This window comes from Corticium candelabrum, chromosome 2 (assembly GCF_963422355.1).
Source record: "Corticium candelabrum chromosome 2, ooCorCand1.1, whole genome shotgun sequence".
NCBI lineage: Eukaryota > Metazoa > Porifera > Homoscleromorpha > Homosclerophorida > Plakinidae > Corticium > Corticium candelabrum.
Window position 1 is genome coordinate 3,543,260 of NC_085086.1, and position 144,179 is coordinate 3,687,438.

Below are 144,179 nucleotides of genomic sequence, written 5' to 3' on the forward strand. Positions count from 1 at the left end.
GTTTCTGTGGTCTGGTGAACAGTTCGTTGACTATGGCGTTCAGCGCTTTCCTGGTGGTAATTGATATGCAGTAGGCGTGCTGTCTCAAATTTGCGGTCACCGTAATGCCTGCAATCCAAATATCGAATTGGCCAGTCATTGATTGCCGTGTGGACTACACAGAAACATGTACCCTGCTGGGCTTACCTGCCGGGTTGGTGAACGCACAAATGGAAGTAAAGACCCCACTTGCCCATCATGGAGGGGCATAATGACACATATCATAGATTAGAATTTCCCCAATATTATCTACCAGTAGTAGATTTCAAATCAATTATGTAACTGTTTTTAAAACAGTGGAAGTTGCAGCTACTTTGGAGTCGCTCTCTATTTGCATTTTGTCCATTGCTTGATCCTCATATTATGCCTAGACTCGAGGCCGTCACTGGACCTCCAAAATTGGGGAGGCCAGCTGCTCCAGCGGACCTTGTACAAAACCATGTCTATTAATTGTCTAAAGTCCATGCACACCTACTACCGGTAATATTGGGGTCATGACCTTACAAGGCCTATGCGTAGCAATTAATGCAACTGCTAGACTTCGTAAAGCACTTCTGCCAAGTTAACTTATCATTTAATGATTAGAAGATTGTCTGTTGATCTGTCTGTTGCTTTGTCTCTGTCTGTCTGTTGGTCTGTTTGACTATCCGTTTTTTTCTGCCAGTCTTGTTTTGGACTGTCTGTCTGTTTGTTTGATTATATGTTTTGTCACTGTCAGGCAGGCTGTCTGTCTGTCTGTCTGTCTGTCTGTTTGTCAAATAACATTTATTTCAAACCGTCTGTCTGTCTGTCTGTCTGTCTGTCTGTCTGTCTGTCTGTATGTATGTATGTATGTATGTATGTATGTCTATCTGTCTGCATGATAACTATACAGAATCATCCGAATGTATCTGGTTTTCTTTTAAAGATGCGCTGTGCAGTTATTGTACACTGCATTGGCAGAGGCCACAAATGCGCACTCGAGTGCGGATGAATACACCAACTGTCCGTCAGTCTGTTTGATTATTTGTTTCTGTCTGTTTGTCTGTCTGTCTGTCTGACTGTCACCTAGTCATGATTATTTAGATAGATTATTTCATTTTGACATTCAAGGTCAAGTCCATTAGTTAATGACTTTGTTGCTTGTAAGAACTGATTTGTATTTTAAAAATCCTAGCATATGTACAAGTAAAATCTGTATGAGAATAAATTATCTGTCTGTCTGTCTGTATGTATGTATGTATGTATGTATGTATGTATGTATGTCAAATCTTCATATATTTATATACATTACACAGTGTACGACAAATTGTCTCATCTCCAAGTAGTACCCAGGCAACCATACGTAAAATTTAGTTGCCCGGTCATTACTCTGGTTGCCCATACACTAAATCCATGACTGCTATTGCTATGGTAATATAGTTGATTTACGAGAATATATGTATTTACAGACAGGCAAAATACAGCTAATAAACAAACAGACAGACAGACAGCGCACATAAATTTTTACATTTTATCATATGTATTAGAATGATGTATTAACTTTGATGTATAAAAATGCATTGACAGAGACAGACAGTCAGACAGACATGCAGACAACTAAGTGCAGACAGGATGAGTTCAAAAAGACGAGTTCAAAAATTACTGGACGACTCGATTTTCAATTGTGATGCAGCAATACAACGCAAGAATGTAACTGTTACTGACTAAGACGAGCAGAGTCCAGTATAGTGCTGACTCAGTTGTGCCATTAGTAACTCTGTTAGTCTATTGTCAGCTGTTTGACTCTTGGTCTTAGCTAGGAACCTTTTAGGTCCAATTTGTCTTAGAGCTTGCTGATTTTTAGCGTATTATAGGCTATAATAATGTCTTGTATAAGAAATGTATGTATTGGCAAACAGACACAACTTGTGAGAAGCAGACTTGCCGCTCTGACACTTTCCATCTCCTTGAACACAGACAGGTAAATGATGTGCAGCAGGATAAAGATAAACAGCAATACTATCAACTACAAGGACTCTGCAAAAATAGCTTAAATCTTGCCCATCATGACTTTAGAACAGAGTAACCCGTATAAAGATAGAATGCTTGTTTGTAATTACCAGTTTGGACACTTCTATGTTACAAGCAAGCACGTACAAGCATAAATGGGACAAAGTAGCACTTTCTTGACACTATAGGTCACACCCAATCTGGCACTTCATTACTTAGGAAAGACACATGCCTGATCTGTCATCTATGACACCAAAATTCTCTCAGTAGGTCTGCAAAACGGTATACTTATCTATAATTACGTTTTCTAGCCAATAAGGGCATGCTTGCTCAGGAAGGAAAGTCAAGCTGGTAGGTAGGGTAGCTGTCAGCTAGTTGTCTCTGGGCAACCATAGTTAACCATTTCAGTTGCCCGGACATAGTTATGGTTGTCCCGGGCGTCCAGGGCAACCGATTTGTCGTACACTGTCAAAGCTAATACATGTGAAATTAAGGTAACAGCTAATGAACGATAAGTGTCATAACTACACAACTACAACAATAGATTACACAAATACATAACAAGTAGAATTAAAAAGCTCCCTTTGGAGCCTACAAACCAAAACTTAGTTTACTGAATTGAAAATTGAACAACATCTAGACTCTGGCCAGCTTGTTGTCCATATGTTACTCTGATCATCTTTCTAGCCAACACCGAGGCATTGCAATGCTGAAGTTGTACTGCCAAGTGTCTTCTCCAATGAGTCCTAAAATCTGAGGGATATTTGTTCCTTCTTCATCTCTGTACAGTTTGGAAAGTTTATTGAGGAACATTGATGCTTCTTCTCCCCACCCACCAAAGTGTTCAAAAAATAGTGAAATAAGGGCAAGAGTATACCCTCCTAGCAACTGCTCTTTAGAATATTTGCTATGTTTGATGTCTTCTCTTCTGCCTGCCTGTCTGTCTAGTTGCCTGCCTGCCTGTCTGTCTGTCTGTCAGTCTGTCTGTCAATACATATAGTTTCAAACATTGAACTATTATACACCATCTAAGCAAAAGCAACTAAATACTACCCAAGCCAATAGGGCTTGGTTCTACCTACGACTACTTATGCTCATGTGGCTGTCTCTTGAAACAATCTTCTTTATTTTTCTGTCAATCACTCTAGCATTTGATCGTTGTAGACACACAGAAACACAGATCTCCAGTATGTCTTGAAGGTTGATGCATTTGGGTTTCCGTCTTCGTCTCTTGATAGCTGTGACAGTTTCTTCACATAGTCTTCAGCTTTCTCTCCCTAACAGCCAAAATGTTCCAAAACTATAGGCACAAATGTTGGTCAAAAACCTCCAGGCAAGAGGTCCTGGTCGTACTTTTTGATCTTCAGATTCTCTTCTGGTTGCCGCTGCTCTCTGAGTTGTAGCTGATAAACCTCCTATTTCATTACTCCAGGGATGCGCTAGAGCAATATCCAATTCAATTAAGATCCACCCCCAATGCTGAATCGAATACAACTATGTCTGATATGTCTTCAGAATTGACATACCTTCGGCTGGGTTCTTTTACGTGATGTAATTGCAGTTGACTCAAACAGTCTGACCATGCTGAAACCATGTCATTATGGCTGATTACCGGCCGCCCCCAGTCTTACATGTTATTAGGTGGTATCCATCTGAGTCTAACTCTTTCCCACAGTCACACTGACCAGAAGCCAAAGGCATTTGGCAGCCCAGTCTCATCAAGGATGCCAAGCAAAAATCGCACTGAGATAATGCATGCCATGATGATGATGGTACTGTCAAGAGCCACGCTCCTGCACCTTTGCCTTGCAAGGACTTCATTCGAGATTGGTCTCTAGTCGAAGATGAATTCTGAATAAAACCATTTGACAGAGATTTCATGTACTCCTCAGTCAGCCTGTGCTGTAGTTGCTTCCTGTCGGTGATAACTTCTACGAGAGTTTTGTTTTGAAGCAAAAGATTGCACAAATCTCTGCTGATGGAACTATTGAATGATGTGAATTCTGAACTTCATCAAGCAATCTCTCAGCATCGGGAATTTGTTTTGTTATTGTATGCAGGGTTGAAGCCCAACTAGACAGAAACGCAAATGGTGCTATATATGTTAAAGCTGTGAGACCAAATCCTCCATGTCGTATTGGTAAAGTTGCTTGAAGCCACTGCCTGTCTGTTAGATTGCCTCTACCCAAGAGATTGGTGAACGTTGATCTTGTCAGTGTGTCATGGATGGCTGCAGCGGACTCTAAAAGTCTAGGTTGAACAGTTCGTGATAGGAAGTTCATCCGAGTAACATGACAGTATCTCAGCAAGAGCATGCCACACTGTGGATCTTGCAACTGCAACAGCTTACCACACAAATTAGATCCTGATTGTGCAACATCAGCGCAAGATTCGATGATGTACGATGAGCTTCCTATAGGTGTGCCCAGAATTCTACATCCTTGACTTGTGGCTGGTATGGAAGTTGACTGAGAGATGGTGCTAAGCAACGGTGATGAGGAACAATATATCTCACACTTCTTTTCCTCAATCATGAGATTAATGTCGCTGAAAGCAGATCTCAGCCTTTCAAAGACATGAAACACTCGATCAGGGCTGCCAAGGAGATAAACGTCATCCAGGTAAGCCAGAATTGTTACTTCTGTGTTGTGAGACTGTAGATCTTCCAAAATGAGTTGCATTGCAATTGAGAACAAAGCAGGACCAAGTGGGTCTCCCTGGTGCACACCATCTTGAGAGCTGAGAATAACCAGATGAGATCTCTGAAGATAGATTAGTGGGTTGATGTCAGAGTACACTAGTGCAGCGTGATTGTAAATATCAGGAAACGTAATAAGCACTTGGTTCAGCAAATGAGACCGGCTTACTAAATTAAATGCATTCTTCAAATCAGTTTTAAGTAGAATCCAGTCTTCATATTTTTCCATAAGAAGCTGCACCTGCTGCACCAATAGCTCTGCACCTCCCTCAACTGAAACACCGCGTTGTAAGGGTGTGAAATAGTCTGCAAATTCCTTCCGCTTTTGAAAACAAATAGCTCTAGCAGTGACTCTTCTCTGTGTTTCCCCAATTGCTATTGGCCGAATATCCCCGTTTGCCTTTGGTAGAGCAATTAATCTAGATGATGAGAGAAGTGGCCAGATCGATATTGGCAGAGATCCTGATGCTATAGCTGCACACACAGCATGCAAATGATCAGAAGTAATGAGGCTGTTTGAAAGAGCCTGGATGTGCTCATACCTCCATCCAGAAGGCCCAGCACTAGAACCTCTAGGAAGTCATTTGACCACGTTAAACAAATTGACTGCATCAAGATTAATGACCTCTGTAGTTGTATTCGAGATCACATCATGATCAATCTCAGTGCTAACACTTCTTGCAGGATGTTTGGCTGCTAGCTATTTTACTCTTTCTGATGCTGGTGCAAGACCACAACTCATCAACACCTTTGCAGCTCTAGCTGTTTCTCCACACTTAACCAACCGTAGTGCTGCTTTTTCAACCCCCTTACTAGTAGGTTCCTTTGAGGGTTGACGTTCCTGATGACTTGCTGGAAAATCAATGTTACATAGTAACTCCTCCCACTGGTAAGCAAAGAATCTCCTGTAAGTTTCTTTAATGTTACCACCTTTCTTCTTGCCTCCTCTTCCCAGAGGGGAGAGTACCATCCGGGGAATAAGAAACAGCAACTTCCACGCAGTTTCATCATAAGCATTTAAACTGATTCTCTTCAGAGAAATCGCACAACAGCTTTGAAACATTGCTTTGACTCCACTGCGGATGGATTGCACTGTCTGTCTGTCTGTCTGTCTGCCTTATTTCACTATTGAACACAATAAGCAAAATTTTACAAGAGCACTATAGGTAAAAACTGCTGAGCTAAATGTCCATCTACTGAGACATACAGATCAAATAATACTAAAACTCTAATGAATGATGTTCTGTCTGTCTGTCTGTCTGTCTGTCCAATACATATATTTTCAACATTGAAATCTACAATCAACACAACTAAGCAACTCTACTGTCCCAATCGCACAAAATCTCTACCAAACTAAAACTCTACAAAAACCAGCCCTACATAAGGCTGTACAGTAAAGCACATTAATACTTGTGTATATTGTTCATTCTCTTCACTTTCCTTGTATGTTCCAGTAAGCGGGATGTCTTCCTGGAAATCACTCTAGTGTTACATTGTTGTAACTAAACTGATAAACGTTGTCTCCAATATGTTGTAAAATTGGATGCATTCTGATGACCGTCCTCATCGTAAGACATGAGAGAAAGAGTCTTTAAAAACTGTTGAGCCTCATCACCCCATCTGCCATAATGTTCGAATACCAAAGGGATTGCTGTTGGTGCATACCCTCTTGGTAGCAGTTGGGAGACATACTTTGTATGTTTGATCTTTCTCTTCTGGATGCGGCAGCACCATCAATATAAGCAGCTCTAGATAGGATGTCTTTGCTGAATGGATGTGATAGAGCAATGTCTAATTCTGCTGCTGGCATGCAGAATGATTCTGCAACATAGATGTCTGGCCTTCCACTGGAAGTGGTGTAGCGATCTTTAGGCTCAATGTAGTATGGTACATGTAACTGGCTGAGACAATCTGCCCACACAGAAACCATACAGTTGTGAGACCACACTGGTCCGCCTCCAAATTTACAAGTCAACAGATGATACCCTTCTCTATCGATCGTTTTTCCACATTCACATTCGTACTCATCTGCCAACAAAGGCAAGGGCATTGCCATCCCTAACCTCATGAATACCGCCAAGCGGAAATTTCCAGGTAAAATTGCGAGATTCTGGGTTGATGGAGTGGCATTTAGCCAAGAGTCTGCACCTTTTCCTTGCAAGGAAGGTAATCTTGCTGAATCCTTTCCAGATTCTTTACCCAATAAAATATTGACTTGAGCTTTCGTGACCTTATCTATCAGATGATGATGCAGACGCTTAGTATTAGACAATAGATCATTCATTGATTGATCAGGATCCAAACATTCATGAAGAATGTGGCCTACAGAATTTTCAGGACTCTTCGAGGATAACAAAACATCAATCTGAGGTTCTAAAGCTACAAAACGTTTTGGCAGCTCATGCACAGAATGAGCCCACGAGGACACAAAAATCAAGTTTGATATTTCTTGTAATGATGTCAAGCCAAAACCACCATACCTGATAGGCAAGGTTGCTTGCTTCCACTTTTCATCAGTAAGGGCAGAAATTTGTAACAAATTTGAAAACGTAGAGCGAGATAGATGATCATGAAGAACTGCAGCAGCTTGCATGCTTTTGGGTTTAACACTTCGAGATAAGTAAAACATCTTGGTAAGTGACAGAGTCTTAGCAATAACATAGCCTCTTGAGTTCCTAAAGTGAGTAGTTGATGGCATAAATTTTCTCCATGTTTTGCAATAGTAACACATGCCTGTGACATGACATCTTCCTTTCCAACAGGAATTCCCAGAATAGATATTCCTTCTGTTGTGATAGGAATAGATGTATGTCACTCAATCTCGACAGATGAAGGGTTGTAAATCTCACACTTGGTGTCCTGAATGTCCAAACCAATATTATGGAACATAGGCTTCAGGTCTTCAAAGACTGCCAAGACATTACCATAAGGGCCTACTAGAAACACATCATCTAGATATGCCAAGACCACTACACAAGGATGATCATTCTGCAATTTGGTCAACAATTCCTGAATTGCAGTAGCAAACATAACTGGACCCAAAGGATTCCCTTGATGTATGCCTTCTTCAGAAGACAGTATGACAGGGCTGTCTCCTTGCAAGTAGATAAGGGGACCAGAGCCTGCGTGCATTTGGTTGACATGGGGAAACATCTCAGGAAAGTGTTTTGAGACCTGAGTAAGTAGATGAGACCTTTTAACAGAATTAAAGGCATTCTTGGCATCAGTCTTCATAACCAACCAATCTTTATGAGAACCTAGCAGCAACTGAACATCATGAACCAAAAGATCGGCTCCACCATCTGTGGCAATGCCATGCTGTAAAGGAGCAAAGAATTTACTAAAAGAGTCCTTGTATTGAGAACAGATAGTCTTTGCAGTTATTCGTCGAAACACTTCACCTATTGCAATGGGCCTCACATCTCCTGAAGACTTAGGCAGAGCAATAAGACGAGCTGCACACAATAGCTTTGTTATTGGTTCAGGAACTAAGCCAGCTGCAATAATAGAGCAAACTCTGAAAAGGTTCTCGGCTGTGAATGAGTCAGATATCAAAACTCGAAGATGTTCATACCTCCAGCCACTGAGTCCACATCCTGATCCTTTAGAAGCTTTCTTTATGGTAATGAATTGATGTGATGACAACACTACAGGAGACTCAATAAAAGGATCTGCTAATTGCTCTTCAATTACTGAGGACCTCCTAGGGTGTTTTGCTGTAAGCTTTTGAGTAGTCTCCTTTGTTGCTGGTGCCAAGCCAGAACTTGTGAGAACTCGTGCTGCTTTGGATAGTTCACCACATCTGATCAAACGGAGTGCTGACTTCCTGGTTAGATCTTTTTCTACCTTCCGATGACATCATCTGGCTGGTCTTGCGATCAATCAACTGATCCCATCTGAAGTTCTTGAAATCATCATATGCTCCAATAATACACTTATTCTTCGTTTTCCCACCTCTTGCGGGAGGAGACAACAGCATCCTAGGAAGCAGAAAAAGCAATTTCCATGCATCTTCATCACCAGGGTATTCACTAATCCTAGCTAGGACCGGTTCACAACTATCTAGAAAACAAGATTTCATCTCCGGCCTGATGACTTGAACAGATCTAGGTGGCGTTGCATGTAGAATGTCGTCTACGGATATTCCTCAAACATATTGTCATGCCGCAGATTCCAACGACGTGTACACGTCGATGAGATAGGACCCGGCTTGATGTCATTCGCATCCGTTGCCACAGCAACATCAACATCTGGTGTAGGTGATGAAATCAAAACAGATTGAGAAACGACAGTAGGCTTTTCCTTACTAGATTTCAAACAAACTTTGCATTGCACCAGATGTTGAGTTAACTTAGCGAACCATTCTTGGCAGAATTGACAGCACTGAAAGCCCAAATGTGTGACGAAGCAATGAGGTAGGTCATCAGAGTTGTGACTTTGGCGAATGTGATTCAAAACTCGCTGTAAAGATCCTTCAAACAAACACGAACGAACAGGGCAATTCTCCCGTTCCGAGAAAGTCTCAGACATGAGCAAAAAGAAGTAAAAACAGATCTTTCCTTTTCTTGCTTGCAACCGTTCAACATCCGGGATGTCTGTCTCTGTCTGTCTGTCTGTAGCCTTGGACTCTAGGTAGAACATTTTGTTTTAACAGTAACTGTTGTAGTAGCGAAGATTGTTGACAATACACTTGATTCTATCTGTCTGTCTGTCTGTCTGGCAAAACCATATACTATCAAAAATCAGAACTATTACACACTAAACACACTAAAGCAACCACTAAACCAAGGCATTTTACTAGCACAACCCAAAGTGGGCCATACAAGTCACATCTAGCAACTAACCAGCTACAGAGGGTATTGATCAAGGTGCATGTTCTTAGATTGACCCAATCTTAATAATTTCCTGCAAAATCATGCTTGCACTGCATCACTGTAATGTAAAAAATACCGCCACCAGAAAGTCTTGAATTCTTGGCTGATCTTTTCCCCTCTTCATCCAGATTGCATGGACAGCTGATGCAAGACTTCATTTGCTTTCTGTCCCCATGACCAAAATGTCCCTAAACTAGTGTGATCAGATGCATTTGGAGGAATGACCTCTGATGTCATGCTCAATACAACATTTTCAAATTTCTCACACACTCATTTTGCTGCTGCAAAACCTCTCTCTCTCTAGCAGCTTAAGAAACAACATCACATGCCCATGGGTACTCGACTGTTTGAGCATCAAAAGCAATAACGTCAGGCATGTTATTGCTGCTGATGCATGTGTGATCACTCCACTTCACATGTTAGACAAAGCTTTATGTGTCCAAATAGGTCCTCCTCCTGTTCCACACGTGAGGTGATATCCCTGGCGATTACAGCATGTTCTTTCCACACTCATAAGTTGTATGACTGAGCAGAGCAGCATCTCATAATGCAGCCCCATGCGTGATGCAAAGGACAATCACCATGCTTTTGTGTCTGTCTGTCTGTCTGTCTGTCTGTCTGTCAATTTTCCTTTATTTTCAACATTGAAATCTAGTACACTACAACTAAGTAAAACTACTGTCCCACACTATCAAGAGCAACAAACCTACAGCTACATGTAAGCATAATGTAGTATACTAGAAGTAGTATAATGAGTAGAATACAGCCCGGGAGTTTGAAAATAGAAACAGATAGATGATGACCACAATCAATCTTCACGTGGGCAATGTAATTAGGCTATGATCAATCAACCAGACAGAAGCCACCAAAGAGAAAATCAGATTTAGATATGTGTAATAGCAGCAGAATCCCTGGAGTACGTACTAGACCATGAGGGCACGAGGATGTGGCAAAAGTAAGGCTGTAATACGTTGACAGAATCTGAAGACATCAAGAAGAATGACAGACCTACACTTGCGCACAATATCAACTGCAGGAAATTTGAGAATGTTTGAGGCACAACAACAAATATGGAACAACATCAAAGTAACATGAAAAGCATTAATTCATTCAATTCATAGACACCCCAACATCGAACTTGGACTGACGCAAGAGGCGATGGTGGCAAATGCCACGGGCACCAACAAACCTTTGAAAATCATGCTTCTTAGTTCTTGATCTCTTCCCTCCTCAACTACGTACAACTGTCAACATGTTATATCCAAGACTCTGTCTGTCTGCCTGTCTGTCAAAGGCATCTATACTACTAAAATTGGCGGTGTTTGTATATATATATATATATATATATATATATATATATATATATATATATATATATATATATATATATATATGTATATATATATATATATATATATATATATATATAAGTTTGATAGTCAGCTAGACTGGATCACCCACGTGGCTAAAATTTGGGGTACGGGCGTAACTCAGCATAGGTAAGAACATAGGCAGGGTGGTGTCGGCTTCCAGCTTCAGACGGGTCCCCTTTTGCGGTGCATCGTACAACGACATACTGCTGTTTATCATTCAAGAAGGAAACAGAATGCCCCTGATAGACTCAATTTGAAGGAAGTTCTGTTACTTGAACTCAATCTCACAGGGTAGTTTTGTTTTATCATAACTAAGTGCAATGCTTACTTTCAATATCCATTGTTTGTTCACATGCCAGCAGTCCCATCAGACTGCATTATCTGAGCAAGATGTAGTTGATTTGTTTATCTGAAACATCAAACTACATCCAGAGCAAAAAGATAAGAGTTCCAAAAAGAAATATTGTTCAGTGCGTGGGTAGGTTGGAAACGTGCTGAGTATATTCTAAAATATACCAGGAGGACCCGCCTCTACTCACGCACATTGGATAACATCAGACTACGTCCAGAGCAAAGACGTAGAGGTCCACTTTAGTAATGGTCAGTGTGTATAGATTGGAAATGTGCTGAGTACATTTTAAAATATCCCAGAAGAACCCGCCTCCACTCGCAAGCGAATTACTCTGCAACGGCTCATCGGACCTCCACCAAATTAAGCTGACCTCGGACGGTATGCACGGAGCGTGTCATTTATTACCGGCGACGTAAGAAACAACAAGATATTTCTGTGTAGGATAGCTGGTTAATTAGAAATACGCCTACCATCAGTTTTTCCGAGTACGCTCGCCGAATACCTGCCACATTCGATACGCCTGTTTCCTGCAACGGCTTCAAAGTGATAACATCCAATGAGACTGTTGAAATGGCTCCAAGAAGACTCACTAAAGAGATGTGTGACTGCATTTGCACTGAATCCAACCTACACGTTTCCCGCACTGAGCGCAACACTGGTAGTGTGAAAACATCGAAAACAGAGAGCAAACAGTGCACTAAATCATGCATGCCTGCATGTCAAGCTACTGCATGTATCCTATGGGTGAGTAAGAAACTGCACGTGGCTTTCAAGTTTCTGTTGCCGAGATATATATCTCTGAAAGGGAAAGTCGCTGCAACTATTTCGAAATGGGACGCTCAGTTAAGTTTTCATTTGTCTTCAATGGGATATTAACTAATTAGCACATTCCAGTTTATTCAAAGAGACACCCACACCAGTCATTTGAACTCAATCCACAGAGGGAGTGTGTCGATTTCTACCAAAAACATGCACATGACGTGTCTACACACGCTCAAACTGAGTCTTCCGTCATAACACTACAGTACTCTGCCCGTATGAAGGATGCGTCATGTATCTAGTATTTTCATAAATCGGAACTATTACAGGCTAAATCAAACTGAGCAACTTCTAAAAGTCTAATATGCGATACACTACAATTAACCCTTATAGCAGGGTCTTACAAAGACTATAAAGAACAAACTGAAGAGTGTCTGTCTGTCTGTCTGCCTTAATTAACTAAAGTACAATTTTTAAAAATAAAATTAAATATATTCAAATTAAAATAATTTTGTAAAAATTCAAAGCGAAAATCTACGAGGGAGATGACCGGCTGGACACTCGAGCCTAAGATGCCACATGCCTCTGAATTTTTTCCAATACCCATTAAAGGGGAAGTCCAACAAAATGAACTTAACTTGTATAAGTAGATCTTACCAAGACAAATCGATCGGTATAACTTACTCTGCTTTCTTCGTTTTTGTATACGAGAACGAGCGATGTTTCTGTGATGTGCAACACCCACGTGCCTGCTCTGCGCTTCCTGGTCGATTAAGCTCCACCCACTGCAAACGAATAAATGTGTTTACGAATGACTGCTATGGCTATATCAAGAATGCCGAATGTGAATGCAAAGATGTTATGAAGATCTGCCTTCTTGCCGTCAGTGGTTCTTCTCTAAAGTAAAATGGTGTCAGTAGAGCTGTTTTCCCGCCAGACTTTGAAGCAGAATTCCTCAATACCACGACTTACCTAGAGAACGAGCTTGTGCTTGAGTATTTGTTTATCCTTGTTCTTTTAATATCCGAAGAGAAACGTTCAGTGCACCGTCTGGCGTGTGCTACAGAGGACGTTCCTATTTTCACATCTGGTCTGCTCACTTTCTTTTGCTGCTGATTGGTAGAAGGTTACAATCCCGGATGTAAAAATAGGATCATCCTCTGTTGCACACCTGAACGTTTCTCTTCGGATATTAAAAGAACAAGGATAAACAAATGCTCAAGCACAAGCGCGTTCTCTAGGTAAGCCGTGGTATTGAGGAATTCTGCTTCAAAGTCTGACGGGAAAACAGCTCTACCGACACCATTTTACTTTAGAGAGGAACCACTGACGGCAAGAAGGCAGATCTTCGTAATATCTTCGCATTCACATTCGGCATTCTCGATATATCCATAGGAATCATCCATAAACGCATTTATTTGTTTGCAGGGGGTGGAGCTTAATCGACCAGGAAGCGCGGAGCAAGCGCGTGGGCGTTGCACATCACAGAAACATTGCTCGTTCTCGTATATACAAAAGCGAACATAACGGAGTAACTTATACCAATCGATTTGTCTTCGTAATATCTACTCATGGAAGTTAAGTTCATTTTTGTTGGACTTCCCCTTTAAAACAACAACAGAATATCAACTAAAAATCTTAATACTCAAACTCACTGTATTCTTCTTCAACACATCTGCATGATGTTTAATGAGTAAATCAACCATTTTTACATTTCCTGTCTCTGCTGCCAGCATCAAAACTGTCATTCCAAACTACACACAAGAATGTATTATCATCATCATTCCTCCCTCACACTGTACACATGCTGTAAGAGAAATAAAATAAAAATTCTGTCAGCCTAATAAGACAATAACTACTGCAATTAGTTTTCACAAGTTGAATGTAATGAAAACTAATTAGATCAAAACATTTCAAGTTGCTTTACTTTTGATTGGTGATGATCAACCTCATACATCACATTAAATCTCCACTTAATATTTATTGAAAAGTTACAAAACACAATTATATAAATAAAACAAAAAATACAACCAGATTGGTATATAGAGGAAACGATTCTTGACTGACCATCAACACAACACACCAAAAAGAAGTTGCGTTGCTTTGTTAGAGTTAGAGATAAAAACGTTGATATGTTATCATAGGGGATACAACAACAAACATCACACTTTCTTCACTCACACAATCAATCAACTCACTTTGTTATCAGTCTCATTCACGTCTGATCCACTTTCTAATAGCAGCTCAACCATCTCCTTGTTTTTATTATAAAATGCTTCGAACAGAACAGTCAAATTCTATTCTGATCGATAGATCAAGATCAAATGACGTGCAGTTAGATTTATCATCGAATACACACATTAGAACTCACATGTATCCCACCACGTGTATTAGCGTCTGCACCTCTTGCAATCAAACGAGTGACTGTCTCTATGTCATCTAGCTCCACCGCAACGAAAAGTTCTTGGTTCATCATTTGTTTAGATGAAAACATTTCCAAATTCCAACAACACTTTTAACTATAGGAAAACAAAGTCTAACATCCCAACACACAAAACAACTCACAAACGAAAGAAAAGCGAGACAACATCCAACACTATATCACGTCATCTTTCTTTCTCTCTGACACTCTAGCTAGAACACGTACAGTACTCCCAACATTTCCCAACGTGTGCAACCATTTTGATCGAGTTAGAGAGCAACGACATCGTACAGATAAACACGTCAGTTACTCAACCGTCCACGTTTTATCTACAAACAAGTTCTAGCCCCCGTGGGGAGTAAAAAGGGGGAAGAGGCTGGCCACGCGAAACTTCATCTACAAATAGACAGAGCAATAAAATTTACTTACTGCAAAAGGCTGTAACAAATGGTGATCGAAAGAACCAAAGAGTTGTCGACATATGTAGTTCTGCGCATGTTCGTTATGTTATCCCGGATAATTTTGTTTCTTACAAAATCAGATCTGCCAACCTAGCAGTGTCAAAATGCGTGAGTTTGCAGGAAAAAATGCGGGAAAATGCGGGAGTTTAATTTAAAAATTTTAGACACGCCTACAATAGCATTAATATCAATAAATTTATATCATAATGTGTTAAATAATATAATATCTAAGCATCAAAATTTAAGTATTTGCAAGCCCAGTTGGAGTAGAAGCCATTAACTAATTTAATTAGTATAACCGATTGATCAATGTGCCTAATTAGCGACACACAGTATCAACACCAATTACTAAACATAATAGTTAATTAGTTAAACACAGAACTTGTACTGTACGTACTACGGCCTGTTATATAAATCTAAGAACAAAGTACATGCGCATTCTCGTGGCTAGTTGGGAAGTTCTGCATTCTATTTTCTTGTGGCCTTCTTTGATCGCTTTTCCAGCAATACATATCTGGTAGCCAGCCCCTCCCCCTTTTCCACTTCTGAGCGACTCCTTCTGTGACGGTATTTTTGACCAAGTATGTTATGAAAGAGCCGGATGATGAGAGGGGCTGGCACATAGAAATTGATATTGGGATATCAACTAAACATATGTGCGTACACATGCATGTGTACTAAAACTGTACAGTAGCAGTTACACAGAACAGGCACGCCCATTATTTTGGTCACCCCCACCAATGGTCAGAATGCGGGAGATTTGATGCCAAATGCGGGCAGGCGGGAGAAGGGTCCCAAATGCGGGAGTCTCCCGCTCAATGCGGGAGAGTTGGCAGCTCTGCAAAATACTAGTAGCCGACGTTACTAGCCCCCGTTATTTGCCAGGTCAGTTATCAAGTGCCAAGCAAATAAAAAGGATATCCAGCCACTTTGACATTCAGATATCAGTGGCAGATCCAGGATCTAGCAAAGGAGGGCGCGCAGAAATGACCAAGGTATAGTAGTAGTCTGACCAACAATTAACGGTACAACCGTACGACCGTATTTAGCGCAGATACAAATGAAGCTATTGCGACCACTAGAAGGAAACTTCTCATCTATTGGTCGAAATAAATCTATCTGAAGTGGTGTCACAGACGCGGCCCTGGCATGCTTCTCAGTGTATGCCCGGGAAGCACCCCACCCAAGCAGTTCAGCCACTTCTGAGACCCTACCTGACAACGTCTTTGACGCAGTCAAGCTGGCGCATCGGCTAGTGGCTGCTTGTATTTGTCAATTGTTGTGTTGCAACGTTCCCTGTTACTATTTGCTCTTGTGAGAGAAGCATCAGTGTTTTGCGGAGACTAAAAACATACATTAGGTCAACAATGGGTCAAGAACGGCTAAACGGGCTAGCCTTGCTTTATTCTCATTACACGTTTCAAGTTGACATTGATGTCATCATGATGTCATCAAAAAGTTCTTTATTAAACATCCGCGGTGGATTGTCTGCCCAGTGAGTGTTTGTGATGAACTCAATGTGTGTGATGAAGACACAGACGGCAAAGAGAAGTCATCAGACACACTTAGCGATAATAGATACAGAAGTGCGAGATCAGATGTTGAAGAAGACAATGTTGAGGACAACATTTAATTAATTAAGTTAATTAAGAGTGTTAATGATTTTGGCGAATCTGCCAAGTTCTTGCTCATGATATATGATATCAGGTTAGAATTTAGTACTAAAAGTTAAGAATAGATTTGCTTAAGTTAATTGTTCTGCGCTGCTGTAGTGTCTTATGATATATAGGTTCCCTCTAACTGCCGCTACAGTTGTCAAGGTTTTCTTCTATTCTAATTAGTTAATTAATTAATAATTTATTGCAGAAATAGTCAAAATCCTTGATTTAGAGACACTTATGGCATACGTGTAAAATTTCTTTGAGACATACAACAACATAAACTTTCAGTGTCGGGAAGCACCCCCACCGTAGGGCCGGGGCCGCGCCTGTGTCATTACCGACTACTAGATGAACGTGATGTAATCAATGATCATAAATAAGGCTCTATCTATAAGCAACTATAAGGTAGTTGCTGTAGTAACTCTGATTCTTGCACTATACAAACCCGCGCTCCACGTTGTGGCTAACTACTCCGCAGACTCCGCTACGCCCCAAGTGCTCTAGTAGACTACATCCCTTCCTTGCTAACATTAGAAGTCCCTCTGCTGAACAACGTCCTTACTTTACTTACTAAAAAATCTACTCTACAAGTCCAGTCTATCCAGTGGTTTCGAGATCCGTGTTGATCTCCGTAAGGCCGGCGACACTGGCAGTGTCACTGTGCTTCCTGTTTCCTCCCTAAGTGATTGCTCATCCCTATTTGGCGGTGTCTCCTCAGGCAATGCTCTTGCCCTTGTTATCTCCGTTCCGTCATCCCACTCTTCATGGCTTGACTGAACGGAAGCTGGTAATACGGTAGCGTCCTGCAGCTGACCTTTGTCTCCTGCTAATCTAGAGCGAATCTGGTCCTGATGCCGCATGACTACTGTTCCGTCTGTCGTCTGGACGAAGAATGAAACAGGTCCAGTATTCTCCAGTATTGCACCCTGCACCCATCTTGGACCTCTACTGAAATTACGTACATAGACGTGCTGTCTTTCTCTAAATATCCTATCCTTGCACATCTTGTCATGGTCGCGTTTCTGTTGTTGTTGTTTCCGTATAGTCTTCTGAGCCAAATTGGGATGTAAGAGAGCGAACCGACTGCGCGGTCTCCTCCCCGTCAAGAGAGATGCGGAAATTTCTCTTGTTGTCGCATGTGGTGTCAGGCGGTATTGGAATAGGAAGCGCTCTACCTTGCTCTCGAGTGAGCCATACTCATCTTCTATTTTCCTCATCACTTCTTTAAAAGTCTGAACTGTTCATTCCGCCAAGACGTTCCAGGCGGGGTGGTACAGAGCGGATGTCACGTGTGTGATCCCGTTTCTCTTCATAAGCTCTGCAAATTCTCGTGGATACCGACCCGTTGTCGGTAACTATCAAGCTAGGTAAACCATGTGTCGCAAGCATGCATTGCAATATTTTAACGGTAGCACGCACTGTTGCTGCATTCGTTGGATGAACTTCCAACCCTTTGGAAAACGCATCAACCAGCACGAGAAACCATCTGCCCCTAAAAGGGCCAGCGAAATCCATATGTAACCAAGCCATTGGCCGTTCTGTGTTCACCCAGGGGTGTAACGGCGCTTCCGGTGGTGCCTTTCTGTGAGCTTGGCACATATCACACAATTTAGCAACCCGCTCCAACGTCTGGTCTAAGTTGAGCCACCATAGGTAGCTTCTGGCTTTTTATTCGGGAACTCCTTGGACGTGCTATGTATAGTTCGTTTAGGACTCATTCTCTTGCCTGCGGTGGCACCACTACTCGAGTCCTCCATAACATGCAGCCTTCTAACACGCTCAACTCGTTGCGTCGATTCCAGTACGGCCGCAATGCTGGATCATCCAGCTCCTTCGGCCAGCCACTGAAGGCATGGTGCAACATTTTCGATAGGATGTGACCTTTTTCCGTCCAACGGCGAATCTGTGAGGTCTTGACCGGCTCAGCTGCTGTAACTTTCGGCATGTGCACGGACAATACCACATCATACAGGTCATAGAAGCTGGGCATGTTGCTGTTGGTAAACGACTCAAGGCATCCGTGTTCGCATTGGTTACTCCCTTACGGTAGACAAGGGTGTAGCGATACTCGGCCAGCATCAAGGCCCAACGTTGCATTCGTTCTGACGCCATGACAGGTACACCCTTCGTTTCACGCAATAGCGTGTAGCGTGACCAGTGGTCCGTGTAGATCAGAAACTCTCTCCCACAGAGGTACTGGTGAAAGTTTTGAATTCCAAACCAATGGCTGGCGCCTCTTGCCTATTTGCGAGTAGCCGACCTCGGCGGTTGCCACACTTCGCGACGCAAAACCAATAGTTTTGTCAAACCCGTCCGGAAATCGGTGAGATAAGACTGCACCGACCCCATAAGGAAATGCATCACACGCCAACGACAGCTCCAATTTGGGGTCAAACTGAACCAGGACGTTGTGCGACTTTAGATCTTCCTTGCACTTCTCAAACGCAGTCGGTTGTTCCTCCCGCCATTCCCAAGGAACTCCTTGCCGTGTTAACTTGTACAGTGGTGCAAGCCTTGTCGCCCGGTCTAGCAGAAACTATCCTTAATAATTGAGAAGTCTCAAATACGACCTCATTTCCGCTTCTTTGATGGCCTGTACCTTTTTACGATTGGGATGGAGGTCACTCGCGTGAATCCGATGACCTAGATAATTTACTTCCTTCACCATGAATGCACATTTCTCCAACTTTAGCCGTAACCTAGCGTTGGCTAACCTTCCGAGTACCGCGTCTAAATTGTGCAAGTGTTCTCCCGTGGACCTCCCAGTTACCAAAATGTTGTCCATGTACACTACCGTTCCTGGAATGCCTTGTAACAGACTGTCCATAATACTCTGAAAGATAGAGGGGGCGGCTGATACTCCAAATGGTAGTCTGCTATACCTAATTTGCTAAATAACCCCAACTGCGTATTGATCACGACATACTCCTTGGATTGATCTTCTGGCTACCTGATAGTACCCCTGACTCAGGTCCAATTTCGTGAACCTTTGTCCCCCTGACAAGCTGGCAAATATGTCCTCTATTCGTGGCAACGGGTAGCTATCACGCTTAAACGATTGCTTAACAGTAAGTCTATAGTCACCTCAAATTCGAACGGTACCATTCTGTTTCGTTACCGGTACAATGGGCTCTGCTCATTCCGAGAAGGTTACCGGCTCTATCGTACCCTCTGTCTCCACCTTCGCCTTCTAAGCACACGGAACCGGACGAGGTTTGCAGAACCTCGGTGTTGCATTTGGTTTCAGCGATAACACTGCCGAGGTGCCCTTCAACAAACCCAACTCCTCTTTGAACAACTCTGGATATTTGGAAATCACTACCAAGTGTGCCTTCTTCTTCTCCTCTAGTGATGCCACGTACAGAATTGACGTGTTCTGTTTGAAACAATTCGTCCCAACGTAGACGCAGGTGGCCATCCAATTCCGCCCCAGCAAACTAGAGCCATTACCTCACACCACTAGCAACGGAAGGATTCCCCTTGAGTGCCATCGTACTTGACTTCTAGCTCACCGGTCACATGAAGTTGCTCACCTGAGCACGTGCGGAGGTGGATGTGAGATCTGCGTAGTCCAGAGGCGTTCTTCCCTGACCAAATCTTCTGAAACGTATGCTCTCTAATCCACGATACTGATGCTCTTGTGTCTATTGCAATCCGAAGTTGCTTATGGTTAATGGTGACTGACGTAACAGAGGGTTCCGCTCGTTTCTTCTGGCCTACCACATGTACTGAATACAGCCTTTCGCTATCAGAATCAGAGCCCCTGCTCTCTGCAGCTCTTGCTTGTGGTGGCGAATCTGCCCTTACTTGGTGTGTAGGCTTGTCTTTGGCTTTTCCGGCAAACCCCGAACTTTTGCATGCTCTCGCTACATGGTCTTGCTTCTTACATTTCCAACACTCGACTTTCTGAAAGCGGCATGAGCTGGGCGAGTGAGCTCCCTTGCAACAAAAACCTTTTAGTTTAGCGTTTTCTACTATCTATCCTTGCGTTCGGTGAACCACGTCATCCGATTTCTGCAACGATGCAGTCAGGCTAGATCCCCCGATTTTCTCGGAATTCCTTTCGGCTGTTTCCATAGCGCGTGCTATCTTCATGGCATCGTCGAACCTAAAATTCTCTTGTAGCCGACGCTTCTGGATACGAGGGTGATTAACACCACACACCAACCTGTCTCGTAGCATATCGGAGAGGGTCTCTCCAAACTCGCAATCATGTGACAGTCATCTCAAGTATGCTACGAACGCTTGAGTCGACTTACCGTCTCGCTTGTTCCTGCTCTAAAAATCGAAACCGCTGCAGAATACTCGACGGTTTTATGTTGAGATGGTCTTTCACCTTGTCGACTATCGCTTGATACTCGACTTCGTTTGGCTTTTCTGGCGCCAACAGACTCCTGATCAACTTGTATCATTTTGCCCAACATAGGCTCAGCAGCACTGCTCGCTGCTGGGTCGCGCCCTCAGTCTTGTTCGCCGAGAAGTAGAACGCCAACCTTTCGACGTAATGTTTCCCCTCGTGATTGTCGCCGTCAAAATGGCCTACTTTACCGATCAGAGTCGTCACGGCCCTGCTCTGCAACTGTGAATACGCCTCGTCGCCAATGTCGTAACTATGATTCTTGCACTATACAAACCCGCGCTCCACGTTGTCGCTAACTGCTCCGCAGACTCCGCCACGCCCCACGTGCTCTAATATACTACAGTTGCTAACGAGAATCCGGCCATCAGGCGTCCTTCTTGTACGTAGTGTTTCGCCTTTTGATTTACATATAAGGGTTTAGCACATAGAACAACGCCTAGTCTACATTTGTACATGCATGTTTTCTCAACAATTAACCAGGCGTTTAGAAAGAGCGAAGGTGCTGGATTCAGGCGCCATGCGGTACGTGTAGCTGTACCTGACTTGTAACATTTTCCTTTTTCTACAGTGTTTATGCATAGTGGTTCTGCAGTATGGCACTTGAATTTTCGGTGTGGGTGGCTGAGCGGCTGCGGTGCTGTTGCTAGTGTAGAACTTCAACAGAAATTTGGCGCTGCACGGGAATTTGCGAAGGGAAACGTTCATTAATTAAATTTTCCATGACAGCGCGTCTGTTTGTCGGACGAAGCGACTGACCTGTAAGTACGCAAGTCAGGAGTCGCTTTGCACTTTGTTTAGCTAAACGAATGCATTGGAGACTTTAGCTGAGATGCATATGCACGAGGGGGTTGGGCTAAAACCTCAGTATGCAAAACATTATCACGTGATGAGATATGTGATTACATACAACGGCCAAGGGTTTAGCACTGTAATGTGCTTCTCTTTTATTACATTTCAGTAATGTAAACACAAAATCTTATGCGTAGATTTATGTAGTCACTACTTGAAGATGCCCATTGTCATCAACTGTAAAACAAATGTAATTATTAGCTAAGTATCCAGGGTTGTTTCAAAGGCAAACATTATAATAAAACTTTGTGTTCAATTACAGCACATCACCTGTCATACATGCAGTATCAACAAGAAACAGGAAAGTTGTAATTTGTAACTGGCAACCCTTCCATAAAAATTTAGACCTGTCAGACAAAGTAACTATATAACCTATAGAGTATAAGTACAAGCTACAGATCATATTGATGTCCTGCATCATGTATGGTCACTGCCTTTAAACCGCTCAAAATTTGTTAGTACAAAATTAAACAGCGACTCTTCTTGATCCTAATTAGCATACATTTCTATCAAACCCGACAATATACACAAATATTCAATGTGAATGTTACTAAAATATTAAGTTAATAAAACAGATTTTTTAGTTTTATTTATAACATATGCTGAAATACACTGGTCCCTCCACTACTTTCATTACATGACCGTGGCATTAATTAATAAATCAATTAATTAATATATATACCATCTATCCACTTTATTAAAAATATATGCATCAACATGATAAATCATTGAAAGAGTTAGCTAGAACACACAAGACCAGTAGGAAATGACACTATCGACTAGATATACCGTATAGGTCGAACATATATAATCAGCTAGGCTAGTCTTTGATAATCTAGATCTGTTTGTCTGAATCAAGTGACAGAGTATATACACAGTGGCACGAAGAAACAGAGTGGATAAGAATGTCGTCCTATCTATGATAAAATTTGAGTAAATTAATGGATGTCTTCTTAGATTTACTGTAAAGGTATATAATGGCTAGAATTTTATGAGAAATTTGAATTTATAATTTTGATGCTTGTTTCGTTAATTAAAAACCGTAAAGCGCCGAGTAAGCAATTATGGATCTAGATGAGGCATGACATCGCAAAGATACTTTACTCTAGCTTGTGCGATGCGATACACATACCAGCAGAAGCAAGCACTACGTCAGAGTTAACAATTTTGGCCAAATGCAAAGATGTAATTAAGAGGTGTGACATGTAGTTAATCCACTTAATTAATTAACCTAGGGCAAACAAATTCAAAGCAACATGAGTTTCCTTGTATAGTGCAATTTATTTCAGCTCAACATGTCTAGAACATGCTTATCTAGTGAAGCCAGCAGCCGTACATGTACGTGCATCGTTGTTGCTGAAGCTGCCAAGCCAGATAGCTCATGCAGCAGCCGATGCGCCCGACTGATCTGAAAAGAGAAACGCTCCTCATTCCGTGTAATCTAAATATATAGTTACACGAACGATGCGTATAAACACAGCGAGTCTGATGCTGGCTATGATCTGCAGATTGCCGTGGAAGACTGTGCATGCATGGTTCTATTACTGTAGTTGCTTACAGTTGCTTGCATGCACTCGGGAGAGACTGAGTATGCATAAACATGTTAATTAAATCATAAAAACAATTAGTACACACCAGACCAGACAAAATTACAGTGTCGATTAAATATACTGTATTTAGGTCGGAAAACATGTATAAACAGCTACGGTAGTGATTTATTTTCGGTAATATATTTGTCTTTAGTACGGGGTGCGGTGGCCTTCTTGATATGTTGCCATATTGTTGTTGCAATCTACGTTATGTCTCGATCTCCTCTTGCTGCCAGCACCATCTGTCCAAGGTTCAGCTTCGATGCTTCATAACGAATTCTACTGTTGCAGCAGTTTCTGTACTGAACTACAGTCAGCTTAGGATCACAATGCTTTGAATGGTATACATGGTAAATTCCTCGATCTACTCCTCTCAGAACCTGAAACTTTGAATAAAGAAATTTCTTATACAAATCAACGTCCTCTCGTCCCCATCCTTGAATTCGATCATCAAATCCCTTGACATCAAAAAAGTCGTCACGGTATTGACATGTCATACCAAAGCCAAATTTCCTCCATGTTCCTGTATGAGATGTCCTAGAAAATTGTTTATGTTCAGTCTTGTTAGCATACACAAAATCAGGATTATAAAAACTCCAAACAATTGGGTAGTAAACTTTTTTACCTGGACTCGTGTACCATCTACATCTATCAAGAAAACCCTGATCAAACACAATGTCAACATCACAGAAGAACAATAAAATATTTCCCATCTTTGACATCTTGGCTCCATGTGTGAGTCCCCTCCCACGTGAAAATTCTATATCTAACGTGTAGAAAATGTAATTTCTAAACTGAATATCTTTAGTAGCATTTTTAAGTATTTGTCTAGCTTCATCTATTCCCTTTTGTCCAAAGTAGACAACAGTCAGGAAGATGCGATCATCCCTCTTGACACATACATCTACAAACATCTGCATAAATGCTTTGAATCTTTCAAGACGCCCTTGTAGAGTGATAATAATGTTGATCCACTGGTGAGATTTATTGATTGTGTCGACTGGCTTTACCTGGCAAATATCAGCAAACGGCTTTACAAATTCCATCTGCCTGTAGATGTTACGCTTATTGGTCAGATAGTGAAGAACATATGTAATACCTGCAGTTCTTTCAAACAAGCTATATCCATCCGCTAGATTTCTGAGACTTACAGACACATTTGACCGCCTGTGTTCTACCTGCAAGTCACTGCCAGCAACAGAGAGAAGTTGCAAGTGCTCGAGCTTTCTGTTAACAGTGTAGCTTTGAAATGGTTTTGCAGTAGCCTCATAGACACCAGAACCAACAGAGTAAACGTGACGTGGTGTAAAATTCTCCCACAAAATCGACTCCTCTTCTGGAATAGAATCATATTGGTGGTCCAGAGGCAGACCAGAATGATTACTGACATCTCGAAAATTTGTGTGTTTGATTGAGCTACAATGAGGTATAGCTTCAATTTTAATTGCAAGAGATGACACTTGTGCTATTGCACGTTGCATTGCTATCATTTCTTCTTCGTAAAGTTTAACAACTTTCCTGTGACGTTTGGCTTGATCTCTTAGTTTCTTTACCGATTTCTTTAGTCTGAGTTGGCAATCGTGAATACTGAAATTTATATTGACTGATCTCTGATAATAACGCCTCGTTACTCTGTCCTGCAACGACGTACCAAGTAGAATGTAGGTAAGCATGACAAGAGTTGTCATGACCACCAGTAAAACAACCAGTTGAAAATTTGAGTTCATGTTGACATCTACAATGATTATTGGCACAAACGTCACCATGCAAACACAGTCAAACAAACATCTATATTTGTCATAATAATTAAAGAATGCATAAGTTAATTTAGAAATTTTAATTTAATATTTTAGATTAATGTGTGACTCTTTACGAGACAAAAAGTCGTAGTAAAAATCAAAGTACAGTGCATCGATTGATTGCTGCAATCAATTTCCTGAGCTAGAGACTCACTTCTACGTATACATCACTCATTCACATTACCAAGCCCACAGTTCGTGTTTAATTAGCAAGCAAGTCTCAGGATCTTGTTGGGATTTTAAAGATTTGTCTTGAGTTTTCCCGATAGCCGACGGGGACATTGGTGTATTCAAGTTCTAATACATTTTTATTAATATTACTACATATTTAGCTTTTATAATTAGTCAGTACAAAGAACCGGCTGCATGCACTATCGTAATTACGCTAATACTAGAGAAAATTGAAAATCATCTAGCCGACACTTACGCATAACAGTAGATTTACTAGCTAGTTTGTGTACGAAATGTTCGTTTACTGAGTTTATCATTATCATTCATTGGCTAAGCATCGTCAAGCCCATCTGCTGCTAGCTAAGTACAGTACAGTAACTACGTTGCGTAACCTGTAGCTCCGCCTATATATCGTGACGTAAATACTTCCGGGAACAGGACATCCACTTTCCAAGATTCTTGGCAAGAATTTCTCTTTCTACTACAGTATCTCACGCATACGCACACTCTAGTAGTCACAGAGGTCCAAAGTGGTGCATGATTGTACAGACGGGCTAAGTCTTTATTTGACTAGCTCTAGAGGCCCTCTACAGCTGCCTAACTACCAACAAGTTGTCGACAAACCTGTAGTGGTTTAGCGACGAAGCGAGATTGATGATACTCACTGCCTCTCTATTTTCTCACTCTTCTTTCGGACAGGACATGACAATGTGTGGCAATGCTAGTACTGCGCGTGCGTCCATTTAAGTGCGCAAAAAACCCATTAGATAGGCCAAGAAACCGACGTACCCTAAGTAGTGTAAATCTGCTCCTTGGGCTTGTAGGGGTCTTGATCAAAGAGATCATGCAAACAATTGTTAAGAATTTTAAACCCACTCTGAGCAGAGTAGACTAACATAGACGTTCTATGTATACATATTTTATAACAAACTTCTAACTGACAAAAACGGCAAATCCCGAGCACTAGGATCAGCATCTACTTTGTATCATATACCAGTATATATATGGTCTAGGGAGCATGCAAATCCATAATTTTTACACAGGGAATCCGACAAAAAGCCGTGAATGTCAAATTATATTGTTGTGGGCTACTTAACAAAGCTCGAAACTCCAACCACCTTAGCCATGCATACACGCTGTCTGCCGTCCATTTTGCTTGCAGAAGCGCTGCCAAGACTAGAGTGCATCCATCTGCAGACGGATATCAATGCAAGATGCAAAGTGCTGGCAGCGCTCTGCAACAAAAAGGGACGGCCTAGGGAGTGGTTCGAAGTGGTAAAGTTTCAAACATTGTGGTTCTAAGTAGCCGCGCCCTAAAAAACCCCACCCAACACCAATAGATCTGACAGGGTTTTTGTCGGATTTCCTGCAAATTATACATTAATTAATTAATTAAAAAGGCAATTCCGTCGGTTCACAAAACACTCGTAGTAAATCATGCATGTATCTTTGACTTATCCAGGTAAAGTTTAAAAACTGAGCGTTTGCGTCTACATCGAAATCATTTGAGGAGCATTAGCTATTACAATCTGCCGGGGTGAAAACTTGCATTGACATACTCTACTCTTAAGACAGTTAATCTAGGGTTAATTTTAAAATCCTTGATTCTAGCTGTGGTTTAGGTGACTGTGTGCTGTTGTTATCCGTCGTTTGTACAGTATAGACAAAGGAACCACACAAATGTTTCATCACAGACAGTACAAATAGAACTATTGTCATTCCGTTTCTGGATCACTTCCTTCGTCAATGTTTTGACTCAAATGTTGTTGGGACCTTGACGATTTCTTTAGTTTGTGCAACAATTGCTCAATGAATGATTTTCGGAAACGCAGAACTAGGAATGCTTGGACTATATAAGCCTTGTCCTCTATATATAGCTATGTGCATACAGACCGCTTCACACGGAAGAGCTTGGAACGTTTTACCAGGAGGATCTGCCTAGAGTCCTGCGACTTTTGACAAGGAGCCGGTATGTTGGAACGTTCAACGGCAGGCTTTTGAAATTGAAGACTTGTTCTCAACTTCGCAACAAACTCGAGCAGTCGGCGCAGACAACTAGTATTTTCCAAATCTAAATACACTCTTGACAATTACCTGCACCCAACAACTAACCATTTGTAGTTGTGAGCGGAGCATCAGTAGATTACGACGACTTGAAACTTACCTGCGTTTCACAATGGGACAGAAAATTACGACTTTACGGTCTCGCCTTGCTACACTTTTACTACGACATGGAAATAGACTACGAGGAAGTCGTCATGATTTTGCTAGAAAACATCCCCAATTGATATTCTAGGCTCAGCTGGCTAATTGGCAGCTTAGTGCGTAGTGCCGTTTTAGTGTACTACCGAGGCTCTGTAGGTTAATATCAACTTAAATTTTATTGACATTAATCATGTACCCCATCATGGGGCTCTGGATCCGGGCCTATTACTTCCACGCGGAGTTCGCTGTACTTTTCAACCTTCTCATGCAGTCTATTTCCTGGCGATGTTGGCATTACAGCTGATATCATTAATTAAGAAGACAGGTGTTTGTCTTCATATTTCTGAAGCAGACCTATCGACCATTGGCATGCACCGATCTTCTTAGCGGTATATGTATGTATATATATATATATATATATATATATATATATATATATATATATATATAATATTGCTGTATCCCACATCTAATACCTAGTGACGTCGTCCGTTCCCACTAGCCTATCTGAATGATGTCGGTGTACCCAAACTGACGACAAATGACCCAGTCTCTAGATGATGGAGGGCACCTGATTGTTTCGATCAATGTAGTCTATGGGTGCCAAGGCACTGCAGCCAGCCACAATGCATGGTTAACTATCTCCAAGTCTGCACTATACAAGTGGCAAATGGAACTAACATCACGATGCTGAATGTTCCGCTCCTAGCAAATACCAAATCTGAACAGATCGGAATTGGTCTTGAGCAGCAACAACCAGTCCCTCGGTTGCAGTAGGATGATTCGATGACTTTAGCAATCCGTGTGCACAGGTGGTTTCTCAGTGAGACGGCGATACTAGAAGGCGTTTTGTCCCGAGACTGCACGTACACGAAGAGAAATGCTACACATGCGGAAATGTTTGCATTTGAGGCGTTTGCTCGAAGACACCATCACAGAGGATGGTCCCACTTCCATGCAGCCTCTGCATGAGACTTGTTGTCCCTAGACAGACTCCCCTGAATGTGTGCAGTAAGGCGACGGACCATGCGTCAGATTAAATAAGAGGACCTCCTATAGCATCACACTTCTGTACCATTTGCATAAAAGGATCAGAACTGTTATGACGGTAACAGTCCAACCCCACAATACAAGGCTGACACGTCGACCCGGTCTGTTGTGTAACCCTCGAACGCCCCGCTCTGGATATGGGTGCACGGAGTGTATACAGCCGGTCGACGTGTGCCTCAAGATGGTGGACACCGTGAGAACTTCTATTGTCCGCAGATCAAGCTACTGCAAATCCGTGATCTTCCAATGACACCAAAACCGTAAGTGAGAACCGGTAGTGCAACCCGTTGATGACAAGAATCCTGTTCTAACCGTACAACTCGGTCCGAAAGTACACACACACACACACACACACACACACACACACACACACACACACACACACACACACACACACACACACACACACACACACACACACACACACACACACACACACACACACACACACACACACACACACACACACATACCATGGTATACTCACGACGGAGCGTCTCCCGCATAGTGCTGTGCTCGATCTCGGCCACACCCAATAAATACTGGTTATACTTGACCCGGTTCCAGACAGTTTAATTGATGGTATCCGTATTTCCTTTTCCGTTGCTGCATGCAGGATTGTGTCCAGAGAGCTTGCAGCTGATACAGCGTGCAACAGCACATGCACTTGTCCAGACCAAACTTCATCTGGATGTCAGCAGAGAAGGTAAGAATGGTGTGCAACAACCGTTACAGCTGATCAGGATTTCTGTCATACACAGCTTCAGATCATCCATGTCAAGAAGCTGCATTGACAAGCTGCCGTTTGGCATAGCCATAGCCAGTTCTGTGAGCGTAATTACGAGTCATAGTAAAGAGTGAATGACCTCAGAAAATACCTTGCCCGATCCGTTCGCTTGATTGTCTACGTAGGTTGCACACAATATGACACTAAAGCAAATCTAGGTAAGTATATGTATACACACATAACAAAGAAAGAAGAAGAAACTCGAAGTTAATCTATGTTAATTAACATGATAGAAAAGCAAAAGCGATGTCCTCTTATCCTCTTATTATCAATTAATCTACACAGTTTGCTATCAGCTTTAATTTAGTCTAACGAATTCCGGGAATGTTTTGCTTTCAGAATCGCTAGCTGGAGCTTACTTCGTTTCAGTCCCAATATATCTTTGAATTGTTGCTTGTCTAGTGCACCTGTGCGATGCATGTATTGCTCTGAATGTAGCAGTAGCTTTGCTCCGCATATTTTCTAAGATGGCGTTCAGCACGTGAAATGATAATGACTTGAACAACCTTGTAGAGTGAGACAAGAGATCACACACACACGTTTTGGAAAGCAAAAAGTTATAGTTTAGTGTGTTAATCTACTCCGCTAAACGTTATAATTAAGCCATTATAACGTTTAGCGGAGTAGATTAATTGTGACATTTATAGCTCAATACATTAATAAAATAGCATCCAATTATATAAATATTTATCACACAATTATTAGCAAAAATATGCTTACATATTTAAATAGATAAACAATAAGGGTGACAATTACAATAACAATTTTGGATACTTTGTTGATATCAAAATGTGATAGTTGACGTGTATCTCAACAATTGTTAGAGATCAAGAACGAACATAACAAAACATGTTTGCAATACTGATGACAGGATAGTATTACTATTGATTGATGATAGGAATTGACATCAATGCATTCTCGTGGTTAGGAAACTGGTTTTGCCTGTTTGTTAGGTTTCTTGGCATGCACAAGGTAAATTAAAGTGGGGTATAATAGGCGAGATAAACCCTCCTTACTCTCCTATTAACTTACCCTATCTAAGTAGTAAACTACTCAAACCAAGAGTTTGAAGTTGCTTGAAAATTTTATTGTTTCATGGAACATACACACCTGTATTTAATATCAACCGTGAGCAATAAGTATAAACAACTAAGCCTGCATATTGAACATTAATTAATATCAAACTGTCACTGTACTGTCAGTTATTACAGAAATACTCCAAATATGGATTCATAACTATTGATTTCTTCTAGATTAGCCTTGTCCGTTTCCAGTTAAATTCATGACCATTAGTCCCAACTGACGATGCGATGCCTCGTAGACAGCTCGATTTCCAATACAGTGTCCATATTTCTTGACCGACAAGCCAGGATCGCACAGCTTTGGATGGTAGAGATGAAAGATGCCTCGATCAACACTTCTCATAATCTCTAAACTGGAGCATTTAAATCGTCTCAATAAATTGACGTCCTCTCCACCCCACCCCTCAATATTCAAGTCAAATCCACCAACAGAAAAGAAATCCGATCGATACAAACACGTCATTCCATAGCCATACTTCCTCCACATCCCTGTCTCGTGTTTGATGACAAGTTGCTTATAGTCTGGAGGTTTTTGTTTGCTTTCATACACAACATCCGGGTTATAGAGGCTAAATACCACTGGAAAATAAACCCTCTTGCCAGTTTGTGCATGCATTCGACATCGGTCCAAAAATCCGTTGTTAAAAACAATGTCAACATCACAAAAGAACATGAGAGCATTTGCGTCATTGATTTGTTCCACACCATACTGAAGACCACGCCCACGCGAAAATGTTGATTCTAAGCTGAGAAATTTGTAGTAAGCATATCTGTTTTGCTTTTCCATTTTCTTCAATATCATCTCTGCTTCCTTTCTCTGTTTAGTGCCAAAGTATACAACTGTCAGAAAGACGTGCTTGTCTTTCTTGACACACAGGTCTACATACATCTTGACAAACGATTCAAAGCGATCAATACGCCCTTGCAATGTGAGAATAATGTTGATCCATCTGCCCTTGAGATCAATCATGGTTGGATTTCCCATGAGTTTTACTGCAGCAAATGGTCGAACAATTTTTATGTTTCTGAATGCGCTTGCTGTAGGCGTGTCAAAGTACAATTCGTACAGACTGCCTTGTGTTCTATTGATCAGACTTGATCCTTCGAAAAGATCAGCTGATGTTACAACAGGTGCTGAACTGTTTCTTTCCTCATTACTGAGTTTAACAGCCAAAGATATGACTTCACTCTGTTCTCTTTGCAGTTTTTGTCTTGGACTGGATGCAATTCCATCACTCATGTGGTAGAAGTGTTTTGATGTAAATGTTTCCCAATGCACAGCCTCATACTCACTAGCAACATTTGTCTGTGGTGTTGCCAGATGATATAATGTGTTCTAACATAATGTAAATCACATAAATTGGATAGTGTGTGTGTGTGTGTGTGTGTGTGTGTGTGTGTGTGTGTGTGTGTGTGTGTGTGTGTGTGTGTGTGTGTGTGTGTGTGTCCATGTGTGGTGTGATAGCTCAGTTGGTTAGAGAGTTCCTTAAGCAAGAAACTAACACACAATTCCTTCTCTCGACCCAGGAGTATAAATGAGTACCTGGCCATTGACTGGGGTCCTAAGCAGCCATCGGCTGTGACGTGACATCAGCCACTGGAGTCCTGGTGAGACTTCGGGTGCTCACACCACAGTTGGCTTCACAAGTCGGTGCTCCTTCAAGTGTCTGGCGTGGCTCCAGGAGTTTGCTAGCGCAGGCCCAGAGTTCCCTGAGTACAGCACAGGGTCTAGCTTAACAGCTTGGGAGCGTGACCTCTGAGAGGCAGCTCCTGACATTTAGGTGTTTAGGTATTTGTCCATGTCCACATGTATGCATGACAATTGCACGTTGACATACCGCTCCATCTGAGCCTGTCTGTCTCAGTACATCTGAATATCCATGCCCATGTCTCTCTCTCTCTCTCTCTCTCTCTCTCTCTCTCTCTCCCCCCCCCCTCTCTCTCTCTCTCTCTCTCTCTCTCTCTCCTCTCTCTCCCCCCTCTCTCTCTCTCTCCTCTCTCTCTCTCTCCTCTCTCTCTCTCTCTCTCTCTCTCTCCTCTCTCTCTCTCCTCTCTCTCTCTCTCTCCTCTCTCTCTCTCTGCCTGTTTATCTGCCTGCCTGGTTTCTACAAATGGTCTGTAAACATAACTAGCATCAACTTCTATGTATGCATGCTGTTGGTATCAATTCATAAGACCATTCAATGTCAGACATGGAACAAAGAACACCTCAGTATTAATGCACTTCCCCAATGCATAAGCTGTGTCATGCATGTATGTCTGACTCCTTAAAGCGACACTGTCAAGATTTTATCCTCGGATACCTAGCGTCTAAACGCCCCCGCAAACTTCAATTTAGGTAGAAATTTTTCAAGTTCTCCAAAACGAGGAATCGTTGGCAAGTGCGATTTTAGCTGTAGTTATATATTGCGTTATCTGCCACGTTTTGGCAATAGATCGACTTTTGTCGTGCTTTGAGTGCCTGACAGCCGATATCGTCGTACTTGACTAGGTCATTGCGCATGGATTTGATACGTCGTATGAGTTTTGTCAATATAGAGCAACTATAGCGTTTGTTTTCGACTTCGAACGGTTACTTTCTACGGCGAAAACGGGCCCTTTGCAAGCCGCACGATTCCCGGAAGTTGTCACCGATATGACTTCGGTATCTCAGAAGAGAAGCCATGGAGGTGCACGTCAAGGGGCAGGACGTCGCCGCAAGTGCACAACAAGTGTTATGAAGACTATTAAACTGTCGCAAGACATCTATACTAGATGCGAAAAGTCCCATTGTCTGCGTACCGGAATAACCACTGCTCCTTCGTCAGCAGACGTGTCTGATGCACTAATACGCGTTCTATCGTCACGAAACGCCATTACGCTGTCCTAGGAGTCCCGATGTAGGTTTGCGCGCGAAGTGTGACACGCCTAGAGCGCACAAGCATGCGCACTTGTGCGCTCAAATCTTGACAGTGTCGCTTTAAGTTGTTAAAGATGTAGTAATACAGTAATGCTATAACAAATAAATAATAACAGGATTTCAGGCACTCCTGCAAACCATCATGCCTCATGACCTACCAGCTGAGCAATGCCAAGCCCATTTGCTAGCTACAAATCTGTACAAGAAACTGTTCGAGTTTAAGGTGACCTCAAATTACAAGTAATAAATGTAATTTACATAAGGCACTTAGACTACACAATGACGTAGTTATGTACCCTGAAAGAAGAAATTTGTGCGAAAAAAATTCATGCAATTTTGTGCGATCACAAGTCCATCGCACAAAATAAATTCCACATACATTTTTCCCTTGCAAATGATCTTATTGCGCATGGTCTTATTGTCGCACAAATTAATTCTGCATAAGTAGTGATGTTTCTAGAAAAAGCACAATTTTCTCCCACAAAAATTTCTTGTCTCAGGGTATGTCCAACATTCACAGGTTTGGTAATGTACATATCACGCTTAGACTACACCTACACTCAGTGTTTCCGCTGGACGATCGCCAAATAGCCAAATGCTAATAGAAGTTTTTGGCAATAAAATGGCAATGCCTCCTTGCCAATTTGGCTAGCTGTTACAAAGTACTGTGTACATCTTTTGCTGGATCACATCTTGCAAGCACAGTTGCTGCAGCGCACTAACAATGGAAATTAGCACAACACAATAAAGCTCCAAGAACTAAAATGCAGATGTTGCGCATGCTCTGCAATATGTGATATACACCATCTAAATAGGCACTCCTGACTGGTGGCACGTCATGCAATAATGGTATACCAAATACAAAATATCAGATGGTATGTGCATTGTAGGAAAACCTCCAGCTACAATAACAACTAGTTATAATAATAATATATTTTTTACACACCAGATTCTGGTGCAAGTTCCCATAGAGGCCAGCCGACAAACAAACAAACAAACAAACAAATACATCAATAAGCTAACAAACAACACACTACATAAAAGATTTACACGACTTCAGTGTCTTGTAACTGACAGCTAGCAAACAAGTTATTGTAGCTACAATCAGAACTTAACCAATTTGGTACGGAAGCACAATAGAGTTCTTACAAGTTCATTTCCGTCATGAATCAATCCATGTATAAACAACATCTGTAGTCTTCTTATTTTTTGTGAGGCCTCTCCAAACCACTCCAATCTATCATGTATGTACGGTCTCTACCGCATGCCCAGACCGTGCCTAACTCCTTTTCTGAAGACTACGTATACTTTTCAAACTGACCAAGCGCTATCTAGATCCCAAAAATGACTTCCATATGTTAATATGGGCAATAGCTGAACATCGACGGTACTCATCCAGACGTCATCTGACACAACTTCACCTCTAAAATGTGACTTTATTACAAGCAAACAGAGTAAACAAATGTCTATGTTACCTAATAACATCCTGGTGCATTAGTAATTAGTACAAGTGCACATGCAGAACTTGGTCAAAGTATAGTTTTGCACATACAACCTCAATCATGTCAGCACTTTAGACAACTAGCAGCTTTTCTTTTATTTTAGTTCTCAAACAGCTGTTTACCTTGATTGAAAAGAGGAAACTCTGGACATTGTCAACTCTAGCAAGAACGGTGTGTGCTAGCAGTCACACACACACACACACACACACACACACACACACACACACACACACACACACCCACACACTCACACACACACTCACTCACTCACTCACTCACTCACTCACTCACTCACTCACACACACACACACACACACACACACACACACACACACACACACACACACACACCCACTCACACACACCCACACACCCCCCCCCCCACACACACACACACACACACACACACACACACACCACACGCACACACACACTATCTTGACATGAAACTACTGTGTCTACCCTTCCAGAAGTCTTCAAATATGAAAAACTACATCTTTTCGTGAAAGAATAGCCCTAGAAGCTTCAAGTTGACCCTCCAGACCAAAGTTTCATGTCAAGATCAACCCCTTCCCTTGTCATTGTGCAGTTTTTGCTACAAAGTCTAGTCTGTGCGCAAACACTAATGGCCGCGTGTGAACTACGTAGAAGGTCATCACCCCGCCAATTGTAGATCTCAGACTACAAGCCCACACGACACCCGTCACCAACACTCCATACACTTACATTTTAAGCATGATTCAGTTGTCTGCAAGTGCTGGATAGGCCACAAACACCAAGAAATGGTCATAGCATCCTGTGTGGTACATTTATTGGATTAGTTCTAACATTAATTTGATTTTGAAGTTACGGGACACTTGATGACGTTGGGGGTGACACTTAGTGAGCATTTAGTAAAGAGACATGGCAGGAAGTAGACGGGATGATCCCAGACTCTCTCGTGCCTGGAATTGTCATACGGGTCCAGACAAGCCTAGCGCGAGCGAGTCTGAGGACGAGGCCACACACACACACACACACACACACACACGTGCACACACACACACACACGTGCACACACACACACACACGTGCACACACACACACACACACGTGCACACACACACACACACGTGCACACACACACACACACACACGTGCACACACACACACACATGTGCACACACACACACACACACACACACACACACACACACACACACACCTCAACAAGTTTCAGAGACCAGTCTACCGCTGTCCGGTCAACTACAATAAAAGACACTTAGTGACTACATATACCATTAGCCCATTACTTTGTACTAAAATAGAGTAATACACAGTATTCAGATTTGTTTCATTCAAAATGGAATTGACAGCTCTAACACATTAACCAGCAGTCTCAATGGACTGTCAATACCTACAAAGTCCTGATCATGTCTACACACAATTATTCAAGCAAAAGCATTTTTAATTTAATTAATTAAATCTATCAATTATTCAACTAAGAGACATCTCCATATGCCAAATGTTTCTCAAACTGAACAAAATTTGTTTTTGGGTAGGTGAGTTGCAGCCAAAGCAGAAGCAAAACAAAAATGGTTGAGCCAAGAGGTTTGGTTCTAACACTTAAAAAATGTGATAGCCCATGTGATGTGCTTCCAGATGCATTACAGTAACCTAAATATTCTATTCCATTTAAGATGATTATCTATGTAGTCACATGTGGTAGAGAGATCAGTTAGCTCATCTGTGTGTACAAGTACTTTTCACACACTCAAGTATCTCCTCTCCCTCTCTCCTCTCTCTCTCTCCTCTCCCCCTCTCTCCTCTCCCCTCTCTCTCTCCCCTCCTCCACCCTCTCTCTCTCCCCCTCTCTCTCTCTCTCTCTCTCACACACACACCCATGCTTAAAAAATATTTGGCAAATGGATAAGGAGATGCAATTAGACGATCAGCACCCAACCAGATGGCTGGGTTCCTGTGCACTACGCAGGAGCTATAGGCCATGCTAAGCAATCTTCTAGAGCCTGGCCAGGTACTCGCAGAAGTCCCTACTGCAACGCCAACTGTGGTGTGGCACCCAAAGTCCTACCAGGACCCAAGTAGCTGATTAACTTTGTTGCAGCCACACACACACACACACACACACACACACACACACACACACACACACACACACACACACGCATGCACGCACGCACACACACACACACACACACACACACACACACACACACACACACACATGCACGCAGGCATGCACACACACACACACACACACACACACACACACACACACACACACACACACACACACTACCAACCTTGTCAACACTGTGTGCCTGCTCATTTTTCACATAATCCAACAGTCGCTGAGCCAAAGGATCACTGTCACACGCAGCAAGCCCGTCTAGTCCACCGTCGTCTTGACAGTAACTTGTATCCTTACTCAATCTCTTTACCTCTGCAGTTTTGTCTCTAATGTTCTCATAAAGCTTTAATAAATTCCTTTTTAATTCTTCTATCTCCTTCTTGTGCCTTTCCTTCTGCGCTTCAAGAAGGCGTGTAACATTGGCTGTTTGAGCTGCACAAAAATGTAAAGGTCTTGAAGTTGACTTAACTAGCATTGACTGAAGTTTCACTGATTCATTAGAACGGATTGACAGATTGAGAAAAACTTTGCTAAAACTGATAATGAGGATTATGACAGCTGCAATAGCCACTACAACGACGAAGATATACAATTTCTTCATCTGGAGAAAAACAAGGAAATTCTAGTAAATCATCACATCTATCACAAAACATTCAGAAATGCTGTGACTGAAACGATCATGAACAAAGTGTAAAAATGTCTACAATAAAGTGAAAACACCAAGCAAACAACCAAACACAGAATTTAACAAGACGGACAAGCTAATAAAAGACAGACAAACAGACAGACAGACCGACCAACAGACAGACAGACCAACAGACAGACAGACCAACACAGACAGACAGACAGGCAGACAGACAGACAGACAGACAGACAGACAGACAGACAAACAGACAGACAAAGACAGATAGACAGAGACAGACAGGTAGGAAGATAGACAGACAGACAGACAGATTTCATTCCTTTTGTGATTGAGCAATTTGGTCAGTGGGGCCAAGAGGCGAAAAATATCGCAACCAGCTCTGATCAATAGCAACATAGAAAACTGAGTGCAGATAAGATGAGTTCAAAAATGTACTGATAGATTTGATTCTCAATTGTGATGAAGCAATGCAATATGCCAGAGTGTTACTGCAGCAAGAGCGGCAGAAGCTCCTTTGGATTGGGGGGGGAGGAGATTTGTAACAGACTGCTGCCATTTGATTTTAACTGAATATGGTACGTTGGTTTGTCAATGATTAATCTGTGACAGAAGTAGCGAGAGCAGCATGCACACAAATGATCACGACAATGAATGTCAAGTGAGGAAACTGCAACACCATGCAATATTATTCTACTTGCAATACTAATTCTACATTGTACCCAACGCGGAAGAAGCTGACCACGTGAACTTTGCATGTGCATACAATGAGTCATGAACGACAACAACGTTGGTACAGTAGATTCTGTCTAAAATACAATGCAATTATGTAGCGTCCAATATTGGAGAGGTGATTGGCCCCTCTGACTGCCAGTTCTGCTGTCCCTGAGCAGATCATTCAAAGATGAGCAGTTAAAGACTCCAGTATAGTGGTAACTCAGTTGGTGCCATTAGTAACTTTGTTGCTTATTGTCAACTGTTTTTGTCTCTTAGTCGTAGTTTATTAGTACGGACTTCTTGGGTCTAATTTGTCTCAGAACTTTCTGATTTTAGGGTATTGTAGACTGCAATAATGTCTTGTATAAGAAATATAAGTATTGACAAACAGACAGACAAACAGACAGACAACATACAAGGAAAGTGAAGAGAATGAACAATATACACAATTATTAATGTGCTTTACTGTACAGCCCTATATACGGCTGGTTTCTGTAGAGTTTTAGTTTGGTAGAGATTTTGTGCGATTGGGACAGAGACGGACAGACAGACATATAATTTATTCTCATACAGATTCTACTTGTACATATGCTAGGATTTTCTAAATACAAATCAGTCCTTGCATACAACAAAGTCGTTAACTAATGGACTTGACAATGAATGTCACAATCAAATAATCTAAATCACCATGATTAGGTAACAGTTTGAAGTTTTCTAAGGATAACTTTGCCATTGCATCTTTGCAGAATTGTGGAAAATCTTTTCTCCAATACGACATGAACATGGAAGCATCAAAATTGGCTTCTGGATTTGCTGACTGTTGCGACAAATGCTGCAAAAATACTCTGCCTTTGTCCCCCACCTCCCAAAATGTTACAGACAGACAGACAGACAGACAGACAGACAGACAGACACAGACAGACAGACAGACAAACACAGACAGAGAAGAGAGCACATACAAATAGAAATATAGCAAACAGCAATTACCAGGTGGCATTGTAACCCCACTGGTAATGGAGCATTTAGGAGCTTGGGGGATCGATGGGTGGAAACTCCTGTGCAAATTATCAAAGAAGCCATTGGACAAAGTGGGACGATCGAACGCTGTGGAGTTTATCAACTTCTGGCCCAAACGCTTTCTGTTCAGATCCAGAAGTGTAATGCTAGAATCATCTCTAAAAAGCTATCTTCACCGTCTAAAGACAACAGATCACTGTAGCTTTTAAGTGTAGTCTTCATTTTGTTTTACGCGAGTTTCAATTTTAGTTTAGTTTAGTTGATGAACACTACTACAGTCATAGTTGGACAGTACATAGTACCCTGCATTGCAAAATAAATCATAGATAAAGTTCAAATATGTGATAAACAGACGGAGACAGACAGACAGACAGACAGACAGACAGACAGACAGACAGACAGACAGACAGACACAGACAGACGGACAGACGACAAACAGGCACAGACAGGCAAACAAGAATGCAGGCAGACAGGCAGCTGACAGAGAGAGACAAATACACAAACACAGTGCATCGACAAAAGGACTGATACACAACCCAACTGACCACATAATATTAGTCTACGAAGTTTAGCAGTCACGCACTGCTGCACGAAATCTAGACGCGTGTACCTTGAACACTGCGATACGTAGACGAAAATACACTGGCTACATCACGTGATCTCGATCATTGCAACAGTGTTGTCAAGTTTCAATCATGAACGCTTAGACTCAGTCCCACAAAGCCAGATCAAACAATGAAACGACGTCTGCAACAGACGCATGCGCAGTAACCACGCCTTCATCCAGTAGAATGAATAGTGTATTTATCTAATACAATTAGTTGTATTTTTGCATTTTACTAATATATATTTTCTGAGAATCACTCTATAGCTTTGTGGGTCTAGACCTCTTTGCGGCCTCGATACCTGCCTGCCTAGGCCTGTACGTCTGTCTAGCTGCCTGTCTGTCTGTCTGTACTGTAGTAAAGAATTTATAAAAATAAAACAATTTCTTTTTGGTCTGTCCAATGCCTGTAGGTTATTTCATTAATTAACTAAATGGAAAATCTATATACAACATTTCCTTCACTAAATACTGTAGTTGAAATAGGTGATTGTAATCTGGTGAATGCTACTCTGAATATCACTGTTATTAATGCTCTCGTCAAATTAATTTGGTCAGTAGTATATGTGACAGCTTGTTCATAATGATTTGAGGGTCTACCCTTATCTTCCTACAGCTTACTGGACTGACATGGTCTATTTTCTATACAATTGCAACTTGAATCAACAGCTCAATAAAGCAATCTGTCAGCCTTTCAGTCTGGGGTGTTACAATAGCAGCAAACATGACAACCACCAAAGGATTGGTTTCAAAAGATGGATAAGTCGTACATCTCCAGTATCTACTACGGCAGCTAACAATACAATGACACATCACTTCCAAGAACAAAGTAAAGGTTCTATTTAATGTTCTATACACTTCACAGCCACTGGTCAAAAATACAAATTCTCTATTGGCCCAACGATGGAAGCAGACAATTCTCTGTAGGACATGTCAGTATGCGCAATAAATAACGAAATTACACATAACTCAATCCCGAATAAAAAGGCAAATCGAACATGACATATACCTGTACTCTGTTCACTACCGAGTCCCGGATTGTTCGTGACTCTTGAATGCCAGAAGTCCTAGTTGGCTATGAGATGCCTCACTTAGAGCCTTGCTTCCGACACACATCTTATACTGTTCTTTTGACAATCCGGGGTCGCAGAATTTTGAATGATACAAATGAAAGATGCCTCTGTCCACAGCTCGAATGGTCTGAATGTTTGATCTGATGTACTTTCTATACAATTTGACATCTTCACCTCCCCATCCTTCTATGCTGGTGTCAAATCCATGAACACCTAAGAAATCATCCCTATACTGGCATGTCATCCCAAACCCGAAGTCTCTCCAGAACCCTGTGTCTCGTCGCATGACCAACTGAGCGCGCTCGGAAGGAATCTTCTTGTCCGCGTACACAATAGCTGGATTATACAGACTAAAGACGACTGGATAATACACCTTTTTACCAGGACGAGAATTGAGTCTGCATCTGTCTAAAAATCCAGTGTCAAATGCAATATCAACATCACAGAAAAACATCAGGACGTTTCCCTGTTCCCAATGTTTGGCCCCGTGGAGAAGACCACGCCCACGAGAAAAACTCCCCTCATGTCTGAGAAACTTATAATTCCTATAGTGATTTGCCTTGGCCGTCGTCTCGACAATACTCTGAGCCTCAGCAAGTCCCTCCTCACCAAAATAAACAACTGTTAAAAAAACTCGTCCGTCCTGCTTCAGACACATTTCCATGAACATGTCCATAAACGCTCGAAACTTCTCGATCCTACCCTGCAATGGCATGATAAGATTGATCCACTCATGACTGTAATCGATAATCTCCGAATTTGACAGTCGATGAATAGGAGCAAACGGTCTGAACAACTCGAGATGCTTGTAGACCTGCTTCTGTTTAGACCGAAAAAATAACTCATAAGCTGTGCCCTGCATGCGATCTAGACGACTGTAGCCTTCGACGAGGTCATCACTTGTTACAGGAGACGCTAAGTGGTTGCTCTCATCATTCAGGAGCTTTACAGCCAGTGATAATACCTCCTGGTGTTCACGTTTCCGGTCACCTATGGGGCGTTCCTCTGGTCGTTTAGCCAGTCCATCCTCCAGGTGATATACGCGATCTTTCGTGAAACTCTCCCACGGTATCACCTCGTACTCATTCTTGATCTGTGTCGGCGGTTGAGCGTTGCGTATCATCTCCTCCTGCGTCACAATCATGTCGCGAGCGCTTCTCTCCGACTTGTCCTGCGACGCCTTCCGATTGGTCGCCGCTTGCGACTTTGTCCCGACGACGACCGACTTATCTGCCGCTGATTGGTCTGACTTGCTACAGTCAGACTGCAGTCGAGTGATGAGCGCGAGTTTGGAGTTGAGCTGCTCGTGAAGCTCACGTGTCTGCACCTTCAAGCGTTCGATGTTTTTCTTGTGCTCTTCTTCGCGCGTTTTCAGCAGCTCCATTAGATAGTCGGCTCTCTCGACACAGTCCGCTGAGTCTTCATCCGATGACGATCGTTCGGAGAGTGTTCTCCGTTGGGCACGCCCACTTCTCTTCTGAAACGATCTCACGCCGACGTGGACGCAAACGACGACCAACAAAGTTGCAGTGGCTATCTTCGCTACTGCCGAAACGGATATCTTCATGTTGAGAGCGGATTCTTTCGGGAAGGTGAAGAACTCGACGCCATGGAATTGTGATTTTTAAGAGTAGAGATTGATATCAAGCTGGGAAGTCACATGATGTTGATTGGGTGTCGGCCACACCTGCTCGCCTAGTAGCTTGTAGAATACGTGTCACTGTGTAAAGGTGAACATGTAAATCACGGTATACAGTACCCGTAAGGAGACGGTAATTATTAGCAGATTCTTTGATCTCTATAGTATGTGCTATGTATGAGGACGTGTCTAACTGTGTGTAATGCCTTATTCAGGAAGCAATCTGTCTTCTAGTGAGCCGCTAAATGTTAAAGTTAGCTAACGAAAACCGCAGTATGGAGAAACTAGGAGAGAAATTGAAAACAAAAGATCTACCCCATTGGTCTTTTCTGCAACTGGATAGATCGATGGCAGAAGATTAGGCTACATATTTTACAATAGTCCAACTGAATCCGTAATAAAGAGCCCTGTATACAGCTGCATTGTTCTGCCGCAGCGTTGTCAGATGACCCGGAGTCCATACCACGTTCAGGTGAAACACGGAGTTGTAATTGCATGAGCCCTAGAGAAAAAAAATCATGTATAGACATTCTCTCAATTCTTCTGACTCGATCTTCATAACGCCATCCTGATGGCCCTAGCTGGGCCAACTAGATCGAGCTAGCCTCTGGCAAATTGAACTGCGTTGAAAAAATGGGTGTTGGAGAGTGATATTGGAGCAGAATTTGTTGGTCGTGAAACTCTATTTCTCCAGATTTCTAGGTGCTTTCTTTTCTGAACTGTCGATCTCTTCCCAAGTCTAAAGACAATACCCACGCTACTCAAAACTCTAGCCGTCCTGGAAAGCTTAGGACAAAGAACTAAAGACAGATCGAGGTGCATATATTGCCCTTCCTTGTTGATCATCTTTAATTAAAAGCCAGGCTGTACAGTACTTCTTGCCTTATTCAATTCTATTTATTTCTTGCCACCTTCAATCCAAAAATTTGTCGGACTCTTTCAAACCCTACTTTAGTAATTTTCTTGATCCTTCCCTCTGGAATTGAGGTGGCTGCAAGAGCATCCTAGGAATCAGAGGGAATTATTTTGTCTGTCTGTCTGTCTGTCTGTCTGTGTATTTGTTTGTCCAGCTGTCTATCATTCAATGCCATGCAAGTCCATCACTGCTTTAAAAATATGTATGAGAAGGACTGGTAACTGGTTCATCTTTTTAATTAAAATGTCTGAATATTTAAGGTAGAATATACATAAAAATAAAACCTTTGTGTCTGTCTGTCTGTCAGTATGTTTGTCTACTGTACATCGGTGACAAAATTATTTCTTTTCTTGGACTACCAATCGACTTATCACTGATTTCAACATTAAAGATACAACCAAGTCATCTTGGAAAAAATGTGCCTGCTCTGTCAACGTCTTTCAAGTCGCTTCAAGTACGTCGATTTATATTGCAGGTAGCTTTTGTTTAATTGCATGATAATGATGGTGTTTGTAACCTTGCCGTCACCACAGAATGCTTCTTCTGGCACGAATGAAATTCAAGGTGTTTTTCCTGATACCAGTGATCAATAACCTGTACATGAAACATAGGAGAAGAAAATCAAATAGACATTAATTAAACAAATTCTATATATGAGAAAACATTCCAAACCCTTTGTTTTAGCTCAAACATGAGTTTAACTAAAGGACATGCACGCAAATCAAGACCAGTAGCATTGCGCATGCACAAACATTAAAGTAAGTGTAACCACAATATAAATTTTCAGTTGACTATATTGAAATATAGAGATGATGAATATAATAAATATCATTTTGCATTTTAGAATACAACTATGCATCATTTCAAAACAAAACAGCAACGTTTCAACTAGACTACATCAATGTATAAATCAGACTGTTAATTAAACACCATCATGCTAATACTGCACAACAACAAGATCAAGCCATCTTGAACTGCGACCGAGATAGGTATACTATCACATCTATTGCTCACACCGTGATAGTTCCAATCCTTTCGAGCAGCTACCATACTCACTAGTCTGACGTATCTGTTCAAGAAGAGTGAGCATTTGCATTGTCTGCGTATCTTTTTCTTCACCTTCCGTTCCATACATGTTAGTCCCTACAATCAGTATTCTCTCAACCAAGCCCCATGCCAAGCTAATAGCAGGAAAGGCATCTTTCAAAATCATATGTAAAACTTGCACCAAATGCCTTATGTCGTCTGCAAATGATGCAGCAGAATTACGTACTTGAGCATAGACCAACAGTGCTGCTGCTGGGTCTAATAATTTAGCAGTAAATTGAGATGTTATGCAGATATTATGAGCGTGTACTAAGCCGTGAACAATACCCAATTGGCGATGAAAGTAATCAACAGCGGACACGATTCCCAATGACAAGTTCACTCGCTCCCGCACTGACACTTCATCACCAACAGTCACCAGCAAATTTAAAAGTGATGTTTCCACCTTTTCAATCAGCAATACAGGACCAAGTGATGATATGATCACCTCATACGTTTTGACAACATTAGGATGACTGCAAACTGAAGAATACTGAGCGTGAAGATTCAAAGAAACAGCTCGTGGAGTCACCAAACAGAAGTCAACGCATCCTACAAACACAGCAAAGTTATAAAAATGTAAATATTAAGATTTGGTGAGTGATGCTCACTGAGATCATCAGACAATGCCGACCCCTCGAAATGATTCCAATTCAATGAAATCGTATCTTCATGCATTCGCTTGACATGAAGTATCAAGTTTGAGCGATGACCAAACTGCTTCCCACACTCACTGCAACAGAACAGTTTATCTCCCGTGTGAATCCTCATGTGCGCCCACAAGCTGCCACTCTGTGTGAATTTCTTCCCGCAAACCTTGCAGCCAAATGGCTTTTCTCCAGTGTGAGTCCTCAGATGATAAGTAATGCCAGACACAGTACGAAACGCCTTTCCACAAAAATTACAACCAAAAGGCCTTTCATCTGTGTGTATCCTGATGTGAGTTGTTAGCGAACTGCCATCGAAAAATCCCTTTCCACAATGTTTGCAGACATATGGCCTCTCTCTTGTGTGTATCCTCGTGTGTACATCACAGTTAGATTTTGTAGTGAATTTCTTTCCGCACCATCGACATCTGTATGGTCTCTCTCCTGTGTGTATCCTCATGTGGACGGTCACCTGCTGACTTTGAGAGAACGCCTTGCCGCATTCGCTGCAACTGTACGGTTTTTCTTCCGTGTGTGTCCTCATGTGCACGGTCAGGTATTGAGAAAACGAGAACTCTTTCATACACACACAACACGTCCACACCTTCAGTTTGTTGACGATGTTCATTACTATAGAAGCCAATAAGAGTTCGTCTCACAAAATCGATGCTTGAGAGTTTCAAGGTAAAGAAAAATGTGAAGTACAGCACACACAGAGTTGAAACAACTGAAGGCTTTAGATATCTAAGCGCCGTTTAACGTACGCTAACGCGCTGTGGTACAAAAAAGGGCGTGACTAGCGATGTCTTTGTGGCTGGTCTTCATTTGTTTGTCTTTTCTAAACGAAATTTTTGATCATAACTTTTTGACATGCAGTATAGAATTTCTTCCATCAAACTTGAAATAACTCTTATGAATTACTAACTAACAGATGTCTATAATGTTTAGCTACATACTTACCGTCTTGTAAAACTATTAGATAATCAAACTTTTTTTATTCTTTCTCAAAATTGTATAGAAATATGTGTATCGATCATCACAGTATGAAGCGTACACTAGCTAGAATTAAATAATTAAGATATCTACGGGCGTCTTGGCCTCAGACTCTGAGCATTTGTAAAAGTGACTGTATTCTCATCACACCAAAATGTGCTTCTAGCACTACCTGTACCTGAAAATTAGTATCGTTCTTCTCCGTCTTAGTGAGTACGTCTAGAGGAACAGCTGCAGGATCTTGTTCAACCATTGTTGCAATCAACCTTTCTAGGCTAGGATCATGAGCAATTGATCGAGAGCCCTAGTAGATGGTGCGAATGTTTCTGGCTGTCTTGGTCTCCTTGCATTTTTTGTCTGTACTGTACAATTACTAGAGAGGCTAGAGTGTCCAGGCTCCAGCTAGGGGGAGGCGGCAGGGTAAACACTCTAGTTAATTAAAATTTAGTGTGCAGTGGTCAGCGGGTATTACCTATGCCTGTACATATAGTAGCACCTTCGTAGATTTTTAGAATCTAGTGTGCAGTGGTCAGCGGGTATTACCTATGCCTTTACATAAAGTAGCACCTTCGTAGATTTTACAATAATTGTGATGATCCTGGAGGTGTCTAGCAACAAAACGGAAATGACGTTGATCTAGGTACAGAAAACGCGGGAACATTGAACTTGCAACTTGCGTAGGTTTTACACTAGAAGTAGTGTAGCATCTTCTATTGTTCTGTATATGCAACCGCTATACGAAGCATGTTACTTCTACACTAGGCTGCCTTGCCTGACGAGGTTTCAACAGCTGTTGTGTAGACATTTCCCGTGTGTGTTAAACCCCCCGTATAAAACGACGGAAATGGCGGTGTCAACATCTTCCGGTTCTCGGCCTCGGAAACGTAGACCGTACAGGCTATGGATGGTGGATGAAAGTGTAGCGATACCAAGACAAACGGTGCATTCTTGGAAGAAAAGGAACGTTTCACGAGATAACCAGATCAGCTCCGCAACCGGCTCCGAAATGCGCAATGATTTGGCGACAGATCAGCAAGTAAAATTAGCATGAGGGTCGTTTCCGTTCGTTCTGTAGTGATCACTGACTACTTGTTAAGACATGCTGCGTTATAGACTATTAGTAAACGTAGAGTGGTCCGTTCGTGAAGAGCTATCTAAACCTAAGATGAAATACCTATTTAGCTAATATTGGCGGGAAATTTATTTTGGTGGATTGGTGGTCACGCTGATGAGGACACAAGATAGTACTCTTGCGTAGCAGTCAAACCTAACACTTTCACTTTCACCTGTCAATTGGAAACTTTCCGTGATGGCGACTTGACACATGGGTGGGGAGTGGGATAAATATCCAACAAGGCTGTTCAACCGCTAGAATAAAATCCGCCTTTATAGTAAGTCTAGTCAATATTGGTGTATGTAAAGGATTCACAGAATATTTTACAAGACAATGACATCTCACTGCACTGTACTGCATGCGGAGAGTCTATGGTGGTGCTGTCATCTATTACTTCACAGGGGCGACACACACTCCTTTGGATTGGGGGGGGGGGTGAAAAAATGCCGATCATAACAGACTGCAACCATTTTGATTTTAACTGAATATGGTTGGTTTATTCAGTGAGGTAGCCAGGCAAGTTTCCGTGTTGCCCAGCCTTTTCTTGGGCATTGCCCTTTCCATATCATGAAAAACGCATTCTCGTTATTAAAAGGTATTATAGAGGAAAGGCCAAAGACTGTGTTGAGATGTTCTTACGTTGTTGCATGACCTATTAGTATGCTCAATCAGGTCGTCCATTCCTGGGCATCAAAGAACTACAAATTATGCCTCGGGCTGGTAGGAACCCCTTTTTTGAAACCCTGGCTATGCCACTGTACATGTTGTCATTGATGTAACTTAATTAATCTGTGACAGAAGTAGCCAGAGCAGCATGCACACAAATGATCACCACAACGTGTATCAAGTGAGTCAACTGCAACACCATCCAATATTACATGTATTTCTACTTGCAAGCAACAGAGCTTGTGTAATATTTTCTTCGATCATCATTTGCTGAAGTGAAGTCCCATTACTAAAATACATAGCATCCAGTATTGAAGGGGTAATGCCTCCCAATCCCCATATTGGAGGGGTAGCCGCCCCTCCTGACCCCGGTTCCGCTGCCCCTCCTTCTCACTGTTGAGAAGCAGTTATGCAAACTGTTGAGACTTTGTGTGTGTCATGCATTGCATGTAGACAAAGGTATGTATGCATTAGTGCAGGTTCTCTGTTGGAACTTCGTAGGACATCCATCTACATACCATGCAAAATATGATATACCACCATGATACCTGGGACACCATATCATGAAAACGTTTAATATATATAGCGTAATGTGACATTGTATAGAACATGCACAAGCATCAGCAGATTTTAATGATCCTATGTGCGTTGTTTCAATATTGTGACATGCTTTTGGTTGCCATTACATTAGTTGACGACCTGTTCGCAAAGAATTGTAGATAAAAAATGTTTTTAAAAAGTATTTGACATAGTAGTAGTTTGTATGTAAAAGTATTTGACATACAAACTACTATACACAAATGTCTTCAAAATAGGTTATTGAATTGACTTCAAGTAAGGATGAGAGCTCCAATTATGACTTGGCAAACTCTGATAGTGCTGAAGCAAACTACGCTTCTACAGATGTTCTGTGTATATCTCAGTCTGATTTTGACAGCAAATATCAGGAGGCTAATGTGCTTTCTTCAAAACAATTTGAGGAAACGGGAAAAAACGGTGAAATTGAATCAGTAACATTGGAGACAATGAACATGAAGCTGAAGAAGCAGAACCAGATGACATCCAGTATGACAGTGACGGTGAACACGAGAAACTCATAAGTGTGGATGCTGTGATTGTAGATTCGGACGAATGTGGGGATGATGGTAATGTTTCCAACTTGGATCAAGACCTGTACTCAGGCTCATGTATCACAACTGAAGAGAGTTTGTTGTTATTATCAAGCTTGGTAAACCGACACAATTTATTTAAGAGGGCATTGTCGGATTTACTAAAAGTCATTTCAGTGCATCTGCCCGAGCAGCCTAAAGCTCTTCAGTCTTTATATATGTTTCAGAAGTTTCGGAAGGATTATCAAATGGGAGGATGGTCAGGGAGTGAGAAAGGGAACGGAAGAGGGAGGCCCTCAGAAAGAGGCAGGGGTAAATAGATATCAATTATCTCTTTGAAACAAAGGATTTCTCTGCAAGCAAAAAGTATGTACCCTGTAGCAGTAGTAACTCTATGTTGTAAACTCGAATTGCAAATAAAATTGCATACCGTGCGTTGCATGCACATTAGAGCAGCTCGTTAAGTTTCTTGATGTTTTGATTTGCTGTTCCAGTTTTGAGTTGAACTTAGAAAATTTATGGATGCACACACAATGATGTATTTGCTACAGAAGGGATTGGTACAGTATATACATACAAAAACATACCAGTACATAGACATTTATGTTCTATAAATGATGTTTATGAATTACTAAACGAATCGTTTGTCTACCATTGTTGATTAGAAACTGCTTGTTAACTAGAGACCCTGGCATGGAAAACGTCAGTTGTTCATTCAGCAGCTATTAAAGACTCCAAAATCATTAATAATCAGACAATGGCTTTCCTCTGACCAATAACAAATGCCATCGGGCTACCGTGGTAACCCAGGCTGGATGCATCAATTTTGGCATTTTCTTCTGTTCCTTCTACATTTGTTTTGTGTACTACCATTAATATATACCTTAAGACTTAACAATGTTGTGTCATCATTTATGTTCAGTTTATAGATTTAGACATTTATTATTTAATTAATTTCTGTACACACAAAATACTACATCAGATTACGTCTCATGCACTGATTATATACATGGACATTTACGTTCTACGTGTTAGCTTTAGTTCGTTGCTCCGTCTGGTTCGGATGGCTGATTTGATTGGATCTCGTCTTTTCGATCACGCCCCTGTCGTCTTCGCCACACTTTAATGCCAACATGCGTACCAACATGCAACACGACGACGGCAGCAGCTACCTTGACGACAACAGAAACAGAAATCTTCATAACGAACCAACAGAAGCAATAGCAGTAAATCACGTGACTTACAAGCTTCCGTACAATGTATTTGCCCGGATGTATTGCTTTTGTTTATTAAGCCAATCAGACGCAGAGGCGGGGACATTTAAACCGACTATCACTCATCGCTTCGCTGCGTCCGCAGCGATGAGTTGGGCTCGCGACGAATGGAAGGATGGCCTTCCGACGAGGGCGCTGCAAAAGATAGAGGCCATGGAGAGTGAGCTGGAGCGCAGCAAGCGCGACAAACAGCAAAGACAGTGTCAAATCGACAGTCTGCAGGCCATGCTCGAGAAGCAGAAGCAGATAGCGGAGAAGGAGAAGGCCTTGTCGGTGTCTAGTCGTCGAGAGAATCAGACGCTGGCGGAGAACTGCGAGAATCTCGAGCGCGCGAAGCGCAAAACGATGCAAGAGTTGAATCAGAAGGACGCGCGCTACGCCACCGTTGAGGATCAGCTGAAACGCGCCAAGGCGTCGTTGGATGCTGAAACTCACCAGAAGTCGCAGATCAAGGTAAGGTTTGCCGCCAAAATAGTTTTGATTATTTTTCGATTTTTCGACCCGCTGTTTGCCATGTTGTGTGGTGTAATGAACGTTTGTATGGATTTATCTTTTGTGGAGGCGATCAGGTGCGCATTTAGCGTTTCAGAGTTATAAAGTTTAGTATTTGCATATTTTGTCACGTGACTTTGGTATGCCATCATCAGCATCTTTTGTTGTAGTGTTTCTTTTTATCTCACGTTTTTATACAGTGCAATGAAAAATGCACATGCTCAAATATGTCACATGATCATTACTTTTTATTTGAATTGTTCAGTCCAGGTTTCATGTCCAAATATCCAAGCATCAAAAAATTAGTTGATCTGGCTTGAGAGTGTATATGTAACGGTAAGAATTAGATGAAGCATTGTAATGTTTATACCCGGATCAAGCTGTCATGGTTCTGTGTCTAAGCCTCTTACTCAGTCAAGTGTTTCTGTTACAATGTGTATTTGCTTATCTGATTCCCACATACCATAAAATGATGATCCTTTTTGTAATACAATCACATCCTTCCAATAATTTCTCACCTTCTAATAAACACTGCTGTTTTAGTGTTAGCTCAGTATGTGTACACCTGTACCATATGTGTTTTGGAGTCATTATGTTGTTTGACATTTAAAAATATATCCTATATTTTCCAATAATTTCCTGTGTTCTAATTGTATTGCACCGACAAGGGTATTTGGACGATACAATAAAACGTGTACTTGCAACCACCTCAGTAGTGCGATCACCTGGCTAAAGCGACTATTATTCTGCACACGGATTGTTTGTAATACAAAATAACTTTGCTAGTGCGACTAGTGGCTAAAGGATGGTTCATAATATTGACGCTGATGCTCAGCTACCCGTCAACATCAAAGACACTGCCTTGACGCAGGCGGAATTCTTTGATGTTGACGCTGACTGGAATAGGATTCATTTCTATTCCAGCGTCAGCGTCAATATTATGAACCAGGCTTAATGCGATCAACGACCACTGTCATAGTGACCAAGCGGAGGTCTCAACCTTTGTAAGGCGACTGGATGCAACTTTTTTACACAACTACACTTGAGGCGAACATAGTATGTCAGCCATTATACAGGATATTTAGTGTCTAGAGGCTCGAGGCCAGCTGTACTAAACTTTTGTACGCCAATATGATGTAAGTCTCATACGTCATATCTCTGGCTTTGCATTTGACCACAAAGAGATCTAGACGAAGAGACTGAAGCTCAGCAAACGACTTCAAGTCAGTGCTCAAAATTACTGCCGGTCATCGGTCAATGGCCGATCATATTTGGATAATGACCGGTGATAGTTGCTAATTACCGGTCAAGGTGACCGGTCAACTTTTGTAGGTCATGAATTAGTGATGAGAAGAGCTATCCCAGCTCTATGAAGAGCCAATTAAGTGTATAGCTAGTCTACATAGCTATGTGATATTATATGTTAGCTATGTACATCATTTAGCACCATCTATTTAGTCTCTGTTCATGTGTTGGCCTCTGAATTTGTACTCTACAATCTATAGCACCGCCCAACTTTTACCTTATTTGTCAGGCCTCAATCATGTCTGCATGAGAGGGACAGCCCTGCATGTTTATCTAAGTCTTGTGAGAGGACCGTTTAGCTATTGTTGTGTTACTATGAAATGCCATAACATCTCTCGTGAATTATGATACAATCAGTTAAGTGGTCATGCTGTGTAAATATTTGCTATGGTACATGGAACATGAGTACGTAATGACGTTAATTATGGTATACTAACATCTGTTGAAACTTCCGCGTTGCTTTTTGCCTTTCAATTCATTGTTAGAGCGTTATGTCTCTGGACCCAGTTGCGCAGTTTCTTTACCCAAATGATGCTCCGGTGACCCATAAGCCTGTGTGTGTGGGAGCTGATGGCAATTGCTTTTTTCGGGCTGTTGCAATGTCCTTGACAGGAAAGGAAGAAAATCACAAGCAACTCCCTCAGCAAGTTGCAGAACAGCTCTGCAACAAGCCACAGGCAATTGCAGCTGCTTTGATTGAAAAATCTTCGTCTTGTCCAGGTGTGAATCCTTCTTCACTCATTGCCACGTTTCTTTCTGATGAGAGTTACAGCGTGTTCAAAGCCGCAAAGGAAGTGGGAAAGGGCACTGAGGACAGTCTAGCTTTAGCTGTGGTGAAGGAGGGCAATGAGACAAAGAAATTTGGAAGTTGGTGTGGGATGGTGCAAGTCTATGGTGCAGCTGCAGCAATTGGTTGTTCCATCAACATGCACTACCCTGAGGTTAACCAACGTATCCGCCCCTTTATGAATACCATTGTACAACCTTTGGAATCTGCAACAAGTCAAAATAATGATATTCATATCATGTGGTCTAGCACAACTCAGCCAGCAACTCTTAAGGGAAATGTTCAACTCAATCACTTTGTGCCTTTGCTACCCAGATCAGCCACTAATCTCAGTTACCATGCCGAAAGTGACATTCCTGCCTCTGATTGCTGTGATGAGTCTGACTCTGACAAACTTGAATCTACCTTTGGCTTCAGTGATGATGAGAATGCCAGTGAATTTGTTGTAATGAAAACCCTTAGAAAATCAAGAAAGTCAAAGAGAATTGAACCAAAGTCATGGTCATTGTCTGGATTCCAACCTAAGAGCCCAAGGGTTTGTGCAATACCTTCGAACATGGATATTACAGTAGAAACTATGCATGAAGATTCTGGCATACCTGTTGACTCACACCACACTGCAGCCCAAGAAAGTCAAAATGGTGACAAGCCGGCATATGGCAATGCTTCTCGCACAACTCAACGTGCTATGGCTGCCACTGCTACTAAGCCAAAGGGTTCTGAAAGCAAGTCTTCCGAGATCAAGCAAACTCTTGATTCCTGGTTATTAAGTAACAAGAACAAACATGTACAGAAAGACCAAAGGGAGATTACAAATAGTCATCCGATTACAACCATTCCAGAGCTTGCAAAAACACCAGTACGTCAAATGTGTCATCAACCACATGCAGACGTCATATATCAAAAGAAACATTTATGGGGTGGAAAAGAAGCCATGAAGCTGATTATCAAACTATGTCATGGCTTAAATGTGAAGTGATGAAAGATAATCCTTCAATGGTTGATATTTTGTGGTGTGAGGTGTGTCGAACATACCAATCTAAGGTATGTGGCACTAAGCATTTCTCCAGAACGTGGATTGATGGGTCAAGAAATCACAGAACCAACAATGTCATTGATCATGCTGGGAGTGCTCAGCATCAAGCTGCAATGTCCTACAAGCGAAAAGAAACAGCAAGAGAGAGGAGAGAGCCAGTGACGGATTACAGTGAGATTGCCAGAAGTTTTAAGATGAAGCCGGAGACCAAAGCAAGGATGATGAAGAAATTTGAAATATGTTATTTTCTGGCAAAAGAAAACTTTCCATTCGTAAAATATCTATCTATCTGTGCTCTTGAAAAACGACATGGTGTTGAGCTGGGAGAGGCATATTCAACTGATGTAGCAGCTAGTCACTTTGTGCATTATATTGCTGAAAGTCAGCGACAGCATTTCAAACAAACAGTGGCAGCACCTTTCTTCAGCATCTTGATGGATAGTTCAGCTGACAAAGGAAAAGTGGAGAATGAGTTGTTTGCAATCATCTATTCTGAGAGTGATCACACCTCTGAAAAGCTAATAACTCGAAGTCGATACTTTAAAGTACTGGAACCGTCTAAGGCTGATTCTGCTGGACTCTTCGATTGCCTACAAGAAGCTCTGAAAGATATGGGTATAAGAGATTTGATGAATCCAGAAAATGTGCTGCAAGTCAAAAATTTGCCAATTCTTGTTGGTGTGGGAACTGATGGTGCTGCTGTAAACATCTCAGAGATACGTGGACTAAAAGCAAAAGTTCAGAATGTTCTGCCATGGATTTTCTGGATGTGGTGTTTTGCCCATCGACTAGAACTGGCAAGCAGAGATGCTCTCTTCAATCCAGTATTTAAAGAAATAGATGAAATGCTTCTTAGGATCTATTATCTTTACAACAAGTCTCCCAAGAAATGTAGGGAACTGAGGGCTATTGTGAACGATTTGAAAGAAGTATACAATTTTCCAAGGGGTGGCAACCTACCAGTGAGAGCATCAGGAAGCAGATGGATTGTTCATAAGCGAAGAGCACTCCACAGAGTTCTCGATAGGTATGGGGCTTACATGAACCACCTAGCAAGCCTCTGTGAAGATGCTAGTCTTAGAAGCCCTGATCGGCAGCGTCTAAAATGTTATTTGACAAAGTGGACTCATGCAAAAATAATTCTGTCCTGTGCCCATTACATAGATATTTTAGATCCCGCCGCTAGTCTGAGCTTGTCTTTACAGGAAGATGATCTTGATATCATTAAGGCAATTCAATCAGTACTCAAAAGTCACCGAGCCATGGAACAGTTGAAAGAAACTCCCTTAACCAATTGGTTTGCAAGCAGACGTGTCATGGACAATCTAATAGAAAGTGCAGGTGGCAAAATGACGTATCAAGGAATTGAATTACATCACTTCAATGATGTTGTTGTGAACAGCTGCAGACAGCAAGCTTTAAGTGATCTGAGAAGATTGGATGATGAATTGAAGGAAAGACTTTCATGGTCAGACACAAACTTATGAGGGCTATTATGGTTTTCTTGGACACACAAGCCTGGTACTCACACAAAACCGATGAGTCTTTCTCTCATCAGCTTACAGAGGCTGTTTCAATGCTAGTTGAGAATTTCCGAGCTCCTCTCGAGGCCAAGGCTACTGATCTAGCAGCAATTCAGGAAGAAGCCAAGGAGATGCTTGACTATGCACATCAATATCTTCGAGTGGACAGAGATGGGTATCAACATGTTTGGTACCGAGTGGCGTTTGGACCTGACTGCACGCAATTTAGGAATTTAGTTGCTATTGCACAGCTCCTTTTCAGCTTACCGTTTAGTACTGCAAAAGTAGAACGCCTTTTCTCCAGCTTAAAACTTATTAAAACTGATCGTAGAACAAGTCTTAGTCAGGAGACGTTATCTGATCTGCTAGAGGTCAGTGTTGAGGGAACTGAACTTGAAAATTTTGATGCTGTACAGTTATGGTGGTCAGACTGTTCAAGAACTCGTCATGAAAGTCATCCCAAAAAAATAAAAATTGAATGCAGCAGCGAGACCATTCATCAACAAGAAGACACTTCAGCGATCAATGAGGCAACTGAAACAATATGTGAGGCAGAGCAGTCGGTATCTCTGGATGATTGGGACTCTTGGTCACAGTACCACAACTTGCATCGTCACACTACCACAACTTGCATCGTCACATGCACTAGCACAACTTGCATGATGTCAGAATAGCATCTCAGATCTGTAGTAACTAGTTATGTTCGAACAAATATGCTTATAGTGTGGTGTTAGAGTAAATTGCTTAATTTGATGTAAAACTGTAACATTATAAAGGAAAGCAGTTCACAGTTTGCTATGTTTTGTTAGTTACTGCAATTTTAGGTGCTTTCATGTTGTAAACTAATGCCTACTTCCTTAGTAATATGTGTATTCAACTGACTCTTGTTTCTTGGTTTATGATTGCTAATTAAATTAGAGATTACTAATTTTTGATTACTAACTGCTTTTGATTACTAATTAAATTAGACGACCGGTAAAAAAATTTGAATGACCGGCTAACTTCTGGCATTACTGGCCATACGGCCGACTAACTTTGAAAACTAATTTTGAGCACTGTCAAGTTATCAAGTTCTCAGAAGAGGGGAGATCTGCCTAGGCTCAAATTAAGCGTCCAGTTGGTCATCTCCCCCACAGAGGAGAAATACCGGTGGAGACATTCTCGACTCAACAAACTGCCGACTTTATCCTCCAATCGGAGTGCTGTTCAATGTTTGTGCTTCCTCAATAGAGATACACGTCACTATTGGCTTTTTGCTAATGTTATTTCGCTCTGACATAAGTACCTGCAGTCTCAACACTTGCCATTCAAGTCTACAAACAACAGGTTGACTCTTTCCAGCACTTCTCGTTGTCTGTCTCTCGTTCTAAGAGCGCTAGACTCAAAACTTACCACAGAGGCCAACTAAACGTCGACTGCAATGTATGCAAATCATAGCTGTGCATGTCGCCCTGCGTTGAGTGAAATACCACTCTTTGTAGATGGTCTACTCGTTCAATGCATACAACATACGACACCCTGAGCGACTAGAAGTTTTTTGCATGCGCTGCCTATTCTTTGAAGTAAGAAAAGAAAGACAAAGGAGAAGACGACATGCGGGTGTAGCTCACATGCTAACAAAAAGTGATATCAGACGGTAAACGCAATTGACTACTCAGTTAGAAATGCATTAGTAGAGAGCCAATAGCGACGGGCACCGCTTTCAACAATTATCATGAATGCACGTGCACGCACAACACTAATCAAATGTGTAAAATCCTGATTGGAGGATAGAGAGTCGGCGGCGGTTTTCTTTAAGTGGCGAATGTCTCCTGCTGGTCTTTCTCCTCATTGGGGGAGATGACTGGCGGGACACTTGAGCCTAAGATCTGCCAGACAGATCGCAATGGACTTTGAGGTTGGTAAAACCCAGATTCAGAACATCATCAAACGAAAAGCCAATGTCGTAGACTCATTTAGTGGCACTCCATCCGATCGAAAGAGAAAGCTTAGGGAAACTGGCATTGAGGAGATAAATGAGCTAACGTACACATTGACACTGGTGTAAAATAGCAAGGTCTAAATACATTGATCCCGCGGATGTGCTGAGAGAGGCGGTGGATCTTGTTGCAACATCCGGGAGGTCAATCTTTTTATTAAGACCACCTGTCCAACGTGACCACGTTTTGTGGAACCGTGCGTGGTCGTATTGGACAGGTTTTACTGTAGTTGAAACCACCCATACCGATATGTGTTGAAATTATATTTTGTAGATGATCATTGATGTTCATGCTTTGCAGCACGCGAATCTTGTGTACTCGGCCACCTCGAAATGCTCTCAAATGGGGATTTCTGTTTCTTCGGCTGCATGCATGCAACTCACGTGTAGTATATGTAGCCAGACCATCTTTGCCTACATCCTTCCGGCAAATCTACATTTTAATACCAGTCCACTCTATGGATCATTTGAAATAATACAAGTGTGGGCGAAGTCCTGGCATGTATTAGAAGAAATACTGTACTGGTATCTAATACTGAAACTGTACTGTTTTGCAGATATGTCAGTCGTCTAATGCAAGTTATATACCGTACTGATGCGATTAATACCCCACCCCATGGTTGGCTAGCATCAAAGGTAAATTAGGGGATCGGACTTTATTCAAATCTGACAAGGCATCCCGCACACACTTCCTGTCAATGCTAAATTGGTTGGCAGTTTTTGACACCACTGAGCCATTGCCTTGATGCCATTCAACAACGCTGATCTTGTATTCAACAGTGAAGCTGCGATATCTCTTGGGCATAGCTTAGAACACGTTGCCAAATTTGTAGGCAATTAAAGAAGCTAGTCTATATAGATAGTGCCAATTAGCACCAATTAAAGAACAAAAAGGTGTGAAAATCTTAGGACCTGGACCAAAGGTGGGATGGGACTTTACTCGAGGCCTGGGGTATTACTCGCGTCAGTATGGTATAATGTAGTGACTTTCCTTGTAGCATGCTGTTCATGAAATAAACGTAACTTCCAAGAAACCTAGGTGTGTAGAGCTCACAACAAATCAGCAAGTGAAGATTCTTCAACAGCTCGCGATGTAGAATCCTGTCCTGCTATTATACAAACATGTGGAGTCAGGATGATGCTTCAAGTATTCGTTCTTTTTACACATCCAACCCTCTTCCACCTCAGGTGTCCACAGGGAGTCAGATAAGCAAAGATGTGTTAGTTGTAAGAATTTGTCGTGTAGGTTTATGTCGGTAGTAATTGATATCTATTGGTTGAGTTGAGGCACCAGCCTGTCCAGGTTTAGATGCGCTTCTCTCACACAGCTTTTTGTTTTGTAGCATCTTTTTTCATCTGATCCAGTGAATGTTCTGTTCATGAGTTAATTTATGTGATTGATTTTGAAGTCGATAATTTGTCTTTTTGTTTCATTTTATTATTTCTTCTTTTGTTATGGTTACAGACCGAGATGGAGCGACAATCGGCCAGGCTGTTGTCAACTGAAAAGTCACTCCGAGATGTCCAATTACATTGCCAGAAACTCAATTCTGTTGAACAGAAATACAATGAACTTTATGTATTTTAGCATTTGTTTTTGGATATCATCATTTACTAATTGTTTGAAATGTGCTATTGTAGAGTCAGCATCAGCAGCTTGTTTCTTCCAGTCAGAAAAGTGAGAATCAGCTTCAAATAAAGCTGGACGTGCAGTTGAAAGAGAAGAAAACGATTGAGCGACAGGTCGATGAGTCGAACCAGAAGTTAGAGAAAGTGATGCAGTCCAATTGTGCTCTGGAGACAAGCGTGAAAGAGCTGAAAATGAAGGCAAAATATTTTCGATGACTTTTTTATGTCTGATATTTTAACAATAACAGGGCTCGAAAAATTGGTTGTCAAGTTGTCATTTGATGAGTCAAATTTTACAACTGACAACTAACGTTGTGGGCTAGGTCGTCAAATGACGACTAGAGCAGACAATGCTAGTTTGTAATGGCTTTCTTGGTATGCAGGCGGATAGCTGTACTATACTGAAATATGCGCCGCTTTGACTCTCGCATTGGGACATTTGTCGTATAATGACATGTACGCGTAGTAAATTATACACTAGCAGCGTACGTTGACAAATTGCTCATATCCTGGATAAGGAAACGGAGAGTGCAAGAGCCATCTCAGGATTCCGACAGAGTAAAGGCATGAAGTTTGTGACCAGGGAGCACGTGAGGAATAGAGGCAATGGTAAATCCTGTATGTCGAAATAGGTGTAGATACAATTATAGTAGCAAGAAACGGACAACTTCTGCAATGTGAAATCCCGCCTTGTTTTGACAAAGAGAGGTGGTATGCATTTAATCACTAATCCAATTAGCTATCACTATTGTCTTCCCTGCCTCCACGAATTCGAAGATGTCTTAGCTCTGTATAAATGTAACACGTCGTATCCATTGGCTCGGCGGTAATATGTGGGATACTCTAAGTTACATGCCATTGTGAAGTACGGAATACTGCACTGTATGCTTGCACTGCACTGATTTTTAGAAGACCGTACAAAATGGCGGTATACCACTAAACATCATGATTGATATCAACATGACATCATAGACTAAAAATTTTGACAACCTAAAGTTTTGGAAACTCGTCAAATGACGACAACTTTTGGTTGGACCGATTTTTCAAGTCCTGAATAACTACAAATTGCTCACTATGCATGAAGGGCATGATTGTGATCATTGTTAGCTTCCAGTGGTGGATCTAGAGGAATTTTAGTGGTTATTACGGAAACCTCCATTTGCTGATTCTTTACCTATGCTACACTAAAGTTCAATACTTTACACTAAAGAAGAGGTTTCAGTAGACACTAAAACGTCAAGAAAACTTTAAACTTTCTCTACTAAAAATACAACTTGTTGCTCTGTAATCTGGTGTCGTGGCTTGGGTTTGGCCTGACACCCTCGCTCCCTGAATATTCAAAATCTTGTATCCACCTCTGGCCTCAGCTTCTTTTTGGCCATTTGGTATCTTGAAAGCTCTGGTGTCCTCAAGATATTTTATAATATTTTGCCATGTAATAATCAACAAGTGCTAAAAGTGTAGGTTACCAGGATTATAAGTTGATATGTATGGGGCATTTTGAAGTCACTATGATGTTTTTTGTACAACTATAACTTTGGCAAGTTGAAGAGTCAGTTATGGATTGAATCATTGATGAAAGTGGAGAGACTTTTGCTTGAAACACAATGAACTATTTATGCAAAAGGGTGTGGTTGAATGCTTTTTGACATGGATTCTCCATTATTTTTGTAGGATGTAACACATTTATTCATTGGTACCATTTATATTACATCAAAACTTTGTAGGTTATGAAGTTCAAGAGATGCATCTTTCTAATACAATGTTTTATGCATAGGGTACGTTTGATTGGGCTCTTCCAGCCTCTTCCAGAAGAGTCTGGAAGACACGCTCCTCTTCCAACCTCTACCAGCTCCTGCTGAAGACACCCCTCTCTTCCAACCTCTACCAGCTCAGCAGGAGCTGCTAGAGGTTGGAAGAGGGGCATGCTCTTCTAACAAGCAGCAGAGTCAGTAGAGTTGGCTCTTTCGACTATAGCGGCAGAACTGTAGAAGTTGGAAGAGGGGTGTACACAGAGCCTCTTCTGGAAGAGGCTGAAAGAGCCCAATCGAATGCGCCCATGATGCACAGTGATGTCTATTCTCTGAATGGAAAATGCTCGGTACTTAATTGTGTGATACCGTACTGCTTTTCCGTTTCAGATTTTATCTTTTGATGGCGAGAGGAAGGAGTTTGCGAAGATGGAAGAAACGATCAAGGCACAGTTTGCGCTAAAGGAGAGAACAATTAACGATCTGCAGAGGCAACAAGGTGAAGCCAACAGTTTGTTGGACAAGAAGAATCACGAACAAAGCGTATTGATGACCGACAAAGACAACTTAGCAAATGTAAATGGTAAGACAAGAAACAGAAATACACAGCATCGTACATAACACTGGTTACAAAATGCATGGACTTATTTTCGTTTTTAAAAATTAAAGGGGAACTTCAAGTCTTGCACCAAAATTAACCATCTCTCAGATGAAAGCTGTCATGACACAACCCTTTGCAACCATTTACTGCAGACTCTTATTGTAACAGCCAAAGGAGACACTTCTTAGATTAGTTGACCAGTGTTCTAGCCAGGTTTTCAGCAAAGCGGAGCTTCCAAAAGGGGGCGTGGTCTTTTGTGAGGGGTGTCATTTTGACGTGGTTATGGTTTGTCAAAAATGTAGCCCTGGTGAGTTTTTGTGACTACCTCTGCTTATTAATAATCAACCTAGTCAGAATAACTTGTCTGTTTTTAAGATGATTTTTGGGGAAAGAGAATTAGCTGTTTGCATTTAATATTTTGTAAGGGACAAGTATGTTTATATAGAAATGCCACATCCTCATTCAATTATGATGCTTCCCATGTAGTCATCATGCTTTGTAATAAGATCTGTTAGAGCACACAACACGGAAACAAGAGCACAGCAAATAGCACAGTAAATAGCACACCTGCTGAGTTCTTAATTAGCACTCTCTGTAATAGGTCAAAGTGAACAATGAGTAGTGTAAACTTGTGTTTCCTATCCTTGTATTAGTGAACACAGCCACTAATTCCAACTGGAATGTTTGTTCACATGGTGTGGCAGTCAATTTCAAAGCATGGCGGGCATCTCATTTTGAGAAGTAAAGTGTGGTGGCCCGACACCCCTTAGTTTGCCTGTCTAGAATCCATACATCATGTCTTGATGTGTTTTGGGTACATCAGGAGCATTTGGTACAGTTAAACCTAAAGTATACTTGCTAACGAGGACAGAGAGTAACTCTTCTTGCTACAAACTGCATGGGAATCTTCTGAACAACTCATCACCCATTCTCTGCTTCTGTGACTGGCTGGACTGTAACCTTCTTGCAGGAAGACACTAGGCCTTGTATTTCTCTCAGCAAGTTTTAGTATTTGGTGCAAGTTCCCCTTTAATGTAGAAAATTCAACTTCTGAGCTAAAACTAGGAAATTTGATTGTTAGTGTAGTTGAACCATTGTACGTCAAAACAGGATAGGTATCAGACTGTGGCATATTCTCTCATTGTGCTTTTGACAATATTTGTTGACAGCCAATGAGAACGTAGTCAGCAGTGTTGAGTATGGGTTTATTGTCATCAAATAGCACCTTACTCACAGTGTGTTTACGTATTGTTTGACGTGAACTAGAGTGACCCAGGGTACTCCCCAGGATACAATACTTGAATAGTGGTCCATCCGGTTGTAAGGGGAGGGACTGGCTAGGACGGTTAGAATGAGAACAACAGGATCTTTCCGCTTTGGGTGTGCTTTCTTTTGTCAAAAGGCTTACCAGCTTGGTCAAAGGTGACATTCTTACAGAGAACTGGATCGAAATCAAGATGTGACGAGCTCTGGAATTCTACAGCGTTTCCATCAGAATTAGTCAATGTCACCTGACTACTATAGAAATGAACACTTAGCTCACCACAGTATTCACTGTTTATCTGGTGAAATGGCAACACGACAACATCAAAGCAACTGTACCAGACTTTTTCTCGTCGGGATGTCGAAAAGGGTGAGGGACTGGCTACATGAGACTAATGTCAGACAGTGAAGAACTATTTGTTGCTTACTGACAACTCTGATGGCGTTGATGGATGTAACTAAATTTTGCCACTAGTGGTGCTTTATTCGACTAATTGCACATCATGTGTGCAAACTGGAGTAAACAAAGTGTTTAGTAGGAATGCCATGCCAACATGCTAGTGCTAATTCTGCATATTCTATTTGTTGGCCAATTCAAGTTGGCATCTACAGACCTGTAACTATGTGATGAGCTTTCGGTTGTATGAATTTCACTTTTCTAGGTTCTACACTCACATGTTCAGTACATTTGCGTTTTTGCCGGCTTTTCTGTTTTTCAATTAGTCTCAAGAACGTGTAGAATGGGAGAAGAAATTTGAAAACTGACCTGCTTGTTTTAATTACATGACTCGTACTTTTATGAGTGGTAGGGCCCGTCCGTAATTTTCCTAGTTATAATAATGAGACAGCTGTTGTTATTACAATGCCAATTGAAACCACTTACAACCTGTGCCTCAGCTATAACTATAAGTGCAAGCCAAGCATACTACAACTGCTCAGTTGACTGTAATGTTTGTACAGACAGTGAAGAAGGAGCAGAACGATCAGAAATGCTACCTGCTGACACCCGTGTGTTGATTGCTCTGTTTCGATGAGACCATTTAGCGATCATGCTTAATTGGCTGCATCTGCATTGGAACCACTTAGCTAATCAAATGGGATGGTCACGGTGACTAAGAAATGTTTGATATGCATTGAACTAGATATTAAAGGAGAACTCTCACCAAATACTAAAACTTGTTGAAAGAGAGATACAAGGCCTGGTATCTTCCTGCAGCAAACCTACGGTCCAGACAGCCACAGAAGCAGAGAATTGGCAATGAGTTGTTCAGACGATTCCCCGTATGTACACAAAGTCTTACTCTCTCAAAGTAACTACGTTAGGTTTAACCATACCAAGTGCTCCTAACGCACCCAAAATTCAGCAAGACGTGATCTATTAACTAATCTAAGAAGGGTCTCCTTCTGAGGTTGTATTGCTACAGTCGATACTTGCGTGATAACTTTGGGGTCCTAGTGTGCTTCAGTCAATAAATCACAACTTGACACCATATGTCTCACAATCCTTACCTTGAAATGTGCACAGATATCGGTTTTCCTTGCTAACCAACAATCAAAGGTATGCTCATGCCACATACGGGTACTAAACACGCCCATGCAGGTAATTTCAATGCTTTATTTCTTCGTTACGGTAAACTTCTGCAGTAAACGGTTGCATGTTGTTGTGTCACGAAGTGACAGCTTTCATCTGAGAGATAGTTGATTTTGGTGAGAGTTCCTCTTTAATATAGATGTGTAGTTGAAAAGTTGTAGTAGAGATCTTCACTATATTTATTAAAAAAAATTCCTTGCTTGTCAGTCATCAAGATGGGAATATGTCAAGTCATATTATTCTTAGGGACGGATTTTGCAGTGGGTGTGTGGGTCAACAGCAAATCGTCCTGAATCCGAATTTATAAAAAAATAATACAAAATTACAGATGGCTCCTTAACCACGCTTAACAATTACTTTCTCAAAATTTGCCATGTCAAGAGGATGTCTGGCTTCATGCTTTTGCAAAATTTGCACAGGCTTGCTTGCTATGCATGCTCATGTAGACTTACCTTAAGACAAAGAATGTTGTACTTAAGTGAGACTCATCACTTTTTTGCATATAGAGAAGCTGGCCTTAGAGGTTGAGGAGATGAAGAGAGAAATTGAGAATTTTGCGCAGACAAAACATGAAATGGAGGAGATGACTGTTGCTTTGCAAAAGGACGTAGCCAGCAAACGTCAAGAAGCACTTGCAATGATTGAAAGGGTAACTGTTTACGCTGTGTTTTGTGAGACTCTGAGACTAACTTGTATTGGAGTTTGTTGTACATTAATTAAGTTGTTGACTGCAAGTGGGTGTTAGGAAGAAAGACGGTTGACTGAAACACGAATGATGAGAGGCAGGCAGACATGAGGTCTGACAGAGTGACAAATGGAGTGACAGAGACGTGTGAACAGACGACAAGTACACAAGCAAGTAGACGTGGACACACTGACACACACACCTAGAACCTAGAATTCCGTCAATACCCACACTGGGCTTCAGCATCGCAGAAGAAGTTTCTGCCAGGAAGTGTGGTCATTTGCTTGCGACAGGTCAATATTCAGTGATTCCAGGTCTTGTTGTATGGTATCAACCCATCTGTTCTTTGGACCATGCTGAGGACGTTTCATATGACTTGCTTCTCAGCAAAACCTTTTGTGGACAAGAGACGTTCATCTGTTCTAAGTGACCAAGCCACTGTAATCTTTGGTGTTGAATTTGACGTTCAATTGGTTCTTCCTTTGGAAGATTTCAAGTTGATGGTATAAGAATCTTGTTTAGTCTAGATAGATCTAATACGGTGCATCTGAAAAGTGGTCAGTCTTGGAATATCTACTTGGGTGATTGCCCGAGTCTCACAACCACATAATATAACTGCCATCACTAGTGATCTAAAGACTCGCAGTTTTGTGTTCTTGCTAAATCCTCGGTTTGTGAAAACTCTACATTTCCAAGAAAAAATGTTCTGCTAGCTTTTTCTGAAAACGTTCAACAACCTCTGTGACAATCCTCAGACTTAGTCACAATGCTATCCAGATAGCAAAATTCAGAAACATTCTCCAGAACACTATCAAGATGTTTGCTTCTTCAACACCAATGCTCAAGATTCTAGTTTTTTCAGTGTAGATCCTCATACCCCATTTCATACAAACATTATGGGAAGCATTCACCAGCTGTTGCAACTCAATATTTGATGTACCTATTAGAGCCAAATCATCAGCATACATGGGAGCTTAATTTGATCTTATGTGTCCCTTCATGTTTTACTCGATAGTTCACGAATAGGCCACCATCTGCTCTGTAAGAAATTTCAATGCCACCACCCTTAACCTTGTCCAGAGTCTCACGCATAATTCTGTCCATAAAGGTATTGAACAAGATTGGAGACAACGCACACCCTTGATGGACACCTGTTTTTACTTCAAACTTTGATGAAATTTCTCCTATTTTGTACAACACTACCTGTACCATCGTGCAGGTCAACCATCAATCTAACCGCTTCATCTTCTATACCAGAATATTTTAGAATGTTAGTGAGAGCGTGTCTTGGTACAGAGTCAAATGATTTTGAGAGGTCAACAAAACAAATATGTAAGTTGGATCTGTCCTCTTACAGCCTTCTCAATGACTTGTTGCAGAACCCATATCTGATCAATTGTTCCTTTTGAGGTCAAAAACCGCATTGCTCTTCCAAAAGCGAAGGTTCTATCACTGGTCTTAGCCGACCTAACAAAACACTGGCAAAGACTTTCCCAAGAATACTGAGAATGGTATCCCACAATAGTTATAACATACCAGACGGTCCTTTTTTGAATAATGGAATCAGAACCGAATCTTTTCATTCTTGAGGAACTTTATACCAGTCTTCCATAATAATCTCAATTAGTCAGTCAGCAAGTTCAGGTGGTTCAGCTTTGAGAAACTTTGCTGCTATTCTGTCCTGACCAGTTGCCTTACCATTCTTCAACTGTTTCTTTCTAATGGCCTCAATAATTTCTTCATCATTGAGTGGAGTGCCAGGAACCAAACAAGGAGAAACATCAGTGTCCAAGGTGAAACATCAGTGTCCAAGGTGACTGGACGTGTCACATTCAACACTGTCTGAAAGTGACATTGCCAACGAGCTAATTGATCTTCAATTGTCAATAGTTTGTGACCATGTTAATCTAAGATCACATCAGGGGGCTGCACCGACACTTATCAAACTTCCTGAGTTTCCTAAAGAACTCGCCATGCTTGTGTTGTTTACAATCACTTTCTATGTTTCTCATTTAGCCACTTCTGCTTGTCTTTTCTTACAGCATTCTTACTATTCTTTGCAATTCAGTATATTTAGCACGTGATTCTTGTTTATCCTGACAACACATCCAATGGATGTGAGCAATGCGCTTCTTATCAATCAAATCCAAAGTTAGCTCAATAATCCAATTGTTCTTTGCTCTTCTTGGTGCTACAAGATGTTCTCTTGCTGAATCCGTAACTGAGAAATTCAGACCATCTGTCTTCGACAGTGTCACTAGATTTTTGTAAGAATTTGGCAACTATACTAGCCCTGTACTCACCTAAGACTTTTGGGTCTCCCTGGACATCCCTCCTTATACTATTTGCTTGTTTGGTAACCTTTGACTTTTGCAGTCTCAATGCCAGCTTGCTGACAACTAACTTGTGGATCACTTTCAAAATCAGGGCCTCTTTTACTCTGCAGTCATAAACCATAGACCTCACGCACACACACACACACACACACACACACACACACACACACACACACACACACACACACACACACACACACACAGATACAAACTGCCATTAGACATTCATGCCCCTCCAGCCACATGGCTGGGTTCCTGTGCACTACGCAGGAGCTATTGGCCGTGCTAAACAAACTCCTGAAGCCTGGGCAGGTACTCGCAGGAGCACTGACTTCAGTGCCAGCTGTGTGTATGAGGTCTATGGACTCCGGAGTCGAGAGAATTGTGTTTGAGTTTTTTTGCCCAAGGAAATTATGCCATAGCTTGCCATCACTGTGACTTGAACTTGCAACCCTATATTGTCCCGGATGTACTCACTCCATAAGACAACTCTAGCCAACTGATCTACACACACACACACACACACACACACACACACACAAACACACATGGCACACACTATACCGTACTCACCCGAGTATAGCCCAGGGCTCAAGTAAGCTCCCATCCTGGTCAAAAATTTTACACCTTTAATTTTTAAATTAGTGCTAATTGGTGCTTTCTACAGTCACTGTCTCCTAGATTTGTGCTGCCTATAGGAATGTTAATACCATTATTCTTCATTTTTCTAAGCAGCAGTCCTGAAGAGAAGTTGTTCATTCGGTGTTGAACACAAGAGTAACGCTGTTGAATGGCATTGTTGCAATGGCTTGATGGTGTCAAAAACTACCAACGAAGTTAGCATTGACAGGTGGTGTCATCAGGGATTAAGTTAAGGGAACCCCAACGGAAATACGTCCTGATCTCAAAATGTAGGCTTTATCGTGAATTTTTGTGCTGTGCTACTTTCAGGCAAACAGTCGCTTTGGTAGCAGAGAAAATACGTGTTATGTACGGAGCATGCACCAAGCTGACACGTCATTGGCGCTAAGTTCCGCCTACACCAAACAAATTGCCTCCGTAACTCAGTTATCTTGCCCAGTAAACTACAAGCAAACTAAACGGGAATGGTAACTACAGAGATCTTGTGTTTTAAGGCCTTAGAAGAGCTTTTTGTAACAAAAGTAGGATGCTAAAGACCGTTTTCTCCCAGCAGACGTGACCCTTAGCCTCGGACTTCCAGACCAGAGAGCACGCGAACTCTAGTCTGGACCAATTCGATACTAAAATGATTTCGGAAATAGCCTTCTAAGCCAATCAGCTTCTACAACCCAAATCTCGGTTGTAAATTCTGATTGGCTTAGCAATAATTGGTCATGCTAAGTGCAAGCACGCGTCATACACATGTCTAAAACGCATTCCGTGTGACATACTATATGTCTAATCATGGCCACAAGTGCCAGCAGCATTGCGAACGAGAGTGTTCTTACCACAGCTTTCACCAAGGCGTCTGCAACACTGGGAATTGCGTCACTGCATCCTGAACAGCGAACGACGGTGGAGTACCTTTTAAATGGACGAGATGTATTCGCTACATTTCCGACTGGTTTTGGAAAGTCTGCTATCTTCCAAGTTCTCCCTATAGTGACACATGAGCTGCATACAGCCAGAGTAAGTCTTTTCGCTAAAGATCCAATTTTCCTTGTTCCTTCTCCGCTGAAATCTCTCATGGGAGATCAGGTAACCGGCCTCCTATCTAAAGGGTTATCAGCTGCTATTATAGGAGCAATCTCTGAACACGATTCTTGTATCAAGCAAGGCTGCTATTCTTTCGTGTATGGTAGTCATGAGGCTTACGTTGACAGGTCCTGCACAGCAGCGTCAGTAGACCATCACCTTTGACAACTGGTCGAGCAGTTACACTAGCTAGCGTTCTAGCCAACGTCCCTGCCACAGAATCAAAGAGTCGTCGTGTTCAGCCATACTCCAAGATATTGCCGCAAACACGGCAGACCTCTCTTCTTCGTTCGTGAGATCCCATTGCACTAATGATATGTTTGTGTAATGCAAGCCCGTTATCTTTCCATCTCATTGACCTAGGTAAAATGACCCTAGGCTATTAGACTACCTTTTTGATAAGTACTTCTGAAATCATTTTAGTATCGACTTGGTCCAGACTAGAGTTCACACGCTTCGCGCACTCTCTGGTCTGGAAGTTCGAGGCTACTTGATGCTCTCCTCAAACAGAAGATGAAGCTAGTGCAATAAAACTCAACGGTAATTAGCGTCTGCCTTCGCTCTATTGATCAACGATGAGAAACACGCACAAGGTTCAAGTACACTGTATGTCAAGGAAGCATAGCCGTTCTCTTTGAGAAACCTGCTTAGACGGACACACCCCTTCTTGTTCTATAGTGCTACGTCCACTTCAAATTTAGGTAGCAGTCTGGTGTGCTCAGCTTTGGCAATCAGCATGGCTTCTAGATGTCTCACGAGCTGCAAAATAGAGGATTGCTTATCCGGGAATGATGAAGGTGCGGTATATTACTATTGTCACTACACACTGTGCAGTGTGAAACAACTTACGTACCATAGTACTAGCTACACTGTCTACATCATTGCGCTCGAGTAAAAGCCTAAGTCTCAATCAAAGCCATTCTGCACCTATAACACGTTGCCCAGCCGCTGTTTGAAAGGGGTGTGTCCTCTTATTCAGATCTCTCCAAGAGAACCTCATATTTGAACCCTCTGAATGTCTCTCCTCGTAGATTAATAGAACGAAGGCTAGCGCTAATTACCGTTGAGTTTTATTGCGCTAGCCTCATTCTCTGTGAGAGGAGAGGGTCAAGTCTGCTGGGAGAAAACGGCGTCTAGCATCCTACTTTCATTACAGAGAGCTCTTCTCTAAGGCCTTAAAACACAAGATCCCTCTATAGTTACCATTCCCGTTTAGTTTTGTGTAGTTTACTGGCAAGATAACTAAGCTACGCAGGGAATTCATTTGGTGTAAGCGGAACTTAGCGCCAATGACGTATCAGCCTGGCGCATGCTCCCTACACAACCTGCTTTTTCTCCACTACCAAAGCAACTGTTAGTCTGAATGTTGCGCAGCAGGAAGTTTTATGATAAAGCCTACATTTTGAGATCAGGTTGTATTTCCGTTGGAGTTCCCCTTTAATTGATGATTCACATTGCCAATTAACACCTCTAGGTGTCAGATTATTGAGTACTGTAAATCAACAAAATTTTGTAAGCGGAAAACTTTCGTAAGTGTCCAAATTCTCCATTTCGTAAGCAGCCAACTTTCGTAAGCATTGATGAACATAGCCACTTTTCTGTGCAGAACATTAACAGAAAATCAAAACCACAGCACCACGCGTAAGTATCTGCTAAGCGCCTATGCATGTGTATGCCCCTCACCAGGTGTCCATGTGTATACATGTCAAACCACACCACCAAGCGTAAATATCTGTTATTGCTTAGGCATGTGTTCTGGCTGGCAAGTCTGGCACGTGATGATAATTAGTACTATGCAAGTGTCACTAAAAACTGAGAGCGACAAACATTAGTAAGCATTTAACTTTAGTAAGTCTGAGATTGCTTACGAAATTTTGTTGATTTACAGTAGTGTCCATCCCATACTTTTCCTTTGATGCTTGCCAACCAAGGGATGGGGTAATACTCAGACGAGTAGGGTAAGCTAATAATATTTAAATTTTGTTTGGCATTCTTTACAGTAAATAACCTTTGTTTTCAAGTAAGCATATACTAGGTCTAGTATCTTCTATTCTCAGTTCTTAGACTGCTTGCATTTGAGAAAAATTAGATTGTGAACTCAGATGCATGACTTGGCAACTCATAATTCAACCAATTAAAGGTGATTTCAATTAGGGTGCGTTTCTTTCACCTCCACCAACGGAACTGGTTGAGGTGGTAGAATTCTGGAACGTTTCTTTTATCTCCACCAGATTAGGCGGTAGAGGTCTACCGGCTCCACCAGCGAAATGTGGGTTGAGCTGGTAGAGTTTGGTGGAGGTAGGCTATTGCTTATGCCGGTATAGAAAGAAATGGCGGAAAGCAGGCGGCAGTACGATTTGAGCATCAAAACATCCGTTTCTTCAACCATAGCAACAGCAAGACCGACTCCAAACAATAGTAGGAAATCGTGTTCTTCGTGGGCATAATTCATTGAACTAACAGCTGAGTGCGGCTGCTTGTCTCTACTCATGTGTTTCTTTTACTGTCTTCCACCGCGATTACTTCCGCTCAACCAGAGTACCTCTACCCCTTCAACCAGTTGAGCTGGTGGAGGTAAAAGAAATGTGCCCTTAATGTTTGTTCAACAGATTGACAGGCAGACAGGCAGACAAATTGGATGGATAACCATATAACAGATAGAATGGCAAGTAAATGATCAAGGAGTCAGACAAAAAAATGGGCAGACACATAGATAGATAGATTATATGCAACCTTGTGGGCAGATTGTTTGTTGAGTCGTTGCGTTGTGTTCTAGGTCGAATGTCTTGAGATGCAGTTGCTTGACGTGAAACAAGAGAATGAGTCACTGAAGGAGAAGACTGAAGAGAGCGTGAGAGCACTTCAAGAGAGCACTGATAGATGCAATTTGTTGATGTCATCAGTATCTCGTGTACCTCAGGAGGAAAACAATGATGGTAATGGAATAATTGGCATGTGTAGTAGTAATGCAGTGTTCAGTGTGGAAAATAGGGAATTATTTTGGCTCGGACAGACTGAACCTTGTCGGACATTCTTGTATGGTGTTACATGTCTAATTAAGAGCCTCCTCTACTGCAGCCATTTTGCATGTAATTTTTGTTAACCAACGTTCAAGGAAAAATGGTATTAAGACATCTGAGGTTTTCTCTGGATAAAGCATGCTAGGAGGCACCTACAAGTTCATGAAATTAACAGTTACACTATTGGAAAAGTCATCACATGCTAGGAGACAAGGTTTACACTATCATATATGCGTCTGGATGGATGTTTTGTCCAAACACGTTCCAACACTGGTGCAGTATTTGGTCGGACAAACAACACATTTGGTGGAACATTGTCCTATGTCATACCATTATTTTTCACACTGAGTGTTACTGTAGTCTAATGTACTGAGAGATGCATCTCTCCAACGTAATACAGTCAGATATCAGCTATGAACGTCAGTTGTTTGAATGTGACGTCACCGCAGAGTGCCTGTTAGGATTCCTAGAAGTACTTGCTGTAAAAACCGTTATGCACATGCACAACAAGGTGCAATGTCAAGTTTGTAACATATCTATTGTAAAATACTTTTTTATTGTTATCTTATAGTGCAGTCAAGTTTGGGTGTTTGTGAAATTGTTGTTCAGTATTACATGTATTTGATTTAGTTACTAATGGGCAGCTTGGGAGGCCCAGGACACTGTTTGCACGCCAGGGGGAGTTAACGTGAGTTATCTGAATTCAGAGTTACGAACAGAAAGTGTGGTCACACAGTGCTTGGATAACTGAATCTGACTGTAGTCTAATGTACCGAGAGATGCATGCCTCCAACACAATAGTGTAGAGTATTGAGCGATACATCTCTCCAATAAATAGTCTAGTGTATTGTGAGATGCATCCCTCCAATACAATGAATAGTCTAGCGTATTGAGCGATACCTCCCTCCAATACAATAGTTTAGTGTATTGTGAGATGCATCCCTCCAATACAATAGTCTAGTATATTGTGAGATGCATCCAATAATCTATTGAGAACTGCATATTTCCAAGACAATTTTTTGAATCTTTCTGTCCTATAGCATCCAGCTGTGCTCTTACCGATGACTTGAATGAGTATCACATGCAGATTGAGCAACTGAATAAAGAGAAGATTGAAAGTTCAATTGCTATTGACAATCTGACAAACACGTTGCAGCAACTACAAAAAGAACTGAGAGACAACGAGAGGAAATACAGAGTTAACTGTGAATCAGCCGAAATTGATCTTGACTATCTGAACTGCCAAGTCGGTAAGCAATCAATTTTGTGTTTTGGCAATGTGTGAAACCAGGAGCATATAAAGAGAGACGATGGAGCGTCTGTCTATGCATGGATGGGGTGATATCATTGTGATGGTAACGGCGGGGCATATTTCCTTATATGGTAGCTTTGACACTTTTTGCCGCAAGACGCGCTTGCGAAATGAGACCTAGATGTTGACAGTAACATTCACACCAGTATAGTAGTGCTCAGCTAGACAGGAAAGTGGTAAATCCGCATGTCCTTTCAACAGCTGACCCTGCTGAGAAGACCCAGCTTTCTTCTTGTGGTCAGGTCATTGTTCGAACCTTGACCAGCTCTCTCACAGGACCCTCCCGCTGCCATCTTCTCTCTATACGCTCCTGATGAAGCACATGTATTTAGTCAGGCAGACGAGCTGTGACGTTTGCAGATGTAAACTCCTAGTTTTGTCTTAGCTTTAGGATTTTTTGCTGTCAAGGACATATGTGATTTGTTGTAGTGTGTTCACACTGACAGAAGTAGCCTTAGTTTTTAAGCCCTGTCCACACTAGACCAGAATGGATCGGGCTGGCGAGCTTCCACACTGCACTTTGAAAATGATACCTCCACCTTTTTTCGGTATGACGTAACTGATGACTAAATGTGTATGTGTGGTTTGTTTGCTTGTGGACAGCATTCATACAGTGACGTAAGTGAGCGAGAACAAAGGTAAGTGAAGTGGTTTAGATGTTTTGACTACACTCATAGGTAACACCCATTATTTTTAATTGGATTCAACTGATTGCAATCCAGGGTTACCAGTGTGGACATGGCTTTACTTAGCAAAATATTCTCTAGATTCACCGGCATTCCAACCTATGAGTATGTCAATGATACTTATATTGATCTTGGAACGAGGACTTTGCTGTGTTATTTTTTCTTGCCTTTGGTCCTTGACAAGGAAGTCACAAAAGAGCGAAAAAGCAGCACGGGCTTTACTTTGCCTTGCAGTTCTAAACTCTTTGTGTTACGCTGAGAGTGGGCATGCAAAGTCTGTCTGAGCTTATGCGTTTCATTTTACCATGAAGTAACATTTCCGTGATGAAACGTCAGAACTTTTATTGAGTCTTTGAAGCAGTACTGATGAATTGCAATGTACTAATTTTTTAACTGCAAACTCGAGTGATGTTGCCAACTCACAGAAGAAAGGCAAGCACAAGGTTTCCTTCATGGCACATTGGATGACTCAGTATTCTTGGTTGCTTGCTTTTCCTGACGAGGATGAACAGGAGAAATTTCATGGTTTGAAGTACATGTTATGGCTGCCCTATCAGACAATCTAGCTAAGTCGTATACTGCTACGTGGTCAACAAAAGATTGCTCACTCCTTATCTATAAATGATATTATCGAACGACATAGTCGATCAGAAATACACCAAAAATGGCAGTAGCTAGTGAAATAGCAAGAGTACTTTTACGTTCTGAGAATGATGGTGGAATTTAACAAGCTTATGAAACATGAATTTGCCTTCAGTGGAATTGGTGCTTTCAGAAAACATTCACTCTGACCAAGTTTCATTTAGAGACACGCCTTTGAGGTTTGGCTGTGCTGTTCTTTGAAACATCCTTGTGACTTCTCTGCTTGAGTTAATGGGGAACTCGCACGAAAAACAAATTTGTTTTATTAGTCATTGTTATCAGGAACCAGGTTTATCGTATTAGTCATTGTTATCATTTTCCGTCTCTCAGGAGGATCTTATTGTTGTCTGAACAGTCTCCCTTGCTTGTTTCTGTAGTTTACCTGTTTAGTGCTTGTTCTACAGTACCATGAGATTATGATTTCTGTAGTAGCTGCAGCACTGAATTACAACCCAGAACAGATCCTGACTAATTTAACATCCGCTGTTGCTCTTTTAGTACTTGCATTACAACTAAAGGCTGGTTCACAATATGCGACAGAGAGCTGTCCGTCATGATCCGTCAAACCACATCAAAGGCGCTGCTGAAAACGGATGACGGATGGATTGCTTGAGGGAGTGTTGACGGACAAGGATAGAATCCATTCTATTTTGTCCGCTCCGTCGCAACAGGAAATGATTAGGTACTGTTACCCAATCAGCGAAGTGCAAAACGAGGATGATGTTATCATGCAGCACGGGAATGGTAATTATCAGAACACCACAGAGAGCTGTCCGTCACTATCCCTCAAGATCCATCACGTCTCTGTCGCATATTGTGAACCAGCCTTAACTAGGTTCCATAGCATATTCTCTGCCTTAATCATCTTACTTTCTAACTGTCCTTTTCATGCGCTCTATATTCTTTGAAAAATCATTATTTAGAACATGAGTTGATGGGTTTAATACTCTATAACTGAACACATCAGAGTCATACTTCTCTATAGACAAGTTATTTTTGCCTTGTTGCCATTATGGGCATGGAAAATCATTGTTTGGATGTACAGATGACATTTTAATTAAGTAATTGAGGGCCAGACAAACTATTGTCAATTGTGAGATAAGTCGTTATTGTCTGGGCATTTTGGCAGGTTCCCTGAAGGACACTGTTTTTCAACTTGTGTCTTATCTTTCACTATTATTGGTTACTGGCTGTATTCTCTATTTCTCTTTCCCCAGAATTAAAAATCAAACAGTGCTAATTATTAATATTAATACACTGTTATTAATATTAACATAATGTGGTTAATATTACTGACGGTGTAGTCGAACAATCAGTAGAACAGTTGGTAATAAAAATTAGATCAAACAATACATCAAGCACGGACAGTGAAGAGATCTTCACCACAAAGTGGGAGGACAACAACGACAACTAATTTAGATCAATTTCACCAATTACGCTTATCGAATACAATTAAATGCGTGTTCGCCTGTTGATGTCAAAACAAGACAGGTCTGAAGGCAGAACTTCACAGATTACATTGCAAATCTGTACACATACACCTACCCTATATTTCTATTTAACATTCTCTCTACCTCTTCACGTGCCTTCTGTATGCATACAAATAGTTAGAATGTTCATACTCGTGTTGAGTTCTGAGATCCAGAAATTTTCTCACATTGTTGGTAAATACTTTAGGACCGCACCCTCACAATCCAAACGGGGCGGCCCACCTTGCTAAAAGATCTTGGGGAAACCCTGAGATTCATAAGGTTGAATACAGATAACGTTTTAATTAAGTAATTGAGGGCCAGACAAACTTTTGTCAATAGTGAGATAAGTCGTTATTGTCTGGCCATTTTGGCAGGTTCTCTGATTCAGCTTTGCAGTGGCAGTCTTGATCTCCTAATTATGACCAACGTATTCGCATCAGTCGAGATGAAGATGTTTGTTGATGTGGTTTATCTCTTCTATCTGCCTACAGTGGCAGTGATATGGTCTAGTGGCTATTGATTTTATCTGGAGGGCGAAAATCTTTTAAGTAGGCAATGTAGCTGCCCTTTCTTGTTTATTCCTGTTAGAATGGTTGTAAAGGGATGTGCAACCTGTTTACATCAAAATTCTCCACTAGTTAATTTCCTCGACAAACAATACTGTAAATGACTTTAGTGAAGTCAAATGGTTTTGCTATTATTTCTGCAACAGAGCAGTCATACTGAAAATGATTGCTACGTGTTGAGTACCAACATTTGTAACTAGCTTTGTCATATTTGCTAGAAATTCTATGTTTGACAGACAAGCATGCCTAGGGATTGACACACTGACAAACAGACTGGCAGGTAGAGAGCATCTCAGTGTACATGCAGGACACAAACTAATTGTTTTCACTTATCCAGAGATACCTACAATATTTTCTAATTTTTTGAATCTTTTAGTAACTTTAGTTTTGCTGTCTTTAGAGGATCAACAAAAGCAGCTAAAGCAGCTCCAAGACAAAGAAGTTAGTTTCTCTGAAGTGAAAGCTGTGTTAGAAGCTCGTGTGGAATCACAAACTGTGGAGCTAGACAAGCAACGTCAAGAGGTAGAAGCAGCAGTGGTTGCTAAGGAGACGGCCGACATCATGAGAAGAGAAATTGAAAAGAAGCTGAGAGACGAGAAAGACAGAGTTACTAACTTTGAGTCTGACTGCAGAAGGAAGCAGGAGCAAAAGGAGAGTATTATTTTCGAGCTTCAAGAAAATGTCATTACCCTCAAACAAACTGTGAAACATCAGGAGGAAGTTGCAGAACAAGCTGAGAAACAGTTTTCTGCTAAGGAATTAAACTTGACAACTAGGCTGGTTGAAAGTCAACAACTCAATGAGAAACTTGCCTCTCAGTTGCAATCAGTAACTGTTGATTGGCAACAATTGTTAGAAGAAAAACGGGCAGTTGAAGAGGAGATGCATGTTCTCAGAGATGAAGCTGCAAGTTTGAAGGCACAGAGTCAGATTAATGCGAAGAATCAGGCTACTGTCATTGTCGACCTTAAAGAGAGACTGGGAGCATTGCAAACTGCTTATAGTGAAAAAGAGGATGCAACGAGAAATGCAGACAAGGAAGTTGATTCATTTCGGCATGAACTTGAAGGTCAGATCAGTGACATTTCACAGAAATATCAGGCAATCGAGACGCAGTTGAATACTTCCGTATTTCATAGTCAAGTTTTGATGAGAGAGAAATGTGATCTTGAAAAGCAAGTGACTGAACTGAATGAGAAGTTGAATGAACAGGAAGCCCAGATTGCATTTGAGAGAGCAGAAAAAGAGACTGCATTGAATGACATGAGAGAATGTGAGGGGATGCTGCGTAGGGAGATTCAACAGCTGGAGAAAGCTGCGCATGAAACTGAAGTAAAACTCAATGCAATTCAGTCAGACTTTGAATCTCAGGTAGAAGAAATGTCTCAAAAACTTGATGAGCAACAACATCTTATTGACACACAAGATATGGAGAACAGGGAAACAGTAAGGAGCAATGAGGAACTAATGTTCAAGGCAAGACAATTAGAGCAAGCTCTGACCAATCAGGAATCTCACTGGCAAATAGAAATATCAGATAGAGATAACGGGATATCTGACTTGCAATGCCGACTTTCTGATGCTCAGGTACAGCATGAAGAGGAGATTGAGGCGCTAAAGGAAAAGAATGAAAGAACAGTTTGCAATCTAGCTGATATGAAGAGAAATTCTGATGAGCTGGAGCATGATATTAACGAGCTGCGTGAACTGCTCAAAGCTGCAGTTGATGAGAAGAAGAGAGTGTTGGAAGAACGAGAAGATATGGATATTAGATTGAGTAACTTAAATGAGAGTCTTTTCTCAACGAAGACAGACATGCAAAGGGAACGAGAAGCTGTGCAATTGATTCAACAAGAGAAAGAACAGCTACAAGAGCAAATAAGTAGGCTACGGAATCTGCTCAGACAACAAGAGATAGAGAATGAAGAGAGGAGAGAAGCAAGTATTTGCGAGGTTGCAAACTTTCAAGAGAATATTGCAGCTCTCAAGCAGCAGTGCTTTGAACTGGAGTATGCAAAATCAAGTGCAAGGGCAGAAATTGAGGGAGTCAGATTAGAATTGATGTCTCAGATTGATACAATGACTAATGAACTAAATTCTTGTCACACTCAATTGGAAAAGGCACATGAAGAAATGGCACAGCAGCAACAGGAGATTGAACAGCTCAGACAAAACTTAAGGGAACTTAAAGAACTGAGGGAGGAAGACAGAGCACGACAAATAATAGTGAATACGTTGGAAGAGAGAGTTGCAGCCTTGGATGAAGTGTTGGCAGATCGAGATAAGACCATACAGGAATTGGGCGATGAGCTGAGACATGTGAATGAAGTGCTTGAGTGCAAATGTAGAGAGAACACAGAGAAAGAGATGGAGTTGAGAGATGAGGTGAAGAGGGCTGATGAGGGAGATCGAGACAAAGAAAAACTTGAGGCAGTTTTCAGCGAACTGAGGGTAACAATAGAGGAATATGAGGCAAAGCAAAAGGATTGTGAAGGCGACAAGCAGCTGATTGATGAGTTAGAGTTGCGAGTTTCTGAAATTACAGAAAAGTGGGAAATGGCAGAAGCAGCCAGGCAAGTTGGTGAAGAAAAGATTCAACAGCTGTACGATACGATGGAGTCTCAAAGGAGAGACATGATATGTGGTACCAATGCATTGTGTGAGAAATTGGAAGCTACAGAAAGTCTAGTACTAGAGATAGACAAAGTAAATGAAGAGATGAATGCATTGAAACAGCAAATTGATATCGAAAGAGCTGAGCATGAATATCAAAGAGAAAAAAGTAATAAATTGCAGCATGAACAAGCAGCGAAGGTACAAGCCCTGGAAGAAACCACAAGAGAGACAGAAGAACGCATTTTTTCAACACAAGCAGATCTGGAAGCACAACTCAACAAAGCATCTGAACAGTTGGCCAAAAGGGACGACGAAGCTGTGTTATACAAGGAGACTATTTCTAAGCTTCAGGATCAAGCGGAAAGGCTGCAACAAACTTTGAATGAACAAGAAATCTCACTGCAGGAAGCCTCTTTGAATCAACAGAATTTAGCAGCTCAGCTGAGCGTTTTGTCTGCTGAGGCGTCTTTTCTAAAAGCTGAACAGGAGACTTCTCTTGCTGCAAAGGAAACGGTGGAAAAAGAGGTGCAACAGATTGCTCTCAAATGCAGGGATGATATGGCTGAAAGCAAGAGGAAAGCAGGCATTCAAATTGAGTCTATTTTCAAGCTTGAAGAGCACGTGAAGTCATTAGAAGCCGAGTTATCTCATCGCAAGGCTGAAGCCAGAGAGTTAGCTTTAGCTCGAGAACAACTTGAGAGTCAAGTTAGTCAGCTGTCACACGAAGTCTCTAGTGTTAGACATGATCTGAATGAAACTCAGACTGCTTTACAATTGAAAAAAGATGAAGTAGCGAGACTTGATGTTCACTTGTCTGAGAGCTTGGGGCAAAGTACTAAGAAAGCTGAGTCACAGGAACAGACAATTGCTAGGCTAAAAGAAAGCTTGGCAGATGCTCAACATGCTTATTGTAAACTGCAAACTTCAATGCAGACAAATCAAGTTCCTCAACTTGAAGACAAAATTGAGAAACTGAACAGGGAAAATTGGAATCTTCGTGAGGAAGCAGAGACAGCTATTTTCACAAAAGATGAGGTGCTGGCAGAGAATGAACACATGAAAGAAACCATTGCCGAGTTGAAAAAACAATTGATTGCCATTGAGACAGAAGTAAATGAAAGCAGTGACAAGGTGACAAAAGCAGTTGACGAGAAGAACAGATTTGAATTAGAGATGAAGAAACTGAGAGTTAAATTGGCAGCACAAGAAGAAGAGTTAATGGCAAAAGTGGAATCACTCAATGATTTAGTTGATCTCAAATTGCAACTGAGTTGTCTGGAATCTGTCTTAAAAGAGAAGGAAGACTTGTTAGGCCAGGTTGAGAGTCAGAAAGTGGACTTTCAAATTAAGTTGGAGAAACAACTTCATGAAGCTAATGCTCGGTGTGATGAACTAAGTGCTTGTGTAACTGCCAAAGACATAGCTGTTCAAGATGCAGTTCAACTGGCTGAGAGTTTGGAGAGGCAAGCAAATCAGCATAAACGTGAATGTGAGAAAGAAAAGAACGAACAAGAAAAAATCATTTCTGATCTTCGCAAGCGACTGACTTGCTTGCAGCAAGCACACAGTGAACAAGAAGATGCAATAGAACATGCAGCCAGAGAGTTTGCATCCGTCAGGTCAGAGTTTGAACTAAAAGTCAAGCAGCTGTTGACTGAGGTTGCCACTGCGAAGGAAGAGATAAAGGTGATATCTGCAGAAAGGAGTACGACAGAAGTAAAAGTGAGGGAATTTTCAGATCAGTATGATGAACTCTGTGCGCATGTACTAACTAAAGAAACTGCTGCTCGTGAAGCAGAAGAACGAGCTGAGAAACTGAAAGATGAACTATGTAAGATGGAAGCTGAGCAGCAAGCAAGGAAGGAACAAGATAGAATCAGTGCTGATCTTTGTGAACGAATACACGTTTGGGAGATGACCTGCAGTGAACAGAAAACTGCAATGGAGACTGCAACAAAAGAGTACACATCTATGAAATCAATTCTGGAAGTGAATATCAAGAAGTTAACACGAGATGTTGATGAACTAACAGTCGAACTAAAGAAAACTGCAGTTGCAAAGAATGAAGCGGTGCAAGAGAAGGAGGCTTTGCAGACAACAGTTGAGAAGCTGAAAAGCAAGCTGAACTTGTTGGAGAAGAAGTTGTTGACTGGGCAGGAGAAGTTCGAACCGTTGGATGTTGACATACCTGAAGTAAATGGCATCAACAAGGTGAGTTACAAATAATTCAGCAGCAAGAACGTTCAATCTCAGTCAGTATTAGTACTTAGAGTATTATGACTGCCTATGTAAATAGGCTTTGGAAAATAGGTCTTTCGTACGTTACCTTATAATAGTGTCATGGGCAGATGCAGATCTCGATGCCTTGGATTATGACTTATTGTATTTGAGGATGCATCTCCTAACTATTGTATTGCAGAAATAGATCTGTTCATACAGTAGACTACTTTATTTGAGAGATGTGTGTTATTGCATTGTGTCTGTTTTATTGTTAATTACATCTGCTTGTTCGTCAAGTTTTATTTCCCTTGCTTTATTTGTTAGTTACCTTACTTCTCTTGACTATTGCTTACTTTATCTGTAAACTGGCTACAATCCAGCTGGCAAAATAGTCTAAGAATGGGTTTGATGGGTTTGTAATGTTCATTTGTCGTCGTTTGCAGGAGCGTTTATCATCATCATTTGATACAAAGTTTAAGAATTCAAGTTTTAGTTTGTTAACACCAAAACGTTTACTTGGCAAGTCACCAACTCATGTGAAAACTCCTGTGATGGAAGCGTCTACCAGAAGACGTTATCAGCTCAGATCATCGAACCAGACAGAGGCAAATCGACCACAACTGGCATTACCTCAGAGAATTCTGCCAAATAAATCGAAGAGTCATGAGCGTGAGGTTTCCAATGCATCGGAAGGAGATTGTGGAAAGAGTCTACATAGAACTAAAGAGAAAGGAAAGAGAATGGAAAAGAAAAGTGTTCACTGGAAAGATGAGGTAACAAGAATAGTGTTGGGTATCAAATATGTGGTTGACATTAATTAATTTGAGAGGTGGATTTCTTGATGCACAGTAGATCATTGCTTTGCGAGAGTTACATCTCTCAGCTGCTGTCTAAGTAAAAAATTATGGCAAGTGACATGTTGTATTAGTAGGGTTGAGTTCGGTTGTGATTTCTGTTTATGATTTGATAAAGAGTACATGTATTTTGCAGTCGTTTCAATACATTTTTTATCTATTTCTTTCAGTTTTTGGTTTATTCTCAGCCATTACAATCACAGTCAACAATTAGAAATGCCGCAGCCAGCTGAAAACACGAACATTTTAAGAATCACCCATTTCACGAATTTTTAGAATAGTAAAATGTCTTAATTCCTAAGAAAGATTTTTATTAATATTTAATTAATGTCCTAATTTAGGAAGAATTAATATAATTGAATTTACTAGATATCGGATTGATGCAGTTTTCCCTGCATGCTATAGTTATGCTACAAATAATATGAATTGTTCAGTTGATCACAAAGTTCTTGTTTCTTTGTAGTTGAGAGAGAATTCGCCATCACTGCTTCAAGAAATAAAATTCATCTCTCCTGATTCTCCCACTTCTTCTCCACTCAAACAATGGAGTAAGTTTTTATTCAAGACTAAATTAGTTAGAGCTTGTATTTGTTTAAACGTTTTGTGAGCGACAAGTCAATAGCTATTTGCCAGAGAACTTTGAGATGGAAGATTAGATCAATCTATACTGGGGTCATCGTGCTAATTTGATTTGATCAACTTTAGTGGATATACATTAGCCGTTGCAAGTTTCTCAGTTTTCAAGCATATTTTAAATATGCCTGAATATGCATGCTAGTGGCATGCCAGCTTTTGTGTTTGGTGAAGCCAAACTGCCAGTGGATATCAAAGTTGATTAAGACCGACTGCATGGAAATCAGCTATATTCAGAAGTGATTGGACTGCTCTTCCATTGCATGATGTTTTCATATATATATGTACATAAATTCTGTTATATTTCACCTACTGTATTGCTGTTTATGCAAGTCATCTAAAACCGGTTATTTCTTTGGTCTTACAATTTCTGCAATTGAGAATTTATACAAAAGTTTTAATTACCGAGAATTAAATCTGCGTTTTTACCAGGAAGATGTTTACTGGTCAGTACACAAATGTACACAGGTTGCTCAGTTTGAAAAAAATTGCAAATACATATTGTACTCAATTTGTAGATAGTCGTTTTTGAAATGACATTGGTTGGACAGATAAGGTATCATTTACATTAACTGTTACTCATTATGGCACAATATTTTTGTGTTGCTACTATGGCTATAGGACAAACTACACAAGCCGAAGCTTAGGAGTTTGTCAGATATAGGTGTACACATTTTGAGGTTCTGTGTACCTTGTAGTAGTTCTATCTTAAATAATTAAGTTACCTTGTATTGCTTGTAACCTTTGGTTTGTTACAGATCACCCAGCATCTTCTGGTATTTGTCCTGAGTCACCACTTGTCGCATCATTTGATGAGTCGACCGACCAACTGACTCCTGGCAAGTCACCTGGAAAGAGGACATTGTATTCGAAAGCGAGAAGGGATGCGTCTGCATTACCTTCACAGCCATCAAAGCGAACTAAAGTTACAAGTAAGGATTGGCAAGGTTTCTGGTCATTGTGGTGTGTGTGTGTGTGTGTGTGTGTGTGTGTGTGTGTGTGTGTGTGTGTGTGTGTGTGTGTGTGTGTGTGTGTGCAACGATGGCTGTCTGGTCTGAACATTACTCCCTCTCTAGCTTGTGACACTTTTTCACTTCTTAGATTCCAGCAAATTGCGACCAACCAGAACAACAGCTGCCATCATTGATGTAAGGGAAAGACCAGAATGCAAAACACAATGATTGGTGCTGAACCTGTTTTGTTTCTGAATGTTCCTGTAAGTAGTACACCGTACTCTTTGAATGCTTTAGCATTCACCTTTCACGTGTTGCGTAGTTGCTTGGCGGTTTATGGTTTATATAGTAAATGAAAGGTTTGAGAATAAATTTCAAAGGTTTCCTGGCATCATAGAAAGTGTTATTGAGCTACCCACAGCACATGCATACTGTTTCGTTCTACACACACACACACACACACACACACACACACACACACACACACACACACACACACACACCGTATTCCAGCCTAAAGTTTATATTTTAGGTTCATTAAGTTTTTCTCTCCGCCCTCTCACCCACCCTTCCCGCCCTCTCACCCTTCCCGCCCTCTCACCCACCCTTCCCGCCCTCTCACCCACCCTTCCCGCCCTCTCACCCACCCTTCCCGCCCTCTCACCCACCCTTCCCGCCCTCTCACCCACCCTTCCCGCCCTCTCACCCACCCTTTCCGCCCCCTCACGTGCAAAAGCGGTCTGGCTCGAAAGTACTAGTAGAGTGGCCGTTGCGTCTTCATGAATGGACGTCACGTTGTTATTTCGTTGTACGTACATTTTGTCAATTGATACTTCCGGTTTAAACATAGCGGAACTCCCGTGATCGTAGTTACGTTACGTGACTGTGAACACACTTGGCGCGCAGAAAGCCTTCGAGATATAGAGAATTGTACAGTAATTAGGTTTTACGTTTGCATGTGAGAATAGAGGGCGCGTTTCTTAACTCCTCTGGAAGATGTCGGAAGAAGTGAGGCGTTTCTTTACGCTCTTCGGTAGAGGGCAGAAGAGGTTACGAGACATTTTCTGCTCTTCTGACTCAAACTCGGTAGAGGCAGTGCGCAGTTTGTACACTTAATTAACGCTTTAGGCGCTAATGGCCGACATCGATATCGACGCTGTTGTCAGTGGCGGATCCGGACAGAGTGCCTATGACGTCACAAGTTAATATTAATTATGTTTCTAAATGCATTATTAGTAGGTCTTGAACGAAGGATGATCCAGATCTGAGTACGGCTGCAGAACAACTGCAACTGATCTGCCTGATTGAAGAGTTTTGCGTCTTGTCAGCGAAGTGCTATAGCCAGGAAACACAAGTGAATGCATAGATATAGTACATAGACACTGTGAGGCACTACCAATATCTTTTAATTAATCATATTTATAAGAAAATTTACCTAGGAGTTAAGAAATAGCATCTTTCTAGGGTGTTTTCTAGCAAAAATGTCAATGGCAGCATCATAATCTACACTACACAAGTACAGCACACAGGCTCCAGCGAAAGGAAGACTGCCAAATGGGGGGAGGGGCGCACACCCCGCGCGCCCTTATCTGGATCCGCCACTGGTTGTGGACAATTGCTGGTGTCCCAGAAAGGTGGAAAAGCAGCATCGACGCGTTTATCAGTGGAGAAAGCAATGCAGCAATTAGCAGCTAGCGGAGAAGGAATGGATGTCTTTTGGGAGTGACAGCCCGGGGACCCCATGTCTGGAGAATGGTTGATCACGATCGAGAATCTGCGCTGTCTTGATGGCTTGCACCTTTTTACCGTCGGGGTAAAGACCAGCGGCGTTGTTACGGGAATTTGTGCACCCATTCTAGACCGTCGATTCGTTGCTTCAGACCTCATGTCGGGTATGCTCATACCACCGGCCATGAAGCAAAGCTGTTGGTGATTTCTGACCCCGGTGATTTGTGTACCCTTGTGCTTTGCTCGCCGTCCCAGACCGTGACTAAAACGTTTTAAGCAATTGATATTACTGAATACTCGTCTTTAGGCGTCGTTTTGTGAGTGAAGTCTAGTACGTATACGTATACGTAACTAATCTGTTGACCAGTCTGACATTCGTGACGTACGAAGGAGATTCACTTCAACGTTAGTTGGAGACGATTGCAGAGTCAGCTGCAGGCTAGTCTACGAGCCTGCAGTAGCAACTGGAGATATCGCTGTAGGTGGATTGATGTGCACGTGTATGCCAACTAGAGACTTATGGACGACCTGGCCATGTGTACACACGAATGGACAAAAATCTGGCAATTTAAGGTAAGCATATTGAAGGTATCGTTGTCAAATCTTTAAGGTTCTAGAGTCTGACTTAGGTCACAGTTTGTATATTTAAAGTTGATGTATTAATTGAACAAATTAATACTGAAGCTGTGTATAGCAAGACATTTATCTACATTTAGCGCAAATCCATGATAATGTGACACATCTATCATGATGCAAGTTTTCACAGACGTAACACTCTACCATCTTGCCATGTGTCTTTGGCAACAAACACGTGCAGTGCAAAGAAATATGAAAGTGACTTCTGTTACATGTTTCCAATGGCTTGTCTTCTTCCATTGGAAAAGGTGAAGGCTCCTCTCGATCCAAGCAGTAACTCAAATGTCGCATCTTGGAAATATCAAAATGCATGATGGTTACATCATCTCCTGGCGCTGCATGAAATGCATATATGCTCCTGCAGATAGTCCACAATCTTTACCATTTTGTTGCTGTTGCACTGGCATTCGTTCTACCATGAGAATGTTGTCTTTGCGAGCCAAATGATAGACTTGCGCCAGCTATGTTTCCATACAAGAAGACAAGTGTAGGCCAGCATTGCTGTCGTATAGTCGTACTTTTTTGCCAAAGCAGGTTGAAGTCACCCAATGATGACTTTCTGTGAAATGAATCTGAATAGCTGTACAAAACTGCATTTGTTATTAATACAAACCTTGAATATTTATAATATTATTTTGATAATATTACACTATTAGTGTAGTGTGGTGTAGTTTGGTGTAGTGTGTGTGTGTGTGTGTGTGTGTGTGTGTGTGTGTGTGTGTGTGTGTGCGTGTGCGTGTGTGTGTGTGTGTGTGTGTGCGTGTGTGTGCGCACGCGCGCGCGCGCGCGTGTGTGATGTTAGAGAGAGGGGTATTTGTCTCATACCATGACTTGTTACATGAGCAAATCCGTAAGTCTGGCAAAGGAGTGTTGAGTGTAGTTCAGCGATGTAGGAAAACTGCTTTATCAGAAGCTGATGAGCAGCATGCTTGTCAGTTAAAAAGCCGTCGGCACACCTGCCTTCTATAATACATTTATTAGATTTATTGAGATCCAGACCATGTAGCCATTGCAGAAGAAAATTTTATAGCAAATCTTCTGGATTGCTACTGACGAATTCAGTTGACTTACTCTTTGTGAACTCTCGGCAGCTGATGTTAGACTAAAAAATGCTTGAGGCATACTCGCTCTCTCATTAACTACCTCAAACAAACTTCTTCCCTTACTGCTAGACAGCCGTCTCATATCATATACCCACAGGCATAGGTCATTAAGTTGAGAGCTGCAGATGTTGACATACACGTTTTGATATCAAGACACCCTTGGCAATGAGAGTGCTTTGTCAGTTTCCTAGACCTTAAGCAAGTCCACGTCTAGTAGTAATTGCAATTCTGGTGTTATTTCAGCTTTACAAAATCATTGAACTCTTGATGAACAATAGGATTCACTAACACAAAATCGCTACCTCGTTTCAATGTTGGCTTTTTATGATATGTTCGACAGTCTAGCCACAGATCCACGTTTACATTGACACTAGGCCGACATTCTTCACCAGAGCTTGTATGTTCAGCAAGCTGCATTAACCATAACATTGCTAATTGTAATCAATTTGTGCCAGTAGGTGTAAGCATATCTCTCTTTCGTTGTCTTCTTCAGCTTTCCAAGCCTCCCATATTGCTTTTTTCGCTACAGCCGTAACGGACTTTGATCAAATAGCTGACATTCTTAATCTGAGAAATTTGGCTTGCTGTTGCCCTTAATCCTAGTAGCGGCTGACTCGTCATCTTTGCTTGTCGCATTTGCCAATTCAAAAGGCTTCTGTGGTGTAGTGTAGATCTTCAGCTGACTAATATTAACTTTGCGCTTCGTTGTTGAATTAGTTTTGATGCAATGAAGGACACAGCCACCAGATGCAGTCATTGCTGTAACTCTGTATGGTCCAAGCCAGGTACCGGTGTCTTCCATCTTATGACCTTTCGTTGTCCTTTTAGCATATTTAATCGCTAAACAGTCTGTCCAACCTGGATAGAGTTTTCTACAGCTCCTTTTTTCTGTATTGTTGTTTCTGTCTTTCCTGACTGATTTCAATGTTTGCTTTCACTTGAGGGAAAGTTTTTTCTCATTTCCTTTAGATGATGTACTGCTTGCTGCACATCACCCAACTGACTGACAGAAGTGACCTCGCTGCTTTCAGCTTCTTAAGGAAACCTATTCTCTGTTCGCGTTCACTGTGAATCTGGAACTACGTAATGAAGCACCTGTGTTGGTTTAGAAACACTTAACTACTAGTAGCTTCTCGCCCATGCATTAAAAAGAAAGGAGTGAACTTGGTGGACTCTTGAACACTGGTTTGAATAGCAGAGAGAACTGGGTCGAGGAGTTAATCACAGTCTTCTTCATGCTCTATTATCGATTTTTCAAGGAATCTATGTAATCATAATACTCTAATTGCAATATTACACTTATCTTCTACCATTTTTATCTTACTTTCTAATTGTTTGATTTGTTCTTCTAGTCTGTTAGACTGAGGATGATAAGCTGCTGTTATTCTTTGCTAGACATTGAATTGACGGTGGAGTACCTTACACATCTGTTGAAGCACACAAAGTATAAAAATTCCAACTAGTGGTACGTACACCTACAGGTGAAGCAAAGTTCACATTGGACATACATGATTTAATTAACAAGCACATAGGACATATCTCATACAACTTGGTTGACATACCCTCTGCCTTGATCAGTGATAACATTATTTGGTGCTCCATGCTTACAGTAGGCAGCGTACAAAGCCCTGGCCACTGTAACAGCAGTTTTGTCTGATATGGGGTAAGCTTCAACCCATTTGCTGAAATTGCATGTCGTTGTTAGCGATCCCATGAGATCAATTCCAACTAGACTCCACACTTCTGAACGAACAGGAATAGGGTGGAGTTCGTTTGACAGCAATTTGAGGACAGAATTGGTCGTCTGGCACCTATCACATTTTCTTATCTAGACAACATTAATTGTGCCAGTTAAATTATTTTACAAGATTAGTAACAAAGAAAGTTCTACCTGATTTGCAATCTTAATGTACTGGTTTGGCCAGTAGTATCTGCTCCATATTTTGTCAGTGGTGTTTGTTCTTTCCAGATGACCGCCAGTTGGATTTACGTCACACTCCTACATCAATCAACAGTATGATTCTTTCACTCATATACATAGCTATATTTCAAATAACTGCAACTAAGTTTATTATTATGCACTAGCCTAAAAGGCACAATCTTGCTCATTTTGCTGCCAATTGCCAGTCCTAGTAAACCTGGAGTCTTAGTACAACCTTCTGACTTCCATCTTGAACTGTAAAGTCTTTTGCTCTTCTTCTAGATGACTTTCATTAATATCAGTGTAGTTTATGTAAGAGTAGATAGCCAGCTGACAAAGAATCAAGTTCAAATAACCGAAGAAAACAAAGTCATTCTACAGCAAGTCGTTGTAGCTGTGGAGTTTCTGGCTAAGCTGGGTTTTGCTTTTAGAGGTGACCGTGATGACAAGGTAGATTTCGCTCGTGCAAACGTTAACAGAGGGAACTTTATTGCCACACTACAGCTCTTGGGAAAGGGAAACAGTGTTCTGCAGAAGCACCTTCTTCTTGCCAAGAGCAATGCAAAGTACACCAGTAAAACTATCCAAAACGAGATCATACATGTATTATTTTGGGTGCGTTTCGGGCCAACAAGAGCGTCGACTACGAGAGGTTTGGAAAACTGCTGTCTCCGACACAAGGAAGGCAGGCCAGGCAAGTGCTCTAGGATTTCAGAAACACGTTCACCGACTTGCCGGAGACAACAGAATTGGCACGGCATAACATCAAACTTTCAGATGAGAGACCGTTTCGATGTGCCCCGTACACTATTCCTTTAGCGGTCAGAGAGATCCTACGAGGAACATGACAAGCATATACAGATGGGTGTGATTCGATCGGCATCACCGTACGCATTCTCCGTCGTAATAGTGAGAAAGAAAGATGGGAGCAATAGAAGTTGCGTAGACTATCGAAAGTTAAACAACATGACAGTGAGAGATCGGGAGCCGATGACGCCGATGACAGAGCTGACCCAGCGACTTATCGAGGATAGGTAATTTACAAAAATTGGACCTCGGCAAACGTTATTGGCAGATACCGACAGCGTCAGAAGATATTTCAGACGGCACTTGTTACCCCAGATGGCAGTACGAGTGCCTGACGATGTCGTTCGAAATAATGAATTAAGAAGCGACTCTAGTTATTTGCATGCGAACTGTATTAGCGGACTTGAGCAACGTGGAGTTCTACATGGACGACGTCCTGATACACTCGCAGGATTGGACGGATCACGTGACGACGGTAAAAGTTGCAGGGCCTATGCAAAGTCGTTCATGGTCTCTCCTTCCTATTGCCTCCGACTGTTCACTGACTCTTTCGATAATGTTCAAGTTTGATCTGGTTGCACTATCTTTACCAAGGACTCACGTGCACTTTCCCGTTGGTTATCTTTCAATTCTCATACACTATAAGTTCTATTCCACTCAGATGCACACCAGAATGAAATCAGTAAACCTGCCCAACCATTCTGCTAAGCGAGAATGTCTCTCAAATTAATTAGTAAATGACTTCAACGTGTCCTCGTTATGGCTCTTTTACCGATAACCATTCTGAAGAGAAAGAAGAATTCACGCTAAAATTGCATTAGTGACCGAAGACTAACCTGAAGTAGCCAATGGCTTGGCACTGTCGGTGGTTCAATGCTTACTTCTAGCTCTGTCTCTGCTCTTGTGTTCTGCATTCTTTCGTTTGCACCACGCATATCATGCGACCATGTCTCATGAGCGGGAAAACATCATTTGCTGCTTTTACCTAGTGTATTAGTTTATCTATCCGCGCATTATTTCACGCTAAATTTTTTATACTCCCACTGCATGCGCTCTTGGTCTGTTCTCAGTTCGTCCAAAGTCAAGTCAGTTCTGATCTCACCCAAACTTTTTCTTTAGCTTCTAAACCTGAAGCCTGACGAATTGATATGCCTGACGAATTGATATGCCTACTCAATGGCTCTCTTCGTCTCAGTGGTTTTGTCCAAAGCTTCTTCCAACTGAAGTTTTTTGTCTTTCACATGGTTATAATTAGGCTTCTTGATCGCAAACTGCAACGAGCTTTACCCTATTGCTCTCTAAACTGTTCTCTTTGTGATAAGATAGATATTACTTTTTAGTAGTGTATACTTGTACGTATCTTGCCGGTTCTCTCACTACCACGACTCCAGACTTTCTAGAATGACATGTGCACTACACCTGACTAGACGTTGTCTAATCAATTAACAAGGCCGTCTATGTGAGTCTAAATACAAAGTTTGTACGCTGGTGTGAACACTTACCATACGTCTAGTACACTAGCTGCTAAACGTTTACTTGGCATCATAGACAGTTCAAGCTGATTCTGCCGCTGGTAACTCATTCTTTTACCGCGTGTATATCCGTACCCTCGCTTCTCAACGCACAGCCCCTAAATGCAATGCTACGTGCTTGAAGCACCCATTGTATTCTAAACCAACAACGCTACTAAAACATAGATCAACGCAACTATTATTGCGACCGCCAACATTCAACTAGGGAACCCTAGCTCCCTACATTCACCGTATAACAGTATGCGTAAACTCTTCCAGATATCGTCTGCATGCAGTTGACGGCAAACGGCAAACAATTCACATCCATCTAGTATGTTTGCATCTATAGTCTCGTTTGTAACATGAGCTCATAGCGCTATACGTCACACTTAGATCAAAACTAAATGAGGTTGAAGCATCTCGACGTCAACGTACCGACCAGACTGCTGTAGACATGCAAATTTTACAAAAAGTGGAGATTCTAGCTACAGTTTTCGAAATGTTCTCTACAAAAACAAGAGAACATAATTGAGACAGCATTGCATGCACATATTTAACATGTAAACCAATCTGGTCTTTGCTAAAGTGTGTAGGAAACCAAATCAGATATTTTTAGTCAGCCTGTTTCTGGCAAAGCATGCAGCAATACAGCTACTTCAAACTGTTTACTAAACTCTTTCTCGCTCAGAAGTATGGCGCGGCCGGAAAAGGCCTGGCTACGCGATACTATATCAAGACATATCGTCCAGGAGCAATAGTTAGTAGACCCATAACGTTGTTCAACGTCGGAGACAAGATGGCATAGTTCAGTCAAGGATCTAGACAAGAAGAAAGGTATTGCAAACCAAAATGTTTAGTTAGTTAAACAATTTATGGAGGTTCTAGTTATGTTGGTGAATACCATAAAAGTATACTTTAACTTAATCTATAATCAACAGATAAATTTTTTATACCTACAACATGATGTCACAATATATTAATTATAAATTTGATATACTATTTCAATTAATACGCTCATGAAAAGAAATAATATGCTTTATAATGGACTGTCAGTACATTTAAGAGAGACATTCTGCAAAGATGTTTCCTATAGCAAACGTTGTTTTGAGACATTTTATGTGGCTGATACTGCGCTGCCAGGTACAACTGGTCACATAAAATTTACAAGTAGTCCTTAATTAGTATAGTTATAAGGATATTAGAAAAATAGGTTTTACACGTTGTTTGACAGTTCTTTTGGTTCCATGCATAGTAAGAATGTCTTCCTGTTATAACTTCAAGCAACACAGTTCGATAGCTACGTTAATAACTGATAAAGAAGGATCATCATGGTCTTTGCTGGTTCAGTGGCATAAACACTTGCAAGGATTCACCACAACACCTGGAACAAAGAACAAATTACCAATTAAATTAAACGCAATACGTTGGTGATCACTGGTGATTTTTTCCCCTAGTTCAAATTAAATATCGTGATGGTCTAGACTAGAAAAGGGATTGTGATTGTGTATGTTTATAATACTCCTGTGGCTCTATTGCTGGAGTATCTTCTCTCTGTTTCTCTGCCGTCCACACTAACCTCACAGAATTGATGGACTATCAGCAAAAAACTGCTTTGCTCTCCATAGCTTGTCCTTTGTGACTCGACTTACTAGTGACCTGAAAAAGGGTGATCGCTGCCTCTAGACACCTCAGTGCTGCACATTTTTGATGTTACAGTGCCTAACTTTTCAGTTCCATTTATTGCATCTATTTATCGGTACTGTTCAATTATCTATGACCTTAATTTAAACAGACCCTTAGACGCTAGTGCAAGAAATTATTAATTATGTATTGTACTTATCTATAGCTATTCTGAAGTATCATTGAATCCGCTTACGAAGCTATAGCTAGAGCCGAATTACGATTTCATGTAATTTGTTATCTGATATACGTCGTCGAAGACCACTTCAAAATGTTACGGTAACAAGCTACGCGTCTGCCTGATGATTCAGTATGTCGTGAATTTCATCGAATGAGTACCTACGCTAGTTAAGTGTACGTATGAGCAGTCTTTGCACCAACTTTTGTTCAATTAATTATCTAGCTTGTGTCGAAATAACTAGGACATTGTTTCTCAATATTCTTCTGCAAATAAGATCCACTAAGTACATGCATGACACTTGTAAAAAAGCCAAGCTCTCAGTCTGAAAACTTTGTTGTCAAACTGATAACTAATAAATAGTTATTAGCTGCTATTTCCTTCGTCAGGGATTGCGATGAATTTGTTAGCTTGGGGCAACAATTTGCCTCATCACTATAAAAACTGCAACTACTACTAGTATTTGTTTTTTGCATACTAGGACAAGTGCTAGGGCATGAAAGTTATCCGGGCACATAACGAATATACGGGCCGTTTTGCTCTTTTTCAAAATGGCGCAGCCCACAGCACGATGTTAGCTATGGAAGTTGGGTCTTTCTAGGCGTTGTTTGCATGCTCAGTCGTTTAAACTAGTTTGGCTTTGGGCTAAAATGCGCAAAGATATCTAAGGGTTGTGAAGAGGCGGTTTCTTCTATTGGTAGTCCCATTTGTCGTAAGCTTTCCCTGACTTTGACAATGGCGTTTCTTGTTCGGTATCGTATCTCCTATCAGCGTAAGATCGAGCGCTAGCGAGCTCTTTCTATATTCTGATCGTCTCTGATCTCTACTTCCCTGGATCAGTCTCTCTAACACTTTCTAACAACTATCTAGTGCAGAGGCGTAGGAAGCAAATTTGGATTGGTTCGGTGTAGCGCGCGTTATAGGGCGTGTACCTCATGTGACTGCAATTAACTAAAGTGCGTAGTCACTTACGTCATGAAATAATTATCACAACATGGTTACGATAATTGACTTTGCTGGTTCCTCTAAAAATTGCCAAAAATTCTAAGGCGGTTTTCATTTCCCCGGACAAAATCATTCGCAATAATATCCAAGTCCAGACTATCCAGTCTTTCCTTGTGCATATTTAGCAGCAGAACGTGATTGAGCCTTGTCTGACGCATCGTGCTTCGTAGGTATGTCATAAGACGTCTTATGGCAGAAAAGCTCCGCTCGCTTACAGCATTTGTAGATGGCATTACTAGAATAAGACGAGGTAAGCAGCATACTTAACTGTAGAAAGATTGCTGGCCATCTGACAAACTTCTAAGATACTGCAGGCAATCTTGCAATGATACTGCTTCCTGCTTCTTGAAAACCACTTGCCGAGGTTCAGCAACCGTGCTTCCAATTCTACAGGTTTGAAGTCATCTTTGTAAAATGACGTTACTTGCTGGAAATAAGCTTGGAAGCACTGCTGATTGGCAGCAGTGACAAGGAGCTCTTCAAGGTTCTTGTATACAGCGTAACCAGGCTGATCAAAGCGCTTTCTGGTGCCGGAAATAGCCAGATCAAGGGCTTCAAAGTACTGACGGCGATAGTGTTTCTCAACCGTTGTGCTGTGAAAACCATCTCCAGATCCTACTTCTAGTCGAGAAGGAGCTTTCCTTTTTCAGGGAAGGACAGGCTCATTGGTACCTGCATGCTGACAAGACTGGCCAACTAGAGCGAAGAAGAGGCTGAATGCTTCATCAGTACGCATGCCTTTCAGGGTCTCCAATGACATCTGAGCAATTTCTTGGCCATCTGCTACCGACTTTGACTGTTTCTGGAGTGCTCGGCTAAGGTTATCGGTAATGTGTAATCCTTTCTTGCTGAGATGCAAGCCGAAGAGAAGATAGTACTGTGACATTTGAGTCTTGACGACAATGATCCTTCCTTTGACATCTGGATCAAGTCTCTTGTCAAGGCACTCATCCCAGAGCTGCTGGAGTGTATTGTAGTCGTCAATAATACTCTGAATGGCGTCTCCACGAACAGTCCACCTTGTTGGACAAAATGATCTGATACCCACGTCCAGTCCTTTATTATCTGCTGAGTTTTCTACCTTCATATGGTCAAAGGCTGCATTCCGCTTTGGTGAAATCGGATCAGCTTGGAAATTTCATATGCCGTGTCCAGTGCATCTCTGCATATCTTAGACTGCTTCATTGCATCTCCTATGGCCAGGTTTAGTGCATGCCCATAGCAATGCGTTAGTACAGCTCGACTCTCCTCTGCCTGAAGTTGAGTTGCAACACCATGCTTGCTTCCAGTCATGTTTGACGCACCGTCATAGCATTGCCCACGGCATAGTGTCATTTTCAAGCTCATGCACAGAAGGACATCTCGGATAGTCGCTGCCAGACAATTTGCATCAATTGTTCCAACATTATACAATCCAATCACATCCTTATGGTCTGTTAGACTGTCATCCACCCATCTAATGCAGATTGTAAACTGTTTTTGTTTGCTACATCTGTGCATTCATCAGCCATAATAGTGTAGAAGCCATTTCTACAGATACTATTGCTAACTTGCCGCAAGATGTGCAAGGCCATCAACTGAAGGCACTCATTTTGAATGTCAGGAGAGGTATACTTATTTGTCTTATCCATCCACTCCAAAACTTCGGCACAGTCAAATGCTCTTAAACGCATCAGCTGCATAATGTTACTTTCTGCACTATCACCGCGTCCTCTCAGAGCTAAACCTTGACGAGCAAGGAAGCGGACATTCTGCAGTACTCTCCGAAACATATCTCTATTGAGTGTCTTTTCCTTGCGGTGCTGAGAGTCGAGCAATTCTCCAACGTTATGTACGTGTTTCGGTAGATCTTGTATTCCAGACACTGCCTCGTGATGACAGGCGCTGGCCAGATGCTTTTTGAACGCAATCGTCGCCTCCTTCCAGTTCGTAAATCCTTTACTGATAAAGGCATGATCTCTCTTCGTGCTCGCCAGAAACTTCTTCTCTAGTTCAGCACTCATGCAAACGTGGCAGAACGCAGCATCAGCGGAAGCGTCGTAATGCAGCCAATCGAACTTTTCACACCACTCTGCTTTGAACGAACGAGTCTCGCCCTTTGATCCAAACTCGCGACGGGGACATCTGAAGGTCTTTGGTGGATGGAACTTATCAACACGGACGTATGCAGCTGGGCAATCCGCCATCTTGACAGTCGAAATCACGTGAGACCCACTTGCCAGTGGGCGATAGTCGGGAAACCAAGGCAGGACACTAGGCAACAGTCTGAAAGCCGAGGCAAGACTGGTGTGGCAGTAGACATTTTGCAGTAAATACATAATTTATTTAATCGCGTATACCCGTAAACCGGAAGTGTGCACCATTGTGCCGCTGGCGGAAGTCAACTTTTTGAATATTGGTCCGGCGACCGCCGGACCTGCCGGATCGGCTCCTACTCCCCTGTAGTGACACCCACTAAGACTAGCAACCCACGTCATCCCAAGTATCCTACATCTTTCTTTTTCTTACAGAGAAGAGTCAGTTCTTCTTCACAACATAGTCTTTATGCCAAACTGGAGGCCTGACCATCCTTCCCGACTTCTGTCGTTGTGAAGCTTCTCTTTCCACTACCGCATTTCCGTGCTAGCCTTGTACCGCACCTCCAATGGTTGAGCACTCATCATAACTGCAATCATCATCGGCGTACGCCTACAGGTCTTACTTGAATTTGGAAACGATTCCGACGATACTGTCGACCACTGTTGAGGCGCACCAACTATGATCGTTTACTCAGACGCTTCACCAAGGTTCCTGGAATCTGCCATGTGCGCGTTTGTAGATCCCACAATAACACCGAGTCGCCTGGCTCTAGGGCAGCCAACGTTTTAACTCCATTGCGTCGGTTGTAACGCTTTGCCTGCTTGAGCTTGTTTGCTGCGTCGTCTTCTTTCACACGACCCTCATCCACTAAAACGGGTCGTATCTTTGAAGACAACGCTGGCAGTCTTTGTGCGCAGGCGTCTCCCCATCAACAGATGAGCTGGTGAAACTCCATTGGTCTCGTGAGGAGTGGTGCGATACGCCAATAGGCAAGCTGAAAATCACTGCAGAGTACTTAGAGTTTTGTAGCAGACCCTTGATAGTCTGAACAGTGCGCTCGGCCAACCCGTTACCTTGGGGATACTGTGGTGAAGATGTCGCATGTTCGAATCCGTACTGAGATGCGAATTTCCTAATGAAATATTGGCATACTGAGGACCATTATCGCTAACGAACAGTTTCGGTATACCATGACACGGAAATATTTCCTGGCACGCCTCGATGACATCGTTAGCACGTAAATTCGACAGAGGACGCAGTTCAGGGAATCGACAATAATAATCCACTATCAGAATATAATGTTTCCCGTCCATCTCGAATAAATCCGAGCCGACTTGTTGCCAAGGGGCGCTTAGGCATCGGAGTAGACTGCAATGGTTCCCGACGTTGTTGGTGCCTAAAACGGGAACATGAGCTTGTCACAGCGGAGCATCTTCTAAATCATTTGCCATTCCAGGCCACCACGTGTTCTCGGGCTTTTGACTTCGTTTTGACCACCCCAAGGTGTCTGTCATGAGCTCGTTCAATCATAGCTCGACGAAGAGCGCTAGGAAGCACAATTTGCTCCCTTCGTAGAATGGTGCCATCGACACAGCTAAGCGTGTGGCGAATATCCCCAAAAGGGCGAGCTTTCTGTCGAACGTTGTGCCGCTCCTTTGGCCAAGACGACTGCAGATACGAGAGTATCACGGACAACTGCTGATCTTCCTGCGTTGCAGCACGAAACTCCCAAAATAATACGTCAGAGACCGGCAAGCCTGCAACCGTCACAATGTTCATGTAAGCTTCAATGTCGTCCACCAAATCAGTGTTGCCTCTGTCAATAGAGGCTCATGACAGAGCATCAGCTACCGGAATTGCCTTTTCTGAAACGTATTCTACCCGAAAGGAAAAGGTGCTAGCCACAATTTTATCCTTTGTAGCCTGGGAGGACACTGGCTGACATCCTGCACATTCATGATACTCACTAACGGTTTGTGATCGGTCTCTACTACGAAAGGCTCTGTCATTCCTAATAGATACTGTCCAAAGTGCTCGCATCCCCATGTCATGGCCAATGCCTCCTTTTCTATTTGCGCGTAGCGCATTCACTTTCTGTTAAAGCTCGGGAAGCATAAGCAATGGCCTGTCGCCTTCCGTCTGGTTGCACTCCCATTCCATACGAGGAAGCGTCAGCGGAGACGATGGTGACAGCATCCGGATCATAATATGCCAATACAGGCGCCTTTGTCAGCAATCGCGTAAGTTCATCGAATGCTTTCTGTTGAGCAGGTTCCCACATCCAATCACTGCCTTCCTTGAGCAATTCCCGCAGTGGCTCTGTTACTTGTGAGTGACACGGAAGAAATTTTGCCAAATATGCTACCAAACCATTGAAACGTAGTAATTCTTCTCGTGTCTTTGGAGCTTCCATAGACAGCATAGCCTGCAGCCGACTTCTGTCAGGATGTATTCCCGCTGCAGAGAGACAATGACCAAAATATTTGACACAGACGCGTTCAGACGAATTCCACTCTCACATCTTCCCAGAACTTGGTTTAACCTTACATCATGATGCTCTTGTGTATCTGCCCATATGAGCACATCATCGATATAACACTCAGCACCTTCAATGCCTTCTAAAACTGTACACATAGCCTGATGAAATACCTCCAGGCCCGAATTGAGTCCGAAGGGAAGCCGAGTAAAGCGATAACGACCATGTAGTGTCATGAACGTCGTTAGATGAGAACTTTTCTCTGCCAGGGGAACTTGTCAAAACCCAGAGGAAGCATCTAATGTAGAGAAATATTTTGCACCCCGGACTTTAGCAAACAGCTCATCTGCAGTGGGCAGCTGATATCGCTCTCTTTTCTCGGACTGGTTCAATCTTGTACATGTATAGTCCACACAGATACGTATTGATCCATCTTTTCTCGGAACAACCACCATGGGGCTGACCCAGTCCGTTGGGCTTGTAGATTCTTCAATGACTCCTAACGAGAGCATCCTGTCCAACTCCTTCGTCACTTTCTCATGATAAGGTAGTGGTACCCGACGAGGTGTAGCAATCGCATGTGGACGGGCGTCATCCTTGAGACAAATGGTATAGCGACATGACTGCAAACAACCCAGTCCCTCACACGCGTCTCCGAACTGCTTGCAACTGGGTCTGATTGTATTTTATCCGAATCGCGAACACTTGCTCCTTCTAGGAGCGGCTCCTCAGACCTACTCTCTTCACAACCGCTGCAACTGAATTAACCAATCCCAAATGCTCACAAGCACCAAGACCCAGCAACGGCTCTTCTTGAAAGGGCACCACCAGGAAGCGTAGGTAACGAGCACGTCCGTCTTTCTGCATAACATGACCCACGCACTGGCCATCCACAGACAGTGCTGTTGTGGATCCATATGACAAGAGTTTCGCAGCGGATGGGCGCAATTCAGACTTCCGGTGCAACCTGTTGTAAACTGCTCTGGGCAAAAGGCTAACCTCGGCGCCGGTATCTACCTTGTATGAAACCATCGTGCCATTGGTCAGTAACGGAATCCGCCAAGCCTTTCCCGATGTTTGAATGACTCCGATCATGCCCAAGTTATAGACTGGGCCTAGCTTTGTCGTAGAGTGAGAGGATGATGCCTCTTCATCTCTTGGCGAAAGCGTATCTTTTTCTTGAGATACTCTAGCTGACGCCATCTGGACTACGTTCACCCTTTTCGTCCGGCACATTGACTTCAAATGGTTAAGCCCATTGCATTTCTGGCACCGTTTGCCCCAAGCTGGCCACTTCCGTGGTGGATGCGTCCCCGCACAACACATGCAATCCTTGATCATCGAACCCCTAGAGGAATGTTAACGAAGAGCATCTACTTGTACTTCTTTGGAATCCTCATCCTCATCAACAACTTCATGATGAACTGTGGCTACATTGACACTTCGCTGAGAATCAGCCACCATCCTTTGACGCTGCGCTGTCGCCACATCTTCCGATCGACAGATCTCTAAAGCATTTCTCAAATCCGGATCTTCTGCCGCCAACAGGCGTTATGTAAGACGCTGATCCGCGACACCCAAGACTATGCGGTCCCGGATAAGTGAGTCTTTGATATCCTGGAAGTCGCATGTCTGCGCCAGACTACGCAAGGCAGTGACGAAATGAGCTACTTTTTCTCCCGGTTCCTGCACTCGTGTGAAGAAACGGTAGCGTTCGCAGGTGACGTTGGTTTTGGGCTGTAGAATTGCTCAAATTTCTTCAACACGACGGCGTACTTCTCACGTTCTTCTCCCTCGACGAAAGAAAGTGCTTCATACACCTGGCCATCGGAGCCGATGGCGTGCAACAACAACGACGTTTTGACCTCATCAGGGGTGTCCTTTCCCGCTTGACAAGTTGCCTAAATCTCAAACTTTTGGCGCCATTTGCGCCATGCGGTTGCCAACTCACCATCTGCCGGCAATGGAGGAGGCAATCCTGCTAATATCAATGCAAAAAACGCCATCAGAGACCCCTGGTACTATGTAAGATCGAGCGCTAGTGATCTCTTTCTATCTTCTGATCGCCTCTGATGTCTACTCTCCCGTATCAGTCTCATTAGCACTTTCTAACAACTATCTAGTGACACCCACTGAGACTACCAACCCGCGTCATCCCAAGTATCCTATAATCAGTGGGTTTGATTTTGGAAGTTGTTGCTCCAGTGGGTTTCATTTTGGAAGTTGTTGCTCCAGTGGGTAGGTGAGGTGTCCCCTAGCTAATGTGAGACAGTTCTGTGATAATAAACGTGTGAGCTTGCTTCCAAACTAGAAGCTTGATTGCAATTAAAGATTTGCAATTTGTATGTCTATAGCTGGGGAATTCAGGGATGACTTGGTTTTAATTAAAATGTTGTTGCGCGTTCAAAAGCAAATGACGATCTTACGGGAAGCTGTCACGTGTTAGCCGAATAGCCCGGATGTACCTAATGTGAGACAGTCTGTTTTCTCGGCTTGAAGGCCTTTAGTTGGGTGCTCATTTTCTTCTCCTGTAGGTGAAAGAGACCTTGTTTGCCGCTGTTAGTTGTAGCTTATTTCATGTTGTTGTTTGGAGTAGAACCGCGCTAAGATTTCGACTTGTAAACACTCACGTTGTGGTGGGTTTGTCAATTGAACTTGTAGTTTGTGTAGAAGTTTTGCCTGTGTATTGCAATTTGGTTGTTTAACTAAAGCTTTTGCAGGGTTTAGGACTACCAAGCTGCATTCCACTGATTGTGACTTGATTATTTTTATTATACAGTCTATGGATCATCTTGCATTGTACTCGTGTATAGTCAGACTTGCACTAAAGTAGAACAGCTTGACTAACTTAGATAAAGTCTGTAGCCTTTATGCTAAATTTACCTTGTTGTATTGTTAGTTGTTGAATATGTTCTGACTTCTTAGTAACTGTTATTTGGACAAACACGTTGGACAAAAGAAGGGCTGTTTTATCTGGCATTTGTCGAAGGTTTGCACACCAATAATGGTACCATTTGCAGCATCCTGGAGTGTCACATCCTACCCAATAGTCACTTGTATTGTCATCTTCATCATAATGATCTTTGCATTCGTGACAGATGTTGTCGTCTACTTGTTCAATCTGTGTGGCAGCTCTTCTTTTTGTTTTTGTTGTTTTCCTACCCTTGGTTCTTTTGTTCTCTCTCTTGTTGCTCTTGCTTAATTCTTTCAAATATGCTTCTCCATAATACTGTGGTCTGATTCTGGTTTTTGCTTTCGCTCTTTTCCTCTTCTGCTTTCTGCTGAAAATATTTGGTGAAGTACGATTCAACCCTTTGTCTGGTTGGGGTAGCAGTTGTAGCTGTTGGAGCTGCTGGAATAGTACTTAATTGATGTACAAAGGAACTGCTGTTTTAGTGTTTCGATCTTTATTGCTGAAGATGATAGTGGGCGTATTCCAGCTCCTCGAAAACCACTCACAAGGTGTTCAGGCAAGAATGATTCAGCAAAGAGTCGAGAAAGCAGAGATGGAAATATAGTTTCAGAAATTTGTGTGGTACTGGTGGCTAGTTTATACTCTCTCGCTACTTTCCTGCACACAGACTTTAGTGGACCAAATACAGCTACATCAAGCAGCTACAAAAGATGGGTGGTATGAGAGTGCAGACAGAAAATGGTTATTCCGTTTGCTTTGGCTTTGCCAATTAATTCTATAGCAGTGTGAGAATTGTGGCCATCTAGAAACAAAATGACGGGACCCGTTTTTGTCGGGGGTTTTAGGGCAGAGAGAAACAAACAGCTTCTCGAACCACTCTTGCATATGTGGTGTTTCCATGCAGCCAGATCTGCTGAGTAAAGTGTGTCTGGAGGACTTCCAGTTGTCCAGTTACCATCAATGTTCTCGGCTTTGAATACCACATAAGGAGGCAGTCTTTCTCCAACGGCGGACCCGCAAGAGAAAGTAGTAATATGTTCTTTCCCAGAACCACAACCCACTTCTGATACCACTCTGGTACCTTTCTTCACTATCACTTTTCTGGCAACAACAGAGGTACGAATTCCTGTTTCGTCGCAATTCCACAGGTGTTGCCCCAGGTCAGCGTGATTCAACTCAAGCACTCCTTTGCTCATAAAGTAGCTGTGTATCTTGTCAAAAAATGTATTCAAACTCTCTGGATTTGCAGCTACAGCTCTCTAGCTGTACAGTTAAATGTTCCGGTTTTCTTTCAGAGAGTTCTGGCCAGCGTTTGAGAAATTTTGCCATTACCTGCGTCCAGGAACACCATCTTCAAATGCACTAGGCCTACCTAGAGCTTGCAAGTAGTCGCTCACTACCGTTCCAACAACTTTTCTGTCTGCACGAACTCCAATTTCTCCCAAACTTGGCAGCAGCGTACCAATTTCTTCTTCTTCTGCATTTGAAGCACAAGGCCTTTTAGAATGATTGTGTACTGTTTTATGTACGTGTCTTCATATTTTGCTTCTCTCACATTCTTACAAAATAGCAGCCTTTCCATTTCACCTCTCTTAACTGCTTGTGCAGCTATCTCCAGGTTGAAATCATTGGACGAAGCCATCAACGAAATTCACGGAGTGCAGTAATGTAACCAAAAAGATTTCAGACCTAAGTACTTCCAATTGTCGCGTGCTTTGCACCGCCTTTTCCAATTAAATTTGTCTAGATTGCTAAGGGCTACCGCAATATTGAGTGTACTTGCAGTGGGTCAGGCATGGATTCACAGCTCTATTGAACTTGCATTAGCAATCTTCGCTGCTAGTTAGTAGTCTTACTGGGCTGCTTTAGCCAAGAGCAATAAATTACTGATGTTTTCGTAGGTAATATTAGGTAATAGCATTATTTATTTTAATATCAATCAGAACAGCTAGCTTTCATTACCAGCAAACACTACAGTTTGAAATAACTACAATTTCTATTTTCTTACATGTAACATTTGAGAGTAAACGGAGTAGGTACAGTGTTTAGCTGATACCGATTACGAAAATTCTACTCTAGAAAGTTTCGCTAGTATACTCGATTGTACTCGATTGCTTTGTACATTTACGTCATATTAGAATCGTTCTGCATTGAAATTCACTAGGCATGACTGACATTGAAGAGCACTCTAGACGTAGGTCTGCCATCGCAGACACTTTCAGAAAAGAACTTGTTGTACTGACGATTAACAAGGATCGACTGCTGTACCTCTGCAAAAAGTATGAGCAAACAATATCTTTCCAGAAAAGAAAAATCGTCTGTCTCACATTAGGTGTATCCGGGCTTTGGAAAGCGTTTTCGTGTTCTTGATGACGAATGTCCTGTTTTTCGCCAGCAACAGCAGATGATGAGGGGATGGAACATGTACCACAGCATTGGTCATAGAGGTGCTACATAACGTACAGCCTAGTACTGCTAGACTCATGATTATGACTACAGAAACGGGAGGTTGATTCGAGCCGTGCCTACTTTGAAGAGAGATGTGGGTAGTCACGTGATCTACACGTGTACAACTTACGTAAATGCGAGAATGGTGCAACTGGGTTAATTGTCTGCGCGATTTTAGGAACCTGCTAAGCGTAAATGCTTCCAATACTCAGTATACGTAAAACATTTGTAGTCTTCTAAAGTTAACTGGTAGTCAACTTCATGAAGCAGCTCACCCTGGACACGGTAGGGAAGACGGAGTGGAGGTGGACAAAGTTGTGGCTCGCCATCTTTCCTTCCGTCAGAAGTTTTAATACTGCCTTGAACAATATCGTATATCTTGCACCTGTATACAGAATGTATACCATAATCAGGAGCGTACTCAGGAGTTTCGTTGAGAGCTTTTCAATTGATATCAATAACTAATTTTGAATTAATAATAATAACCAGCAATAGATATTTCTCGGCTGAATCAAAACAATTATGATCATCTTCGCAGAATGTCGACCTATGTAGTATAATGTTTCCTAGTTTTGTCCTCTTATAGGATCTTGTCGAGCCACTTTGGCAGATAAACTTTGAGTTGAGCTCTGTCAACCTCAGTAACGGACCTGTCACTCGCCAGTGTGGTAAGATGTGCAATATAGGCACTACGTCGAGAAATTATACGTTGGAAAGCATCAACAAGTTCTCGTGCCTTCTTGGGAGACTTATGATACAAGTCATATCTACAAGTACCTTAAAGAAAGGGTTGCAAGATGTATCTTTGCATGCAAGCTCCAGTTAATTGACATAGCATGACCAGAATAGCTATAGCTGGTTTCGTTGCATGCTGCTCTTCACGCCATTGTACTCCCCAGTGGGTTCACGGATCAGTCGTCAGTGCCAACGTCGGTAAGCACTGCCATATCTCCAGTACTCAAGAAACTTGAGCTGCTGTCTATATCCTACATACAGAGTACATGCAGAGCTTTTCCAACACATGAAAGAAGTCCATGATTTTTAGTGTACGAGGTGCTTGCACACTAGAGAACCTTCAGAAGACTTTGATTTCACCATCTTCAGCATCCTCCTGGCGGTAGATGATAACAACCACTTCACTATGCCAACGTCAGTGCTACCGTCCATTAGAAAGCTATAGAAGTGAAGTGTTAGCATTGAGTCGTTGAATTGCTTGGGCTGAGAATGAGCAATGAAATAATGAAGTAGGTACTGATTGCTTTGTGCACTATGATCCGCCAAGCTATATCGTAGCTCATGTCAAACTTTTTGCACACGCGGTATTGCAACGATTTATCCATTTTAGGTAGACTGCGAGCTATTGGAGCGTAGGGAGACTCCTTGCCATTACTCGTTGAGATGTTCCTGCGCCTCTGGCTGACGACATCACACCTGCCTTGCCTGATCGGAAAGTTGTCGTGGCGCGAAGGTCGAGGCCTGGGTTTGCGCGCTTGCGCCACTTGCTAATGATTCAGTGTTTCAGGAAACGGGTACTTTAGGCGAGGATCTCGGCCAAGCGAGGTTTGTTCTTTGAGCAAACTTTTGGTCCAGTTACGGTAACCAGACGTGGGAGGCTGTACCGGAGTCCGCCGATCACGAACGGTTGGGAGACTGCCCCACGGGACAGACAGCAGCTAACGACGAGGAGTGAGCCCTAAGGAAGCACGCACGGAAAAGGGTCAGTTCCAGCGAGCGCCCGGAAGGTGTCTCCACAAAGATCCCACAGCCTGATCCTCGACTGCTTATATAGGTCTACTACATATGTGGCAGGCTACTTTATATATGACTCGAACGTCTTGCTTTTCCAACGTCCTAACTCTTGATGATAGAGTTGTCTATGCTTTGGGCTTTGTTTCGGAAGCTGTGGCCAGAAAATCCCGATCAGTTCAGCCCTGCTGACTGCAACGCTCGCTGCATCTCTTGCACTCAGTCTAACGGGGATAGAGGACAGCCGTCGCTGAAGATGAACAGTGACCCTGACCGATTGCCCTTGACGTTGACGGCCATGTATGCCAAGAGCGACGATACCGGGCAGATATCATTGGCGCTCCCTCCAAGATAGATATCGGCACCGCGGCGGGAGGGGCATGTCTTTGACTGCTTGCGGTGCAGCCGCACCACGGTTGGATTCTCGCGGGAGTTGGTCGTAACATCCTGCCTGAGGTGTGAGGTGAGACGCATACTCATTCTAACATAACAGTATCACAGCTGTTCAACTTCGACCAAGTCGTTTGATTTGCTCTCCACGGCGTCCACTAATTTGTGATTCAATGCTGTCTTTCTTACTCATTCTAACATAACAGTATCACAGCTGTTCAACTTCGGCCAAGTCGTGTGATTTGCTCTCCGCAGCTCACTAATTTGTGATTCAATGTCTGTCTTTTTTAACATAACAGTATCACAGCTGTCCAACTTCGGCCAAGTCGTGTGATTTGCTCTCCACAGCGTTCACTAATTTGTGATTCAATGTTGTCTTTCTTGCTCATTCTAACATAACAGTATCACAGCTGTTCAACTTCGGCCAAGTCGTGTGATTTACTCTACACAGCGTTCACTAATTTGTGATTCAATGTTGTCTTTCTTACTCTTTCTAACATAGCAGTATCACAGCTGTTCAACTTCGGCCAAGTCGTGTGATTTGCTCTACACAGCGTTCATTAATTTGTGATTCAATGTTGTCTTTCTTACTCATTCTAACATAACAATATCACAGGTGTTCAACTTCGGCCAAGTCGTGTGATTTTTGCTCTCCGCAGCTCTCACTAATTTGTTATTCAATGTCTGTCTTTTTTAACATAACATTGTCACAGCTGTTCAACTTCGGCCAAGTCGTGTGATTTGCTCTTCACAGCTCTCACTAATTTGTGATTCAATGTTGTCTTTCTTACTCATTCTAACATAACAATATCACAGCTGTTCAACTTCGGCCAAGTCGTGTGATCTGCTCTCCACAGCTCTCACTAATTTGTGATTCAGTGTCTCTCTTTTTTTCCCCATAACATTGTCACAGCTGTTCAACTTCGGCCAAGTTGTGTGATTTGCTCTTCACAGCGTCCACTAATTTGTGATTCAATGCTGTCTTTCTTACTCATTCTAACATAACAGTATCACAGTTGTCCAACTTCGGCCAAGTCGTGTGATTTGCTTTCCACAGCTCTCACTAATTTGTGATTCAATGTCTGTCTTGTTTAACATAGCAGTATCACAGCTGTTCAACTTCGGCCAAGTCGGGTGAGTTACTCTCCACAGCTTCCACTAACTTCTGATTCAATGTCTGTCTTTCTCTAACTCTATCATAACAATATCACATCAATAACAATAAGGTCTTCCAATTTCAATTTACTGTACCAGCTATCAGTACAATCGATATCATGACACACCGCAATAATCTACTTCTCACATCTAATCAACGTTATATAGACTTTCTGTTTATTCGATAACTACAGAAACGGTTACTGTCTGGTGGAACTTCCGCTTTACTATCCGTTACTTACTTGACCAACCCTATTCCCGTATATGATATACCCAGCAGTCCCTCACATTCTTCATCCTAACAACGAATTTATGACGTAAACAACTTCAACAGAACATAGTTTATTTAGTCGAATTGGAACCCTTATCTAACCTGATTGTGAGATTCCAATTTAGTTGAGAGGATGACTCTTGACTGTAGACGATTTATTTAAGTTTGAAAAAGAGACTTCGATCTTGTCGCCTGGAAAAAGTTGCCTTGAACCTAAATGAAGCCGAACTCAACACTCCACAGAACCTGCTGAAGGCAAGGCATCTTCGCTAACTATTGCCTTGAGGAGAAATCTCTTCGGTCTCAGCAATTTTCTTACCAAATAGGCCGTCTTTGTCAGTCTTCCCCAAGTTTAGAGGTAACATTCAACATTCAGATGGTCATTGTAGATTCTACTGAGAGCATTGGTAGCCTTTACTTTGGGAAAGCCATCGACTGCAGTCCCACGTTTTCGTCGAACTCACTTCTTCGATTACCAGGTGTAATACAGGGAAATTTTATTGTACGTGAGAATCTTTGCACATTCGTCTTCTTGGCAAAGCTGGAAGAATGCTGTCAGTGTTGTAGTTGGTGGTGTGACGGCACGTTCTGGCGCAGTTGTCTGGTCTGAAGAACACCCTCTGTCCGTTTTCGAGATGAACCTGGAGGTGCTCAACGTTTGCATGTCGGTCGTGTATTGGAAATCCCAGAATGCGCCACGTGGCTTCATTCGTGCTGACATACCGAGCAACCAGTTTGATGGCAGTTGATCTCGTCTGTCCAGTGTTCTTTTTCAAGGCCCAATACCGCCACATTGCATCTCGTTAATGTTCACACGTACTTAAATCTTTTTTTTTGATCAAGTCACAATGCTCTACGTTGACGTGCGCGTTGAAATGCGAAATACGGCTTGGGTAGCGATTGTATGGAACTACCCAGATTGTATGGAACTATACCCGCGTATTGTCAACATCGAGCTTCTTGCTGTTAGTAATGAAGCAAGTTTTGAGGTCTCCCTCTTCCGGTGACAGTCGTCGATATGGCGGATACCATCGTGTCCTGATTGGGTGTATCGAAGGCAGGTGTTAGGATATCGCTTTGCGCAGCTGCCCTCACGAATGCAAGGTGACGCTTTGTTGAATTCAGGCGGGCCGCCGACTGTGATTCAGAATGTCTGCTAAAATCAACCGTTTGTCGTTGGGACCAATTTATGTATGCGATTATTCACCCACAACAGATCCACATCGTTCTCATTGAGAAAGACCTTCAAGAACGGCATCTGATCGGGTGAGAGTGTTCAACATTCAAAACAGTAAAATCTCCGTAACGGGTACGCTTCAGTACGCAGTGAACGTTGACTTTGTACGTCCGGGTAAGCGTCCTACCACAGACACGATTTTAGCCCTTACACTGAGACGCGGCATGGAAAACAACATCAACGAGAGCTCCTCTTCAGGATGCTCAGTGACGCAAAGACCTGCACCTCTGGCGATCTCTGCACATCTTTAGGCGGAGACCGTACACTAAGGTAGACACAGGTAAACTTAATTTACCCTGGGTAGAAATTTTTGAGACATTTTATGTAGTACTTGACTTTGACTAGATTTCAAACTGGTATTACCGGATCAGTATTATTTACATTACTATGTACAGTCGGAATTGTCCGGCCCCATATTGTACACCATCAGTAGCTAGCTATTTTAGCTGTTTGGTCCTCGTTTGCTTTCTGCCTATAAATCTCCGTTTAACCTCACTCTTGTCCATGTATTTACTAAGTCTCGAGCTTCGATGCCAAACCCATTCGATTCTCCGCCGCTTCTGACAACAAAGCTTGACCGTAGCACATTTAGCATACCAGATGTGCCGAGGTCAAGTCTGGCAAAAGGCGCAGGTCGATTATGCTGTAGTCTTTCAGTCCAGAGGGCGACGAAGAAGTTCCAGCCAGATTTCTCCTCGTACGTCGCGTGACGTAACTTGGCTTCTGATCAAGACTACTCGATAACTGCCTTCTTTCTCAACGTATACGAGCTACTACGGAACTCTCGTTTACGCGTCTGAAAGTTATCGTAAAGCGACCAATGTTGTGAACAGTGAGAACAAAGAACGTAAAAATGCCTATACACTGATCTGGCAGGTGCAGTGGGATTTGCTATTAAACGCATGCGTACAGGTAAATGCCTGGATGCTACTGGCGTTACCAGCAGTACAACAATATAGAATCGACCCTCCTTACATGTTTAATTATTAATGGCTTTCCGTTTGCCTTGGAAATGGTGATAGCTCTTCTTAGTCAAAGCAGTAAATGAGATATCACATGTCAATATTATTGAAATTTATTGTTGTTAGGACGTCTACTAGCGCTGCATGAAGAACATAGGCGAATAGCCCACAGTCTACCAATTTCTTGCTGTTGAATAGCATATTTAACCGCAAAACAGTCTCTCCAACCTGGACAGGCTTTGCTACAGCTCTATTCTGCAGTGTTGTTTCTGTTGTTCTTGACTGTTTTCAATGTTTGCTTTGACCTATGGGAAATTTATTTTCATTTCGTTTAGATGATTTTCTGCTTGCTGCAACACCAAGCAACTGACTGACAGAAGTGACTTCACTGTTTTCTGCTTTTAAAGGAAATCTAGTCTCTCGGCCGTGCATTAAGAGAAGGGAATGAAATTAGTGTAGTTTTGAACACTGGTTCGAATAGCAAACAGAAATGGGTCGATGAGATCATCCCAGTTCTCGGCCTGCTTTTTTTACTAATTATTTAATGCATCTATGTAGTCATAATGTTAGGGCTAAGGCTATACGTACTGCGTAGTCATAATTGCAATAGAACTAATACTACTTATCTTATATTCTTAAGTTACTTTCTAATTGTCTGATTCGTTCTTTCATCTAGTATTTGACTGAGGATGATAAACTGCTGTTATTCTTTGTCTAACATTGAATTGAGAATGGATTGGCTTAGCCATCTGTTGAAACATCCAACTTGTAGTAGATACACTTACCTAAAGTAACATTGGAAATACATGATTCAATTAGCAGGGACATGGGGCATATCTGAAACAACCTGGTTGACAAATTCTTTTCTGTGATATGTGATAATGTCATTTGGAGCTCCATGCCTACAGCTGGTCGTATACAAATCCCCAGCCACTGTAACAGCAGTCTTGTCTGTGAGGGGAAAGCTTCAATCCGTTTACTGAAATAGATTGCCATTGTTGGTATATGTTGGTTTCCTTGACTTGTCATTGTTAGTCTATATTGGGTTTTTTACTTGTCGTTGTTCGTGGTCCCGTGAGATCAATTCCTAGCAGACTTTACACTGTACTGGAATAGGGCGGAGGTCATTTGATTGCAATTTAAAAACATAATTTGTCCTCTGGCACCTATCAAATTTTTGACTAGACAACATTAATCGTGCTAGTTTCTTATAAAAAGCCCACTAACAACTCAAATTTTACCAGATTTTTAATGTCCATGTACTGGTTTGACCAGTAGTATCTACTCCATATTTTGTTAGTGGTTGTTGATCTTCCCAGGTGACCGCCAGTTGGATTTATGTGACGTTCCTACTACATCAATCAAGAGAATTTCTTTCACTCAAGTAAATTAAATGCCTTTCGTTTCCTTCTTGGAACAGCAGCGTAGTTGGTCTGTCCAGAGAGTAAGAATTCATTATATGAGTTTGCAATGTTTTCTTACCATTTTTCCTCTGTAAGTCCAATCTCTACTTCCTACCACATCATTAAGGTAATGGTACCATTGTAATATAGCCTTTCTCCAACTAATAATGCATGGAGTTGTTAATTCTATCTTGTAGCTTCTACGTCTGACCCTGAATCCATATGGTTCGTCAACTTTGCGTTGTCCACGACTGTGACACTAACTCGCATCCAGACTGAGACGACTTACAAGCCAAAGGGAAGCATATTAGCACTACGAAATCATACACCCACGACTACGTGAACTGTAGTTAACCAAAGAATTCAATCTACGTGCTACGTATACACTACTGTATGCGCGCAACTGTAGAGTCATCGCAAGAACCTGCAATTACTGAAAATTCAGTGTTACAGATGGTTCTCTAAATATATAGTGTATCTGGTTGATCGAGTCAACAGTCACCATACGGTAGGAGTCAGTTTTCCGTAAAGAGTCGATTTTCTTGTTTTTCCACCGGCTCGTACTGATACGGCTCTACAATGCCTCCAGATGCTATTTCCTCCTGAAATGACTTAGAAATACTACTATCTAGCGAAGACCTGCTATAATTCAGATCCAAGCTCGCGGAGTCGATGCTAGATTGACCTGAACGAGGGCGAGTTTCGCATTCTTCCTCTATTCGCAAAACCATTACGTAACTTCAGTTTCTCTTGTGATGTCACAACGTACACGTCTCAAACTTACTGGAAAGCGAGAGACGGGGCCAATGGTCACCGGAAATAACTTTTGTTTTACCTTTTCAATCATTGGCTATAATACCTAAAACATGCACTAATATTTACTGCCAAAGCAACATTTCTAAGTTTTAAAGTGTATAGCGATTGTTGCATGTTACCCTCCCTTTAAGACGGCTTTCATTGCCTTGTGAAGCAAATGAACACAAAATTTATCTTTTTGAAGAAAAGTTTCTGAAATGTTGAATGAGTAAGTGTTGGCTGGACGGCCTGATAACATTTCAGGTACACTCTGGTCATGGAATCCTCTTAGTGTTTCAATCGCTTGAATTTGGTTTCAGAATCGCCTGAAATATGTCTTGCAAACGTCGTAATACTTATGCGGTCTACGGCAGGCGATGATGGACTTGTAGCTTAGCTTAACAAAGATACAACCAAAATAGACAAAGAACACACCAATCTCTGCTTTTGCATTGACGACCGTTGCAAGAATCACAGAATTGCTGCAATTCGTACTTGCGTTTAGGGCTTTATCGAACCCGCAGAAGGTATCTACTGCCAGATCTATGTCAAACTTAATTTCACGTCCGAATTTTTTGGAAGCCTTCTCGTGTTGTGAGTAATATGGCAAGAGCAACCCATGAAGACCACCGTTTTTACTTTCTTCCAGTACGAGGATGCAAATGCCGTTCAGCCTCTCGAGATTTGCACTAGCAGCATCGTATAATAGTCCAACGCAGTGGTCCCAAGGAATGCTATATGCAGTATATTGAGCTAGAGTTGATTGCATTTTGTTGTAAATGGACACTGCTGTAGCAGCACAACGCCAGTGGTTGAACACAGTTCAAAATGTGGCCTTTTGGGACACTACTTTAGTAAATGGAGTGGTACACTTCAAGAATTCCAGTATGAAAAAATTGATTATTAAGTTTTCCAATTTCTTTTAATAATTTTTTTGTCAAAGACAACTGGCTTCAATGTTTCATGAGGAGGAGAATCTAACCATTCCTTGCCTTGTGTCTCTTCCTCAGATAGTTGCTGGTGGGCACATTCAAATAAGTGGTTTGCACTAGCCCAATTGTGTGCATCAGAAATGTGATTAAGCACACCACCACAAATGATTGCAAATTGATGGTATCCGTGAAAGGAGCTTTTGCTTTCCCTGTTTATGGCGAGCTTCTTAGAAACCCCTTTAGAGACATGCCATATGTCGTACTGATGTTTAACTGATGGATGGTTTTTTCTGCATAAAGCTAATGATTTTTGGATGTCTATTTGTAGCTAATTGATGTATTGAAATACCTCATTCAACGAATATTGAAGTGGCCTTTCAAGATTTGTCTTTTCCATAGCAACAGAGTTGGCCACTTTACCCACCTGAAACAACTGAAAGTCAGGCATCTTCTCTGTGTTTTGGTTTATATAAATAGGTGTATGTTTCATATTTAGTTGAATACCCTCGACTATCGCATCTTCCATCCTCAATAATCGAAAGTGGTCCACTTGCAGAGTTAAAGTTTCTTGTTGATGTTTCTTCTAGGCATCATTTGTATCTAGGAAAACAGTTATTCTCTATTCTGTAATATGTTGATTCTGACAACAGCTGTAGTTTTAGAATTTCTGCAAAGTGAGAAATTTTGCTGTAAGTTTCTCCAGAAAACAAAATAGCTGCAGAGACCATCAGGTTGCCAGCAGGCATTCCTGCAATGGATGGTTGTGATCTGCATTGCCTCTCATGTCGTTTGGAACAGATGATGTTCACTGTTAAAAGTGTACCTGTCCAGAATTGAGCGTGGCTAACGACAAGTGAGCCTTAGACTGGACAAAACTGAAACAGTTCTTGAAGGCGGTCATTAAAAACAATAAATTTTGAAACATTGTTAATCAACAATTTATTTATGTTGGAAATTGATAGTTCTAGCTGCATACATGACAGGAAAAATAGTTTTAGATTTTCAAGCCAAGCCTTCGCTGAGATATATCAGGTCAAAGTTGCTTCTTGTTCTTCAAGTTCCGGTAACGGGCGTGGTGTAGTGTACACGTCACAGAGGGGAGACTCCACGCTAGCGTGTACGGAATCTGTTGCGAAAGAATAGTTCGGTGTTGCGTGGCTGCAGGATGCACCAATTCGCGCAAGTCATACGCAAGCGTGTTTCGATTCGGTAGATCCTCAAGCTAAGAAAAAGTGGAATCGCAAATAAGGAGGACAATTGCAGAGACGATTGTGTCGTGCCAATCTTCTGAAGTAGTTGCATTTGGTGCTTTGTCTTAGACACAGCTGGAAAGACTGCTGACAAATCTAACACCAAGTCACTTCTTGTAGTAATTTCAGCGCAAGAGACTGTACAGACTGAGAGTAGTTGGTGCGTCAAACGTGGCAAAATCAATAGAATGCCTCTGGTAGTTTCGTACGTCTTGTTTTGTAACAAGGATCTCTTTGGGCAAGATCATTGACATTGAACTCATCTTCTTGTAACTTTGCTTCTGGCTTGAAGTCTACGTACACAATCAAGTATCATTGTTTCATTGACTTACATGGTTCTTCAAGTGGCAACAAGAATTCTACTTTTGCAGTATGTTGTAATTTTGAATAAGAAGTCTGTTTGTCACTGTAACAATCAACATTCTCGCTATTTGTTTACCTTCAAGTACACGCTCAATTGTTATCTCATTGCCAATTTCTGAATAATTTCGTTGCAAGAAGAAGAGAGGTAAGAGACTGGCACTCAGGCCGCACTGAAAAAGTTTTTCGTTTCACGTAACGCAAAAAATCACAGTCGGTCGGTCGGAATTTTTCTATTTTCCGCAATTTTTTTATTTACTAATGCATACGTTAAATTCTGTCAGAGTAAACTTACTTGTTCTTCTTGCATTGGTGTTTGCAAAGACAATTATTCTCCAGACGTAAGTAATCGCACGTACAGAATACACGGGAGAAAGGAAAAACATGCAATTTAATATTAGACTATGCAGTCATTAAGACCTGCATATGTAAACATATTATATTTTAAACAGCAGATATAATATGGCAGCAACGACTAGCAGTCTTTCAGAAGCATATGGACCGACTTGCAGTCCTTCAGAAACAAACACAACGTATTAGCTTACCTAATTCAACTCAGCATGTTTAATTTTATGTCAGATTTTGAGTTTTGCTACATCCAAATTAACTTAAGTCTCTGAGTCATCCATCAAACGACAGCTGTCAGAAGGACTTGTGTAAACTGCGTTTTAAACCTACTTTAGGCATCCTGCAAATTACAGGTTTGTCAATTTTTTAGTTTCCACATTGGAAGTACTGTAGAGTACTTTCCAAGTACTCCTGTGGTCTGCGTGCATCCACAGTAGCACAGTAACTGCATACTCCATGGAAATTCAGTTTGGAAGAATAGTAGGATAGCTCCACTGGATCAGCACAGCGTAGAAACACCTTTACAAATACCTTCCTCTGCATCTCATGATCTATAGAAAAATAGTGGACTTCCACAGTAGTAGTTAACATCCTAAAGTGCTTCGCGTAGGAGAGTGAGTGCAGCTGAGGGAAACTCGCGTGAGAGTATAGACACCGAGGCTTAGAACATTGGGTACATTCTACGGTCATGCGAACACGTTGTGCAGTAAACATTGAATTGCTGCAGCTTTGCTCATCTTGTCTGGAAGCGACCGTTTTATTCAGCTTGGAAGGGTTGTTGTGATCCGTTGTCTCTGTTCCCTTCACAGTATCGTATGCCTTGTAGTGGTTAGGTGAACCATCATCTACGAAAGGATCTGGCAACCAGGAGAGCTCGTTTTCAATGTCAACAGGAAGGCGGGTTCGCTGGCACAAACCAAACGCACATTTATCAGTACCACATTTCTTTATCTGGAATGAATAATGACGAATGCGGCAGTGGGTAGTGAGGAAATCTAATGGCGTTTTTACACTAGGGTTAGCGACATTGGTTAGCAAACTTAATTATAGATACCTACCGTTGTGCAGACCTCTTGAGAGCATTTAGGTGTCATATTCTTGGTTAGCACTAACCAGACTAGATTGCATTCTTCGATGGACCTCCAGACTATGCTCTTGTTACTTCTTCGTCGTCTGCAGTATGCAGTCATAGCCAGGCGGCGTCGACAAATCATTGCGTTAAAGCGCAACGAAAAGCGGCTACGACCACTGGCGTCGATGCTGGTGTTTCGCAGGAAGTTTCCGCAAATATTTGCACTACTTCGTCCGCTCCTGCAGAGTTATAAAAAACCGAACGAGCACGCCGATGACGAACAGAGTGGATGAATCTCCGCAGCTGCAGGTGGTGAGATCAAGCTCGTCTGGTATGGAATGACGGGGAGTGGAAGAAAACTTCAGAATGACACAACCTTCTTGCGTTTGTGTGCCGATACCAACCACACTGCTGTTCATTACCGCCACAAGGTACCTGCAGCCTCTGTCCACGGACAGCCAGAACTCCATGCTCTTCCATGATCAATTGTCCCGCTGTTTGTCACGCATGCGAATGGACATAATTTATGTACGAGCAGGTATGTTCTCAAGAGACAAGTGAGAACGCAGGTAGCTAACCCCAAACTAAATTAAGTATTGTGTTTCAGAGATCCGGTAGTTAACCTAACCCTAGTGTGAAAACGCTATAAAGCGTGGCTTGTTTTTAGGTCATCTTGCTTTGGTGCCAGAATACTGGTATTAATGGCAGGATCAATAGCAGCTGCAGACTCCATGAAGGATTTGATATCCTCGTCAGTAGCCGACTTACATATGTGCACTTGCTGACCAGAGTATACAAGGCGATTGAAGCGTTTCTCGACAGATTTCACTACTGAACCCATAAACTTTGTCCATGCCTCTTTGAGAACTGGTGGTAGCTTGCGAATTGCCTCCATACTACCACAGGCACGAAAGTATTTCTCCACGTCATCTGAGCTTGCTTCTCGAGAGAGGGCACATTTTTGTAGACCTAGGTTCGAAACAGACATACAGCGTTGAGCGGAGTTTACATATGAGTGGCCTGGAGCGGTATGACAGGCGACAGACATGTCCAGATCCAATGCATAGAATAGCAAGATCCAGGACAACTGCACGGACTGAAATGTGCAGCGATGGTCACCACCCCATCAGTGTACGAAAAAAAGAACCGGAGGTACGTCATGTGACGGCAAGATGTGACCTCTCAAAGCTGCACAGAGCTCAACAGCATGTCGCACGGGTGTAGATGGCTGAAGCACAGTATCCTTGATAATTACGTTCAACTGACCCTGGTAAAACGACCCAGAGGTTTCACTAGGAATGTTGCATTTGGTGTCAGTGATCCTGTAGAATTCTGGTCGTGATCCAAGGCCATTGCCTTATTTCCCCAACCATGATGTTTGGTCTGGCTCTTACTCCCGTAGACATTGGTAGTGCGGGTTCACCAACAGGTATCTTTGCCTTGTCGTCAGGCAGACAAAGGTACTGTGGTGTCGTATACTGTCGGCCATAGCCCGCTGCATCTTGAATAATGCTGAACAGTAGTGGTCGTCTTCATGGACTGAACGCAGCTGTCTGGCCTGAACGCAGCTGTCTGGCCTGCACACAATACCTGACATCCAGCTTACCACTGTATTTCAGTGCCGCATGACTCTGTCGCGATTTTGGCTGAAATTGCAATGCTAGCCAATCAATACTTGGTATCGGCGTACCAGGAGGGCATTTGTCAGCTGCTTGCTGGTGAAGATCACGTTGTGAGATAAAATGGCTTAGATGGGCAATGCCATGGCGCCGTTCGTCTTCCGCCGTGACTTCTCTGATAAGACCCTTTAGGATGCCCAGGAATGTGTCGTATTCATTGGGACGGCCAGTGTTCAAAGTACTGAGGTCGGCACATAGTTCCCGGAGCTCACCTAGTACGACAAGACGCATGCGATAGTTCAAAATCGGAGAACTGACTCAGTGGCGGCACAGCATAATCGAGACTCTGTCTAGACTTGATTTCTGCAGCCTACTGTTTCAAGTGTGCACTGTACTTCTCCATAACGATAGCTAAACTTTCAACATCTTTTGTGAAACTGTTCTACGCAGGCCTTCGCAGCACTGGCTTTCCCAGCATTCCAAATAGCAACTGAGCAACGGTGTGCATGTCCTTAGCAGACAACTGGTGTTTCTTCTTAACCTTCTTCGCTCTGTAGTTGTTGTAGTCATTAGAAGCCATTCAGGTTGATGGAAGTGCTGATATATCTGAATTTCGAGCAGCAGCATTTGCTGAAGTGTCATGGTGGCCGTCGATCTCCACAACACGCGAGCAATGAACCGCACGATGTACATACCCTCACTGTCACAGAGACTAACCGGGAATCCGAGACCGGCAGTCGTGAGGAGATCAATAACGTCAGCAACCAGACAATCCATACCAGTGGCTGTACCGCCAGATCCAGATGCAGGTGACAAGGGAAGACGCTGCTCCGACGCCTTCCGCATCAACACGTCGTTTGCACTTCCAGCCGGAAGTTGTTGACAAGTCAATGTCACTACTGGCCCGCACGCTCGTAAAGCGACGTAAATAACATGTAAATCGAATTTACGATCATATTGAAACCGTAAATTACGCCTATGCTACTCGTAAATAGACGTATTTATTCGTAAATATAGACGTATTTATTTGTAAATGGCCACTTTACGTTCATTTACGGTCATTTACGTTGTAATTACGGGTCATTCACGATTGTTTTACGTAGGGTTTACGACTCAATTTACTCTAACCATAGATACTAGAGCGGGGGAAAGGGATTGGCAACGCCCGCTTACTTCCGAGACCATGCGCGTTACACGTGACGTCATGACGGCATATATGGCGGCTGTCCCTTGCAATGATTCTGAGGTTCTCCGCGACGCTGTGGCAGTTGTGTTGACTAAGGTAGACGATTCCCTGAGTGGAAGAAGTAGGAGTGTTTCAGTTTTAGCAGAATCGCTATTTGTCTGGAGTGCTCAGAACAGGCAAGCGTTCGAGAGCTTCGCTAAGTCACTGTTGCGGTTGCTTCTTCCGTGTTTGAAGGACGTGGGAAAGAAGCCCAGGAGATCGTGGACGGAGATAATTTGGCGCAACTTTCATGCGGTTCGTGTCTCCAGTGACTTGACGACACTGTGGAAGTCTCAACCAACTGAGGTGTGTTCAGGTGATTCGATGCTTTGTCAAATGTTGGTTACTGCTATCATGGAGCACCTCATAAAAGTCCATTACCCTGTTGAGGTTACGTCGTTGACTCATCAGTCTGAGCAATTGGCCACGTCAACAGAGGAGCAAAAGGTGATACCATACATGGCAGGTTACATTCCCGTGTCACTAAGAAAGAAGCTAGAACGATCTTCCCATCACCAAAAGAGGAATTTATTCTGTGCCTCTGGGGGATGTGTGAGAATGAGACGGAGTGTGAAGATTTCCTCGCCTACACTAGACACTGGGTGGATCGAGTAAACCGTGGAGGTCTGTTTATAGTCAGTGATCTGTCCTATCTCCTGTTTGAGCAGCTTGAACTCAATGTTCGTAAGCTCTACCATTTGTCAGCGCTTGACACTTCATCGTCGTTATGTTCCCGTGATGAAGTCAGAGAGGCAGTTGTGGGATCAGATGACGTTCAGTTCTATTGGTCCCAGTTGTCTTCAGATCTTGATGATGATGGTTGTCATCAGCTACTTAGCATGATTGTAGACTTATGGATTACAATACATGGATTTTCATTTGTGAGATCATTTATGGAACAGTACAAACAAGCTCATGCAGTAGGTACTTCTAAAGCTAAGCCTCTTTGTAAGACTTTGAAATCTTAGGTACTTTGTTGCTGAAATCTCACAGTGCCCTTAGAACAATGCTTTTGCACATAGCCTTGGCCGCTTATGCAATGGAGTGTTCACTTTGTCTACAGCCAGATCACCTGGTCCCCTTCTTCTCGAAAATCTCCCAGTGTTTCCATGGACAGGAGCAAGGGCCACTGAGCTCATTACTCGAATAGAAGATGTGTTGTACTCAAACTGCTCTACATTCGGGTTGTCATTGGTTCCTCTCTGCTGACGTTGTTTGCCAAAAAATGGTTCAAGTATATCTTGGCAACAGATTCGATTGGATAGCAGGCTGTTCACTTCTGGAATGCTCAGTAAATACTGTCCCATTTCACAGAATGATTTCACTAAATATTGCACAGGATATTGTACATAATCAAGTAATTTGACAACTGAAGGTTTTACCAGTTATCTTGGTCCCTTCTAGAGTCTCTCTACTCAACAGCATGGTCTTTATTTACAGAGGCAGACAAATCCTCTCTTTCTGCTACACTGCTCTCCCATTTGTCCAGGTATGGAAGAAATTCATTTTGCAACCACTGTGAAAACAAGACTCTGTATTTGAGTTGTACTCTATTTATTAACAATCTGTATATAATGTATTAAATAAAAATTATATATGTTTGTGTGTATATATTATATTAAATAAAATACAAAAGTAAAATATATGTATGTATATATTATATTAAATAAAATACAAGTAAAAAATGTATATTGTCATGTTCTATATGTATGTATAGCTTGTATAGTAAGTGAAGTTACTTTAGTTTATCATATCATCAATAAGTGCCATAAATATTACCTTGAAACGAAAATCATTGACAGACCGATAAGGCGTTCTGAAGGGCTTCAATTTTTTGTAGCACTCAGAATAATTGGTAACATTCAGGCAGTCAAAGAATCGATCCATCATTTGACAAAATGTTGCTGTTCCCGAAAAAGCGTCTCCACCGATCTCCAGCAGAGCATGACACACTGACTCACTCAGTACCTGTAGACACACATAAACATGTGTATGATACATCCAGTATATTTCTGTCCAGAGGAAAGAGGTAAAGCAGTCGCAATGATTTCTACTGTGGCAAGGAGACGTACATACATTCTTACCTGAACTGCTAAGTCCACTCTCATTTTAGAAAACGAGGATAACTTGAGGTGCTCTAACCCTAACCCTAACCCTAAGGTTTAGGCACTAGTGGAAACGTGCCCTAGATATTTTAGCGCTTTGTCACCCCATCGACCAAACTGTTCGAACACTAGGGGCACAGCAGATGGTGAGGAACCTTGCGGTAGAATTTCTTCTAAGTACTTTTTGGCTTTGATTTCTTCTCTACGAAGAGCAGCAGCTCAATCAAACAGAGAAGCCTTGGATAGAATGTCAATACACCAAAGATGTGCCATTGAGACATCTAAATCAGTGCTTTTTCCAGATTGATATTTCAATACGGTAATGTGTGGCCTGTTCGAATTGCAGTAACGATATTGTGCTTCATTTACTGACTATACATATATTTTTCATATTTGAATTAGGATACAATAGCAAATGGCTAACTACGTTTATCGTATGACAATAAAAGCAAGAAAACAACTAACAACTAAAATACAATATATATTTAACTACTAATTGGTTAAAAGGAATCGTGTGATCCTTTCTCTATAAAACATCTACGAGTCTGGGCACTTGGCCTGTCCCGACAAGGCATTACTGATTTTCTTCAGAAGTACATTGGCATTGCAACATTGCAATTGAATGGCAATTCTTTGACGCCCATAGTTTTTAAACTCTGCCCTGTTTGATTTTCCAAAGTCATCCTTTGACAAGTCATCTAAATAGGTCTGCCTTCTTGCTCCATCTTCCAGAATGTTCCAAGACTAGTGGAACCACTCTCACAGACAACCACCAGGATGTTTTCTTTCTCGTAGCGAGCCAACTTCCTGTCTTCCCTTCTAGCAGCGGCTGCTCCCTCCATAGTGGTTGACGTTGGAAATATGTTCGAACTCCACGGATGAGCAAGTGCTATATCGTTGGAACCAATACCAGTATCAAAAACAACAATGTCTGGGCGGCTGTTAGATGTAGCATATCTATCTCTTGGCTCTTTTTATTTTGAATTTGAGATCGTTTAGACACTCTGACCACACAGACATGATCGAGTCATGTGACCACACATGACCACCCCTGTTTTGCATGTAATCTGATGATATCCGCTTGAGTCACCAGTTTCTCGTCCACAGTCACACGTCTGAATATTATCACACAAAGGCAAGGGAAGTCCAAGTCTGTCTGTGTCTGTCTGTCTGTCTGCCTGTCCTGTCCTGTCCTGTCCTGTCCTGTCCTGTCCTGTCCTGTCCTGTGCGCGCGGGTGTGCGTGAGCGGGTGTGCGTGAGCGGGTGTGCGTGAGCGGGTGTGCGTGAGCGTGTGTGTGTGTGTGTGTGTGTGTGTGTGTGTGTGTGTGTGTGTGTGTGTGTGTCTGTGTGTGTTTGTGTGTGTTTGTGTGTGTGTGTGTGTGTCTGTCTGTCTGTCTGTCTGTCAATGGTAGTATAATTTCAAACATCGAAACTATTACAGGCTAGAGGAGCTAGTACAGCCACGTCTAAAGTAAAATATTTGAAAGTTTTGTTCTCTGCATAAACTACACTTGAAAAAACATATATGATATATGGACCGTATTGGTCCACGTTTCTTCTCTATTATTACAGATAACACTTCTTATTTGCCACTTCTCAGCACCCCCTCTACCTTGCGATAGATAACTTTCGCATTGCATTTTTGCAACTGAACTGAAATGCGTTGTCTCCACTGCAGCAAAAACTCCGCCCTGTTCAGTCTTCCCAAGTCGTCTGTAGATCTGAGGGACAATTGTTGTAGATAACATTCTGATTCCTTGCCCCATCTTCCAAAATGCTCCAGGACTAAAGGGACAATGGTGAACGATTCTCCCCCAGGAAGGAGTTGTTTGTAATATTTGGTCAGCTTCTTCTCTTCTCTCTTTAGTGCTGCAGCTCCATCTGTGTGTGCTGCACTGCTGACGATTTCAGAGCTCCATGGGTGCGCCAGTGAGATGTCCAGGTCCACATTAGACCCAGAGCCACAGTCAAAAACAGAGATATCCGGGCGGTCATTTGAGTTTGAGTACCTGTTTCTAGGTTCCCGTCGGTGGTGTATATGGAGATCTCTCAAACAATCTGCCCACACTGCAGCTATGGACTCGTGGGACCAGACAGGCCCACCACCCCATTTACATGTCAAGAAATGATAGCCAGATCCATCAAGGGAGACACCGCAATCACATCTTTGGATATATCCTTTGAAGGGCATAGACAATCCCAACCTCATGCAGGCCGCCAAGCGAAAATCGCGGGATTCTAGTGCGAGCTTCTGCGAAGTTGGTATCGTATTTATCCATGCCCCTGCCCCTTTGCCTTGCAAAGACCGAAGTCTTGCTGCCTCTCTATCGCATGAGCTTATCATAATCGTGTCAGTGATGGCAGTGCTGGCTAAATCCTGTGTCAGTTTTCTTTGTAGTTTACTTTTATTCCGTAGCATATCTTCCAGTTGTTTGTCAGAAGGCACTGCCTCACGAAGAGCTTGAGCTATAGAACCTCTCTGGGGATCACCGTGGTCACCGTGGACAACATTATCAAGAATTTGATTCAGACTTGAAAAATAGTTTGGCAACTCTTTGATGCTGTGGGCCCACGATGAGACAAACGCACATTGAGAGAGCGATACTAGTGGTGTCATGCCAAATCCACCTACTCTGATTGGCAGGGAAGCCTGAGCCCAAGGTTTATCTCCAATATTTTCGTAGCCCATCAAAAGAGTGAATGTCTTCCTGGTTAGTGAGTCGTGGATTCTGGCCGCTGGAAGTAATAATGCAGGCGACACTGTTCGAGCAAGATGGTTGAGTCGAGGTACATGGCAATATCGCAGCAACAACGTCGCACTCTGAACATCCCCTAGATCTACTAGCTTATCACATAGCTGGCTGCCTGATTTAGCAGTGTCATCACAAGAAGCAAAAATGAAATCATCCCTGCCTATTGGGGTCCCAAGAATCACTGTGCCATCAGATGTGACTGGGATAGACGAGGCTGTGTTACTTGACAGGCATGGTGAGTCTAAACCAGAATATATCTTGCATTTATGATTGGCAATTGAAAGGCCAATGGCTTCAAATGCAGGTCGTAGATCATCTAAAGCAGATAGGACATCTTGGGGCAAACCAACCATGAAGACATCATCAAGGTAAGCCAAAACTCTGATAGAGGGGTTTGAATTCTGCAGATCACTCAAGATTGGATGTATTGCTGTCGAGAAAAGTGCGGGGCCCAGGGGATCACCCTGATGAATCCCTTCCTCGGACTGGATGATGACTGGAGAACCCCCTTGCTGAAAAAGTAGAGAACTAGGTTTAGAATACATTTGAGAGACATGATGTAAAATGTCAGGGTGTCTTGAGGACACTTGCTCTAGCAGATGCTGTCTGTGTACAGAGTTGAAGGCATTCTTGACATCTGTCTTCACAAAGATCCTATCACAGTCTTCCTCCAAAAGCAGTTGTACATGGTGCACAAGCATCTCTAAACCCCCGTCAGTAGCCACACCATGCTGTAGGGGATGGAAAAAGTTGGCAAAATCACTTCTTTTCTGCATGCACATTGCTTTGGCAGTGAGACGCCGCAGGGTTTCGCCTATTGCAATTGGCCTTACATCCCCATTAGGTTTTGGTAAAGCGATGAGACGTGATGATGACAAAAGTGATGTCACTGGATCAGGTAAGTTTCCCTGAGCGATACAAGAGCAAGCAAAATAAAGGCAATCAGCTAGCTCTTCATTCTCAAGTAGGACACGGAAATGTTCGTACCGCCAACCTGACGGCCCTGTACCTGATCCGTTTGGAGAACTTTGAATTGCTTTGAAGAGTTGACTCCTACTCAAAGATATCTGGTCACTGGTACATTTTCTCTGAGAAATCTCTTTCTTGCTCTTAGGGTGTTTATCAGAAAGCTTCTTGACTGTTTGAGATGTTGGAGGAGCCAGGCCTGAGCTCATGAGAACTCTAGATGCTCGAGAAAGCTCTCCACACCTTATTAGCCTCAAAGCTGCTTTTCGTGTCTCTAATCGATTGTCTACGGTTGTCTTAGATGGCTGAGACTCATTAAACTTAGCCAAACTGCCCCATTCAAAATTTAGGAACTGATGGTAAAGAGACTTCACTTGTTTCGAACTAGCTCTTCCACCTCTAGAGAGGGGAGACAGCAGCATTCTTGGAAGCAAAAATTATTGTGTTTGTCTGTCTGTCTGTCTGTCTGTCTGTCTGTCTGTCTGTGTTTGTGTGTATATCAACGCGTGTATATCAATGTGTGTGTGTGTGTGTGTGTGTGTGTGTGTGTGTGTGTGTGTGTGTGTTTGTGTGTGTGTGTGTGTGTGTGTGTGTGTTTGTTTATTGTGAATATTGTGAATTTTATTAACTTTTGTCTATTTATTGTCATTATCATTAATTAATCATTAGGTTGTATAATTCTTTGAAAACCTAGGGATGCGTCGATGTGATTAAACATAATCAACTAAATACCATCAATGTCCCACAGTACACTTAGAATTCAGTACATGCAAATGTGTGACAGCTACATCTCTCGAGCTTGTTATCTACGTTATTTCTCAATTCTGCATGTAGCATTCTTTCTTGCTTCACTTGAGGTGAACACGATTATCATGCTTTCGTTGAGCCGTTGCTATCATCTTTCGTTCCGTTAAAATTAATTCGTCGTAGATAGAGATCGATGTACGTGCACAGGAATACTGTGAAGCGCGACATGTATGTTATAGCGACCGCGGATCCAGAAGGAACCATGCAGCGCAACGTTTCCTACGAATCTTTCTTGCAAGACGACGTCGATCGTTCATCATCAGTCCTACTTACACCTATAAATATATTCTTGCACGGAGCGGGCTTGTTATCCACGTTCTTTCTCAATTCTGTAGCGCTCGATCTTGCATCACTTGCAGCCAACTACTGAGGTGGAAGAGATTATCGTGCTTACGTTGAGTCGTACGTTGCTAGCATCTTTCGTTCCGATGATAATTCGTCGTAGCTATAGCTAGATAAAGATTGATCTCGTACGTCTCCTAGAAGTACTGTGAAGCGACATGCAGTGACCGGATCTAGAAGAAAGCAGCGCTAGCGTTTCCTACGAATCTTTTCTTGCAAGACGACGCCGATCGTTCATCATCAGACATACTTACAGCAAAACATATTGCTCTCTTGAAGATCGCGGATGACATGTTGGTCCTGCGCAACGGACACATGCATGGTCTCATGGGACCTTCGCTTGGCTTCTTGCAGAACAATGAATTCGTTTGTTTTGCGATTCTTTAGTAAAAAATAACAAACGCATACAACTATTACCTGAACTTCACTCTGCGCTTCTCGGTTTGTCGACAGTTTGACCGTAAAATGGAGGTTTACGACATGTTGGCTTTTCTGTCATAATGCGCGGGATTGTTACGTCACCCATTGTTGGTCTCCCAAAGGTCTGCTTATTGTCTCAACAAATTCCCGAGAGTGATTCACGCCGATATGCAATTGTTACGTCACCTACGTTTGGCGTCCCAAAACGACTGCTGATTGGCTCAACAAACTCCCCGAGCGTGACACACGCTTGCAAACAAACACAGTTACAAACAAACATAGCGACATAGCGACAGACAGACCGGAAGTCAATTCAACCCGCTTAGAGTGAGCTTCTCGCGAAGCAGTCCACCACTTATTTAAGCTACGAGCGTAAAAGAAGGACACCACAATAAGTGGTGGACTGCTTAGGGGTCGTCCATATTTATCGGCATTTTCACGAGCGTACAAAACGTACGCTGGGGGGAGGGGGTAAAACCAGGCGTACGCTTTGGAAAAATGCCGTTCTAACGCATGCGTAGGACGTTCTCACTGAGGTAGTTCAATGGTATTGCACACAGGTTCGCGTGGTCAAACCAACCATTACGCTACGTAGCAGTTCGCTGCATCCGGGTTAATGAGCAGTATCCGGGTTTCTCTTCTCGCCTCGTGTCTTGATGGATAACGTAGAGAAGCTGTCAGAGTTGTCAAACTGTGCGGACTCTGTACATACGCACCCTGTGAATGCCTATCAGCATTTTGTCAACGCTTTTGTATATATCAATAACAGTTACGGCAGGCAAGATGCTGTGAGGAAGGCGCAGGAGGTTTGGAAGGTTGGGAGTGATGAGAAGGATTACATTTTGAAAGAAGCTTTTCGGAAGATAGAGATGACGACGAAGAGAAAAATTACGTCGTACAAATTAGATATCTGTGCATTATTGTTAATAATAAATACGAAAAACTTTCTGTGTATCAAGTATGGGCCTATTGAAGCATGTATTATTATTATGCATATACTTACAAATGTCTTCCAATAGACCTGATAACTAATAAATAGATTCACTAGAATAGAGCATGTTTAGCTGACTGGGAGGTCCACTAGAGCACTAAAAACCACCCATAAATGCCCCAGGTACTGTACGCCCCTGGGTGCTGGTATAGGTTGAAACGTTCAAAACTTGCCCTCAACTTTGTAGCTTTAGCAGCCGACGACACAGATAAACAGGATTTTTCGATTGTTTAGCTAGACGTTTTTGATAATTACTTGCATGTATGCGCACACAATAATTATCCACTAGTTGTGAGCGGAGCATCAGTGGACTACGACGACTTAGTTAAAACTTATTCTGCGTTTCACAATGGGACAGACAAACGTAACGGTGGACGGTCTCGCCTAGCAGTTTCACTACGACATGGAAATAAACTACGATCAAATAATTCGTCTATGAGCGTGTTCACATCGACATCTATGATTAGGCCATCATTAACGCAAGCGGTTCACACCGCTAACTATGATTAGTAAGTCACGTGGGCACGTGAGTCTAATTGGCCTCGACAATTTTCATCTGCCATATCCGGCAAGAATTCTCGAGAGTAGTCTTGACGAATCCATTGCTTTAGGTTTTGAAGAGGAAAACATTTAGTTTGCTTTTTTCGGCAGCTCCTTCAGGGACGGCAGGAAGTTGTCACATGTACAGGCACGTACGTAGTGGACATCTGACTGCGCTTCTGTACTGTATACGTCGACAGCGTTTGTACGTTTAAACATGCAACACCAACACCACATTAGAAACATCGGCGGCATGCTCTTCTTCTTTCTTCTAAACTACCTCACGTGCCTAAGTCACGTGCAACCACTAACGCCACTAATGTGGTTGTAATACAGCTCTCAACGGCGTTAGAATGGCGTTAAACTAATCATGATTAGGAACGGTGTGAACGAGTTAGCGCACTAACGCGAAATTAATCATGATTAGGCCCGGTGTGAACACGCTCTATGATTTTGCTTTCCCAAATAATGGAATTTAGTCCATATTGTAGACTCAGATGGCAGCTTAGTGTGTAGCGCCTGCCGTTTTAATATTTCCTAAGTTATGTAGGATGATTTTGTGTTAATATCAATTTTAATTTTATTTATATTAATAGTGCACCCCATCGTTTGGGCTCTGGATCCGCGCCTGTTGGTGGTAATTAATTGGGGTTAGGTACTGGCGTAGGATCGAGGGGAGGGGCTAAACATCCCTTTTTTATGCGTGTCAAGCAGAAACGCCATGTTTCCTATCAGTTCACAAACAATTATCGGCAAGAGATCAATTGTTAGCAGTAAAAATAATCGCAGCACCGCGTCTACGGCAACTCGTGTTCTAGCGATAAACCACGACTACACAGCAACAGCGAAAACGAAGCAAAACAAGTTTACCGAAAGCAAAACGTCTAAACAAAGTTAAAAGGTTGAGCACCAACGGTTACTTCTTCCTGCCAAAAATGCTCCTTCTCTTCTCTTTCTTTGGTTCAACATCTCCAGACACTGCAATGGCATCAGTAGCCATCTTAGTCTTTACTGCAGGAACATGCGACGGTGACTGAAGAGGTGTCGTATCAGGAGAGCTACCGAGGGAACCAGCGACCACACCAGCAACTTCCTGAACGTCGGTACCGACAAGAGGCAACGTCCTCTGCTCGTCGCCAGCGGCGGACAGTTGCTGCGACTGATCAACAGCACGAATCCACGATTTCATAACATCCTACGACACACGAGCACATACACAATCATTCGGCGAAATTCGAAACAACGCTCCTCCTGCAAGTCTAGAGTACCGAGTTCTTGGCTTGGAACAGCCATTCTCCTCCAGTGTTTGTTCTACAGAACACAGAAGACTCTTATTCTACGCATAGTTAATGATGTACAACAGACACAAATGAAGAGAAGCATTACAGTGCCAAACCATCAGCGGGTGTACATGCACACCACATGCTAAGACAAGCCAAATGATATAAGCCATCTTCCCCTTAAAGGAGAACTCTCACAAAATCAACTATCTCTCAGATGAAAGCTGTCACTTCATGACACAAGTTGCAACCGTTACTGCAGAATTTTACTGTAACGAAGAAATAAAGCATTGAAATTACCTGCGTAGGCGTGTTTAGTACCCGTATTTGGTGTATGCGTACCGCTGATTGTTGGTTAGCAAGGAAGACCGATATCTGTGCACATTTCAAGGTAAGGATTGTGACATATATGGTGGGAAGTTGTGATTTATTAACTAAAGCAAACTAGGACCCCAAGGTTATCACGCAAGTCTCGACTGTGGCAATACAACCTCAGAAGGAGACCCTTCTTGGATTAACTCATAGATCATGTCTTGCTGAATTTTGGGTGCGTTAGGAGCACTTGGTATGGTTAAACCTAAAGTAGTTGCTTCAAGAGAGTAAGACTTTGTGTACAGACGGGGAATCGTCTGAACAACTCGTTGCCGATTCTCTGCTTCTGTGGCTGTCTGGACCGTAGGTTTCCTGCAGGAAGATACCAGGCCTTGTATCTTTCTTTCAACAAGTTTTAGTATTTGGTGAGAGTTCTCCTTTAAGCCGGGTTTACATTAAAGACGTATGGAGGTGTTACATGCTCCGTTATTACGTACTCTGGCGTTTTCTTAGGTCCTTGCGTGTCTGTTCACATTAAAACGCTGAACACAAATCGAGGAGATGGAGAACACGTAAGAGAGACGCAGAAAATAGACTCGGGCTTCTATTCTTGCGTCTCGCGATTTTTTATATCAACCTCACTTGTGGAGTAATGAGTCCCGTATTTTCTGATGGAAGATAGTCTAATTTGAGAGCGTTCCTTTGTCATTGTATTTTTACATCGTCAAGACACATTTCATATGTCAAATTGTGATAGGCTCCTTGGTGGAGCCTTTGTGCAGGAACTGGAGCGACCCATTCTCTCTTCCTTTTCTCTGTTGTTGTTTTCGACACAACGCGAGCGCTAAAATCGGGGTTGCAATAAGTAAAACAGCTTCTTCGTAAAACACTGCAATGTGTAGCGTACACCAAATTACGTCGTTGCAAGTCACGCAAGGCTAGCGCGTTAACCAGAAGACGCAAGACGCAAACGCGTTTAATGTAAACGCAGTTTTAATGTGAACAGAAAAATGGTGCAAGGAGACGCAAGACGCGAACGCAGACAAGTAAAGTCTTGCGTGTTTAATGTAACCCGGCTTTACACGCTGGAGTAGCGCGCGCGTTCACTAGACGCCTGGTTGTTGGTGGGAAAACATGCACGTTACAGATGTAGATTAGACGTTGTTTGTACTTGCTCCAGCCTTGTCTAGAGCAAATAAACACATGTACAGGATGGACGACCGATGGCCGAAGTCTCGCTAGCAGCTACCAAACAGAGGTGAAGCTTATGATGACATCACGTTCGTCTATTGGTCGGTGACACCACTTCTCGTCTATTGGTTGGAATAGCTTCATTTGCATCTGTGCTAATCAAGTATAAAGACGGTCAGTCCTATGGTCAGTCGCACGGTCAGACGACTACTATACCCTTAGACCGGGTATCCAGGCCTGGGTAATCAGCACTAAAGCAGACAGACCTTAACCCCGTCCTCATGCCACGGGGGGGGGAAGGTCTGGTGAGGTTCCTTTGATCTTGCCATGTTGCAGCATCACCAAATTCCAGGGAACTAAAGACCCTATAAGGGCACGTTTCCACTAGTGCCTAAACCGGTTTAACAAGTGGTTTAAGCTAAACTGGTTTAAGAATTCACTTGTTTCCACCTGCACTAAACCAGCTCTATTTTAAACCTAAACCGCTTTCTTAAACCCACTTCAAAGTAGGTTTAGCAAAGTGGTTTAGGTTTACCTGTCACGTGACAGTAGCGCGCTTGTTTTGATGGCTCCGTTTTGATGATATTGACTATTTTGCTGGGATAGGATTGCCCTAAAAGATGTAAGGGTCGTTAACTAGGGGAAAGAAATCAGTAGCTACGGAAAGAGACAAAACGGTGTCCTTGGTCATCGTCATGCAAATTCCTACTAGCAGATGCTGAATCAGTGACAACCAACAGTTGCTCTGACTCAGCGATAAAGCAGCCCAAAACTTCAAAATAAGGCGTTCCTAGACGGTTTGTTTTGCACATCCCGGATGTACAAGTTCCTAGTGAAAACAGTCGCTTTCTTGAACTGGTTTAGTTCTTAAACCTGTTTAAGCTAAACTAGTTTAAGGTGCAGCTAGTGGAAACACAGCCTAAATGTTATAAAGAGGCAAAGACAATATAACCGCTTATGACATGTGCTGGGTATTTACAGTATGTAATCATCCATGCTATCTTTGACTCTAGACAAGCCATGAAAGAACGTTTCATGACCTTACCGTTGAACAGCTATGGTGAGGTGACTTCTTGTTGCCGAAATGATGTATGTGCGCGCCCTTTGCAGTCATTGACTTTCACGTAGCAATGCCAGTGGTGATGAGCGCGTACGTGTTCCGCTAGTATAGTAGGCTAGTCCAGTGAGAAGCTAGACGCTAGGCTGCATGACAACGTACTTACAGCGAGGCCATCATCTGATGGTTCCATTGCACGTGCAGTCGCGGTCAGTTTGTGTTTGACATGTGTCCTGTGAACTGAAAAATAAGGAGATGATTGCCTCGCCATACAGCCTACCGTCTAGCTTGTCACTGGACTAGCCTACTCACAACCCGAACGCCGTAAGTGGCCATCACCACTGGCATAAGTAAGTGAACTCAATAACTGCAAAGGGCGCGCGCACATACCATTTCAATGGCAGTTCTCGACAAGAACTCACCTCACGATAGCTGTTCAACAGTAAGGCCATGAAACGTTCTTTCATGGCTTGTCTACAGTCGAAGATAGCATCGATGATTACATCCTGTAAACACCCAGCGCGAGTACTAGGCATGATATTATCTTGCCTCTTTATAACATTCATAGGGTCTTAGTTCACCGAAATTCGGTGATGCAGCAACATGGCAAGATCAAAGGAACCTCACGCGGCAGACCAGGGTTAAGGTCTGGCTACGCGAGACTACGCATAAGCGAGGAACACGTTATCAGGATGTATTACTACGTTGTTCTGTAGGATTGACTTGCATTTCAAATGGCCGACCATACATTGTATGGTATCATCCGGCCTTGTAACTCTGCCAAACAGCATTCTAGAGCTTACTTGATACCGTAGATAGTGTTTTTATGACCTGGGCTACGATTCAGGCATCCTAAGGTTTCAAAATCATTGATAAGTTAGTTCCTCAAAAGTGATCAAAAGGCCAATTTGTTCAGTGTTCTTCTGTATTAAATAGTAACCCATGGTATGGGTCAGTTTGAACGGTATTTTTTAGTGTATCGGGGTCTTGAAAAATATGCATACCTTGGTTTGGCGGTGTACGCGCGTTGAAGAGCTGCCATGTTTCACACACCTGTTCCCCACAATTGCAGCAACATCTTTCTGTATAGAAATGTCGAACAGATCGTTGGCCAAGTCCCCGGAAGTCCTGGAAACATATCACTTGTAATTCTTCACTAGCTGATGACAGCATCTCCCTCTTCGACTCACTTGCGAACAAAATTTTCATCAACTTTGTCCATGGACATTGAGAGTGGAGAAAGTGCACGGCCTGCCATTATCCTGAGATTCTAGCTGCTGGGGCTTCTTCATCACCTGTTTAGAGGCGTGGTCTATAATAATCGACGCAATGTTGACTCTAGATAATTGCTTGTAGTCTTTGCCAATCGACTAGGCGTCAACTTCCCAGTGCAGGCTAGACGTTCATCTGGTTGACTGTAGATGCGGTAAGCGTGCCTCCATGCAAAGGGCTTCCCTTGTCTAGGCAAGGAACGTCTCATGCTTTGGCGTGACAGTTGACGAGTGACAGCTGCAAGTGCTTACCGATTTGTTGTTAAAGGTCGGTCACGTGCCTTTCAAGGCATCTCTTAATTGCATTACATTGCATGCGTGCCAGAGGCGTGGCTGGGCGTGGCTAAGCCAGACACAACTTTCGTCTTTACTAGAATTGAATATTGAAGCCACCTGCAAACGTTTATGAGATATGGCTCGCGCTAAAATTTTTAGCAACTGTGGGTAACTTTCTATTTACAGTTAGTATGGAGAAAGAAAATTGCACCCAGAGGCTATATTTTAATATTCATAATTTACGAAAATTGGACGGATGGAAAGATTGAATCTATTTGCAAAGTAGATGAATATTGAAATGACAAGCAATGCTAATAACTTTTTAATTAATTTTTATTTTTAAAATTGAACTAACGTGCTTGCAATTTCAATATTCCATTGCATTGAAAATGAAAATTGATTAAAAATTAAGTATGTTTTCAATATTCATTTTAATCTGCAAATAATTATAGTCTATCGATCAGTCAATTTTTCATTTCAATGGAACTGAATATTGAATTTGCAAGCAACTTCTAGACTATTTTCAATTTCTAATTCAATAAATTGTTGCTCTGAATTGAAAATGGAATTGACGAAAAAAATTGTCACACCGGCAACCCTACATCTTTCTCATTTTTTCAAAATGTTCTTATATTTGTAAGAGTTGGATCAAAGATGAAAGCAATTCTTGAGCCAAGACTGTAACAGCAATATCACCATTGCAAAACCCATTCACCTGTGTTATTTGTACAAAGAACCTCAAAGTACATGCTTGATTCTGTCAGAAACTACAAAGCTAGTTCTCCATAAAAAATGACATCATGCCCAACTTCATTCAGATTCATCACATTAGCCATTGCATAAGTGAGAATACTATCTCATTCATCTCACCCAAGTAAGGTGCAAACACTGTAAGCAGCCTACAGAAGACATCGGCGTCGGAAGCAGTTTCACTTTGGGGAAATAAAAACTTAGCATCATCAAGTACAGCTGTATTTTAACACAGCGGTAGAGTGTGAGTAAACACTTAAGAAACTAATTATACCGTTTACCCACCATGGAACTGCTTAGTTCTGTTTTTATCATACTTGCTTAGTCTCTCCTGAGTCATCAACAAACTCAGGACTGTTTTTACTCTAGCTACACAGAATGTTCTCTAGATACTAATGTTCCCGTTTCCTGTGACAAACAATTGCACTAAGTGATGGATTTCTACGCTCAATGTCTTGGAACTAGTTGTACTGTTCATCGCATCACATATTGTATGCACAATCATTAGTTATTTAATTGGAAGTGCTGCTTACTCTCTATACTCTCCATACTCCCATTTTCAAGTACAGTGAATACATGGAAATTCAAGCCTTGACAATCCTGCTCAAGTTTGACGGATTAAGCACCCCAGCCCTCTGTTCCAACGACTGCGACAGAATATTAACAGTCAGACATACAACATTGTCCGACGAAACGAGAGACGAGCAAACAATGTCCGTTCTGATCAAGTGAAGTTATGAACTGCTATTTGTAGGAAAATTAATGAAGCACCTAACTGCCAAATCCTTGCACAATTGTAAGTAGAAGTGAGGTGTTGTTTTATCCCACTCACCGTGAGTGTGGTTTTGTTTATGTTTGGAAGCTAATTAGGCTGTGTTTCCACTATCCGCACTTTAAACTAGTTTAGCTTAAATGCGTCTATAAACTAAACCAGTTCAAGAGAGCGACTGTTTGCACTAGAATTTTGCACATCCCAATACTGGGATGTGCAAGAGTCTAGAAACGCGGTAGTATTTGTCGAGCAAGGCTTGTTTTGAAGAATTAAGCTGTTCTGTCGCCGAGTCAGAGCATCTGTTGGTTGTCACTGATCCAGCATCTACAACTAGATATTTTCACTATAATGACCAAGAACACCGTCTTCTCTCTCACTCCATAGCTGTTGATTCCTATCCCTCAGTTGACGACCCTTACATCTTTTAAGGGAATAAGCACAATATTCAATATCATCAAAACGGCATTGTCAGAAACCATCTACGCAAGCGAGTTACTGTCACATGATAATTAAAGCTAAACCACTTTGCTAAACTTACTAGAAACTAGGTATTAGGTTCACATTTTTCACTAGCGTGTAAACCTGTTTAACAAGTGGTTTGAGTTAATTAAGGACTGACCTGTTTCCACCTGCACTAAACCAGATATAGTAGCGTGCTTGCTTAGATGGCTTTTGAAAATGCCGTTTTGATGATACTGTCTAATTTATTGGCATAAGATTGCAATGAGAAATGTAATGGTATTTAACTAAAAGAGAGAAATCAGCAGCTACGTAGAGAAGAAGACAGTGTCCTGGGTCATAACCATGCAATATCTAGTAGTAGATGCTGCATCAGTGACAACCAACAGTTGCTCTGACTTAGCCACAGAGCAGCAAAATGCTTCAAAACAAGCCTCACTTGATGAAGACTACAGTGTTCCTAGACTCTTGCACATCCTGGAATTGGGATGTGCAAGTTTCTAGTGGAAACAGTCGCTTCCTTGAACTGACATGTTTAGTAATTAAGCTAAACTAGTTTAAGGTGCAGCTAGTGGAAACACGCCTATGGTTAGAATATAACTGGTTTAGTGTAAGTGGGAACAGGTCAATTCTTAAACCGCCTGAGCTTAAACCTGTTATTAAACTGGTTCAAGTGCTAGTGGGAACTCGCTCTAAATGAGTAGTGTCTTGTAAAAGTTTGTGTAACTAACTGAACTTAATTAACTAACAGGTGTTTAGCGCAATTTGCTGTTTACTCTAAACTACAGCGTTTACTCTAAAACAAACTCACGACTAAGCCCAAATAGTCTGTGGTTCGTAACCAAATGAAGCATTGCTCTATATTACTGTGAAAGTTTGTAATGACAAGTGTTGGTTACATTTAGCTGACTGAATTAGGGAAATTTATTGAATGAGCCAAACCACACAGTCACACAATGCTCAAAACAATACAATATATAAATCTCACATCTTATTGGATACTTTTGTATTTGTATTTGACATTTCACAAAACACTCGTTGTTGTACTCGTTTCAGTGGAGAACACACCAACAACAAAACTTAACAGATTTGTTAAATACATTCGTAGGTGCATGAATGTGGCACATTTCAAAAGGGCTGGACAACTGTGTGATGCGGTAGATTTGGTGAACAGGATGGAGTAAAACCCATGTCCCAATGAGTTAAACATTCTCTTCCACTCTCCACAATATTCCTACATACCACAATTCACAAAAAATGTGTATGTTGTGTATCCATGCATTTCATGTCGTAGCTCTTGTAGTACTATAAATTTTTCACCCAGCCTTCTTCAGGGCTCAAAAATAGGTCGTCAAGTCGTCATTTGATGAGTTAAATTTTACAACTGACGACTAACGTTCTAGTCTAGGTCATCAAATGACGACTAGAGCAGACCAAGGCTAGTCTGTAATGGCTTTCTCGGTATGCAGGCGGATAACTGTACTGTACTGAAACATGCACCGCTTTGACACTCACATTGGGACATTTGTCCTACAATGACATGTACGCGTAGTACTATGCCAACAGCGTACGTTGACAAACTGTTCATATCCCGGATAACGAAACTGGGAGTGCAAGAGCCATCTCAGGATTCTGCCAAAGTAAAGGCATGAAGTTTGTGACTTCCTTGCCTTCGTGAAGATGTCTAGCTCTGTAAAACCTAGCACATCGTATCCATTGGCTCAACGGTAATGTGTGTGCTGAATACTTTTGGTTGCATGTCATTGTGGGAATACTGTGCTGTATTGAACTGTGCTGCTTGCAATGAATTAAATTCTAGAAAGTCATACAAAATGGTGGCATACCACTAAACACCATGATTGATATCAACATGACATTCTAGACTAAAAGTTTTGACAACCTAAAAATTTTGGAAACTCGTCAAATCATGACAACTAGTTGGACCAATTTTTTGAGATCTGTTCAAGCCGAGCCAGCCCTTGCCGAGCCAACCCTGTTCAAATGTCGTTCAGAATAAGCAAGCCAGATCACTTACTAGGTGTGTCTTGCTAGGCACGCTATATATATCACGTCTACATTAGAAATGTTCATGCCACCTTTCCTTGATCATGGAGCAGCTACAAGCTGAAACACCCCAAATTTCTTCTTGATGTCATTACAACAATCAAATGGTGAGAAGATTGGTTGTATCGCTAAAAGTATGATGCAGCGGGAAAAGTCTAGCTAGGCAAGATAACAATATGGGTGTGGTTCAGCTAGGTTTCCATTTACATAGTGAATGCAAGCCAAGCCAAACAATTTGAGTTTGGCAGTTTGAGGTGAGCCATTTCAGGGCAGCTCAACTTGGCTTGAATCAGCTCGGTTTACGTTCACATAATCTTTCAAAAGCAAGCTGACCCGTGCTTACACGGTTAGAAGTGCTCGTGAGTCATGGGCTATAAGGTCGTGTTCACACTAGCTCCATGCTAACCTGGTTTAGCTCAATTAAATGTATACTCCAAAGAACTGCGCAGCATCTAGTGCGCAGCGTAGGGTGCAACCAAAACAGCTATGTCTGGTGATCAAGGGCGTTTGCGAATGTGTCCTGGGTATGGATGAGTGCCTTGTAAACTGTTAGAACACGATCAATGGCAGCGTCCATTGCCTTCAATGCCAAAGAATTTCTCAAAACACCGATTCTCTCAAACGTTGCAGGATGGAGATAAATTTCATAAAATAATAATCAGCCTCTAGATGGTCCAAAAGTAGCACCGCAGTTTTTAAGAAATTTGAGGTTTTTGAGCGACAGAAACAACAAAGAGACCATTTCTGGGAATGTGATTGCGTCAGTAAGGCTCACATGATCTGATCGTGCGACACAAACAAGCTCCACTTGGTGGACAAAACTCTTGTTCTTAAAACAGCCCATCAGTTTTTAAGTTATGAAATGTTATTAATGCACATTTGTCAGGTTTACTCTGAGATAACGCCCAGATACCCAACTTGGTTAGTATGGATTTCCCATTAGTAAGCAAAGACGGAGCCAGTGGCTTAAGCCATACCTTCAGAGTGTGACTTTAAACGAGTTCATACACCGAACCAGTTCAAGAAGGCGACCGTTTCCACTAAGTATTCTCACATAGCTTGTGATATATCAGTGGGAAAAAGGAGAGGGATTGTGCTACATGAGCTTATCCACAATTAGTAGGGACTTTCTCATAGGAGATATCCAAGAGTTATCCGGAGAATCAATTTTGCAATGGCGCAGTATTCCTTGAACGACACTTGCTGTGATACATTCCACTGCTCTAATAACAATTCAGAGCAAACTTGGTTGTCACAGAGACTCCAAATTCAGCATCTAGGTCCTGATTTCTCTTTTACTTGATAATGCTTTTATCTTTCGAGGCAATCCCATACCCCAAAATATTAGACACCACCAAAACAGCATTGGCAGTGGTCATCTTCAAGCATGCTCACTACTACGTCACGTGACAGTTAAATCACTTGCTCAACCTGCTACAATCCAGTTTAGGAGAAGTGGTTTAGGGTTAGAATATAAAGTGCAGGTGGAAACAGGTCAATGTTTAAACAGTTTAGCTTAAACCAGTTGTTAAACTGGTTCAAGCACTAGCGGAAACGTGGCATTAGTGTCACATTAACGGCTGGATGTACAAAGCCTGATAAAGGCACAGTACTGTCCAACACGTTTCTGATCCACAACCAATCCTGATATCCTCACCGTAATCGCAAGCAATGCTTTTTCTTTGTGTAGTCCGATGCTTCTCCGCATTGACTTCCTTCCAGTGCAATAGGTGGAACTGCTGCATGATGGCTCTAGAAATGACACGAAAATATCAACTCATGAAACAGAAAACAGGTCTTCTCATCTAGTTACGTGAATCGCGTCCCGTTCATCCTTGTAGAAAATCAACTGGTTACTTTTCAGAACAACATAGAAAGTCTTCCACGACCTAAAGTATTTCTATAGATGAACTACATACAGACTATGTCAAAAGCATGGAATCTCACCTTGTGTGTGACTTCTTTCCTGCACTCTCGAATTCGTGTTTGCGACTCAGCAAACCTTCCATCAAGCCACCAGCCGGCATAAAACCTACGCAAAAACATGCAACTGTAAATTACACATATCAAATATCAAACGCATACAATTGTCTGTATACACAAATTCAGCCCAGTTACGTACATTGATGTTGAGCAGCTACAAGTAAAATTTTTTCGTTTGGTTTGGCAGCTGTTTAACCACCACTAATACTAACTATTGTGTTTAAATAACGCCAAACAACATTACTTGGTATCTATGTCTACCATATACAGCTATATAAAGACAAGATCTTGTCTATTTGCCTACTACTTTATGACATTCATTCATTGTTAGGCGAATTCTCCAGTCATGCTTGCCGAATAAAAATAAATCTACCAGTGTTAGTTGCTCTTATGTGCATTTGAAGCATCATAATGCTTTCGTTAGACACTTAATTAGCACAGTCAGGTAGTACCCTGCCACTTCTACATAACTACAACAGACCAAATGATGACTGTCTTGTCTGCCTGTCCACCTCCTCTAACTTATCATTAATTGCGTCTCTAATGCTAATCTAAGTATTTTATGCATGTGACTAACTGCTTGCCGCAGATTCAGCATTAGTTTCATCGTCTTGAGGAACCTAAAAATCAAACAAATATTAACTTTCTTACTATACATTTAAATAATCTCATGCTTCTCACGGGTGATGCTGCCTTGTCTTCAGACGTACCATCCCTTGGAAAATCGTCACTAAAGCTCACGTGCTTCGGCAAACGGGCTTTTGTAGATTCTTCTTCTTTTGTATCTTCAAAAATGTGATCCAAAGGCAGTTGATCTTCTACAGGCGCAGGCACATCAGATTTCGACACAACAGAACTCTTTGCCAAGCCAGCAACACCACGCCTCTTAACCTTCGCATATACACATAACCAATATTAGACAAAAAGTACGAAAATATGTAAAAGGAAGGCTGGGCAACAGGCATGAAGCTATTGCCTTAAGAAAAAAGCTGATTGTAATAACTCGCATGAGTAGTGACACTAAGCTGTTTCAGCATGCAGTTAAAATTATTAAAGGCTAACCATCAAACAAAAAATACCTTTGCGTTTAGACCCAGCAAAACAATGGACCCCTTTCCATCCGGATCTCCTCCAATGAGTAACTTGGTCACAGCACTCAACTCCATACAACTGCAGAGACTCCCAACATCATTCCCATTGACCAACACGCGATATGACTCTTCATCAACGACCACCTTCAGCTCAAACTCCGTACCCTGAACAAACGGGAAGTTCTCGGCCCTCGTTTCCCCCGTCACTTGTCCATTAACTTTTGAGCTCAAAACAACGTGTTTCTCATTGAAAAGTGCAGTCATATCAAACGCCACGTTTTCCTCGTCGGCCATGAGTCGAAACCAAAAACGCGTTGCGTCCTCGGGACAGTGAGCCTTCACATTAATGGTCGTTATGGCTTGCAACTTGAAGTCTTGAAGAAATGGCATCTTTGCAGAGCTTTGAATTACCTAAAAACAACATTTGTAACAACCAGCCTTGCATATAAACACTATAGTACGTTCCAGAATTAACGGCAGTTTATGAACAATGGGTGTGTCATAGGCATGTTCTTGACCAAAATTCCCATGATCATCCTACAAATGGCGTTTCAACAGTTAGTATCTCCATTTTTCTACATTCGGTTTACACTGAAATCACTCGTACTTCATTGAAAGTGGAGGGGATAAGGAATCGCCTACAGACAGTGACGGAATGCTAACAAGTTTTGCAAAGCTGTTTGCTTGCTCACGTGCATATTTTCCCACATTAACTTCCTGCATTAGCTCTGGTGTCAGCATAGAACTGCCCATAGTAGTTGATTACAGCAACTGGGTAGGCTAAATAATATCATTACGGGTAGACATTTATGCTGATAGCCTTGCAAATACCACAGGCAGAACAGGCACGTGATGGGCTTTCCAATGGTGTCAATTTCATGAGCATATGTGCCTCCTAACATGATTTATCCAAGGAAAACCTCGGCTGCCTCTAATTCTGGAATGGAATATAATATCCATGCTCTACAATAGCCGTGAAATACTCTAACTGAATGTCTTGATTACTAATCTAATTTTTTACATACAAATTGCCATACGTTTATATGCCTGACTTAGCACATGTCACCACTTGCTCCAATCTAAACTAGTTTAACGTAAAACATGTTTAGAAAAGAAGTGTCTCCAATATCTTTGGTAGTCCGGGAACCCTCGACTTGATATTATGAACAACTCATGCGTGGCAGCATCCGAGAGTACGTTGGCTACAAGTGTAAAAGAAACAGACCAAAAAGAAGTGAAAGTGCTCAGGCTCGATCTTCACTTTGGTGAGCATTACTATCATGTGACAGCTTAACCTCTTTACTTGAACTAAACTATCTCGGAAGCAGATTTAACGGAAAAAAAAAGTTGCTTAGCGCAAGAACTAAACAAGTTCAAGTATGGGACACACTCAAAAGAGAACATGCTAAGGTTAATTAAAACAAGTTCTAAATTAATGAAGCAGTACAGTGCAAACCCTTTGCATGCCATAACTATGCAGCTGGGATGTAATGATTCGGTGCCAATTACAAGAGAGTGAGAATGCCTACCACATATCGTCACGTATTTACCTCAATCAGCACTATAACAAAGAAAAAGTAGACTATCCCACACACAACACAATTCGACATATCTAACTACCATGTCTTGTAAGGTTGGGTTAGGTCCGCAACACAATAACAACTCCACGAGCAAGAACCGTTGCCGAGAACGTGACCAACATTGGTTGGAATGCACACAAGAGTGCAGCGAAATAACATGGGCGATTTGAAATAACGTCATATGTTTGTTTATGTTATAGCAGAATCGTATGATGTGGGTAATAAATAAGTTCATTATCGATTTGGTCACGTGACCGGCCTGCACTACTATAGTTAGTGTCTCACACGTTGGTAATTTGTTTTAAGTTAAGCGATAGTGAAGACACAAACTCTCTGTTTGGTCATCCTCAATCAAGTAGATCACAAATAGTTTGTCTCTCTGCACATCCAATCCCTCTTTCACACCCCAGGTGTCGCCTATTGCCGACCATAAACAATTTCTTCATTGCAAACATGTTATATCGAATGGCATACACGAATACAAACCAAGCTTTGATCAACTTCCCTACCTTCTTTCCTTCTTTCTTAGGTTTGTGTTCGTCCTGGAGAGCATTAGATACCTCCGTCGACATGTCGACTTTTCTCACAACTTTGCCAGCATCTAAACCAACCAATACAAATCGAATGCACCTTCAAACAGCATGGACACAACCAAAGAGAAGATATGCACGCTTAGAGAACTAATCTCAAGATCTTGTGTGTTATCATTGACAGAGACGTATAGGCAGAAGAGAGATAGCTCAAATACTAAATCTGAAAGTAAACTTGCTAGGTCTTCCTACATGTCTGTATTCGTCTCTTCTCGACACTTTAGTGTACAGGACCTGCTGTATTTGCAGATAGTTACGAAATCCACTTATTAATCTCATTCAATAGCCTGGCAACTAATGCCACCTTAAAGTCCCTTGACTTGACTTGACTCGCAGTTTGCATGCATGGCGGTTAAGTTTTCTGGCAATAACAAAAAAAAGATAGCCACTGTCGGCCATGCCATTGTTGTCTGTTATTGCTATTCCTGCATACACTTTGACACACAGCAAAATTCCCTGTGTCTGCCAAACAACGTCAACATCCGCCTTTTGCAGTAAACAATAACTTGATGTTCAACCCATAAACTTTCCTGGCAAAAACCATTCTCTTAAAACCAACCTTCTACCTCCACAGACCACCCATTGCGTATTTTCAAAGCAATCCTCAGATACACCAGAAAACGAACTTCTCAACTCCAGAATACCGCATGCAATAATTTACTCCTCACCGTCTTTCTCCGCGTCTCTCATAACTGAGGACACAATTGCTTCAGCTCGGGCGTGAATAGACTCATCTGACGACAGCTTGGAATACAATTAACACATTATAAGGCAATGCAAAGATTACGCTCAACTAGTACTAACAACTTACAGCTTTGACATGAATTTCTCTGTCTAGTGCCCGGTCTATCTCCTCGCTCATAACTGGGCCACTACTCCTGTCAGATGGCGCATCTGAATGAATTATCATACTGAAGCGATGAGAATCATCTTCGGATTCTTGCTCAACTGATGTCTCGTCTTTAGACTCCTAAAGAGTACAGACATTATAATTAGTCTTTATTTTTCCATACACACAATTAGTCAAAATTACAGATAACTTAGAACATAATTCATTCCCAATGATGAGAACATGGCAGACGGTCAGGCAACAGGTGAGCGGCCAACTACACAAACACTCACACACACACAC

At 42.0% G+C, this 144,179-nt stretch overlaps 6 protein-coding genes, 1 long non-coding RNA gene and 1 pseudogene across 10 annotated transcripts in view; 3 read left to right on the forward strand and 5 right to left on the reverse strand.

Moving 5' to 3' along the window:
- Nucleotides 1–13,718: 13,718 nt before the first annotated feature.
- Nucleotides 13,719–14,982, reverse strand: LOC134198061 (uncharacterized). 2 transcript variants are annotated; one of them, XR_009972746.1, is made up of 4 exons: nucleotides 14,918–14,982; nucleotides 14,438–14,585; nucleotides 14,265–14,363; nucleotides 13,719–13,820 (listed from the first exon to the last, which is right to left on the reverse strand). It is a non-coding gene; the product is annotated as an uncharacterized LOC134198061 (long non-coding RNA). The 2 variants fall into 2 exon arrangements; XR_009972747.1 differs by having other exon boundaries at nucleotides 14,265–14,368.
- An 8,498-nt stretch (nucleotides 14,983–23,480) lies between these two features.
- On the reverse strand, nucleotides 23,481–40,140 carry LOC134176300 (uncharacterized). The gene is made up of 4 exons (XM_062642973.1): nucleotides 40,019–40,140; nucleotides 37,207–37,635; nucleotides 30,680–31,838; nucleotides 23,481–25,143 (listed from the first exon to the last, which is right to left on the reverse strand). The coding sequence occupies exons 2-4, from the start codon at nucleotides 37,633–37,635 to the stop codon at nucleotides 23,612–23,614; spliced, it is 3,120 nt and encodes a 1,039-aa protein (XP_062498957.1). The 5' UTR covers nucleotides 40,019–40,140; the 3' UTR covers nucleotides 23,481–23,611.
- Nucleotides 40,141–40,775: 635 nt separating this feature from the next.
- On the reverse strand, nucleotides 40,776–44,109 carry LOC134198085 (chondroitin sulfate N-acetylgalactosaminyltransferase 1-like). The gene has a single exon (XM_062667415.1). The coding sequence runs from the start codon at nucleotides 42,650–42,652 to the stop codon at nucleotides 41,036–41,038; it is 1,617 nt and encodes a 538-aa protein (XP_062523399.1). The 5' UTR covers nucleotides 42,653–44,109; the 3' UTR covers nucleotides 40,776–41,035.
- A 136-nt stretch (nucleotides 44,110–44,245) lies between these two features.
- On the reverse strand, nucleotides 44,246–50,631 carry LOC134198087 (zinc finger protein 582-like). Of its 3 annotated transcripts, XM_062667417.1 has the most exons (4): nucleotides 50,500–50,631; nucleotides 50,277–50,427; nucleotides 45,338–46,003; nucleotides 44,246–45,278 (listed from the first exon to the last, which is right to left on the reverse strand). In XM_062667417.1, exons 3-4 carry the CDS (start codon nucleotides 45,999–46,001, stop codon nucleotides 44,644–44,646), a joined length of 1,299 nt encoding a protein of 432 aa, XP_062523401.1. In that variant the 5' UTR covers nucleotides 46,002–46,003; nucleotides 50,277–50,427; nucleotides 50,500–50,631; the 3' UTR covers nucleotides 44,246–44,643. The 3 variants fall into 3 exon arrangements, with proteins under 3 accessions (XP_062523401.1, XP_062523400.1, XP_062523402.1); XM_062667416.1 differs by lacking the exon at nucleotides 50,500–50,631 and having other exon boundaries at nucleotides 50,277–50,488; XM_062667418.1 differs by lacking the exons at nucleotides 50,277–50,427; nucleotides 50,500–50,631 and having other exon boundaries at nucleotides 45,338–46,107.
- On the forward strand, nucleotides 50,575–84,587 carry LOC134198084 (centromere protein F-like). Its single transcript, XM_062667414.1, has 12 exons — nucleotides 50,575–50,982; nucleotides 59,116–59,229; nucleotides 59,292–59,477; nucleotides 61,421–61,613; nucleotides 64,992–65,134; nucleotides 71,999–72,158; nucleotides 73,283–73,492; nucleotides 77,321–81,747; nucleotides 82,200–82,529; nucleotides 83,074–83,158; nucleotides 84,002–84,175; nucleotides 84,345–84,587. The coding sequence occupies exons 1-12, from the start codon at nucleotides 50,617–50,619 to the stop codon at nucleotides 84,422–84,424; spliced, it is 6,468 nt and encodes a 2,155-aa protein (XP_062523398.1). The 5' UTR covers nucleotides 50,575–50,616; the 3' UTR covers nucleotides 84,425–84,587.
- LOC134198235 (uncharacterized) lies at nucleotides 52,818–54,092 on the forward strand. Its single transcript, XM_062667594.1, has one exon. It carries the CDS (start codon nucleotides 52,818–52,820, stop codon nucleotides 54,090–54,092), a length of 1,275 nt encoding a protein of 424 aa, XP_062523578.1.
- A 34,851-nt stretch (nucleotides 84,588–119,438) lies between the features above and the next one.
- Nucleotides 119,439–120,534, forward strand: LOC134176301 (uncharacterized; annotated as a pseudogene).
- Nucleotides 120,535–129,095: 8,561 nt separating this feature from the next.
- Nucleotides 129,096–144,179, reverse strand: part of LOC134176302 (spectrin beta chain, non-erythrocytic 1-like) — a 78,252-nt gene continuing 63,168 nt past the window's right edge. Inside the window, exons 30-40 of the mRNA XM_062642975.1 lie at nucleotides 143,859–144,017; nucleotides 143,716–143,791; nucleotides 142,967–143,058; nucleotides 140,866–141,288; nucleotides 140,468–140,677; nucleotides 140,364–140,406; nucleotides 139,751–139,835; nucleotides 139,617–139,692; nucleotides 139,461–139,555; nucleotides 129,640–129,682; nucleotides 129,096–129,566 (exon numbers count right to left, since the gene is read on the reverse strand). Coding sequence (XP_062498959.1) covers nucleotides 129,288–129,566; nucleotides 129,640–129,682; nucleotides 139,461–139,555; nucleotides 139,617–139,692; nucleotides 139,751–139,835; nucleotides 140,364–140,406; nucleotides 140,468–140,677; nucleotides 140,866–141,288; nucleotides 142,967–143,058; nucleotides 143,716–143,791; nucleotides 143,859–144,017 — 1,581 coding nt within the window. The 3' untranslated portion in view covers nucleotides 129,096–129,287. The remainder of the gene's footprint in view (nucleotides 129,567–129,639; nucleotides 129,683–139,460; nucleotides 139,556–139,616; nucleotides 139,693–139,750; nucleotides 139,836–140,363; nucleotides 140,407–140,467; nucleotides 140,678–140,865; nucleotides 141,289–142,966; nucleotides 143,059–143,715; nucleotides 143,792–143,858; nucleotides 144,018–144,179) is intronic.

What these genes read in the sequence shown, in the direction of transcription:
- LOC134198084 (XM_062667414.1), top strand. Translation starts at nt 50,617, where the DNA reads ATGAGTTGGGCTCGCGACGAATGGAAGGATGGCCTTCCGACGAGGGCG. An exon ending in TCAGGAGGAAAACAATGATG is followed by an intron (nt 72,159 to 73,282) that starts GTAATGGAATAA and finishes TCTGTCCTATAG; the next exon opens with CATCCAGCTGTGCTCTTACC. An exon ending in AAAGCGAACTAAAGTTACAA is followed by an intron (nt 84,176 to 84,344) that starts GTAAGGATTGGC and finishes TTCACTTCTTAG; the next exon opens with ATTCCAGCAAATTGCGACCA.
- LOC134198235 (XM_062667594.1), top strand. Translation starts at nt 52,818, where the DNA reads ATGTCTCTGGACCCAGTTGCGCAGTTTCTTTACCCAAATGATGCTCCG.
- LOC134198087 (XM_062667417.1), bottom strand. Translation starts at nt 46,001, where the DNA reads ATGAACATCGTCAACAAACTGAAGGTGTGGACGTGTTGTGTGTGTATG. An exon ending in GGCATTGTCTGATGATCTCA is followed by an intron (nt 45,279 to 45,337) that starts GTGAGCATCACT and finishes CTGTGTTTGTAG; the next exon opens with GATGCGTTGACTTCTGTTTG.
- LOC134176300 (XM_062642973.1), bottom strand. Translation starts at nt 37,635, where the DNA reads ATGAAGAAATTGTATATCTTCGTCGTTGTAGTGGCTATTGCAGCTGTC. An exon ending in AGGCACACAGTGTTGACAAG is followed by an intron (nt 31,839 to 37,206) that starts GTTGGTAGTGTG and finishes ACATTATGTTAG; the next exon opens with AACACATTATATCATCTGGC. An exon ending in TTTAACTGGAAACGGACAAG is followed by an intron (nt 25,144 to 30,679) that starts GCTAATCTAGAA and finishes TAATCATTGTAG; the next exon opens with ATGTCAACATGAACTCAAAT.
- LOC134198085 (XM_062667415.1), bottom strand. Translation starts at nt 42,652, where the DNA reads ATGAAGATATCCGTTTCGGCAGTAGCGAAGATAGCCACTGCAACTTTG.